The following is a 144,179-nucleotide window of genomic DNA, read 5'->3' as shown; positions in this document are numbered from 1 at the left end:
AGCCATCAAAATAAAGTGTTATTAAATTCAGATAAGACAGAGATATTACTTATTGGACCAAGAAACAGTACACAGAATCTCTTGGATTACAATTAGCAACTAGACGGATGTCCTGTTACGTCCTCTAAAGTCACAAATCTGGGTGTTACATTAGACAGCAACTTGTCCTTTGAAAATCATATTTCCCATGTTACAAAAACAGCAGTCTTCCATCTTAGAAACATTGCCAAGCTTCGAAACATGCTACCTGTTTCTGATGCAGAAAAGCTAGTTCATGCATCCATGACCTCTAGACTGGACTATTGTAATGCACTGCTAGCTGGTTGTCCTGCATCTTCAATAAACAAGCTACAGATAGTCCAAAATGCAGCGGCTAGAGTTCTTACCAGGTCAAGAAAATATGATCATATTACCCCAATTTTACAGTCTCTGCACTGGCTACCTATTAAGTTACATATCATTTATAAAATATTATTACTTGCCTTTAAGGCCCTAAATGGTTTAGCTCCTGTGTACCTAACTCGTCTTCTACCACGCTACAATCCAACTCACTCCCTAAGGTCGCAAAACTCTGGACTTTTGGTAGTACCTAGGATAGTAAAGTCCACTAAAGGAGGTAGAGCTTTTTCACATTTGGCTCCCAAACTCTGGAATAGCCTTCCTGATAACGTTCGGGGTTCAGACACATCCCATGGTAACTAGGAATTACAGAAGCTTCAGTCTGGATTCAACCTTTAAATGATCTGAGATGACCGAAGACCTGAGAAAAGATAATGCCAACCCCTCAGAGGACCTCAGAGGATGCCAATGCTCAGACAACATACAGAATTACCAAATTTTGCCATAAGTTAAATATATTGAGGTTCTGCAATATATAAATATATTGTGGAAACTTAATTTCCTGTAGAGCTGCTTTGCAACGATTTGTATTGTAAAAAGCGCTATACAAATAAAGTTGAAAGTTGAAACTTGAACAACTGTTATTAAGTGTCATTCACTCAGTTATGTAATTTTTAATGCAAATATGGCATTGTTTGAGATGTCTTTGTTATGGGCTAGGGTTAGGGGTAAAGGTAGGGGTAGGGTTAGGGTTAGGGTTAGGTCAAATAATGTCATTTTGCATTAAAAATGACATAACTGAGCGAATGACACTTAATGACAGTTGTCATAAATATGCATAAAACCTAAAAATGAAGGTGTCATGTCAGTCTTATGCACACCCCTTCAAGTAAAGTGTTACCGAAATGTCTAATTCATGAAACTGTTCTTTTAAATCAGATATTTTGAACGACTTGGATCCAGTAATAAACAGATATTAATGATCAGAATTAGACTGATCGGGTTTAAGTACAACTCACTGCCTCAATGAAACAATTACCATTAAATAACAACCTAATCTGTTTCTCACAGAAAGTTGACAGTCTCACACAATGTGATACCTGAATTTGAATGTTAAACTATTCCTAAGCATCATATAATAATTGTTTTTAACTTATTGAGTTACTACAAGGTTTTACCAAATATAGTTGACTTGCTCACACAGAGATATAAAAGCTTTAATAGTGTTTCATTCTGACATTTCTCCCAACAGATAAAATATATTATGCAGTTTTCTATACAAATATGCAGGACATATTGATCATTAAGTGACAATGAGTCCATGTAGGAATGATGCAAGATCATAACTGTCATAGCTTGATACACAGTAATAATGAAAATGGATATGAGTTATTGTAAATGGGCATACATGGGAAAAGCCTTGTCAAAGTGATGAATATATAGAAGGACTTTTCACCACATTTTTTTTTCTGGGGGCAAAATACTCAAAAAGTAAATTATATGGGGCCCAAACATTTTCCATGAGTAATTCTTCTCATTAATAGTGTACGTGAAAGTGATGATCTGCCAACATGTATAAATATAAGGTACTTTTATTTAATGATGTTGAAAAAAAAGTAATGAAACAATTTAAATCATGCTTGTCATATTTTTCCTTAGGTTTTTGTAACTTTAATTTGTTTCTTCTGTTTCTAGTCTAGTTGACTTTAACCCTCATGTACTGTTCAAAAACAGGTGACTTCCTGTATGGTCCGGGTCAAATTGACCCATATTGGATTCAATGTAATTCCGCAAAAATTACGACTTGAGAAAAATCATACAATCAAGTACAATCAATAAACTTTTAATATCAGTACTTTTGACACATTTAAAAGAATGAATATCTGAATTTATGATTTATAAAAATGTTTTTAACCACTATTTTTGACTGCCACTCCCCCAGACCTGTGAGATGTTTGTGACTGCACATATTTTTAAGATAATATCTTGGTATAAACCTAAAGTAATCTTGACAAATTATATATCATTTGAAAGGTTTCGGACTCTAGTTTTCATATTTGGTGACTTGTTTTCAAAGAAATTACAGAGCAACAGATAAATAGCGATAGATTCTCCATTTGTGATATGGTGCCAAACACACTCTTAAGCCCCGTTCACACCAAGCACGATAACGATAAAGGTAAGATAACGATATTAGCGTCCACACCAGTGAACGATATCGTATGTTTATTCTAAGCGCACGTGCGTCTGCCACTTTAAATTCTCGAGAACATTATAGCAGGATGGATTCTGATTGGCTGTCAGTGTTTTTATCATTCATCAGCTGGAAAAAAATCGTTCTGGAAGTGATTCCAGCAATATCGTTTCTCTGTGCCTTTATCGTTACAGTTGTGGTGTGAACACTGCTATTCTTTAATACTGAGAATGTTTTTAGAACTATATCTTTATCGTTATCTTTATCGTTATCATGCTTGGTGTGAACGGGGCTTTATTCTATATATATGTTTTTATGTGTTTTAGAGATAGATTTCAAATCAGATATTAAAGTTACTGCCCAAACTATTTCTGAATAGGATGTCTACTTCATAAATATTTTAAAAAGTATGAAAATATATAGTTCAGAACACTCAAACAATAAATGGAAATCAAGAGACCCTGTATATCACCTAATGGAAAAGTGTGGTACTGCATCTACAAAATTGTACTTAAAAGTTCATTTTTTGAGATATCAACCTAAAATTTGGCACAAAACTTGTTCAGATGATTGGCTTTGATTTTCTTGAAGATTTGGTGGTAAACATGTTTTTTAAAATTGCTATTTTAATGTAAAATATAAAAAATATGTATTTTTATATTTTTCATTTTCATACATTTAAACTTGTATAACTTTTTTATACATTTATTTTTATAACATTTGTTTTTACTTCTACAATAACCTGTGATGTTTCGCCTTTAACAAGATACCAGTCTTAAGTCTGTGCTCTGAAGTATTCAAGTTTTATAACAATTTTAGCCGGAAAAGGCATTTTTATATCCATGCTCAAAAACTGTGACTTACGGTTAAAAGGCTAAACAGTTTTGTTTTCACAAACTTTGAAATTAAAAATTTGTTAAACTCATCAATACACTGACAATAGGAGGCATTTCAGGACTTGAGTTGAGAAGCTCTGAAATACAAAAAAGGAATTTGTTGTTATTTGTGTGTATCTCAGTTGCTTTTGAATGGATGCCTATGCGGGTCAAATTGACCCATGAACATCACAAACGTATAATAATTTCTGTATGTACATTTCACAACACATCAGTGTGTTGAAACTGTTTATGTGTGTGCATGACCCTAAATGAGAAAAAATAACAAAATTTCAAGAAAAACAACATGAGTTAAATAGTATTTCAGATAGATTGGAAAAAGAAATGATAGCTAATTTTTACCATATTTGGCTGACAAAATATTTTTCTGTATTGAAATGAGTGGGGAAAAGCAACTTTTTAGGCCTCATAGGATAGTAAATAACTAAAATACCAAAATATAACCAAGATATGCTATTATTTTGGGTCTGTAGAGTTGCCTTAGAGCATTAAAATAGGCGGGTCAAATTGACCCGGGAACAGTACGAACGTAACAAGATTTATTTTTTTGGACATGTCAAAACACATCAGCTTGAAACTTTGCATGCGTGTTCATGACCCTAAATGAGGAAAAGTTACAAAATTTAGAGAAAAAAACCCCCAGAAGTTAACTGATTTTTCCGACAACTCAAAAATCAAAACGGGCCAAATTGACCCGGAACAGTACACAAGGGTTAATCTAGCTCCTGTTGTGTTATTGTGTGACACAGTTTTTTTTTTTTTTTTTCTCCTCTGTTAACAAAAAAAATAGTTGTCTATGTTTGGATTTTGTTTAAAACTTTGACAATTGCTTTAAGTTACTTAATTTCCTTTTTTGTCACATACTATATGCAGTGACATCAAGAAAACAATATGTCTGAAACAAATACATATGCATGCAAGTTTTTTCCTTGTGTGCTATTACTCTCAGTTGGCTTGTTTTTCCCATACAGAATCATGCATCCATATGCAATTAACAACTTATTTATTTTCAGTTAACTATTTCTTTTACGTTTCTTTACAGGCATACATCAATGAAACTGCATCACATTCATATTCACAAACGTTTCAGTAACCATCAAGAAAGTAATCACAATTTAGTCAGGGTGGTAAATAGACATTTGTAATGTACTGTTTGCCTGGGCAGGTAACCACAGCAACAGTAGTCTGCTTCTGCACTTTTCATTAGAATCATTATTGGACAGAACATTGTCTAAACAAACAGTCATTATTTATTGCTTTACTAAAGTTTTATATCTCACAAATATATGAGTAAACTTCCTTTACTATAGACAGCAAAAAGAATTTGAGTTTTGAAGATGAACCTCACCAGAATGCATCCTGAAAATTTCATGAAGTCAGTAGGCAATGATCCACAAATACCATTTCTACGATAAACCGAAGCTAAGAAAATGGCTTCTTCAACTGGACAAGAGCCAAAATGTTCAATTAATACTGTACGTTAGGGTAATTCATACGTCAAAGCAATTCATGCCAACTAGTTTTGATTAAATTGTGTACACTAAAATGTATTCATGGTGTAAGGAAAATGTATTGAAAATCTCTTTATTATTATTATTATTATTTATTTATTAAGCTCCAAAGCAAATGAAAAGTTGATCAGCCGGAAGAGGATCAGGTTGACACCTTTAGTGTCCCAATACCCTCCGAGGAGTTTTGGGTGGGCGCCACACTCCAGCAGCAGCACGGATTTAACTAAAGATTCCCTTTCTGATATTTTCCTCATTCTTTAGGCCTATCCCGTGAAATTTTAACTGCAGATGCGGCTATGCTGTGATCATACCAACTTATGGGATGGCCGACAGATGCAAGTCATTTGCTTGGTGGCACATTTGTTTCTTACCACTATATATATAAACATCTCGGGATCTGTTTGCACGCAGCTGGAGAAAGAGAGAGAAATGGGAATGCCCATCTGTTCTCGTCTCAAACTGTGAGTATATACCACGTGCTGTCTCGGCAAACACGGGACCCAAGCTGCAAGGTTGCAGCTTACCTCCCATTCCTCGAGAGGAAAGCCAGGTGGTAACAGAGCCTCCTCATTGTGAAATGCTCAAGGGAAATCAGCCTTTTCTGAGCGTGGTCCACTCCCAAACACACTGTGAGTCATTTATGTCATTTCTGCAGTTATTTACTGTATATCACCCAGTATAATACTGTAAATTCCCTTTACAGTAAATAACTGTAATACCCTTTGCATCATGGGAATTTTCTGTGATGTCAAACCCCACATACAGAGACTTACTGTAGTTTTTAAAATGGCGGTATACTACTGTATTTGCTGTAACGGCCTCTTTGATGCCATCCAAGTGGATACTGCACACTGGTGGTGGTTGAGGAGAGCCCCCCCTCATGACTGTAAAGCGCTTTGGGTGTACAGCAATACACAATAAAGTGCTATATAAAATGCCTCATTCATTCTATTGAGGTTGTTTTATTTTCCTCATTTCTTACATTTTGATTGACATGATTTGCCCTACAGCGCGTTGAGCTCTCTCAGCCACCGTAAATATCAAATAATTCACACAAATACAAACAGACAAGTGGCTTCCAAAAAACAAAAAAGCCTAATATAGGCCTAATTTTCTTTATTCAAAATGGATTTTGAAGACGTCTTTCTTTCCTTCTTTCTTACTTTGATGAGTGCATCAGAACATTTGGGGCTCTCATATGAGTCATGGTTAAAATTAGGTCACTTATGGTAGCATTGCTGCACTGCCTGTCACGAAAGCCTTTAATACAATCTCAATTTTCTGACAAGAGGACCAGCTCCTGTGGGGTATACAGAGGCTTTGGATTCAGAATTTGTGACTTTGAATGAAACAAGTAGTCAAATTAGGATTGAATAAATCATTTCTCTATCTTGATAATATACAGCTAGCCTGAGAGAATGGTGATTAGTTCATCTGCTGAAGAAAAAGTCCAGATGGAGATAAATTGTGTTCATTTTCTTTCACCTGTTCATCCCGTTCCTGTTATTCTCGACCCCGGTGTCACAGATATACAAATTGGCTCTTGATGGAACCAATGAAATTACTCAATGATTTATTAAGAACCCCTTTGTGAGATCTTAATTTGAGCACTGAGCCATTTGTGCGACTGCTCATTTTACAGATTTCCAATCTTTTTAACTTTCAACTACAAAAGAGTGCAGCAGTTGGGGAACATAAGGTGAAATCTCATTCATTTTCTCAACAGAAAAACTGATTTTTAGTGCTAATGCGTATAACCTTTAAGACCTGGCCTAACATCGCCCAAAAATGAAAGCTCTGTCATCATTTACTCACCTTCACATTGTTCCAAATTCATACGATTTCTTTTCTTCTGTGAAACACAAAAGAAGATATTTGAAGCACAGCTTCTTTTGTTCATACAGTAATAGTTTGAATATCTTCTTTTCTGTTCAACAGAAGAAAGAAAGTCATATAGGTCCGTAATGACATAAAACTGAGTAAATGATGAAAGAATTTTCATTTTTTTGGTGCACTGATATATCTGTAACTCAAAAGCCAAAATGTACTGGTGAAAAGCTACAAAAGAGAGATCCACCAGTCTGCAAACCTGTGAAGCCAAAACACTGCCTTTACTCTTCCCAGTCAGCGTAGATTTTTATCCCTCATCATCATCTTTGTTACCACATAAGCCAACACATTAACACCATGCCAGCAATGGAGTGCTGCTGGTAAGCTTCCATCTCATTTCAATCTGTAGCACTCACTAGTGCAATAATCATAAGCCACACTGGCTTCTAACACTCCAAATCCGCCCGCCTAACTGGCATGAACTGAAGTGCTGCTTGGTGGGATGCTAATTGTCATTTCCTCGTCTCAAGCTTCTTGATTGCACCCCGGCTGTTAAGGATGACGACCTCCTGTACAGGAATGGCATCGACACATCCAGCTGGAGCGCGGAGCTCTCCACCCCACGCAAATACTGCTGATGTGAAAATCAAGTTCTGTCAGTAGTGTGCTGAGAAGATGCCACATATGTCATTTAGCATAAGGCAATTCTCAGATAAAACAACACAAAACTGGCCCATATTAATGACTCAAAATGGCTCATATTAATGTCAATATTTTTCATTTCATTTATTTAGTGTATACTTAACAGTGCTCAAGACAAAAAAATGTTTTATTGAAAACTTATACAAGCTAATTTGTTATTACTCATACATACAAATGGCATGGTACATGCTAAAAGAGAGTCGTCCAAAACATCTGAAGTATAGGTTGGATGATTTTTGTCTTTTATACCTTGTCTCTGGAATGTTCCAGAAAGCAGTAGAATATTACAGAATGTTACAGAAACTTCTAGAATGTTCCCATTCTTGCAAAAAAAAAAAGAACTTAAAAACATAAATGCACATCGGTACTAAACCAATGTTTCATAATTAATCATAGAAGTTCTAAACTTTACCTGACCTAAATATTTATCAAAATATTGATGCTACATGAAAATAAATAGTACAATAATAATTAGCACCACAGAATTACAGAAGAACCATAAAGAACCATAAGGATTTTTTTTTTGTTACATTGTGTAATTAAGTAAAATGATTAAGCAGCACAATAATTGTTGTAAAAAGTCTTTGTCTAAAATGTTGCATCAGAAATAATTTCCTACAAATCCATTAAATTGACAACAGACAAATAGATAAACCTGGATAAAAAAGTGGATTTTTGTGAAAATCCATTTAAAATATCTTAAAAAAAATGAGTGGATCACATTGCACTCTGTAAGAGATTATGGTGCTGAAAGCTTAAAATGATGCCTTGACAGGTTCTTCAGCAATCTAATGAAAGTTAAGAGTCACTTCAGCTTTAATCCAATATGCATGCAAAGCTCTTGTGAAACGTCGACTTTGTTAGCAGGAGCTCTGGGCTATCTAAATAAACAGGGTTTCATGCACATGTTATTAGCTTAGACGCAATGCAAAACTATATCTATTTTTGTCTTACAGTTTGCTGTTTATTAAGTCAAAATGTAATCAAAATTGACAACATTTACCACTTTAGGCAGAATATTTGTTTTTATGTTTACCACAATGTATATAGGCTATTGGGACAAAATAGCTACCTTTATCAGCACCTTTTCATAATCCAATCAAATCCATACGGAAGTTCTAAGCGGCCATGCATTATTATAATTTTTCTGTCTTGTTTTCTCGTGATCACGACTTAATTTTCTCGTGATCTCGACATAACGAAAGTTGTTTTGTCGTTATCTCGACTTAATTTTATCTGTGTATTCGGCATGAGAAAATGCTATAGAAGCAGCATCATCGCAGCATCATGGATGATCGGATTCGCTTTTACTCTGATTAGGGACTCACTCAAACTGAAATAATAAAAATAAAAATATGGTATAAGTACCATCCCAAATATTGAAGGTGTTGTGTGTGTGACCGACTACATTGATCCATGATAGAATACTTGTCATGCATATTCATACTCGGCCATTTTAGCTCTGTGTCTGTCAGTGATTGACAACACATAAGTGTTGGACACTTGAGAAGGAGGCTGTCGGGTCTGCAACTGCGACCCTGATTTTCTCACAATAGCTACAATTACGTCGTGAGAAAACGGTTTTTAGGTTGAGATGAACAACTTTCGTTATGTCCAGATAACCACGAAACAAATTTCGTTATGTCGAGATCACGAGAAAATTAAGTTGTGATAACGACAAAACAACTTTCGTTATGTCGAGATCACGAGAAAATTAAGTCGTGATAACGACAAAACAACTTTCGTTATGTCGAGATCACGAGAAAATTAAGTCGTGATAACGACAAAACAACTTTCGTTATGTCGAGATCACGAGAAAATTAAGTCGTGATAACGACAAAACAACTTTCGTTATGTCGAGATCACGAGAAAATTAAGTCGTGATAACGACAAAACAACTTTTGTTATGTCGAAATCACGAGAAAATTAAGTCGTGATAACGACAAAACAACTTTCGTTATGTCGAGATCATGAGAAAATTAAGTCGTGATAACGACAAAACAACTTTCGTTATGTCGAGATCACGAGAAAATTAAGTCGTGATAACGACAAAACAACTTTCGTTATGTCGAGATCACGAGAAAATTAAGTCGTGATAACGACAAAACAACTTTCGTTATGTCGAGATCACGAGAAAATTAAGTCGTGATAACGACAAAACAACTTTTGTTATGTCGAAATCACGAGAAAATTAAGTCGTGATAACGACAAAACAACTTTCGTTATGTCGAGATCACGAGAAAATTAAGTCGTGACAACGACAAAACAACTTTCGTTATGTCGAGATCACGAGAAAATTAAGTCGTGATAACGACAAAACAACTTTCGTTATGTCGAGATCACGAGAAAATTAAGTCGTGATAACGACAAAACAACTTTCGTTATGTCGAGATCACGAGAAAATTAAGTCGTGATAACGACAAAACAACTTTCGTTATGTCGAAATCACGAGAAAATTAAGTCGTGATAACGACAAAACAACTCGTTATGTCGTGATCACGAGAAAACAAGACAGAAAAATTATAATAATGCATGGCCGCTTAGAACTTCTGTAAATCCACTTGATAAAATCATGTTTTGCTACATTTGTTTTGAACACAGTTTTTGTTTTAAATGGTTCAGCACTTACACTGATTTATAAAACAAAATTCTTAAGTGTTTGTTGGTGGTGGTTTTCAAGATGAAAGGAATGGCATCCCTACTGACAACCACCCTCAAGACAATATACTTGAAGTGTCAAATTTAGGAGAAATAAAGGTACTGCCACAGCAGTTTTAGGCCCGTTCAGCTCAAATTCAAAGGGCTGCTCCTCCTCTTCTGGGTTGTCAATTTTTCACAGCCTCCACTTGGGAACCGGTGGCAGAAGTAGGTCAACAGCGCCTCAACCTAACTACCCAACACAGCCTGCACAGAAAGCTCTTGAATGAACTCTAACTATAGCTTGTACTCAAATCCAGTATACTAAAGCATTATGCGAGAATAATTTCTCCAGTTTCCTTAAATTATCTGAATGATTTTATATTGAACTAATTGAACAAGTCTGTAAACTATATGTTTTAACATTCTTAGGCATCTTGCCCTGTAGACACAGATCAAATCTGTCTACAGGTCAAGAACAGGGCAAATCTGGAGTTTGATCCACTGGAAATATATAAATAACTCCAAAGTCATAACTTCCATAAATTTTGGATCAAACTTAATCTGTCTGAGAGGCAACCCTGCTGAGTTATCCAATTTCACAATCTGTAGCCACTTGGAATTGAAACTGAGATGATATTCTTGGTGAAGTGTGTCATTTCTGCACCACTAGGATCACAAAATAGAGTTGAAAAAATATAATAATTGTTTTGTGTCAGGCTGGTTGGGATGCTCAAACATATAGTGCAGTGTTTTCATAGCACTACAGAGGGGAACTCAACCTTCAGATATTGTATGCTTAATCAGGGATAGGAGAAAGTATTTTGAAATCGACAAAATCACATCCCTTTAAATAAATATTTAATTCAATATTTTGGTTACTTTGCTGAGGAAAACTCAAATGATTCCAGTTTTGAATCTTTGTAACAAGTTCCATTTTCAATTTCTTTAGTAAAGAAAATTTGTAAAGAAAAAATATTTGGAAATATTAGAATTTCTCTTTCCACACTCACTAAACGTTCCCTGGCTCAGGCTGCTACTGTAGCCACGCACCAAACTCTCGCTATTGGCTGCACAAAGGTATGGATATACATAGGTTGACAGGCAGGTAGGTCATCATTGTCCAATCAATGCATAGACCACCAAAGTTATTGTATTATTCCCAGCAGGCACCGGACGTCTATATAACGTCAGGTTGGCGTTGGACATGACGTCGGACAGACTTTGCATTTTGGTTGAAAATCAGTATTTGACGTCTATCTGACATTAACTTAACGTTGGATTTTGGTTACACAACCTAAAAAGACATCGGTATTGGACATCAATTTAACATTGACCTTAGACATTGAATTTATATTGCATTTTGGTCACCCGACGTCGCAAATGAAATTTAACCAAATATCAACGTCTTATGATGTTTTGTGCTGCTGGGTTGTTATTAGGCTGTGAAGAGACTTCCAACCAGGGGTGTGTTTCTTGGTCACAAGTTCCATTGAACTCTATTGGAAACGACAGAACTTGTGACCATAGTTGCTTTTGGCGAAACCAGTATAGCAAAAGAATGTTTACAAAAAACATTGCCTACACAAGTTTTAATGGCTGCAGATATTTATAAAGGTGGAGAAAAAGGATTTTCTTACTAGACAAAGTGCATTCTTCAGTGTCTTCGATGTCTGTTTGCAGTTTATTCATGCCTAGAACAGCAAAGAGGGACTTTGGGGGAAGTGCAGTTTGACTAACAAACACAGCCTATGTGCCTTTGTCTTTAGAACACTTGTTTTGCTTGCTTTTTTGGAGAAAACATTTCAGCCTTCTTGCTTTTGATCATTTTTTGAACCACTTCAAAAGGTTAGTAAAATGCCTGTCCCTAAACAGAGTTATTCTAAGACAGAAAGGTGAGCTGAATCAGTCGTAAGGCCTCTCAGATGTTTCATTTTTTTGGTTTCTACATGAACCGAAAACTTTTCCATCATAATTTTCTCTTAATGACAGAGGAGCAGAGAATAATTTCCTAATTTTCATGTCATTTCAACCCTGCAATGCTTTCTTTCTTTGGTGAAACAAATTGAGATGTTCTAATGTTTTCTGTTTTTGGATAAAATTGAATGCGTTTTAGAGCCACTTGCTAGACGTTTTACTTTGAAGTATCATGAAACATGCAACAACATGATCACTTTGCAGAAATGTGGCCATAGGCATGCTTTCCAATAAATCTGCATTAAGGCTTCTACCTGTGTGAAACCGATTTATACAATATGGTGATTTTGTGTGTGTTCTTTTTATTTTCCTGCAGGTCTAGAGTAATTAGTCATGTGGTAATTAAGGGTCAGGTGACAGCTCTCACATATGCTCTATCATTTTAGACTGCCTAGCATAATAGGATGTTCTGCATTCATTTATTACAGTTTTTTTCAGAATGTATTACGCATAGATAATATATAAATCTGTCATGATGTACAGTTGATGCAAAGTAAAGTACATCCATATGAGATTTAATTTTTTTATTCCAACAAGGAATGGGTAAAATATTCACCCTCATTCATGTATCACACTGAATACTAGGTAAATAATCCATGTGCATTTCAAATTCATAGTGCCAGCTGCTTAATTTCATGAATCATTTTCATGACTTTGGGCCTACTTTCAGTATTTTTTTTTTCTTTCTTGAACGATAAACCCTGATGAAAGAAAGACTAGCAAATCTTTTGACCTTCCTTGGAGTATCATGAAGTCCCTTGCAACAAACTACTAAGACAAGACATCAGGGTCAACTGTCAGGTCAAGATGTAAGCTATAATTCTGAAAGAGATGTAGAGCTGTCCAGAGAGCCAGGGGAACTGCTCAGACATCAATAATTTCTTCAACACTTGACATTCGGTCTCTTTGGGTGAGCAGCTAAGAGAGAAACGTGAAGAGAACTCGAAAGCATCCTAAGGGGTGAATTTTTGTCAATGGGATAATCATCCCAAAAAATTAAAAGAATAAAAAATGTTGATACGGACCTCCTTAAGAGTGGTATTCTTTAAAAATATATATTTTGTGCTTTATGGAATAAGGTACACAGAATGGAGCAACATTAGCCTGAGCAGGTTTTCATTGTTTTGGGTGAAAAGTCCCATTAAGATTGAGAAATTCAGGGTTTGGCAGTTGGAAGCAGTCAAAACTTCTAAAGCTCAAGCTGAAACTTTTTTTTTTTTGCTGTTTGGAAGTCACATGCAGTGAAACTGGAAGACAATAATAAATGCATAAATATGCATGAGACTTCATCTCAGCACACATCCGCCTCTAAACCCAAGTGTTAGAAATGATGGGACCTAAAAGCTCATAATGGGGCAGAACGCTTTGTAATGACTTTGCGTTTTCCTGCCTCCCCCTCATAGTGCTGAGTCTGCTGACTTGACAAACCTGCTTCTCAGAGGTGGCTCAATCTTTTGAAACTGTTGTCAAATTTAATAGCACACTAAAGGTGGTACTCTTCTCTATACATCCTGTGTTAGTCAAAACCACGAGGTCTAAACTTAAATTGCTATGAAACATTTATGAACTGATGGACAGTATCAATTTTCCACAGTGTGTAGGTCACTCATTATGTTATTTCTATATAATAGTGCCCAGGTGATACTTTTAATTAAATATAATCAGTTAAATTATTGCATCCCATTGTTTCACCAAGAAGATTTTTTTTTTAAATTGTACTTGGAATGGCATGGGCGTGAGTAAATACAGGTGCATCTCAATAAATTAGAATGTCGTGGAAAAGTTCATTTATTTCAGTAATTCAACTCAAAATTGTGAAACTCGTGTATTAAATAAATTCAATGCACACAGACTGAAGTAGTTTAAGTCTTTGGTTCTTTTAATTGTGATGATTTAGGCTCACATTTAACAAAAACCCACCAATTCACTATCTCAACAAATTAGAATACTTCATAAGACCAATAAAAAAACATTTTTAGTGAATTGTTGGCCTTCTGGAAAGTATGTTCATTTACTGTATATGTACTCAATACTTGGTAGGGGCTCCTTTTGCTTTAATTACTGCCTCAATTCGGCGTGGCATGGAGTTTGTGGCACTGCTGAGGTGGTATGGAAGCCCAGGTTGCTTTGATAGAGGCCTTCAGGTCATCTGCATTGTTGAGTCTGGTGTCTCTCATCTTCCTCTTGACAATACCCCATAGATTCTCTATGGGGTTCAGGTCAGGTGAGTTTGCTGGCCAATCAAGCACAGTATCACCATTGAACCAGCTTTTGGTACCTTTGGCAGTGTGGGCAGGTGCCAAGTCCTGCTGGAAAATGAAATCAGCATCTCCATAAAGCTTGTCAGCAGAAGGAAGCATGAAGTGCTCTAAAATTTTGTGGTAGATGGCTGCGTTGACTGTGGACTTCAGAAAACACAGTGGACCAACACCAGCAGATGACATGGCAGCCCAAATCATCACTGACTGTGGAAACTTCACACTGGACTTCAAGCAACATGGATTCTGTGCCTCTCCACTCTTCCTCCAGACTCTGGGACCTTGATTTCCAAATGAAATGCAAAATTTACTTTCATCTGAAAAGAGCCCACTGAGACCACTGAGCAACAGTCCAGTTCTTTTTCTCCACAGCCCAGGTAAGACGCTTCTGACGTTGTCTCTGGTTCAGAAGTGGCTTGGTAGCTCTTTTCCTGAAGACGTCTGAGTGTGGTGACTCTTGATGCACTGACTCCAGCTTCAGTCCACTCCTTATGAAGCGCTCACAAGTGTTTGAATCAGCTTTGCTTGACAGTATTCTCAAGCTTGCAGTCATCCCTGTTGCTTGAGCACCTTTTCCTACCCAAATTCTTCCTTCTAGTCAACTTTGCATTTAATATGCTTTGATACAGCACTCTGTGAACAGCCACACCTTTCAGTAATGACCCTCTGTGAATTTCCCTCTTTGTGGAGGGCGTCAATTTTCGTCTTCTGGATCATTGCCAAGTCTGCAGTCTTCTCCATTATTGTGGTTCCAAAGAACAAGAGATACCCGGAATTTATACTGTAGGGATGGTCATTAATTGAATCTCAAATGTAAATATTCTAATATTTTGAGATACTGATTTTTGACTTTCATTCTCTAATCCTCAAAATTAAAACAAAAAAACTTTTGAAATGTTTTACTTTACATGCAATGAATCTAAAATATATGAAAGTTTCACTTTTTGAAATAACTTACAATGAACGTTTTCACGACATTCTAATTTATTGAGATGCACATGTATACTTAAGATAATTTTAGACATTTGTTGCAATTAAACTCTAGACACTCATGAGAAACTAACAGTGACTAGAGAAAGTATTTTCTTTATTTGCTTTCTATTTCTCCCTGCTGTCTAGGAGTAAAAGCTGAGATACTGATCACATGTATGATTTTCGAACATGATCTCATGATAATTCATATGTATTTTATGTAAAATGTGGTTCTACAAAACCTACATTTACTTTTGTTTTTACAGACACTAAAATGTACAATGCTGACCTTTTTACAGCATCCAAATACTTACGTATTTTCAGCATTTAAATGTAAAAAACGGACATATTGACGAAACCTAAAAATGAACACTTAATGAATACTGAAATCTCAATATTAATTTTATTATTATTGTTGTTTTTAGTTGCCATATCAATGGCCTTATGTTTTCAATTGCATTATTAAATTGTTTACCAGTTTACTGGATTTTCTTTTGATCAGTTGTAGGTAAAGGAGTAAATAAAATGCCAGTACATGTATTTGCTCATGATACAAACTCAGACCTGTTGTCAACCACCAAAAATGGAAGTTTTCAACTTCAACAAAGTTGTCTATTATATTTGCTTTGACCAACTGAACCCCATGAAATTAATTAGTTATGCTTATATTGCTTGAGTTAATTAGATAAACAAGTGCAACAAAGTACCAGTGCCCAAACCACCAATTAAGACCCACAACATCACAGACACAATAAACAAATATGAATAAAGCAATGATGCAAATAAGAATTATCTGTGAGTGCTTTGCCTAAGAGAAGTAAATGATTCACTCCCATCTGTTTGTTGTAGCCAGACGTTTCATCCACATTTAGATTGGTAAGGAGTCCCTAAAGGATGAAACATAACCCCCCCCGGCTGTTATAGTGCATTAGATTCTCAGAATCAGAATCAGAATCAGAATGAGTTTTATTGGCCAAGTATGTTTACACATACAAGGAATTTGTTGTAGTGACAGAAGCTCCACAGTGCAACAGAAAAACAGCAACAGGACAGGACACAGGTAATAAAAACAAAATAACAAGAAATAGCCAATGACCAATGTAAAAAGCAGCAAAAAAACAAAAACAAAAAAAAACACAATATATAATATAGGCAACTATGTATGTACAGGTCAAGTATGTGCAAATTAGAAATGAGAAAAATAAAAATAAAATAAGTGAGTGTGGTGAATGGATAATGAATTAGTTGCGTGTTCCACGTTTATTTATTGAGTGTCCATGAGATGTATTGACTGAGGGAAGAAACTGTTCCTGTGTCTGGTCATTCTGGTGCTCAGAGCTCTGTAGCGTCGACCAGATGTAACAGTTCAAAGAGGTTGTGTGCTGGGTGTGAGTGGTCCAGAGTGATTTTGCCAGCCCTTTTGCTCACTCTGGATAAGTACAGTTCTTGGAGAGTGGGGAGGGTTGCACCAATGATTCGCTCAGCAGTCCGGACTACCCTCCGTAGTCTTCTGAGGTCAGATTTGGTAGCTGAGCTGAACCAGACAGTTATTGAGGTGCAGAGGATGGATTCGATGATGGCGGAGTAGAACTGTTTCAGCAGGTCCTGTGGCAGGTTGAACTTCCTCAGCTGGCGAAGAAAGTACAACCTCTGCTGGGCCTTCCTGACAATGGAGTCAATGTGAATGTCCCACTTCAGGTCCTGGGAGATGGTGGTGCCCAGGAATCTGAATGACTCCACTGCAGTCACAGTGCTGTTCATGATGGTGAGTGGGGGGAGTGCAGGGGGGTTTCTCCTGAAGTTCACAATCATCTCCACAGTTTTGAGCGTGTTAAGCTCCAGGTTGTTGAGACTGCACCATACAGCCAGCTCCTTAACCTCCTGTCTGTAAGCAGACTCGTCACCGTCCTGGATGAGGCCGATCAGTGTGGTGTCGTCTGCAAACTTCAGGAGTTTGACAGAGGGGTCTTTAGATGTGCAGTCGTTGGTGTAGAGGGAGAAGAGCAGTGGGGAGAGAACGCAGCCCTGAGGAGCTCCAGTGCTGATGGTTCGAGTGCTGGATGTGAATTTGCCAAGCTTTACTAACTGCTGTCTGTCTGTCTGTCTGTCAGGAAGCTGTTGATCCACTGGCAGACGGAGGTGGGGACGGAGAGCTGAGTTAGTTTATTTTGAAGGGTTTCTGTGATAATGATGTTAAAAGCGGAGCTGAAGTCCACAAACAGGATCCTCACATAAGTCCCTGGTCTGTCCAGATGCTGCAGGATGAAGTGCAGTCCCATGTTGACTGCATCATCCACAGACCTGTTTGCTCTGTAGGCAAACTGCAGGGGGCACAGATTTTTAGGCAGGCTGGTGACACACCGTCTGGACCAGGTGCTTTCCTTCTTTTGTTCTTCCTGAAGACCTGGCACACATCATCTTCACTGATTTGAATTGTAGGTGTGGGGGAGAGAGGGGTTGCTGGAGGTGTGAATGGTTGTGTGAAGAGGTGTTCTGGGTGGGTGTGGGGTGATCGTTCAAAACGACAAAAGAACTCGTTTAAGTCGTCTGCCAGGTGTTGATTCTCCAGAGTGCTGGGGGGTGGTGTCTTGTAGCTGGTGATGGCCTTCATTCCTCTCCACACTGAAACAGGATCACTGGAAGAGAATTTTTTCCTGAGCTTGTCAGAATAATTCCTCTTTGCCACTCTGATCTCCTTTTCCAGTGTGTATTTGGCCTGTTTGTACAAGACTTTACCCCCCTTTCTGTGAGCATCTTCTTTAGCCTGACGGAGCTGTCTGAGTTTGGCAGTGAACAGCATTCTGCTGTTAGATGTCATACACAATCTGATTCTAAAAAGCATCTCCATTGGTGTTTATTCAAAATTAGATGTATAATATGATGAAATACATTTTGATACACTCAAGAGCTATCCAAAAAATACACTCTGTAAGTGAAAATTATTTTTTTTAGCAATAGTCTTGCAAGAGAAAATGCTATTATTAAAAGCACAAAAAAAAAAAAAACCTTTTAAAATCAATATTATTTTTAAGAGTGATTGGCTCTGATCCTGCTCCAGCTGAGCAACTGACATTGAGATTATATGTATTATAAAGTTTCTTGAACATAACCAGTGCTGGTCCACACGGAACCATCCTTGATCCCGTTTATTTAGTACAATATCATCCTCATTTGAATTATTCATCCTGCTTCCTGCTGTAAAAACAATGAACTGTACTTCTCTTGTGCACAGTTTTAAATAAGAACACCCTCCCACCGAGAGTAACAAAAGTTCTTTGATGTTCTTAAAGACATGTCTGCTTTAATGGATTCAAAGAGCTTGAGGATAATAGCATTGACATGCCTATTTAAGAATCTTGAATGATATGTGTATTGATTCGTACTGCTGGATTTCATATGTCTAAACATATTTTTGGCATGACCATCTGGTGGTGCCTGTGTAAAATATCCTTCTTCCATATGCTTTCATTGCCTCGACAGTCAAGGCAAGTTATATTTTAGTGAAAAGGTACAATTTATGTGCTACTAATTATTTTTGCACTGTAACACAACCATGTACAAATTAATTTTGTTAATTCAACCAGGAGTAAGAGTTGGGATGAAACGGCAGTAATATCTCGCTGGGGCCTCAAATACATTTAAGGGCAGTCGTGGCCTAATGGATAGAGAGTTGGACTTATAATCCGAAGGTCGTGGGTTCGAGTCTCAGGTCCGGTAGGGATTGTAGGTGGGGGGAGTGAATAATCAACACTCTCTCCATCCTCAATACCACGACTGAGGTGAGACCAATCCCCCACTGCTCCCCGGGCACCGCAGCATTGGCTGCCCACTGCTCCGGGTTATGTTCCTCTCAAGAGAAAGAACATTATTTGACTCACTTTGAATCAATTACTGGATTTCCAGCACAAAACCCATCTATACAGTGCATTTTCCTCAAGCCAAGTGTGTGTCGCATTATTACTTGCTTTATGCAAAATGTTAGCAGTGATAGCTTAGAAATTTACTGCAGTTGGAGTTGTGTGAGAGGTTTCAATAGCTGTGCAACAAAAACTAATGAATCTATATAAATATTACATTAACTCCTACACTTTCTGTTTTTATTAATATTTATTTATTTATATGGCATATTAATTAATTAATTTATAAACCTGCTGAATGTTTCTACTTTTAAAAATGACAGTTATTAAATTTTATGATTATACATACAATATATCGTAGTTTCTGTTATTTAAAAAAAAATGTATTTCAGGGACAAGAAAATAAATGTCCAATTTTACAGTAAGCCTACATTTAGGCAAAATGTAAATGTGTATTTTCTTAAATTTAAATTTTAATTAAAAAATTTCCATTTCTTATTATATTTATATATATATATATATATATATATATATATATATATATATATATATATATATATATATATATATATATTTAAATATATTTTAAAAAATATAAAAATGGGCAAAAACGTCTCAGGTTACGTATGTAACCATGGTTCCCTGAAGGGAACGAGACGCTGCGTCGAAAACGCATATGGGAACGCCTTCAGCGTGACCAGGCTCTGAATATGATGTGTAATCAGTCAAACAAGGGCGAGGCGTCACGGGCGGGGTGACGTCACGACCAGGAAGCATATAAGCACGTGCGGCGGAGCCGGCTTCAGCTTCAAGTCATGAAGCAAGCGCTGGCAGGGATGCCGGAAGTGTGGCAACGCGACGCAGCGTCTCGTTCCCTTCAGGGAACCATGGTTACATACGTAACCTGAGACGTTCCCTTCCAGGAACTTCGAGCTGCGTCGAAAACGCATATGGGAACGAGATACCAACGCCGCCAGACTGACAAGTCCCTGCCTGGTGTCAGGACGAAAGGACAGAGGAGCCGGGAGTGGCTCGGATGTCGAGGTCATAGAACCTAACGAAAGTCAGGGGCGTGGACCACCCAGCTGCGTTGCAGATGTCCTGCATGGAACACCTGCCCAGAAGGCCTCGGAGGCCGCCACACCTCGGGTTGAGTGCGCTCTGACTCCCACCGGCGGGGGGAGCTCAGAGGCCTCGTATGCCAAAGCCATGGCACCCACAATCCACCTATTAAGCGGAGGGCTTCGTAGCAGGAAGACCCCTCCTAGGCGGACCATAGCACACAGGCAGCTGGTCCGACTTTCTCCACAGGGAGGACCTGTGGATGTATGCGTCTAGTGCTCGCACTGGACACATACGGTTGTGCTTCTCCTGGTCTGGCTCCCCGAAGGGAGGAGGACAGAAGGCCTGCAGTACGACCGGCTGTGGAACGACCGATGGGACCTTCGGAACATACCCCACGCGGGGGTAGAGGAATACTTTCACCGAACCGGGCGCAAAGTGAATAGAGGCTGTAGTCAGGGCCTGAAGGTCACTCACCCTCCTCAGAGAGGTGATAGCCAATAAGAAAACGGTCTTGATAGTGAGGAGTCTCTCAGTTATCTCCTGAATGGGCTCGAAAGGTGCATTGCACAGAGCCTCCAGAACCACAGCCAGATCCCACGTAGGGACGAGATCGCACCGGAGGCCTCAGCCTCAGCGCACCGCGGAGGAAACGTGTAACCAGGGGTGTCTACCCACTGACTGGCCACCGGTAAGGGCGTGGTATGACGAAATAGCTGCCACGTACACCTTAACAGTGTAATGGGTTACCCCTGCGGAGAAACGGGCCTGCAGGAACTCCAGTACTGCACCAACGGGGCAGTTGACTGGGTCGAGCTGGCGGTCCCCGCACCAAGAAGTGAAGAGCCTCCACTTCAAGGCGTACAGTTTCCTCGTAGAGGGAGCTCTGGATTGGAGGATGGTCTCGACAACCTCGGTTGACAGACCGGAAGCTATGAGCTGTGCCCCCTCAGGGCGTCACACCAACAGCTTCCATCACTCCGGGCGAGGGTGCACCTCGGTGCCCCCGGCCTGTGAGAGGAGGTCCCTCCTGACGGGCACTTCCCACGGAGTGCCGTCGAGGAGAGATATCAGGTCCGAGAACCATACTCGGCCCGGCCAGAACGGTGCTACTAACAGTAGACTGACCTCGTCCCAGCGCACTCTCGCCAGAACTCCAGGGAGCAGAGCGATCGGGGGGAAGGCGTACAGACGGAGCCTCGGCCACGTCTGTACCATAGCGTCCAGTCCCGGAGGAGCTGGAGGAACCAGAGGGGACATTGCGCTGACTCTCGAGTGGCGAAGAGGTCCACCTGTGTCTGGCCAAAAACCTTCCACATCTGCTTCACCCCTCAGGGTGAAGGATCCATACCCCGGGCCTCGGCCCCTGTCTCGACAGGACGCCTGCTCCCACATAAAGATGCCCAGGAATGTGCACAGCTCTCGGTGATAGGAGCTTGCCCTGGGACCACACAAGGATCTGGTGTGCCAGCTTATACAAGGGGCGCGACCGCAGACCTCCTTGGTGGTTGATGTAAGAGACCACTGCCGTGCTGTCGGTGCGCACCAGCACGTGGTGATCTCTCAGGTCTGGGAGGAAGTGCTTGAGTGCACGGAACACCGCTAACATCTCTAGCCGATTGATATGCCACGTCAGGTGGCAACCTCTCCACAGACCGCGGGCAGGGTGGCCACTCATGACCGCACCCCAACCGGTGAGGGAAGCGTCCGTCGCTAGCGAGACGCGGCGACAAGGAGCTCCCAACACCGGGCCCTGGGACAAGAACCAAGGATTCCTCCACATGTCGAAGGCACGGACACAACGGCGTGACACTTTGACAGCGCGGAGTGAGTTTCCCCTCAGGGAGACCCCCTTGGTCTTGAGCCACCACTGTAGGGGTCTCATGTACAGCAGGCCAGAAGGTATCACGCTGGACGCAGCTGCCATGAGCCCCAGCAGTCTCTGAAACTGCTTGACAGTGAGTGACTGGCCTTCTCGCACTCTCCTGACTGTAGTAAGGATCGACTCGATCCGAGCAGGGGACAATCGTGCCTGCATCGTGGTCGAATCCCACACCACGCCTAGATCAGTGATTCTCAGAACCGGAGAAAGCACACTTTTCTTGGCGTTCAGTCTCAACCCCAGTTCTTTCATGTGGGCGAGAACGACATCTCGATGCCGAACCGCCAACCGCTCTGATTGAGCGAGGATCAACCAATCGTCGATATAATTGAGTATGCGGATGCCCTGAAGCCGCAACGGGGCCAGTGCCGCATCCACACACTTGGTGAAAGTGCGGGGTGAAAGTGCTAGGCCGAAGGGAAGAACCCGATATTGGTACGCTTTCCCCCCAAAGGCGAACCTCAGGAACTTCCTGTGAGAAGGAATGATGGAAACATGGAAATATGCGTCTTTGAGATCTATCGTGACAAACCAGTCCTCGGACCTGATTTGAGTCACGACCTGCTTGATAGTAAGCATCCTGAACTTCAGCTTTCTGACTGAGCGGTTCAGTAGACGCAGATCCAGTATGGGCCTCAGCCGAAGTACCGGAGTACTGAAGTACCGGCTGTAGAAACCGGACTGGGTCTCGTGAGGAGGAACCAACTCGATGGCTTCCTTCCTCAGCAGAGTACCAACTTCCTGTTCCAAAACCAGAGCCTGCCCGGGGCGGACCGCAGTCATAACAACCCCGCAGAACGGCGGGGGTGGCCCGCCGAACTGAATACGATAGCCTCTCGCTACGGTCTGCAGGACCCAAGGAGACACATTCGGCAGCCGGTGCCAGGCTGTCAAATGCTCTACTAAGGGAATCAGTCTCTCGAGACTGACCTCTGGTGCAGCCAGACCGCTGTCTCGAAGCGGCGCATCGGAAGGAGGCACGTGGCCTGGCTGCTGGGGCGAGTTTCTCGGCTCCGCGCTGCCAGGCGGACAAACCTGAGAAATATACTCGCTGGGACCGGCTGTGCCCTGGAACAGTGGCAGGGTCAGCAGACAAGTCCCTGGAGGGCACCGAGGGGAGACGGTCACCGTGTGCCGTGGTGTAAGCCGCTCCACCCCAGTAGTGGTCGTCCTCCGTAGTCCTGGGGATAACCCGTCAGGACCTCTGAACGAACCAGACCCTGCAAGGCAGGACCCAAAGAGACACATTCGGCAGCTCGCTGCCCAATGATCTTAAGGGAATCAGTCTCTCGAGACTGACCTCTGGGTTCAGAGAAGCGGCCAGACCGCTGTCTCGATGCGGCACACCGGGATGAGACGCGTAATCTGGCGGCTGAGGCGAGTTTCTCGGCTCCGCGCTGCCGGGCGGACAAACCTGAGAAATATACTCGCTGGGACCGGCTGTGCCCTGGAACAGCGGCAGGGTCAGCAGACAAGTCCCTGGAGGGCACCGAGGTGAAGTGGTCACCGAGTGCCGCGATGCAAGCCACTCCACCCCAGTAGGGGTCGCCCTCCGCGGTCCTGGGGCTCGCCCGTCAGGACCTTTTGCGCGAGGAGCTGGTATGCAGAGGAGGCTGCGCCCGCCCAGCAGCCACCTGAGTTTATAGAGAGCGCATACCCTCTGCCCACCAAAGATGTTGTAAGCAGAGCAGGAGCCTTCAAAGGCGATGCCGTAGAGGGAGACAGATAGCTCGCAAGCGTCTGTTCAACCCGCGGCATCGCCGCATACCCGCGCTCTTTCAGTTCCCGCGGGAACGAATGGCCGGGACGAAAAGATTTCACCCGCGATCTCGACACCTCGGTGAGGAGATCGGGGAAAACGGAAGGCTCCTGTGTAGCAGTAGCTCTCTGGGGCGAGAGAGGCGGCGAAACCTCGTCAACGCTCGTCACATCAACCTCCTCGGAGGACGCAGCGTCAAGCCCTCGTCTCGGGGGAAGAGAAGAGACCGCTTCCGAACCGAGAGACGGGGCGCCAGATCAGGCGCGGGAGGATATAGGGACATGCCCGTCTGACTCTCGCCAGCCAGATCAGCCTTTTTCTCTCTTTTTTTTCTCTCTGATTTAAAGGCAAGCGGGACCGGCTTTATTCATTTTATGCTTGTGCACGCGAGCGCAGCCGCCGCTCTGCCTTTTTTCTCTCTCTGATTTAAAGGCAAGCGGGACCGGCTTTATTCATTTTATGCTTGTGCAAACACTGCAGCTTACAAAGCTCATAGTTATATCATATTGGGGTGACAGAGGCGGCGAAACCTCGTGAACGCTCATCACATCAACCTCCTCAGAGGAAGAGAGACGAAGCATTGAGCCCTCGTCTCGGGGGAAGAGACAGCTTCCACACCGAGAGACGGGGCGCCAGATCTGGCTGATACGGGAGGAGATAGGGACATGCCCGTCTCACACTCGCCAGCCAGATCAGCCTGCGAGCCCCACGAGTGCAGCCGCCGCTCTGCCTCGGCAGCAGCGGGACCGGCACCGCGTGGGGAGCTCGCAAAGGCTCCCTTCTCGAAGAGAGCCCTCCGGGTGCGGAGACCGATTTTGCGTGCTCCGCACCCAGGCAGACCACGCGCAAATCGTGTGTGTCCTCGCTCGTGATATAGCGAGGGCAAGGATGCACACACAACTCAAAACGTGGTCTGAAAGCTTCACCCCTGAGCTTGCCCTTGGCTTTGGCATGATACTGAATGCTTTCCACTTAAAACTAGGACAAACAACAGTAAATAAGACTGACACACACAGAGTGCTTCGCTGAATGACAAAAAAGCTGAAGCCGGCTCCGCCGCACGTGCTTATATGCTTCCTGGTCGTGACGTCACCCCGCCCATGACGCCTCGCCCTTGTTTGACTGATTACACATCATATTCAGAGCCTGGTCACGCTGAAGGCGTTCCCATATGCGTTTTCGACGCAGCTCGAAGTTCCTGGAAGGGAACATATGGTAGAAGATATATTTACGCAAATATATTTTGAAGCATATTTTAGCAAATATACATTTTAGGCCATTTTTTTTGGATATTTGGAAATATATTTCATTTTTTTTGTAAAATGTACTAACTAGCTAGCTAACTAGTATTGTTACAATGTAGTACTAGTAATTTGCATTAGTATAAATCTTTTAATTATAAATTAAATCTTTTATTTCCTTATAATAAAATTTCCTAGCTAGCTTTATGGGGAAAAAGGCGGTTTTTGGTGTATATAATTAACTCCATTGAATTTCTAATCAATTATTTTGATTATCTCAGGTTGACTGTGTGTTATTACATGCTGAGAGCTGTAATAGCTGTGAAGTGTTTCACACTTCATTTTGAAGCAGCTTAGCGTGAGTCCCACTTTGAGTGGTGTTAGCTTTAACCTGTTAACCCGCCAGTGCTCTGAACGCTCTTTGTTTGCACGAGCAGCCAAAATTAAACTGCTCATTCTCAGATTTTCTGTTGATGGCAGTCGCTGTAGTTGGCTCAGCTTCACCGCCCCACAGGGAGCGAGGGAGATGCTTATATGCTCCTTTTGTAGTGCTTCTAAAGTCATCAGACACTGGGACACCCAGAGCCAGATGGTCTGGTGTTATACTTTTGTTGCACTGACACGCTTATTTGAGGGTGAGCAGAAATAGATAACCCTCATACCTAGCGCACTTCTTGCCAGCTCTGAAACACAATTCCCTTACAGCTCAGCCGCATGCTATTCAACCCCATTATGAATTTAAGTGGCAAAAGTTTTAGTGGTGCCCAAAGTCTTTGGAAGAAATGTCCTTCCTGTAAACCCTTACTTCTTCTACTGTTTGTGCTTGACTTAAGCCAATTTGTTCTGTCCTTTACGATTCTGTCCCTCTCGCTAAAACTATTCCTAACACTGACAGAACTCCGTTGGAAGGAAGATTGGAATTAGCGCCCACTGTTTGCTAACAATGTATTTAGAAAACCCTGGGAATGCCTCATTGGCTATGTTTTGTGATTAAGGGATTTTAACGGCCATTATAATTTGGCAGGTCTTATATTCTGCTATTATTGTTGATGGAGGAGTGTGGTAATGCTATTACTGTAGGTTGGTCTATCCAGTCTTTGTGATGCTGGATAGCACATATGGCCTTTAGGCTGTCCCACAATGCTGAAGAACTTAGACCTGTGTGCAGAAAGGTCAAAACACTGTGGAAAAGTAATTGTGGAAAGTATTTCCTATCATACAACAAAGTCACAGTTAAGAGTCAAGAAGAACTCAAAGAGTTTAAGAAGAGAGGTGGTTTTAAAAGGTGAAATACTGAGATTTAAATAAATAATGAGAGATTTTTGGAACCTACTTTATAGGTGAGGCTAAAATCGAAGTAGTTTTTGGTATTGCTACTTCACAGACTGTATGTGATCTCTGCAGTCAATCAACACAACAGGAGCTTTGCCTTTCTCTCTTTCTTAAAGGTGCTGTATGCAATTTTTTTAATGTACTAATGTATAATAATACCATAATATGTTTGCAGATATTTAGGAAATATGCTAAGTTTGTGTACTTGTTTCTGCAAAAAACAATGCTAAAGCCAGATATTCTACTTTGAAATGTGGGTTCAGTGTCGGAACATCTGTTTTTTGTTATGGTCTGTGTGACTCCACCCACTGCCAATTTACCCAATGGTAATTTGACACCCCAGGTTGCCAGTTGGCAGAAAGCACAGAAGTCAGCAAACAAACTGGGTCAGAGCTCCCAGATTCCCAACAGAACCCAGAATGGACTGCAGTGCCCATTTTAACCACTAGCTGTCAATACAGTACTTTTAAACTATATTTTAATCTGTAATTTCAGAAGGAGACACTAGCAATGTGTCTCTTTATGAAATGAAAAGACATATTTCAAATCAATATGTTTGTCATTGTTATGTTTATATCAACACCCCCCCCCCCCCCCCCCCCCCAAATGTAATGCTTGAATGAAACATTGACATTAGATGTCGTGACAAAATTCCATCCCATGTATTATACAGATCCTACAGAAAGTCATAAATGTGAATTATATTACATAAATATTAGAATTGGATAGCTCTTGTGTTTTGGCAACCATTAACAGTTGTGTTCTGGCAGAAAAAAATGATTTGTATTAGTTATACAGTGTCCATTAGATGCAAAGCGTTTGTCCCAGGGGGGCAGTAAAGGAGAGATGGAGCGCTAATATTTTTTCTTAGCTTTACTGCACTTCATTTTGAAGGATGTGAGAAATGAACTTCCCATCTCCTACATAATGTATGAGACATGACTCAATCTTGACAGATCTACACACCGGAGCCTTACACTAAGATGAATATGCAGTGGTACAGTTGGTAAATCTTTAAACCACAGTTGGTTTCTCATTCTATGGATATGAACCTAAGCTCTGTTGTTAAATTGCTGTGCAGTGACGTGACTGATCTGTTTTCAGATGTGTAGTGATTTGCAAACAACACAAGAAAAGTCAAACTGTATTTCAAAAACGGTGTCAAGCTGTTTTTTACATTTTACATGGTAGCCTACAACTCTCATATGCTGAATATGGTGCTAGACGACTGTTAATTCAGTTAGAGGAAATGGGATTCCAGTAATTTCTTGAATATATGGGGATATTTATAGTGCTTAGAATTCAGTAGTCTACTGAATGTGTTTTAGGGTGCATTAAACACAAACAATAGCAAAGAGCATTTGCTTCGCTTGAAGAAAGTAGCCACATCTGCCCCTTACAATATTCGGAAAATAAGCTTTCTTCTATAGACATTTTCTCCTACTCTCTCTTTCTCTCTCTGTCACACACAAACACACACACACACACTCACTTTTGCTCTCCATCTTGGTCTCCACCTTTTTCATCACTTATCTCTTATTTAGGTCCATTTATTCTTGCCAAATAGTTTAGTGGAGAATACAATTTCTAGCATTATTTACCCTGTTCTTTCTTCCATGAAACACAAAAGAAAAATTCATGATGTCCAGGTCATTATTTTTCATACAATTACATTGAATGGGGACTAAAGCTTTTACAGTTTTTTTTTCAACTGCTTACACACATTTTCTAAACTTTGCCTCTTTTTTTCAAAACTTAACACACAAATCCAAGAATTGCACACACAAAATGCCTCACATCTCTTGCAAAATGACACACTGCATTCAAAAGATCACAAACACATCTCAAAAGCAAACATCTGTCTTACTTTGTCACCAGTGCCAAGCTACGCTTCATCTCTTCTCCGGGCTGGGTCTGGCCACAATACGTCGTCCACATCACAAGATATGTTTTCTCTTGCCAAACATTGAGGGAAGTATCTCCTAGCATGGCGTATCCAACCTTGGACTGAGGCAACCTCTATGTCCCCACATGTGTCCTCCATTGCCTGTAGAAGCGCCATGCGGGCATAGGGTTGGCGATCATACACTTCCCAGAACCAGGCTGAGAAGAATTCCTCTATGGGATTTAGAAAAGGTGAATATGGGGCTAGGTACAAAACTACAAATTGTGGATGGGTGGCAAACCAGTTTTGGACCAGAACAGCCAGGTGAAAACTAACATTGTCCCATGTAACCACAAATCTAGCAGGCTCCTGGTCTGGATCAGGGACAAGCATTGTGTAAATTGTATCCAGAAAAGTGAGCATATGGCCAGTGTTGTACCGATCCAGTGTGGCATTGTGATGGAGGACCCTGTTTAGAGTGATGGCAGCACACATAGTTATATTACACCCACTCTGTCCAGGGATATTGGTAATTGCCCTCTGTCCTATTACATTTCTTCCGCAGCGCCTGGTTTTGGTGAGGTTGAAGCCAACCTCATCCACATAAATAAATTCATGGCGAATTACATGGGCATCCATCTTCACTACTCTCTGTAACAGACAAAAGGATATACAGATGAGTAAATATGGTATGTCTGAAGTACTGGAAGTAGTGTTGCATACATACCTCTACAAAGTCATGTCGCAGATTCTTGACTCTGTCAGAGTTTCTCTCAAATGGCACCTTGTAAAGTTGTTTCATCGTCACTTGGTGCTGTTGGAGGATGTGTTGTATGGTCGACAGGCTTACAGCATTGATGGTGTTAAATATGGTGTCATTATTCAAGATATGCTGTCTTATCCCTCGAATCCTAATTACATTGTTGGCCAAAACCATATTTATAATTGCAGTCTCTTGTACATCTGTAAACAAGCATCCTCGTCCTCCATGATGTCTTTGCCTTTCCACTCTGTACAGAATTGAAACACAGTATGTGTTCAGCATAAGAACTGTAAACAATTTACAAAAAAAATGTAGTACAGCATGATAACCAACCTCATTCATTCAATGCAGTGCGGTACAAATGTTTATGTAATACTATGCAGTCATGCGTATTTTACTGTACATTATTGTAATGCTAAAATAGTCATTAGATAGTTGCATACCTGCTCTCATTTCTGAATGTTCGAATTATGGATGCCACTGTAAATCGACTCAAGTTGGGCAGGCTCTCTCATGGTCAAACCGTGGTTGATCACATGATCAACAAGTGTTGCCCTAATCTCATCAGAGATGGCTCTCCTTCCTTCTCTTCTTTGCTCTTGTCCTCTTCTTCCTCTTCCTCTTCCTCCTACTCCTCTTGCTCTCTATCCATTGTTGGCATCCATTGTTCAAAACAGGTATTCTGACCTTTGACCTATTTATAGGCTTATACTACAGTAAAGCAGTGATTGGTTAGTGATCAGTTAAGCAATTAGTGTTTGCACATGTGAGGAGTGTGTGTGTGTGACCTGGGGCCCAACGTTTTGCTCCGGTTTCCGGGTTGAACGACATGTTTCCTGGAAACGGTGTGCAACGGGGTTTGAGATACGTTTTCTCTTGTTTGGTGGGTGTGTCAAAAATGTCATCCCAATCAGCAGCAACATGTATATAAACCACGCGGTATTAAAGAGACAGATTGCACAATGGGTCCAAGTAAAGTCATTTAATATGTGTCCGCTGCAGCTCAGTATACGCAACAATTGAAGATATTAGAAGACATGTTTGTCGTAAGAGTTTTATAGTAACATAGCATATCAACATGATGATGATGCATTTGTAAGTAAATGTAATTAACATCTAAATAAATTCACAAGAGTAAGTATATTGTTTGCACATGTTTATTTACATTAAAGGCAAAATAACTGAAATAATAAGAGCACAAGTATAGATCTGGAACTTCTTTAAGTCTGTCTAAATATGTAGGAATTGCAATGTGTTCTGGTCCATATCCTTTCCTCAGGAAGGTGTGCTAGACACTGATTAATGTAACATAAAAATACTATACATATTTATATATTTTGCTATTGTATTGTGGAGTGACATTTTCATAAACTTTTCTATGCTCCTCTGATTATATAATGGTAAATATTACAATATCACAGCACAACAACAGTGATCAGCAATAATGATAAGCCTAATACTCACAATAAAAATAATAAGGTCATATAGATCATAACACAGTCTCGGAGGTAAGAATTGGATTATCCTTCACCTGAAATTTCTTTTCATCCTGAAATGCGAGGCAAATGTTGGATCACAATAATTAGGAACCACAGTTTCCACAAATCCCTTCACTTGATTGGGATGTTCTCTTTTATTCTGGACGGCAAGGGCAGTGACTGTAACATTGAGTGTATTTTGCAGTATTAAAAATGTATTTATAACGATTTTATCAGGCTCTGAAAATTCTTCAAAAAGAGTGGCCTTCTCAGCTGCCATAGTTGCAACACTTGCGTCATCAGAACAGGGTGTTCAACGCATTGCCATTTCCGTTTAATAAACGTTTTGCACCGTTTTTTCGGGGCTGAACCCAGCCCTGGTGAATAAGTGTAGCATTTTGATTGGTTGTGTTTGGAAAAGGAAAGCAAGTCATTTCCTGTTAGATTTTTGTGTTTTAGGTAGAGAATTGTGTGTAGTGTTTTGAAAAAAGTGTTTTATGCAATTGAAAACTGAGTCAAAGGCTGAGAAATAGCTTATGGTTTTGGAGATTTGGTGTGTAGTTTTGCACTTTGAGTGAAAGGTTTCAAAAATCGTGTGACATGAAAAGATTTTGTGTGTAAACAGATGGAAAAAACTGTAAAGAGATTCACCCAAAAATGAAAATTTGGGGTTAATCTGCGCATTTATGTCACAAGCTGCAAATTGGATTTAATTTTTTGACATGTTTCTGACTGTTTTTGCGCAGTAACCATCCACCTTTTCTTTGTTTTAAAAGCAGACTTAATATTTATTTAATTCAATTCAGTTAAATTCAATTCAAGTTTATTTGTATAACACTTTTCACAATGCAAATCGTTGCAAAGCAGCTTTACAGAAAATGTAGTAGTTTTGTATGTTGTCTGAGGGTTGGCATCATCTGAGGTCTTCTGGGGGTTGGCATCATCTCTTCTCAAGTGTTCGGTCATCTCAGGTCTTTGTAAGGCCTGGATCCAGACTGAAGCAGGTCCTAATTAGGAGACGACAAGCACACAAATCTTTGTGCAATGATGCTTATTTTATTCAAGCAGTTTTTCACAAAATTAACCCAGAGCTGATATGCAGAAAAAATAAGAATTTTGGCTCAAATACTTTATGGACGTGTATGTTTATGTCATATATATGTTTTTGGAAAGAAATGAGGGTAAATAATGACAGACCTTTAATTTAACAGTGACCTACTGTATTCTTCTAAAGTTAGTGAATTAACTTTCCCTTTTCCCATTCACTGATACATAAATCTACATTTATATAGGGCTCCTACTTTCTTGCAAAAATAAATGTGTCCTCCTCCTGTAAGGTCTTTTGTTAACGACTGATGATGATTCATGTGCAGCATTTTCATAGAGGCTAATACAGGGACTCTGAGGCAATTATCAGACCCCCCTGTTGCGATGGAGGCATGTTGGACAACTGAAAGGAGATTTCCCCTGTTGCTAAAGATGTGGGATTTGATACTTTCTATAAAAATGTGTTAAATGGGTGCTAGACCATGAAAAAATAGTAAGGAATTTAAAAAGTTACAATATAATTAGATATAGAATACAGATACTGTGTACATGTAGTCACATATTTGACAATAACAAAAGTTTTAACAGATATTCCTAATAAGAACAAGCTTGTGCAAATGATATGCAAATAGAAATATTAAAGGTATTAAGTGATTTGCTAAAAGGCTTTTATCAACATTAACAAATTTACAGTGAATGAATGTTATTGTGATTCACTCATTGCATCATGTGGTCTTTGTTTTTCTTTTAATTTAGCTAATTCACTAGGTTCATAATAGCCCAGTGGCCTGTGGAGCTGATAAGAACCATCACTACAATTCTCCATCTATTCAGCTTTTTAGGTGAGTGTACTGTATGCAAGTAAGATGGATATACTATATCCAACTTTTTCAGGAATACGAATATTAAAATTTAGCAATAAATATACTGACCTAAGGCCATTCAAGATGAATTTGTTTGTAGATGAGTTTGTTTCTTCATAGGAACAGATTTGGAGAAATTTAGCATTTCTGTACATCACTTGCTCTCCAGTGGATCCACTACAGTAAAAGTGTGCTGTCAGAAAAGAGCTGATAAAAACATCACAATAATCTCCACAAGTAATCCACATGACTCCAGTTCAAAAAAAAAAAATAAAAATCATGAAGACTTTAAACTGTTGCATATGGATAAAATGAGTAACGATTACAACCCGAATTCCGAAAATGTTGGGACTTTTTTTAAAAATTTGAATAAAATGAAAACTAAAAGAATTTCAAATCACATGAGCCAATATTTTATTCACAATAGAACATAGATAACATAACAAATATTTAAACTAAGAAATTTAGCAATTTTATGCACAAAATGAGCTAATTTCTGATTTCATACTTGCTACAGGTCTCAAAAATAGTTGGGACGATGGTAACAAAGGGCTGAAAAAGCATGACATTTGGAAAAGATTGAGCTGGGAAAACATCAAGCAACTGATTAAAAAGATAATTGACATCAGGTCTGTAACATGATTAGCTATAAAAGGGATGCCTTAGAGAGGCAAAGTCTCTCAGAAGTAAAGATGGGCAGAGGCTCTCCAATCTGTGAAAGAGTGCATAAAAAGATTGTGGAGTACTTTAAAAACAATGTTCCTCAACGTCAAATTGCAAAGGCTTTGCAAATCTCATCATCTACAGTGCATAACATAATCAAATATTCAGAGAAACTGGAGAAATCTTTGTGTGTAAGGGACAAAGCCAAAGACCGTTGTTGGATGCCCTCAGACGACACTGCATCACTCGTCAGCATGATTCTGTCATTGAGATTACTAAACGGGCCCAGGAATACTTCCAGAAACCACTGTCGGTAAAAACTATCTGCCGTGCCATCTGCAGATGCCAACTTAAGCTCTATCATGCAAAAAGGAAGCCATATGTGAACATGATCCAGAAGCACTGTTGTGTCCTGTGGGCCAAGGCTCATTTCACGAGTTCACCCTTACATCTAATCTGATAGCAAATATTAAGTATATTTTGGCGTGCTGTCCTGGGGGAGGGCTCCAAGCCTGGAATATGGCCCAGAGAATCCAAAGAACTCCCCAAAAGAAGCTTAAAGGCATGGGAGAGCAGCCAGAGAGCATGCATTTTAGTTGCCCCCCAAAATATGCATGCTGTGAAGAGATATGAGTTAATATTTTCAAATAAAAGAAAGCAGGGTGACCGGAGAGCTCGTGCAGTGCTCGACCGGGAGCTGCGGCTTGCAGAGTCAGACTGGCAAGCCCTACATGCCACTAGAAGAGGAGCACGATGGCAGATATCAAATGAGGGACTCTCACTGCGTCCGAAGGGCTTTTTTCACATAGCTTGCATGGCTAACCTCTGGCATTCAACACAACAAAGGACACAACATTTAATGTAAAAGACTTTGACCTCTCTTGTTTATTCTGACCTTCATTCTGCTGCCCACAGAACAAATGTCCTCCACTTTTTATACCATTCCTTAGCCTTACTTTCAGAGGGTTTGTTTTGCTTTGCACTGTCAAACAGTTCTTTTCTCCTTTCCTTTCTCTTTTTATTCATCCTCACACATCTACTTTTTCACACTTTTTTTTCCCTCCGCCCCTCTTTTTTTCTTTTTCTTTTTCCATCATCAGCTCCAGCAAACTCTGAAGCCTTAATGATATTCTGAGAAAGATGCCCACTGGGCTTTATTTGTTTTTGTTCTTTGCTCTATTTTCCCTGGAACAAAACCACAGTGACTGATGCCAAACAGATGAACTTCTGTTGTGCATGCATTGTTCATCTTTCCACACCTCGGTTAAAGCAAAATAAAGCAAATATACACTTCTGAATATCTTTTCTGGGTACATCTATATGCGACCCTATCACCACTGGTTCCTTGACCTCCTAAATTCTTTCTTGAAATATTAAAATCTATATTAGACTTTTATATTCTGAATGAAAAATGCAGATAATGTGTTGTGTAAAAGAGACTTGTGACTTGTAAAAGAGTGTTTGATGCAAATAAATTGCCTTTCACACTTGGCTGTACTCAAAGATCTTGCTGTATGTACATGCAAGAGTCCATCTTAAGAGAGCAAAAGGAGCATAACATTTATACATGGATAACTAAAAAAAAAAAAAACCTTTACTGAAATAGCCCATTTATTGGTTTACATGCAAACCTAAAGCTGGGTAGCCAGGTCTGCAAACCATAATCATATACATTTTCTATTCAAAACTAGCCCAATCACACAAATCCATTTACGAAAATTAAAAACTTTTTAAAAGGTTTTATATGACCACATGCATTGTTGTCTTATAAACATAATCGGTTTAAGAAATCAAGGATGTGTTTCATGTGAAATCCTTTTATTATAATATTGTCATTTCATTGTATCAAAAATCATTCTTAGCATCAGCTTGAGTTGATGTGTCCACCCAGAGTTTCTGTACAATGGGACTGGATCTTTTTGAAGTATTCATCCGAGAATGGGTTAAATGTGGCCATAAAGGGATGCACATGGTGCACAGCATTCAAATGATTCTTGAATGGCATTAAGAGGGCTCATGTGCGCCAAGAACACATTCTCCACACCATTACACCACCAGGACCAGCCAGTGCTGTTGACAGAAGGGAGGATGGATCCATGGATTCCGGCTGTGTACACCAAATTCTGACCCTACCATCTGTGTTTCACAGCAGACATCGAGATTCACAAGAAGAGGCAATATTTTTCCAATTTCCAACTCTGCCCAGCAGTCCAGTGCTGGGCAGTGGTGTCATAGTCTTCCACTGCTGCAGGCCAATAATTTCAAGATGTGACATGCTGTACATTCAGAGATGACCTGCGAATGAGTTGTAAGAGGCGTTAGTTTCTAAACAAAGCATAACAAGTGGATTCTGGAAGTAAATTATTAGCATTGTTGGCAATAGCTATTTTAACCTTTAAACCTTTGGGTTGGTGATGGCGCAGTGGATAAGACACATGCCTTTGGTGTGAGAGAGCCGGGTTCGAATCCACTGTGAGACACCAATGTGTCCCTGAGCAAGACACTTAACCCCTAGTTGCTACAGAGGCGTGCGACCTCTGACATATATAGCAATTGTAAGTCGCTTTGGGTAAAAGCGTCAGCTAAATGAATAAATGTAAAACAGACCTACTATGGAATTTAAGCTGTTAAGTGATTTTAAATTGAGTGTTCTTAAAAGTCAGTCTTAATAACCAAATTGAAGTACAACACAACCCACAATCCTGAATGGAGGTAAACCAATCAGAAAAGTCTGTGTTATCAAGGAAACAGGAATCGACAGTGACCGCCCACTTTTACATAATTGTCTCTCTACACCTTTAAATAACTTTATACAATTATAAAGTAGTGTTGCAATTCCTATTTGGTTCATCTTTGTAATACTTATGCTACTGAGCAACTAGTTAATAATGAGATTTGGTCCTTAAAATAATCTTTTACTATATTATTTTCATTTTTATACTTCCACAATAAAGAACATATTGTTTTTTTTTTATTAATAATATTCTGTGGAGAAAATGAACTAGAAACATACTAAGAGCTAAGTCTGCTAAAAAAGTGGGCCTTGCCAGACCTGGCAACAGTAGACTGAGTTTAGTGAAATGTCAATTGCACTATGATGCAAATTACTTGAACTGATTCATACGGCACACAAGAAGTGCAGGTACAAGTGATTTTGACTGAAGAAAGTCTTACCTGTGCAGATGACAGGCTGTCAAATTATCTTTTATTAAATGCAATCAACAAAAGCATCAACAGGCATGTGTGTTTACATCTACTCCCACACTCTCCATTTCTTGGGCTTATATATCGTCAACCTCTATCAACACATGCAATGAATAATTAAATATTTTAGTGGCTAACGCATTTGATTTCAATTACAACCATCATACCAACTCTTAGTAAGCACTGGCACATCATTTAGAATTACAAAGAGCTTTTGCACTAAGCCACTGGCCTGGAGGGTTTTAATTAAAACTATAAATACTCCTACATGACACACTAATAATACAACATAGCTCTATGCATGATTTCCCCATTGTAAACCTTTTAAGATTTCACATGGCTCTTCCCTAGACTAATATGATGCTTCGGGCATGAATCAATTGGTTTTTAATTGGCATACAGTGCAAGGCACATCTCAATACTTATTATTTATACTTCAAAAAACACATGGATGATTACTGGAATACTTTGGTCTAATGTCTGGTACTAGAACAGACCCAAAAGACTCATGATGAAATAATAAAAACATTTTATGTTAAACAGTCACTTACTGTTAATGTAGGTTCACTGTTGTTCATATATTTCAGATGTGTTCTTATGTTTGTTATAAGATTAGGAGCAGTATTTTGGAGCAATGAGTTATGTTAGCCAACTATGGTCACATGTTCCATCATTACCAACATAGTTTAACAATTCAGTGTTTCCTGAAAACCATAGTTCCAATGAACATTCCCGATCATCATTGCAAACTTGCATGGTTGGAACTACAGCTCTCGACCTGTTGCTAGAAGCAACGTTTCTTGTTAGTAAGACATAGACTTACATAGACCATGTTAGACACAATAAACAAATTAAAAAATAAATAAGACTTTTTAGAAATATTTTTATTAGTGCTGTCAAATGATTACTCACGAATAATCGCATCCAAATTAAATGTTTTTGTTTACATAACGTGTGTGTACTGTGTATATTTATTATGTATATACTGTATAAAGACACATGCAGCATATATTTTGAAACTATTTACATGAATTTACATGTATATATTGATATAAATTATATAATATGTAAATGTATTTAATATATAAATGTAACATATTTTTCTTAAATATATACATGCATGTGTGTGTATTTATATTTAGCTAATAAATATACACGGTACACACACATATATTATGTAAACAAAAACTTTTATTTTGGATCCGATTAATCGCGGTTAATCGTTTGACAGCACTAATTTTTTTATATATGTTTATCAAAATTCTGTTAGTGTAAAGGTTCTGTTTTCGTTTTCATGGACTTTTAGTTTGTATTACCAATTCTCACTTTTCATTTGTTACCATGTTTACAGATTTGCTCATTGATTTCTCACACCTGTTCCTTGTTTTACCTCTCATTATTTAATTATATAAGTACACATCTTGCCCTCATTCAGTTCTGCTCTATGTCTTGTCTTGTTTAAACTGCCACATGTTTTCTCCTGTGCCTTTCTTTTTATTCCTTGGATTATCTTCTTTGTTTTGTTTAATGAAGTTGCATTCAGATTCTGCCTTCTCATCCTCATTTTCCTGACCTGCTGTGAAAGATTTCATAATGTCAACACAACATGTTCTATCAGCTGTTTTGAATTGTGCACATGCATGAATCGAGTAAACAGATTTGACTGATTGTATAGGCTGTTAAATATGTTGCTGAATGTGTTTGTTTGATCTGTTAATAAACATGCACATTTTCATCATTTTGAATTAAGATACAAGGTCATTTTTTTGATAAATCAAAGATATCCCACTTTACCCAAAAAGCCTATATCCCTTCCTAATAACACATTAAATTCAAATGAAAATATTACAGCTAAAGTTTATAAAAACAAAAAAAAAGTAAACTTTCAAAAAATTTTAAAAACTCTGTTAAAAAAACAAGCAGATTTCTGTTGTTCAGTTGTGACTAGTTAGTTAATTTCTCCAAAAAATCACAGTATACATTAAGCAGCGAGTTACACTGTACAGCCTCTGTTTAGGACAAAAATACAGATAAACTCGAAAGGGATTTTATTGCTCGTCTCGCCTGGTTCAGTTATGGTGAACATGGAAATTTGCCTATAGAGCTCATCTTGAAAGCATCTTGCAAATGAATGCTCATTTTCAACCCACGAGAGTACTGTTCAATGTTCGTGGCCCAAAATTTAAATCTTACATAAAATCAGTTCAGCGTGCCATTGTAGTCAGTGTACCGATGTGATTTACACAGATCACCCGCCATAATGTTAAATCTCAAAAAATGTATTTCCAAATAGTTCACTGTGCTTGACAAAATATCTCATCACAGATGTGCTGCCGTTATACGACGGCTGGAAAATGGATCTGAAACAAAATGGCTCAAATTGAAGACATTAATGACAGAATTTATATTTCTGACTGCACTATAACACTTTGCACTTCCTGTTCTGCGCCTGTTCTGTTCTGAGGTACTGATGGGAGACAGAGCGGGCGGGAAATGTAATGGCACCGTCTGGTTCTTTAATCAGAGCTGGGATGTGAGGAGCTAACTGTCTCTGAGGGGCGTATACCGTCCACGCTTTCTGCTGTGAACTTCATGCATACACATGATCAAAGATGGCAGAAACGGAACATAACCAAACAGTTGCTATTACTGTAATGCTTTTGCTATCTCTTAATTGGATACTCTGGATTAGAATCTTATTTCTGAAAATGGTATGTTTTGTAAGTATATCTTAAAGAAAACATATTGGCTTTATTTTTATCTGTAACATTTTAGTTTATGGACCAATGCTCACTATTAACTAGTTGCTTATCAGCATGCATATTACTAGCATGTTGGCTGTTTATTAGTATTTATAAAGCACATATTAATGCATTTTCCAAATGATCATATTTTGAAGTGAAGTGAAGTGACATACTGCCAAGTATGGTGACCCATACTCGGAATTCGTGCTCTGCATTTAACCCATCCAACATGCACACATACAGCAGTGAACACACACACACACAGCAGTGAACACACACCCGGAGCAGATCCCTTATAGTGCTACCCAATACCTAAATTTAACAACTACTAACTGTTAATAAGCAGCTAATTGGGAGTTGCGACCTTTTTATTATAGAACATCTTATAAACTGTAATATGTTACTGATTGCAAATTACGGGACAAAAACGTAATTCAATACATTACACATTCTGGGTAATATAATTCGATTACTATTTGATTAGTTTTAGATTACTTTTGACTTAACTCATTTATCACATTTCTTTAAATAGGCTAATCTTGTACCATTTGATACGGTGGCCGAGAGAGCTCAACGTGCTGCAAATAGAAAAAACACAACTAAATAAAGAAACGCGCTGCAAATAAAATTCTTTATTTGGTTGCTGTGAGCATTTGCAGTGTGTTTCTTTATTTGTTTGAGTGAGCGGCTGCTGTCAAACTGATGAAGATGTTTTCTTGATTTGCTGGTGCTTTTTCTATTTGCATGTGTTTTCTGAAATTGCAGCATGTTGAACTCTCTCGGCTACCGTAATTTGATACAAAGTGAAAAAATATATTCCATTTGTTGTTATTAACAACATGAAGTACATTAAACATTAAATTACATCAAGGTTTCCAAATCTGTTGTTCGTGAAGGAACTGCAGGGTGTTTGTGAGTTTAATAAGAAGGTAATAATTAATCAAATCATAAAAAAGTAAAATGAATCATTTTGAAATAACAAAATAAAACACCTACTAAAGAAATTTAGAAAATATTAAGAAAATATTTTCTTTGTTTACCTGCATGTCATGTCACCATTAACCATTAACATTAATACCATTATCATTACCATTAATAATGATAAACACGATGCATTAAGAGGTAATAAGGTGAAAACTTTTTGAATTTGAAGATCAAGGTAAATTGTACTTCATTTGTCTTCCAGGAAACATGCAAGCATCTTCTGTCGCGTCAGAAGGGCAGTACTAAATGGAAAAATATGATATTTCAACAAAATAAGAAAAATTTGGACATCTTCATCCTGTTCAAAAGTTTTCATCCCCCGGCTCTTAATGCATCGTGTTTCCTTCAGGAACATCAGTGAATGTTTGAACCTTTTTTAATTGTTGTGTTTGAGTCCCTCAATCATCCTCAGCGTGAAAAGGTGGATCTCAAAATCATACAGTTACTGCTGGAAAGGGTTAAAATATGCAAAAGATGCTGGAAAACTGAAGATTCTGCAGGACCTGGAGGAATTTTCTGAAGAACAGTGCTCAGTTTAACTGTTCAGAACAAACAAGGGACTCATGAACAACCATCACAAAACAAAAACACAGTCGTAGATCATCCAGGTAACCACACACAGTATTAAGAACCAAGGGTTCCCAAACTTTTGAATGTGGTTATTTTAATAATTTCAGCTATTTTTTTGTCTTGTAGACTATATGTAAACATCTTTTATGGAAAATATCTTACTCAGGACAGTACTAAATAAAAAATAACATGCATTTTGTATGATCTCTCTTATTTTGGTAAAATTATCCACATTTTCACAGATTCTGCAAGGGGTTCCCAAACTTTCGCATGCCACTGTATGCATATTTAGAGTAACAGTTTTTTTTTTCCAAGACATTGTTAGATGCCATGATTTCTGTCATAGCTATGCAAAGATTTGATTTCACAAACAATATCATAGCTACTAAACTATTTCTTGTTATGGATTTAAATCTGTATTTAAGCTCAGAATGATCTCAAAGTAAGTCTGATTTTGTGGTGGCCGTGTTTTAAAATTAAATTATTATAATCTTAATTAAAGTAATAAGTGTTGAATACTACTGTAGGTTAACCCTGCCTGGTTTACCTGTTTGAAAATGATTAACAGGTGAAAATATTAGAAATTTAGAAAAGTAATCAAATGTAATCAGTTACATTACTTTAATAAAGTGATTGCAATGGTTACACTACTTCTAAAATTTTTGATAGGGCAACTTGTAATCTCCAAAGTAACCTTCCCAACACGGTTTAAATACACTGAGTATTTCATAATCTAATTATACGTAGCCTACTTAGTTTTGGGAATCTGATTACATAATCCAGATTACTTGTAATCAGTTACTACTCAGCACTGGTTCTTAGTAATTAAAGATGGAGTCATTCGATACAACAACCACACTGAATAAAGAAGAAGTGTGAAATTTACCTCAAATGAAATATTCTTTTATCATGTACTCACTATCATATTGAAACACAAAAGGAAATGTTTTGAAGAATGTTCATGCTGCTCCTTCTCATTAAAAAAATCCATTCTTGCATCCAAGTATAGCCCACATGCTTTCTGTGCATATTAAAACAGATCGTATGACATGAGAGTGAGTTAATAATGACAGAAGTTTCATTTTTAAGTGAAAATTCTTTTGAAGATGTAATTTTGAATATTTTTATACAGGAATTAACTTGCTAATAATCACAAAGCTGGACTGGCTAATGAGCTATTTCAGTCAGTTAAATGGAAGATTTGATGTAGCCTAACACATCTCTGGCTGCGTATCCGTTTTGGTTTATGAGCTGTGTTCTACCAATCATCTGATCCCATCTCCAGCTGAAGCACGCTCATCCATTAGGCTGAAACAGATGAATGTTGCTTCCTTATCTGTGTAATCCTGACAGAAGCACAGCCCCTCCCTGTGAGATGAAGGCAGAGACGGCTCACTCTAAAGGGAGAACTACGGCAGATTGCTTTTCTCTTTCCAGCTAAACGCTGTCCTCAGAAATCCTGCCTGCCTGGGAAAACAGGCAACAGTAACATCCCACGATTCTTGATAAGGCTGTGTGGGGTCTCTCCATTTTGCCATGCTTTCCAGATTTATTTTTATTTCTTAGCAATGCTAAAGGATTAACATGTTGTTAATGGATGAGAGACAATGTGGAGTATGACAATATATTTATTAATTATTTATGCTTTTGCTAGCATTAACTATATAAATCAATTAAGAGACCACTTGAAAATCAGTTTCTCTGGATTTTCTGGGTTTACTAGGTATGGAGTTGAGTAAGATGTTAATATTTGTTTTATTCTACAAAGGTCTGATAATATTTCTTCCAAATTGAAAATAAAAACATATGAACTTTTTCTTTTCTTTTTTTTTTCCAGAAAATGACAATTGATTAAAATAATAAATGTTTTCATTTGTTGTGATTGAAAGGGGGTTATTACAACAATTATTATTAATATTATTATTGTAGTTATTTATTTATCTCTTCTGAAGTAAACAAAACAAAAGTTATGTTTTACTCAAACACATAACTATAAATGTTACATTAAAAATACATTATATGGATAAAGTAATCCAAATAACATTTTAATACGTAGATTTTTTTATATGTACTTATTTTCTGGAACAGTTTAAACAGTACTATTATATTATTAAAAATAATATTATATGTGACCCTAGACCACAAAACCAGTCTTTAGTCGCTGGGGTATATTTGTAGCAATAGCCAACAATACATTGTATGGGTCAAAATTATAAATTTTTCTTTTATGCCAAAAATCATTCGAATATTAAGTAAAGATCATGTTCCATGAAGATATTTTGTAAATTTCTTAGCATAAATATATCATAACTTCATTTTTGATTAGTAATATGCTTTGCTAAGAACTTGATTTGGACAAATTTAAAGGTGATTTTCTTAATATTTTTTGCACCCTCAGATTCCAGATTTTCAAATAGTTGCATCTCAGACAAATATTGTCCGATCCTAACAAACCATACAGCAACGGAACACTTGTTTATTCAGCTTTCGGATGCTGTATAAATCTCACTTTCAAAAAACTGACACTTAAGACTGGTTTTGTGGTCCAGGGTCACATATACGCTTCTAAACTTCCATCTTATGCTAATTTGTGACTAATTTATGTTCTAAAAACATATGGTTGATTACTGATTCATGTGAATTCATTCAAAATATGTATTTCAAAATATGGTAAAATAACTTAACTGTTAATATGTGCCAAGAGAATCACAAAAAAAGAAAAATAAATAAATAAAATAAAAAAAGTCTCCTGTATGCTAGACATACAGAATGAGGAGGCCATGGATGTTTATTTGTGCAGAAAGAGCCTAAAGTTTTAATTTTAATGCTTTGCTATAACTTTTCAGAAGATATTTATTCCAAGCTGTAAGTAATTCAGTCAATATCTCAATACCACAGGCAAAAGGGTTTGTTTCTATAGAACTTTATTTTATGTACTCATACATTTTTAAATCCTCTATGCTTGTATCTAAAGACATCTCAGATGATGCTCTCTTTTATACATAACAATATACAGTACATTTGTGGCAAACATTAGCAGACACAACCCACACTTTGTGCTTTACCTTTTTTTCCCTGTATTTTTGGTATGTTTTAACATCACGAACAAACAAACATTTGCAATATTTCATAGACTGGCATGCGCACAATGATCTGGACCTTTTCGAAGTCAAAACAACACCAAACAACATCCTTTTTGTGGTGTGTTCTGCAACTTTAGCATTTTAATGCATTCATTTATTGGTTTTATTCTCACACATACGGTTTTGTCAGTCTTATGCAGTAGTTTTTTCTTTCTTTTTTTGTGGGTTAAAAAGAAAACATAAAAAGGGCTCAAACAATAGGGGGTGTAGCTGTTGATACGCCAGGCAACATCTTAAACAGGCCTGCCTGGCGGGATAGTGGGCCACGAGTATGTGAACATCTGAAAGGAGCAGAAACAGACGCAGTGGTTCACAAACATGTGCCAAATATTTCTTCTTGCTGGCCTATTTCAAAAAGTTGCTCGGTATCATCAAATTTTCTTTCTTTTCGAACTCAGAAACCTGCTTTCAGCTTCATTTGTCTAGTATGTTAGTAATATATTTGTGCAGTTACATTTCCTGTTCCTGAAGTTTCATGAACAAATAGAACCAATGAGCTGAAAGCCAACAGAGCCTGTGTTTTGATGCACATTTTCATTGCACATAATGACATATCTATAATATTCAAAATCCTAAACATCTCTTTCATTCCTCCGTTTGCTTGTGAAAATACAGAGTAAACTTCAAAACACCATTTTGATTCATAAAATAAGAGATTTTACATACACCATATATTCTTTAATGGGTACAGCAACTCAATCTCATATGTGACCCTGGAGCACAAAAGCAGTCTTAAGTCGCTGGGGTATATTTGTAGCAATAGCCAAAAATACATTGTATGGGTCAGAATTATTGATTTATCTTTTATGCCAAAAATCATTAGGATATTAAGTAAAGATCATGTTCCATGAAGATATTTTGTAAATTTCCTACTGTAAATATATCAAAACTTAATTTTTGATTAGTAATATGCATTGCTAAGAACTTCATTTGGACAACTTTAAAGGCGATTTTCACAATATTTCGATTTTTTTGCACCCTCAGATTCCAGATTTTCAAATAGTTGTATCTCAGCTAAATATTGTCCTAACAAAGCATACATCAATGGAAAGCTTATTTATTCAGCTTTCAGATGATGTATACATCTCAATTTTGAAAAATTGACACTTATGACTGGTTTTGTGGTCCAGGGTCACATATGAAAACGTAACTATTTTATGAGGTGGCAAATTCGTATGGATTTGTACGATGATAGACATATGACTTTCAGAAAGAAAAAAAAAAAAAGCATGGGATCCACCTCTATTCCTTACCCTAAATCATAAGCAGATTGTATGAAAAATGCATGAATGAGACTTCATATGAATTAGCCACCAATTCACTAAAATGCGAAATAGTTATGAATTGCATTGAGATTGTGTTGGGTACAATGATAAATGATCCTTCATCGTGTTTGAATTTAAGAGTATTTACAGTGTAGTTTTACTGCATAATCTTATTATAGTTAACTTTTACAATCTACAAAAACAAATTAAATTAAAAACATAAGGTTTTTTTTTACGTTTCTGCTTGTTGCTGTGCCAATAATTCACTTTCTATGCAATTGATTTTTAAAGGAACGTTTACCTTGATATAACATTCAACACATGTTTTTCATTTATGTCTAAGGCCTTTATCAGAATATTATGAAAATTATTAAGAAACATTTTTTGTCACTTTTACCGATATTTGCACCCTTAACCTTTGGCTAATTTCTGATTTTGGCTGTGCTAAAGCCTATCATTTGTTGTCAGTTTATTAGTGGAAATATTTATTTAGTTATCTAAAATGATTGGTAGGTGTGAAACTGAATATGTGTGCCGCTATGAGTTTATAAATAGTAAATAAACATGTCAAACACAATAGCATAACACTGATCTCAAGCTACAGCTTGCTGCAGACTTTAATAAACAGCAAGACATGAGCTTTTCCTTTAACATAGAAAGGGGAATCAGACTATCCCATCCAATCTGAGAAAGACAGGATAATTAAAAAAAAAAAGAAAAAGAAAAAGAATTCTCATTATTTTCTGACAGTTGACAAGGAATATTGCAGAATACTGAAAAATGTGCCAATGTGAAACTGCTGAGCGCCATACCTCTGAGAGATGTGAGATGAAACCTGTGTTATGGGCATGGAATTTCAAATGAACATTAGATGCTGCATCCCATAGTCTAACTCTAAGGCCTGTTTCACACGGCATGCACAAGTGTGTAAGCAAAGCAGTAGCAGGAAAGCGTGGGTTACCAAATTTAACATTTCCACTAATAACGGCCATAAATTATACAATGGGTCTCAAGAGTGTGCAATAGTGGTGCAGATGTGACATCAGAACAGACTAATTCTGGTTCCTTCAAATATTTCTTAAGGGAAATTTTTCTTCTTCTTCTTCAATTTAGGAGTAAAATAAAGCCTGTGGTAAACATAACTTGATGATACTTTGACATTTTGCTCTGCAATGTAAACTGCACATACCCATGACTGAAAACACACATTTTGAAGCAGCTATGTTTTTTTTATTATTATTCTCAATAATAATTAGTCTTCCATGTTACACCTGCACCACTCCATTAAGAACTTTTACAAACCTGATCATCCTTGAGGGTGGGGGTGGGGGTGGGGGGTAATTTATATCTCTAAATTAATTTACACAGAATGGAACCCAAACCCCAAACTGTAACAAATAACCGTATGAATTCAGTCAGATTTACTGAATAGAAACTACCATTTTGAGCCAGTTATTAGGTGACAATAAGGTAGTTAATTCCATATTTTAAACTGCTTTATGAAAGCATATAATTACATAAGCTTGTGATGGTCAATATAATTACTGGGCATTTCACTGTATTCTTTGTCCAGTGTGAATGCTGTTACACTTTAGATTTGCGAGGATTTTGCAGTGTCTTTGCATGGGGTGTGAAAGAGGCCTAGTTTCTCAAGTAATTTGTCTGCCAACAATGAAAGTGCGAAAGCTACACACAGCACAATAACAGTCAATCAGAACATACTGATGTTTAACGTAAACCACTGCCAGTGTGAATGCATCTTTAAATGGAAGTAACAGAGTTATAATCATTATGCAATTAATTCCAACGCTGTCTCATTTTCAAATTATAGTGTATTGATCTCTCTTACTGGCTACTATAAAAGTGGCTTTTACCACCAAAGCTCTTGCTATATATCTCCAAAATAGTGTACGTATAGATGTAGGCCTATATAAAATAAAGAGGAAATGGGCAATTATAGAGGCTTGCACAGCACAGCTTGAATGCCACCTGAATCTCCAGATACTTCCTGGTATAAAGCAGCGGTGAGTTTGTGCTTTAGGTGAGTTGTGCTCATGTGTGACATACAACAGCTCAACTTTAATTCCACAATTGGGTCTTTTCCCATTCAGTTACTGTAGCTTCATCTGGTACTTTATTATATAATTCATATGGATTCCAAACACTTTTATTATGATTTAGCTGTCTTGAGTGATCTAAGAGTAATCTCTTACAGATTACAAATGCAATTTATATAAAATACATTTCAATGTTATTTAAAAGTGATTTGCAATGTTATTATTTTACAATATGGACGGTGTTTGGGGGAAAAAAAAGTAGGAAACCTGTGCAATAAAATAATGATTTTACTGCATCCTTTTATGCACACAGATAATACATAATCTATTCTATTACAGATGATATTCTCTCTGCCCTTTCATTTTTATATTTCTGGTAAATAGCCTTCATGATAGGAGAATGATAGGCTGGAGGCTACATTTTGATTAGCACTCAGTGGATTTTAATTTATATTCCAATTCAAAGGGCTACTTTGAGAAAAGACAGTTTGCAAGTCATTTTGTCCGTCATTTACTCCTCAAACCGTTCTGAATCGAATTCATCACAAGCGTGCATCTGGTGTCTTTCACACTTCACAGAGTGTAGTGAAATTAAAGACATCTTTTATTTATAGTAATACAATTGCGTTATTATCAGAAACCTGAAAATGTTAATTATTTTAAATTTTATATATATATATATATGTTAACAGTAGATGCCTCAGTACACAGAATGCAATACAAATCAAAAGGTTTACATTTTATACATAAAATCTGTGAAGATGTGATATACTATATAAACATATGTGCCTTTCTTTGAACATCTAGTCACATTTTTGTAATTAATTGTGTAACATTAAAAACATTTTTAAGGTATAAACTCAGTTTAAGGCTGTTCATCTTAAACAATTAAGGTATAAAATATTGGAAAGTAGTGAAAAAAGAAATATTTGAAAATGAATAATGAAGATGCAGATAATGTTCCATAATTATCAATTGTAATTTAACAGTTTTAAAATAAATGCTATTTTAGTTTTTTATTTAAATATTATTTTAAGCTATTAATCCATTCTCCTTACAACGAGGTCTGTCTAGCAAAATTTTAAAATAAACTCAGTTGCAGCAACTTGTGGTGCTTATATTGGTTTCTAACATCCTTGCAAAATGTTAAAAGTTAAATTAAACAAAACGTATCTAAGCTTTATTGGTGTGTTTATTAAGGATGATGTTCATTATTAACCATTATGTACACCAATATGTTTCCAATGAATTATGTCTAGGTCTCATTTAATTTAATAGTACTTCCAGAACATACAACCAGAAGTCTTCAATTTCTCATATTCGCTCACTATTATTAGTGATGGAATGAACAGTAAAATGTGTTCAGCAAAATGATTGCACAACCCTAAACTATGTTGATGTTGATAAATGTTTGATTGCTTCCAGGATATAAACCTAACCCTTTCCTGTTATTGTCATGAATTTTCCAAACTTTCCATATTTAACCTTTTACCTCAGGAGTATGCCATCATCTACTCCCATTTGGGATATCATGTTTAAATCAATGTTGCAAGCAGCAGTTTCAAAGCCTTTATGTGATGGTATTGAGTTTCCACCCACACCCCTTTTATGCCGTGACTATACGCGGAGGGGTCTTTGATTGTAGCTTGGGTGAGGTATGAAAATGGAACGTGGAGAATCCGAAAAAGGGAAAACGGTTGGCTCCATGGTCTTCTGTGCTTCTCAGTGTGCTGAAATGGAAACCCACTCTCACATCCGCCTAGGCAGTGGCTATTCTTAGAAAGGGCACAATTGGGACCACATGCATTATTTATGAGGTGGATACACATTCATCTTTCAACCTCTGGGCCGCCTCAACTCAATCGCTGTGGCACTAACATACCGAGGTCAAAAATTCAGTTGTAACAAACACAATTACACACAAAGTGTAACTCAGCAAGGGAGACCGAAACCAAAGAGACAAGTAGTTGCGCGTCTTTCGAAAAACACTCGCGTCTCTCTGAAACTCTACAAAAATGTAGGTGTTTACAAGTAAACAATTAGCGTTCAAGCGGATGAAGTGGTCGCTCGGGTTATTGAGCAACATTGACAACAAGTCAGAGGCAGTAGTAGTGTGGTGTGTACTAGCAATAGTAGTTGTAGTAATAGTAGTGAACACGTACGCTATTGTAGCTTGCGCTTTTAGGTTACCACCATTCCTCAAAGACGGTATTTGCGCAGGAGGTCGGCTTGCCACATGTACTTGCGCTCGGGAAATTGCTCGGGAATCTTGATCTTGTGGAAGTCCTGGATGCACTTCTCCAGCTCCTCTTCCACAGTCAACTTTTCTTTCGCTGGCCGCTTCTTGCAGGTGCTGGTGTCCCGGGAACTTGCAGTGAGCGTCCGGAGTAGGTCGCTCTTGCGACGCTGCTCGGACTGCTGCTGCTGCAGGAGATGCTGAACGGGCCCTTTCTTGGGAGGCCTGTCCAACGTTTGCACATGCGTCTGTCGGCTCACCGGCCCACGGATGACGGTACCTTGTGGGGAGCTGGCCTCAGAGTGGCTCTCTGAGCTGGAGGTGGAGAGTTCGTTGAAGGAGGTTCCACTCTCACCTTCGCCTTCACCTTTGTGACCCTTACAGCAGCAGTCGCAAGGTGGAGATGACCAGCGAGACGGGCCACCTGGAAAAGAGAAGAGAAGAGTTCACTCAAGGCCTGAAGGGTGACATGGATTATGTATATGGAATACTAGTGTACTGCTTACTGAATAATATGCCATGTATAGTACACCGTAGCGTTCTGTCCAACCGAATTTTCAGTGTATATGATTTTATTCAATAAATATACAAATGGATGCTGCTTTATTAGCCGCATTTCCACTGTCGGGCCAAGTTCTAGTGCGTGCCAAGGCCAGATGGGTTTCCATTGTTACTTCCAGGCCTTGATCTGGCCTCCTCGGGATCAATGGTAAGGGCTTTTTAGCCCACCGACAGTGGAAAAGCGGCTATTGAGAACTTCTCTCTATCCCTAGAGCCCAATCCTGCTTCTACCCCTAACCATATGGAACCTGTTAATTAATAAAAGCCCAGGAAGAGAACAATAGTTTTGATCGTGGTAACAATATTGGCTGCATGCATGAGAACAAAGCATCCATTTCAATTAGGCCACATTTATATTAGATGGTTCAAGTGACCCAGTTCCAATATATTTCCACCTATTTTGCACAGATCGGATTACATAAACGTGGAAACAGGAAAAAAGCACATGGATTCCGATATTCTCAGTTTGGTTTCATGCCTCATTCATATGTGGAAATAAATCTGAAAATGAGTCAGATACGTGTATTTGAATCTGGCATGTAAGTAGACAGATTGGATATTCCTGTAAAAACGAGTCTTGCATCTTTAAAAAAGCGACATTGGTGAATGAAGTCAACTTAGGTGGACAACATCTGTGATCACATGACTCTTTTCAATGGTGCAATGGAGGATGAAGACCTCTCATCAAGACCTGCAGTGTAAATGTGGTCTTATAGGCCTATTAAATACCTGCTACCATATTTAGTACCACTTTTTGAACATTTCCTTTATTTTTACTTAATAAATGCAAACACAATGGTGGGCAGAGCTAGTGTTGCCAACAAGACTGGCTATTTGCACCATTTCCAACAGTAGTATGCTATATAACTATTCAGGCTCAATGGAAATACGTGCCTCTACATACATTTCTACAAAACTCTGAACCGCCACAACATGCACCTGAAGCAACGTAATAAAAATGCAGCAATACAGCTTTCGAATGCACATTTTAGCACCACTCACTGGACACTTCACTTTGCAACTGCCACGAAATGTAAGGTGTTGCAGAAACGTCACCTTGACCATATAAAGCGTGACTGACAATTTTTAGGAACACAAGCAGAAAATTTAGGGGCACACCTTAAATAAGCCTGCAATGCAATCATTCACATATTTTCTGACAAATACTTTGATAATAAATAGACTTAAATCATAGAAATTACAATGTGCAGTATTCTAATTTCAGAGGGATATGAGAAAAAAAATAAAAAAAATAAAATAAAATATATATATATATATATATATATATATATATATATATATATATATATATATATATGTATACTTGTAAGGGAACTGTTGTGTGTGTGTCATGTGTTCCTGCCTCTTGTGCCCATATTTGGTTTGTTTCCTGTTCTCGTTTCATGTCATTAGTAGTTTATCCTTGTCCAGCCATGTCTGTTAATTTACCTGTGGTATTTATAGTCCTGTCTGTGTAGTGCCATTTCGTCTGGTCTACTTGTTATTCCCTGGTGTTCCTGTCTGTGTCTTGGCCTGCCTGACGTCCAGTAAAGTATGTTATTTGAGTTTCATCCTCGTATGCGTGTTCCTTGTTCCTCCCTCGTGTGTACACACCGTGACAATACTATTGTTTGGCATTAATAAGTGCAGTTCCTAATAATATTAAATATTCATTTCTTGTTAATTTCATGTTTATACACACTTGACAGTGACCCATTAAGCTTGAGTTGGGAAGCTCACCAACAGTAACATGCAAAATCTAAAACTTTTTATGTAGAAAAGGTATATATTGTACTCTTATTAAATGTTCCATTATTCTTCTATAGTCTTATATAGAACTGTTCAACAACTTCAGTGATTATGTGTGATTGAGTCGCAAATTGAAGAAACTGAAGTTTTTCAAAGCACTTTGTGATTTTTTTTTTTTTTTTTTTTTTTTTTTTTCTTCATACACAAAAAAGAGCAAAACTCTGTCAAAATCTGATTTCTTGATGATTTGATATTTTATTATAGCCTAGTGATTTTATAATTCGTATCTTATAATTTCAAAATATAAAGGAAAATGTTTAAATGAATGTCTAATAAGCCAATATAAGTGCTCCTCTGTTGCCATCTAAAGATTATAATGGTGATTTGATGTATTTAATTTTACAAGTGTTTGTTCACCACAGTATATTTTGGTCATCCCATTGAAAATAACATTCAAATTGGATCATTTTGGAGCTTTAAAGTGCTGGCAACAGTTGTGTGAAATGCTTGTAAGTCATTGAAAATTGATTGAATTTCTCTCTCAAAAGGTTGTACAAACCCTGAAATGAATAATGTAACATTTGACTATTTCTACCACAACACCATGGTTACAGTTAGCGTTACTGCTTCTTGTTTTCTACGTCAGCGCTGTTTGATCTGTCTATAAAAGAGATTTCTGTGCAGAATTTGCATGCATCTCACTAGATGTCACAGCAACCTTTATTCATTATGCGGTGAATTCAAACACTTCTTGCTGGATCTCGCAGCGCTGTGCTGTAACAGTGTTGTGAAATCAACTTTGGTTCCTGAGTAAAGCTGTTCTGACCTCAGACAAGTTTGTTTGCGTCACGGTCCGAAATGATAAACAGTCAAACGAGTAGTGGGATTTTGTTACGTTTTTGTTTCGTTTGCTGTTTGATGTTTCTCATATGCAACAGAAATAGCAGCGTGAGTTGAACAATGCGGTGGTCGCGCCAGTGTGACTGTCCACAAAATTTACTCGTACCGGCAGAAAATGTGGTCGCAAAATGACACCATTTGGTCACAGTCTGGAGCCTTGATATATTTCCAATGAGCCTGGGTTGCTATGTTATTGTCTCATCACGTGTGCAAGTAAAACTTACTGGAAATGGTGTTACAGTGTTCCAGAAAACCTGTGTTGAAAGCAGAGATCATCTTAGCACCAGTATAATAAGGCTTACTCCACAAAAACATACTGTGTGCTTTTATGTAAGCCACAAAGCACTACAATCAGGGGTGAGAGACAGACAGCATTCAGCTCTATTCACCCAACAGAGTGAAGCCAATTACACAGGCTGTGTTTTCTAAGGCCTGTCAGTGATGAACTATATCTGTTATTCTCCACCACACCGATCCACGCTATTTCACAACACTGATCCATGTCAGATTTTTAATTATGCAACCTCAATCCATTTGCATTTAATTATGCAAATGAAAGTCGGGGTGTCAAAAATGATTCACAGCGAGAGTGGCGGCACTTGATCAAACCCATTAGCCGCCTATATGAATGTTTATGCACAAAGTCAGGGCCACATAGTTATAATTAAATATAATATAAAAGGTAATTGTGCAGTTGTGTCCACATTTAGCAATCTAGATTTGGCGAGTATAGACCTTCACTGTCAAATTATCATCTTTCGACATGAAACACAGTAGTGTGCATATCAAATTATCCTACAATCTGGACTCAGTGGATAAATATATATGAACATATAGTACATAATATCACTATATATACTTGAATCCCTTTTATTTTAAATGAGATGAAACCTATTTAGGTAATCAGTTATTAGATGTCATTAACAGTTCAGTGCATCTGTTGCACTTTCAACTTTCATTTTCATCACAGAATCACAAAATGTCAACTATAAATATATTTGGAACTTTTATTCGCAGCCTGTTAAGAATTAAGAAGGTTCACAGGGTGTATAATCATGCTGTAAGTGCCAGAAAGATGTTCATTTGCTGCAGTGAAACTATTCGGTAGCTCTATTGATCCCACACCAGCAATAGAGACCTTGTATTGCCAACACTGCAATAAAACTGTTGTGCTGTGTTGCAAAACACACATCAAACCTCTAGGGATCCACCTCAAGCATATGTGATGAAGTATAAATATGATTTTAAAATGAAAACACACTGAGTGCTTTATGCAGTAACAACCGTGGGAAACAGTATGCCGATAAATATCCATAGTGCTTAAAACATGACCTATCTTTATTGGGACAGTAAGAGGCCCAACAAAAATGACAGGAAGTTGCGCTTCTCATTATGTGGCAGAGTCTGCTCTGGAATTAATTTGTGTCAGTCAGTATAAAAAGGGACCTTTGATCGATGAGTCGAGGCCTCATAATTGGTGTTTTGAAAAATGGGCCCTGACTTGGCAAAACAGCTAAATCAGCTGGTGGCCAATTTTCTTGTCTAAACGGAATTAACAGGATGCGCCAAAGCAGTGTTGACAAATGCCATGCTTTTAAAAATGCCTAAAAGTGAATAATGTAGTCGGTCAAGGGTAAATACTGAATAAGTTCATTAATGTATATAATAGTACTGAGTTTTTTTTGTGTGTGTGTGTATGTGTGTATGTATGTATATATATGGTAACACTTTATTCCAATTGTATACTTTACACTACATGTCAACTAGTAGTCATTAGAGTATAGGTAGACTGTCTGCTTAATAACTTCTTACCCTTTATTTTGATGGGTCCATAACATACTACATACTGTACTGACTATGAGGAACTTTGCAAGTATATGTCAACTTAGTCTACTAACCCTAAACCTACCCTAACAGTCTACTCAGAGAGTTAGTAGACATGTAGTTAACATGTAGTTACAAAGTTACTTATAGTTCGTAGAATGTCTAAAGTGGACTATCAAAATAAAGTGTATATATACATACTGGTCATAAAACATTTGAGTGAATTTGAGCACAATTAAATAAAACTGTGTAACAATAGGTGTAAAAAAATATCTTGTATTTTACAGAAATATTAATATGATTCATATTAATATGATTAATAATAAAGTGATATATTTTAATATAAATGTAAATAAAATACCATGTATCATATAGCATTGCATATTACTGTATCTTTTTCAACAGGAGCCACTACACCAAACTACATTTCCTTTCTGCCATTCTGTCCATCTATCTCAGTTTAATGTGGAGGCGAGTGTCTCTGTGCATGGTGTTGTGTATATATACTCACTTCTTACAGTCATGTGATATAAGTCCATGCCAGGTTTTAGCACAAGAATTATGAAAACTTCTTAAAACATTTGAAAGTGGAGAAATAACCCACTTTTTTTTATTAAAACAATTTTAATCAAAATGTTTTTAAAGGTATCAATAACAAATAAGCAGCTTGTGAGTACCGATGTGCACATCCTTAAGGTCATTGCACCGAAGTTTTCACATGTGTTTTTCCGTTGTTTTGTATTCCCCATCCTTTCCTATCAAAATGCATGCTATGGATGCGAAAATGCAGAAAATCGACCCTGATCCAAAAATTTTTTTGACAGACGAATGTTTTGGAGGCAATGTGCAAATGTGATTGACACAACGTGAGGTCGTATTTATTTATTTTTTTAACATGCGAAAATTTCGGACTCATTGTGCAGAGACCTTTACTCTGCATCACCAAGGTTAGTATTTTCTATTAGTGTTTATCGACTTGTATTGTGGTTGCAAAGCAAAGTACTTTTTTTTTATTCAATTGAACACAAAAGGAGAATTCTTGGAATATAGTCATATGGACCATTTTATTTATTTTTTGAGCCTGACAGTCAGTCACAGTCACAGTCACTTTGAACTGTTGTTCTATGTAAAAGAGTCATTTGAAGATTTTTCAAACGTTCTCCTTTTGTGTTGCATGGAAGAAAGTAAGTCATTCGGCTTTAGAATAACATGAGGATGAGAAAATTATTATTTTAAATTTTGGGTGATCTATTCCTTGAAGAATACAAGGGACTGCATCATCTATGTGGGTTTTCTGTCTGCTTTGCCATTAGAGATCTTCTTGTGTTTCCATCCCAGAAGTGAATAACCAGGCATTTAGTAAAGAGAATCCTTGATAAATGGACTTGTTTAATGGAAGAGACATTATTATAACTGTCAGTGTGTTTAAATTAGTTTAATTACACAGTCTTTAGAATAACTAAAATGATTGTTATATAAACAATATTAATATATTCACCAGCAAACACTACCATGCATCCTTTTAGCAAAATATCAAAATTTAAAAGCTGGGATAAGAAAAAGTACAATTAATTAGTCATTTTTTTTATCAGATAAAATGAAATGCATAACATATTCAATAAAGATAAAAAAAAAAAAAAAAAGTTTAAATATTTGACAAAAAACATTATTTGGCTAACTCAATGTAAAGCACACAAAAAAATATATATAAAATGAATGTTCTGAATAGTTATTTTTAGTTTTTGGCTACATTATTACATATAAAACACATGCTATTAGCACAAGTTTTTTTGAGGCTACAGTGAAGAGTGACACTAGAAATGCTCAAAATTAATCAGATAATTCATGCTTCAATCTAAACAAATGTGTGTCCACAAGCCATTGCCTGCTATACCTCAACATTTCTACAACAGCTGACAGGGGCAGCACCCCGTCACAGCTTCTCTGCCTCTGTGTGCCGACAATCAAGCCCTGATCAATCTGCTGTTCCAACACACACCGCCCCGATCTGTCCACCCGGCCGCCCAGCCATCCATCTTCACTCGCACTCTGGCCGTATCAATACATCAGACAGCTGGTGAAGGTGTCTGAGCCATCATCAGACCCCGATTGATTCTTGTCATATACCTTGGCAACATGCTGAAGATGGCAAGGGAAGATAAACGTCGGCACTGCCATGCAAGCAAAAATCAGTCTCATTGTCACGTCACTGATGCACTATTTTTTAACGAGTTTGGACACTGTACCTCACGTCAGAGTTTCTGGCAGGAGTCACAATCTCTGAATCTCCGGCCATAGAAGAACTATTAGCAATAAATTTGTTAAGGTGTCAATAGACCCACATAGCCAGACTTATGACTTGCAGCATAAAGTCTGGACCACACTGCAGATTATTCTGGCCAAGGACTGCCCGTTAGACAGGAAGAGACAGCTAAATCCATGCCATCCTTCATCTCAAACACACAAATAAATTAAGCCCATTATAGATTGTGCCATATCCATTTACATTTATTCATTTAGCAGACACTTTTATTCAAAGTGACTTACAAATGAGGAATACAACAAACAATAAAACATTTCAAACTATCATTAGTTTGAGAAGATCATTATTAGGAACAGTGAAGAAAAACATTCTGGAAAGTTGTGCTTCACACAATTGGTGACATTAGTGTTGGGCTATCCAAGTAGACATCAGTGGGTAATCAGAATAGAAAGAGATGTTTGTGCATGGTTATAATGGTAGCTGCTATTAATCAAACGATAAAAGAAGATTCAAGTACGTTGGCAAATGTCAGCAGTGTAGCAATGCAAAGTATACCAAATGTTACTAGTCTGCTGAATTCTCCATTAACAAGCGATCAAAGGTGCAAACTGTGCACAAAACAGATTTTGCAGGTGTGTTTGGAGGGTTACACTGAAAAATAATATAAAAACAATTTTCACTGAGAAATTAAAGCTAGTAAATTACAAAGAAACAACAAGTAATGTAATTAAGTAGAAAAACTCAATCAGTGTTGGGGAAAGTCATATGTTTTAAGTTTTAAACGTTATTTAAAAAGTACATATTTTACGAGGTGGCTAATTCGTACAAATTTGTACGAGCTCACTCCTACAAATTCATACGATTTTTGCTAAATCGATGGCGCAGTGGATAAGACACATGCCTTTGGTGTGAGAGACCCGGGTTCGAATCCACTGTGAGACACCAATGTGTCCCTGAGCAAGACACTTAACCCCTAGTTGCTCCAGAGGCGTGCGACCTCTGACATATATAGCAATTGTAAGTCGCTTTGGATAAAAGCGTCAGCTAAATGAATAAATGTAAAAGTAAATATTTTACGAGTTGTCAATTCGTGTGAATTTGTATGAATGACCTACAACTAACCCCGCCCCTAAACCTACCCGTCACTGGGGCTTAGACAAATCGTACTAAATCGTACCAATGAGGTCGTACGAATTAGCCACCTCGTAAAATATGTACGAATTGCCATGTGATAGCGGTGCAAATTCCACTGAAGAGATAGTGTGTGTGTGTCCGCATGCTTGTCCATGTGTCTTTTATTTCTAGCGAGCATCAAGCCATTCTCCATGCACAGTTTAAGCAAGACTGCCTCAACTGCTGAGCAATATGCCAGCTGTCAGCCAGGCATGCTGTGTTCTCTGTAGTGATGGAGTCGTCTTAATTAGGCCCATCTATTTCTGGCCATGAAAACGATTACATATTTCCCATTTAAACTTTTTTTAATAGTTTTATACTTTTGAATTATTGCTCATGTCTCTTTGACTTGGATGAACAAAACAATATTGTTACAATCATTGTGCTCTACAGATGAAAGAAAGTCATACAGGTTTGGAACAACATGAAGGTGAGTAAATGATGACAGCACTTTCATATTTTCCTGGTCTTACTGTATACAAGACATCAGAAATTTTTTTGACATATAACTTTCGTGTTCGACTGACGTCAGCAAACCTCTTATTTGACACTTTCCATTAAAACACTTGGCTTCATTTTGGTATGGAATGCCCACTTTTCAAGATCAGGGTTAACCCACTTTTGCATTCAATATTCAGTTTCACTCAGAAATATGGACATTTTATGTTGACTTTAAACAAAAAGTCAGCATTTCCCATAATCTCTCCTAAAAGGGCATGCTGTGATACTAACACAGAATGAGGGATTTCAGAGTGCAATTTCTTAAGTTTGCATCATGAATATCATCCCTTTTTATTTAATAAGAATGTCAAGAATAATTCATATTACCGCAACCACATCAGGCCCTCTTATGTTTCAGAGGAATTTCTGGATATCAAACCTTTGCAATTAGTGTTTGTATAAGAGTGTAATCTTCAAGGATCAGCTCTTACTTCTGACATTTGCATAGATCAAAAGGAATTCTTTTCATAAAATAATAAGCAAAAACATTTCTGAGACAAAATTAGGTGGGATGCTATTGAAATTGTCCTTGGGACCTACTATGCTTTACTGATGGTATTTTGCAACAACAATGTAGCTATTAAATTCAAGGGAACACAACGGGCACAAGTTATTCATAATTATTCTTGGTAATTTGGTGTAGTTGTTGCTATAAAATACCATGCAATACTTTTATCATGTTGCTTTTCGTCACTCAATTGCACTCTAGAGCTACTGTAGATATCGACACTGACTTCCTGACTGCCTTTGATTGTAATTCACAGTAGTTGATGAGATGATCCAATCTTCCCATTACTAATTCTAGTCCTTTGCATACAAATATGAAATAATCCATGAAATTAAAAGTGTACTGTTGAATGTAATACCAAGATGAATATTGTGTATTTAAATATATTTGTAAAGATGAATATGCAGTTTTCAGCATCTATCTGAGAGTGAGCAGCATCTGCATGACTGTGTTACAAACAATGTTCAGCAGACACTTTTCCAGAGTAGAGGTGGAAATGGTCATGAAAATTAAAACCTGGGTTTGGTTGTTGACCTAGACCTAGAGTGTGAGTCGCAGTACATTATCTAGCCACTAGAAGCGCCGTTTGGTTGTTGAGTGAGGTTGAAACCATGACAAGAACAGACTCTCCTGTAGCTCAAACAGTAAAGAATAGTAAAGTAGCTAAATGCCTTGAATGCAATGTAAACCACTTTGGATAAAAGCATCTGCCAAATGCATTAATGTAAAAATATGATTTTTTTTTGGTCAGACTTTAGTTTGGGGACCAATTTTCACTGTTAACTAATGAATAACTACAAATTTTGCCTCAATAAACGAGGCATGGGGTCGAATTAAAGAATCTAAAATATGATCGTGCAGAATAAGTAATTAATATGTGCTTTATAAGTATTAAACAGCCAATAAGTTAATAGTGAGAATTGGTCCTTAAAGTGTTATTGATTTTTTTTCTTCTTTTGCCATAAATACTTCACTAACACTACTACTGATATTCAATGAATGTCCCTTAATAGACTCCATCTGTCAGTGTATCAAACCAGACTGCTTTGTCTGATCATTTTTGAAGTAGCTTTTTCTGCCAAGGTCTCTGTGCCTCTAGCAGCGTTCACACCTGCAGCAGCGCTTACAAAGAACAAACATATTGGCAGGGCTTATTTATCTAACTGACCGCTGGAAGAAAGTGTTGATGCTGCGTTTACTCCTGCACCTGCAGATCGAGATCGCCGATAAACAATGTGACAGCACTTTAAACTAGAGCAGTACTGAGATCTCCCTCTCCCTGTGCGATGGGATCAGAGTCACAAAATCAGGAAAAAGACACGCTTGCCTGCTTAATAACTGAAGCAAAGTGAGAGGCTGATGGAGGCTGAGACAGGGGTGATAGGTACTGGATCAATACTGTGCATCGAGAATGAATCTTCTTGTCATGGTTCCAAACTCACCCCACAACCAAACCCAGATGCTTATCTTTAAGGTCTATGTGCTAAAGTGTGCAATGAGCAGTTACATTTAAAGAAGAAAAAATGTCTCAGTCTCTTGACGAAAACTGGAAAATAAAGTCAAGACCTATTGTTGCCATTAAACAACACTGTAGTAAATCCAGCTCTATTTCAATTAGATATTTTTTTCTTGAATAAAAAAATAAATAAAATGGCTTAAGAAGTTAAAAAATCTCTTTAGCGATATCTCTTTAGAGATATATTTATATAAGATTAGCGATATATTTATATTAGATTTTTTTTATTTTTTATTTTCTGTTTTCACTTTCATTTTAGTTAGTTTTAGTTATTTTTGTGTATTTTCTGTCATTTTTGTTAGTTTTTAATTTTTTTTAAATATCTTATTTTATTTTTGCCAAATATCTGAAATAAAATGTTATTTTGTTTTATTTTATTATATATTTTATTTTATTTCGTTTTCTATTAATTTATTTTATTTTTGTTAAGGTTTATTTCAAGTAACATTTTTTATTATTTTATTTATTTTATTTAGTTTTAGTTTCAGTTTTAGTTAACAATGATAATCCTGCTTGCTTTATTTTTATTTCTGTCATGACAACTCTCGGAGGGATTCGCATGGTAATGTACATGACAATGTAAACGTATTTGGTCTTGGTGGAATAGATCTGCTACGCTGCTACTGCAGCAGAGCAAGTACTGAGACTTGCTACTGCCAAAACAAACACAACATGCTGCAGTGAGTATGTAAGAAATACTGCTGCTGCAAATATAACAGAGGAAATAACCCCCTATAGCATACATGAATCACCTCGTAGCAGAGCTATACAAGTGGAGCTGGGGAAGGTGAAGGGTTTCTGAAGCACGCTGTGAACTGCTACAACAATCACTAGTCGATATATTTGAATGTTGAGCAGAGAGCTCATTGGCTACCGATACAGGTGAAAACCAATCAGCTGTTCCGTGTGATAATGATGTCTTTAGGTCAGATTGAGTTAGACCTATCGGAATGTGCCACCTAGAGTTGCATGCCAGAACTCTGTATGTATGTGAGAAAGCCTGGGTTACAAGCATTAACATTTGGGTTATTTCCAAATAATCACTATATACTCCATATACTTGCTTAGTCATGGGTGTATAACATCCACTAAAGCTCTGATATAGACTGACATGATACAGCAAATTGGGTTGTGCTATATGGTATCTCACCTTTGGCATTATATTATCTGGTGATTAAAATTTTAATTTTATATGAAACGTCTCGGTTACGTACGTAACCCTCGTTCCCTGATGGAGGGAACGGAGACGTTATGTCGTGACGACATTAGGGGATTTACTTGAGAGCCCCGACTGCCTCTGATAAGAGAAAACGCCAATGAAATTTGGCTAGTGGATTTTGCATACCTGAGCCACTCCCCGTGCATACGGGTATAAAAGGGCGACAGGTGCATCCACTCATCAGGTTTTCCGCTGAGGAGCCGAGAACGTGTCCCTGGCAACCAGCGATGGTTCAAGATTGTGGCATGGGGACATAACGTCTCCGTTCCCTCCATCAGGGAACGAGGGTTACGTACGTAACCGAGACGTTCCCTATCTGTCGGTCACTACGAGTTATGTCGTGACGACATTAGGGGTCTATGGAAAGCGCCACAACCTGAACCCCGTCACGACCTTGTGGCATGCAGATGTTGACAAGCTAGCGCGTGACAGACAAATGCGATGCGAAGGTCGCAACCTTCCCGTCGCCCCAGCGCAAATTCGCTAACCTTGGTGCCCGCAGGGACCACTGAGTACATTGCTGCTGGAGATAGCCAAGCCGCTGTTCCTTTCCCCAGAAATCGGAAGGGATTTCGACCTTCTATGAAAGATTGCTTCAAGTCTTTCCTGTTTGTTGTTACAGCCCGGCAGTAACGACGGGGAAGCGAGCCTTCCGGAGAAGGGCGCTACGGAGGCCACACCCTGCCCGAAGGGAGGTAACGTGTGGAGACACTGGTATGGACTGGCCCAAGCCTGGGGCAGTGCTACATACGCCTGGACCCTGGGGCAGATCCTACCTAGGAGAAGGGAGGAAGGCTGCCAGCAGGGCCTGACAGAGCTCTGTCAAAGGGAAGACACGGGTTTACCATGAGGGAAACCGTACCGTGGATGAATACACGTGTGGGATCACCCGAAGGGAATCAGGCCGCACGGGCACCTAGCCGAGTACAGGGGCTGACCGGAGACCCGGGCAAGCTAACACCGGTACTGGGCCTGGCGTCAGACTGCTCCGCCCAGCCTGACTGCCGGGGGTGCTGGAGGAACTCCGCCAGGGTTCGCCGTTCGGGGAACTAACTGGAGGAGAGAATAGGCGCTCGTATCCCCGGGTAAGGGGGAATGGCGCAGCAAGCGTGACACCGGCCAACTCTTCCCGCCACTTACCTGTTACCCAACACACGGGAAGAGACTGGCTCAACGCGGAGACTGTAAAATCTCGCGAAGGTGTTCGGTGTCGCCCAGCCCGCAGCTCTACAGATGTCTGCCAAAGAGGCGCCGTGCGCCAGCGCATAGGAGGAGGCAACACTCCGTGTGGAGTGAGCCCTCACCCCGAGGGGGCACGGCTCGCCTTGGGATTGGTACGCCAAGGCGATGGCATCCACTATCCAGTGGGCCAACCTCTGCTTGGAGACAGCCTTCCCTTTCTGCTGACCTCCGTGGCAGACAAAGAGCTGCTCAGAGCTTCTGAAGCTCCGGGTGCGGTCCACGTATATGCGCAGCGCTCTTACGGGACACAGCAACGCCAAGGCTGGGTCTGCCTCCTCCGAGGGCAGTGCTTGCAGGTTCACCACCTGATCGCGGAAAGGCGTGGTGGGAACCTTAGGCACGTATCCAGGCCGGGGTCTCAGGACAACGTGAGAGTAGGCCGGCCCAAACACAAGGCACTCTTCGCTTACCGAAAATGCTTGAAGGTCCCCGACCCTCTTGATGGAAGTGAGCGCGGTCAGGAGCGCTGTCTTGGCCGACAGGAATTTCAGCTCGACTGAGTCCAGCGGCTCAAAGGGACCTCTCTGAAGTCCAGCCAGGACAATAGAGAGATCCCGGGAGGGCATCAGGGGTGGCCTAGGAGGATTTAACCTTCTGGCACCCCTCAGGAACCTCACGATGAGATCGTGCTTCCCCAGGGACCGGCCGTCCACTGCATCGTGATGGGCCGCAATAGCAGCCACGTACACTTTCAAGGTGGAGGGCGACAGCCCGCGCTCCAACCTCTCTTGCAGGAAAGAAAGCACCACTCCAATCGTGCATCTTCGGGGGTCCTCCCGCCGAGAAGAACACCAGTCCGCGAACAGACTCCACTTCAGCCTGTGGCAGGCCACTCAAGTCTGCCGCGTCCCATCCAGGAGCCGCACATGGCGGTTCCACAGAGCCGGACGCGGGTGCCGTATGTTGCCGAGCCCCTGAGAAAGAAGGTCCTTCCTCAGAGGGATGCGCCAGGGAGGGGCTGTCGCGAGGAGGGTGAGTTCCGGAAATCAGGTCCGGGTGGGCCAATATGGCGCAACCAACAAGACCTGCTCCTCGTCCTCCCTGACCTTGCACAGTGTCTGTGCGATCAGGCTCACTGGGGGAAACGCATACTTGCGCAGAGCCCGAGGCCAGCTGTGTGCCAGTGCGTCCGTGCCGGGGGGGGGCCTCGGCCAGGGGGAATACAGCTGGCAGTGGGAGGACTTGCGGGAAGCAAACAGGTCTACCTGAGCTTCCCCGAATCGACTCCAAATCAGCCGGATCGTCTCGGGATGGAGTCGCCATTCTCCGGGGAAGTGAGCTGTCGTGAGAGCGCGTCGGCTGCACGATTGAGCTCCCCCGGAATGTGGACGGCGCGCAGCGATTTGAGCTGTGACTGACTCCAGAGGAGGAGATGGCGGGCGAGCTGTGACATGCGGCGTGATCGTAGACCTCCCTGCCGGTTGATGTACGAAACAGCCGCAGTGTTGTCCGTGCGGACCAACACGTGCTGGCCTAGGAGCAGTGGCCGGAACTGCTTTAAGGCCAGATGCACTGCCAACAGCTCTAGGCAGTTGAAGTGCCAAAGCAGTCGAGGCCCCCTCCAGAGCCCCGAGGCTGCCTGCCCGTTGCATATAGCGCCCCAGCCCATGCTGGAGGCATCTGTTGTGACAACAACATGCCGGGACACTTGTCCTAAGGGCACCCCGGCCCGTAGGAAGGCAAGGTCCGACCAGGGGCTGAAAGAGCGGCGACACGATAGCGTGATGGTGACACGACGTGTCCCGCGGCGCCATGCCCATCTCGGGACCCGTGAGTGTAACCAGTGCTGAAGTGGTCTCATATGAAGCAACCCGAGCGGCGTGACTGCGGCTACGGATGCCATATGCCCCAGGAGCTGCTGAAACTGTTTCAGCGGAACCACTGTCCTGCCTCTGAAGGAACTCAGGCAGTTCAGCACTGATTGGGCACGCTCGTCCGAGAGACGTGCCATCATACTCACAGAGTCTAACTCCACACCGAGAAAAGAGATTCTCTGCACGGGGGAGAGCTTGCTCTTTTCCCAGTTGACCCGAAGCCCCAACTGGCTGAGGTGCCGGAGCACCAGGTCCCTGTGACCACCCAACTGTTCTCGCGATCGGGCCAGGATGAGCCAATCATCGAGATAGTTGAGGATCCTGACGCCCACTTCCCGTAACGGGGCAAGGGCGCCCTCCGCCACCTTCGTGAAGGCACGGGGAGACAGGGAGAGCCCGAAGGGGAGGACCCTGTACTGCCATGCCCGCCCCTCGAACGCAAACCGTAGGAACGGCCTGTGTCGAGGGCGAATCGAGACATGAGAGTAAGCATCCTTCAGGTCGATCGCTGCAAACCAATCCACGGAGTGAACTCATCTGCGTCAACATCTTGAACGGGAGCTTGTGTAGGGCCCGATTCAAGACTCGCAGGTCCAGGATTGGCCGAAGGCCACCGCCTTTCTTGGGCACGATGAAGTAGGGGCTGTAAAACCCCTGCCTCATCTCGGCTGGAGGGACCGGCTCGATTGCACCCTTTGCCAGAAGGACAGCAATCTCCTCGCGCAGGACAGGTGCATCTCGGACTGCCACCGAAGTCTCGAGGATGCCGCTGAACCTGGGCGGCCGCCTGGCGAACTGAATCGCATAGCCGAGTCGAACTGTGCGAATGAGCCAGCGAGACGGGCTGGGTAGCGCAAGCCACGCCCCCAGATACCGTGCAAGCGGCACCAAAGGCCCAATCGACGTGCCCGCAGTGGTGCAGCGAGGGGGAGTAAGGTTGGATGGAACAGAAGGCAGTGCGTTCTGACTCATCCCCACAAAACTCCCTAAGTCCCCGGGGGGACTGGCTAGAGGTGCGCGGGGAGGCATCGCGTCCCCAGACCGCACTCTCTTGGCCACTGGCAATATGGGTCTCGGGTGAGAGTGAGGAGGCATTGCGTCGCACACTGTCAGCCCGCAGACCTGGGAACCCGGAGGGAAGGGAAATTGCTCTTTCTTTGACAATGTGGGTACCACTGGCCCTTGAGCCAGTGGCGGAACAGAAAGAAAAGAAAACACAGGATTCTCCACCCGGCCCTCCTCCGGGGGAAGGAGCGACGCTAGCCTCGTCGTCTCCTGGGAAAGAGCAAATTCCTCCATCTCCGGGTTGTGCGCGTCAGGGCCGCTTTGTCGTCTTCCTGGAGGACTTGGCGGCCGGCTGAGGCGCAGGGGGCGCCGCACTCCTGCGAGAGGCTCGACGCACCGGCCTAGGTGACGACTCAGCACGGGGCGGAGCAGCTCTGGAGGACGCAGGAGGGCGCCCACGGCGACCAGCAGACTGGGGCCTGGCCCTTGGGCCAGCGGTGGCAGCTGGAGCATCCCGCCGTTTAGGGAGGATGTGCTGAATTGCCTCCGTCTGCTTTTGTACTGCCGAGAATTGCTGGGCAAAACCCTCGACAGTGTCGCCAAATAGCCCCGTCTGGGAGATGGAGGCGTCGAGAAAGCGTACTTTGTCGACGTCCTTCATCTCGGCCAGATTGAGCCAGAGATGGCGCTCTTGGACCACTAACGTGGACATCGCCTTCCCGAGGGACCGCGCCGTGACTTTCGTCGCCCGGAGAGCGAAGTCAGTCGCCGTGCGCAGCTCCTGCATCAACCCCGGGTCGGGACTACCCTCGTGCATTTGTTTTAGTGCCTTGGCCTGGTGAACTTGCAGGATGGCCATGGCATGCAGGGCAGAGGCGGCCTGGCCCGCAGCGCTGTAGGCCTTGGCGGCGAGTGCGGCCGTCAGCTTACAGGCTTTGGACGGGAGACGCGGACGATTCCTCCAGGTGGCGGCGTTTTGCGGGCACAGGTGCACCGCAACCGCTCTCTCCACCTGGGGAATATCCACGTACCCCCTGGCCGCCCCGCCATCGAGGGTAGTGAGGACGGAGGAGGGAGACGAGCGGCTTCTGGCCGAGAAAGGGGCCGTCCACGACTTCGTCAGCTCCTCATGCACCTCCGGGAAGAAAGGCACCGGGGCAAAGTGCGGCCGCTGGTCGCGTTTTGCGCCGATGAACCAATCATCCAGCCGCGAGGGCTCGGGACTGGGCGGTCTGTTGACCTCCAGCCCGATACTCACGGCTGCCCGGGCAAGCATGGCCGTCAGCTCTGGGTCCGGATCGGCAGTGGCGACAACACCCGAGGGGGGCAGCCCCGCCGATCGTTCATCCTCAAAGGACGAAAGCCCATCCCCCGATGCCGCGATCGACATCTGATCCTCGGGAGGCGCACCGAATGAAATGCTGGCGGCCCCGTGAGGCGAACCAGCGAAATCACTCAGGAACCGGACGGAACAAGCGCTGCGGGAGGAGTAAGAGGTCCGCGGGGACGTGCCCGGCGGAGAAGCTCTTACCGTCACCCTCAGATCTCCCAGAGCGCCAGCCGGCGGTCCTCTGCTCGAGCCAGAGAGACCGGGACGGGTGGCGGCAGAGGGTGCCAATCCTTTCAGAAAGGAAAGGCGAGAACGCAGCGTTGCCATGTTCATACGCCCACAACAGGCGCATGACTCATCCACAAACGCATCTTCAGCGTGCTGGATGCCCAGACACTGAAGACAACGCTCGTGACCGTCATCCGAGGACAGGAAGCGACCGCAACCAAGAGAACACGGACGGAACGGCATCTTTAAAAAGACGCGAACCGCCCAGTGTTTTAGAAATTTGCTCTTTCAGGTGAAGTGCCCAGGGGAATCGCTGCTGCAGGGACACCGCTGTCTGCACCGTAACGCCACCCAGGAACAAACTTCGAGGCAGACGGCTTTGTGGAGATCTGATCTGTTTTGAAGATTTCTCATCCACTCGGCTCCGAAGCAAAAATCTGATGAGTGGATGCACCTGTCGCCCTTTTATACCCGTATGCACGGGGAGTGGCTCAGGTATGCAAAATCCACTAGCCAAATTTCATTGGCGTTTTCTCTTATCAGAGGCAGTCGGGGCTCTCAAGTAAATCCCCTAATGTCGTCACGACATAACTCGTAGTGACCGACAGATAGGGAACTTGTATGATGTTACCCTCTCCAATCAATACATACATGAATGAATGGATGAATAAATTAAAACTTTTAGTTGTCATTAACTTAATTAAAATGTATTTAATTAATAGATGAAAATAGACTATTATAAAACCACTTTTTTAAAATTAATTTAGAGATAAAGAAATAGAGATCAAAAATAGTTTTAAAACATTTTCAAACAGGTATGTACTGTATGTGTTAGTCCAATGGTGTAATTTGTACTTTTGACACAGTTCTGGGTTCAAAACCCAACTTTTAATAAACCAAGCTGAATTGTCACTGCATATTAGTGGATGTATGCCAGAAACAGGGCATGTGACTTAATTGGAACAGAGAGCGAGCCGTGGAGCGAGGAGGAGCAAAAGAGAAGGAGAAGGGTGCAGCACCCGTGACAACAGTGCCGCTTGAAGAGTGTGTCTAACAAGGCCTGCTTCAGTCCAGCTAAATTTCAACTCAGCCCCCTTAAAATGTTGTGATAAGCTCTGTAATCTGTGCACAAATTCATGATCACCTCGGTCTCCTATAAATCTCAGATGAAAATGGGGGTGAGTTCTTCAGTCCGCAGCGGCACAGGACCAGCATCAGAAGCTGAGGACAAGGTGTGCACATTTTAAGGGGTCATGCTGCCTTTTTTACATTTTTTGTACTGTTCTCTGAAGTCCACTTATAATGTTATCAAGATTTTTTATATCAAAAAATATAATTTAGAAGTAATAGGACATTTTTTGTCCTGTTTTAACCCCCCTCATCAGAATGCTCTGTTTGAATAGCCGTGGAGGATTGTACACTCGGAAGTAAACGCCCACTGCTATTATTGGCTAATAGTTGTGTAGGTTTGACAGCATATGTGCCTCATGGATGGACACTGCCATAATTTAGGTTAAAAACGCATAAATACTTGGTACATATCAAACAATCTGTAAGAAGAGACAAAGAAATAGTGACCACATAATGAAAACAGTTACTCTGTGTACTTGTGTGTTGCAATTTTACTGTCGGATGCAAATAAAGCCGGCATTGTCAATCTTTCAATCTTTCCGAAAATCTGGCGTTGAATTGTGCTTTGTTTGTAAACAAATCTGTGATAAAATGAAGTGAACAAAGGACCAAGTTCTTACTGACGCAGTCTGGAACTGCATTAAAAATAAAGTTCAGCAAATAAAGTTTATTGTTTGGTTTCTGCGTAGATCTGCATTTATTTAAGTTTGTTTAAACTAAAAAATTTGAGCAGATACAAAAGAGGAGATTAGATTACTTGACAGAAACACAAAATATTGTAGCGCACAGACTTTATTATCATGGGGAAACTGCTGTTATTTGTTTTGCACCGGCAATGATAGTGTTAATGCGGGGAGTTCAGGACCCCGGAAGGAGAGATGAGCGAGTTAGTTAGGCTGGTGCGTCTGTAAACAGTTGTTCTGCGTTCAAATTAAACAAGGATACACAGAGCGTCTTTTTTTCTGTCATTCTTCAGACGTTACACTGGTGTCAGAAGTGGGATATTTCGGAGCGCGAATTGGAACGCATCCTGCGCGATCTGAGCGGTCTCGTGGAAGAGATGCGAGACGAATTGCGGAGCCACAGCGGGGAAATCCCCATGCCTGACACGATGTGGACACCTGCGTTGGGAGCGAGAGAAGTGGCTGGAGCCAGTGCACGAGCTACCAGTTCGCGGGAATGTCGCAATCTTTTCTGTGATGGCCCAAACGCCTCTTTAGAGGCGAAAATGCGAGATCCGTGCGGGCTGGATATGAGCCAGGATGAAGATGATGCTTCAGCCGGTGGAAGTACACATGCTGGTTTTGAGTTGTTGAGGAAGTGCCAATCTCCCATACAGGTAAGGGAGGTGAATAGGGTTGAGTCTGGCCCAGCGCAGGTGAATGTTAAGTTGCCCAGATATGACGGATCTGTGCTACCTGAGCCCTATTTTGCGCAAGTGCAGCTGGCAGCCTGACAGGCTGGATGGAGTAAGGAGGATTCAGCAGCTCAGCTGGCACTTGCACTGGAAGGACCAACATTACAAGTGCTGCTTGATCTCACCCCGGCAGAGCAAAGAGACTATGACATTCTTACAGGGGCACTTGAACAGCGGTTCGGGGTGCAACAGACGGCAGAGCAAAGACGGGAGCAGCTGGCAGTTAGACGGAGGAAGGAAGGGGAGTGTCTGGGTGCTGGATACCCACAGTGCGCTGCAGCTGCACAGGAGGAGCTGGCTCTCCATGCATTTCTGCAAGCCCTGCTTCCGGAGAAGCTGAGACAGCATGTTCATTTATTTTCTCCCCGGACACTGACTCAATCACTGGCAGAGGCAGAGCGAGCGGAGTCTGTATTTCTGACAGCCCGAGTAGCGGCCCCCTTTTATCACCTCCTGCCTGAGTACGCCAACCTGAGTGTGCTGATGTCAACGATTCTGATGGGATATGTTGTATGGGTGATTTTATGCATCAAGAGTAGGGCAGGGAGCAGCCCCTGAACTGGCGAAAATGCTCAACTCGATGGGACCCATGTTACCGTTGTGGGGAGGTGGGGCATGTGGCCCGTGATTGTCATTCCCCTAAAGAAAGGGCAAAGGGCGGATGATGTGCCCTTGGTCCCAGCAAGGGGGCAAGCAACTGTCCAGAATAGTCCAGCACCCACATTGAAACCTAACCCCAGGAATGTCAGCTCCACGCCGACCCAGTTCACAATACCAGTACCCTCCCTGTCAAAAGAGACTGTACAGTCCATTCAGGAGTTATGACAATGGAGCAGTGAAGGACTTGCTTGCCCGCAACCAGGACATCTTTGCCGCACACGATGAGGACTGTGGACGAACGAGGCTAGTACAGCATGACACTGATACCGGCGCAGCTCCTCCCATCCGTTTGTGTCCACACCGGCTCACACTGGCCAAACAGACCACAGCAGAGCAAAAGATCCAGGAGATGGAAAAGACTGGGGTAATTGAGCCATCTAACAGCCCGTGGGCAGCCCCACTTGTGCTCATCAAAAATAAGGACTCCTCCTGGCAGTTCTGCGTGGACTATCATCGTTTGAATGCGCTCACGAGAAAGGACTCTTACCCAGTACCACGAATCGACGACACCTTGGACTATATCACAGGGTCTAGTTGGTTTAGCTCCCTTGACCACCGGAGTGGGTGCTGGCAGGTGGATTTGGCTCCGGAGGCCAAACCAAAGACTGCCTTCACCATTGGCCAGGGGCTATGGCAGTTCTGTGTAATGCCATTTGGCCTCTGTAATGCTCCAGCCACCTTCTCCCGGTTGATGGAGCAGGTCCTGGCAGGTGTGTCCCGCCGTTGCTGCGTAGTGTATCTGGACGACCTGTTGGTGCATGCGCACGACTTTGATGGGGCATTACAGCATCTGCAGGTGGTCTTTGCTGCCATCCGCCAAACTGGGCTACGACTCAATCTCAAAAAGTGCCACTTACTACGGAGAGAGACTGTCTATCTGGGGCATGTGGTGAGTGCTGCTGAAGTTGAAACTGACCCGGCCAAGGTAGTGACAGTGAAGAAATGGCCTGTACCAAAGTACATCGCTGAACTGCAGAGCTTCTTGGGCCTGGCATCATACTACCGGCGCTTTGTCCAGAACTACTCCACGATTGCCAGCCCACTGCACCAGCTAACAGAAAAGGGCAGATCCTTCATCTGGGATGAGGCATGTGAGGCTGCCTTCAACCACTTACGTGAGGTACTGATAAATGCTCCAGTACTGGCATACCCTGATGTAGACCGGCCGTTCATCATCGACACCAATGCCAGCAATGTTGGTGTGGGTGCAGTGTTGTCCCAAGAAGGGGACGATGGAGAACACGCCATTGCATACTTCAGCCATTCATTGTAATAACGAGTCACAAACGCGTCCACTGCTAAAATCCCAGTTTAGTTAGAGAGGTAAGGGTCCACAGAACAACATCCCAGCGAGCACTTTTAGTCCAACGAAACAATAACGTTGTAATAAGGATGAATATTCCTTTGTTTACATTTCATTTCTTCGGGAGAGTTATTGTTCGTGTTATGGAATAAATTACGCTCAAAAACAGTGTCTTGGTGGTAAAAAAAACAACACGGTGTTGTAGCATACAGCTTTACAAACAGAATGAAACCGTCCACGGAAAAAAAAGTCTCAGAAAAGCGAAATATAGGTTATTTGAATTTGGCGCTCTCTCCTGCCGGCGCGTAACTTAGCGATCTGCTTTTTAAATAAAAAACAGTTTTTTTTTTCTTCTACATTTTTTATATGTGTGTGTTTGGGGAATGTGGCCGTATCTGCATGATTATCATATGTATGGGAGCACATCAGCGTGTTTATTACCGACTCTATGAAGGCTATCATTGTGATTCAATGATCAGCTATTATTGATTATATGGCCCATCTGTATGATTATCATCTGTATGGAAGCACATCAGCGTGAGATTACTGACTGTATGACCATGTCTGCCAATATCACTTCATGTCTGGCAATCAGAATGCTTCAGTATACATACTATATACAAAGCATTTTTTTTCTTTTTCTTTTCCTTTTTTATTACTCAAATAATTATTTTTGTATTTTTTAGTGCTCAAATAAATCACTTATATGATGTCTAAAATTCTGTCTATTATTTTATAATTGAAAAACTATGCAGGAATATGTATAATGACTAAAATAGTTTGTATAATTCTGCAATCCATTTGGTGGTTATTTTTCCTCAAACAGGGGGGTGGGAGGACTATAAATAGTTTCAGAAAAAATATTGCAGGAATCTCATTTTTCATGGTATCTTCTTCAAATTTGAAATAAAAAATCATGAGACATGTGGCTTTCAATCCATTACTTTTCTGGATTGCTCCAGGACTTATTTCATGTATTTGTATATGAAATAAAAAAATATTCAGTGTGGAAAACATTTTTCAAGGCACGTCAGTGTCTATAACTTTATCATTTTGAGCATTATCAACTCTGGATGATGGATAGTAAAGCCTAGAGTGTCTTCTTTCCAAAGATACCTAATTTGTTTGTGTAGCACACTTTGTCAGGAACTGTTACCGTTTTAATTTAGGTAGGTTATTTTCACCTGTGAGGCCCAAAATGGGGGGGGGGGGTGAAGGTTAACAGGTTAATGCAACTGCTAGTGCCCCACTCCTTGCGGTGCCAGGTTCTATGTCTAGTGCACGGTTCAGTAGGGTCCGGCCATTTTGGAGTAGCAAAGACCCTGAGGAGATTGAGAAGCCGGTTCTATTGGGAGGGATGCCGGCTGGATGTCGAGTTCTGGCCTTGATTTTCAAAAGGAAGTATGAACGATGGGGAAATCAATGGCGTGATTCTCCCAGGACTCATTAGTTGTGGCATGTACAACACAAAAATTCGGAAAAGGGCTTAAAGAGGATGATGCAAGTACTAGTGAAAGTCTTAAAATATGCAAGTGGGATATTAATTTTATCTTTAACTGAGGAATATTCTTATCTGCAGCTTTGCAAATAAACCGTCCTACTGAAGCAAAATTCTACCCTAACCTTGAAAATATTTCACACGGAATGTGTCCATATGTTTGCATCGTGTCCAGTCATTTAACACTTTAAAAGGAAGAGAAATTACACTAATACTGGTTTGGGAAAGATAACATGCACCATTTACAAAAATGCAATTATGTTTTGACCACTAAAGCACATGAGTTTTTTCTTTTTGACCATATTTTCTCATGCCTGCACGGCTTTATGACTTTGTTTTTGTAGACTAAAGACATTTCTCAGTTCCATTTTCAACCAAATGGCCTTATGGGAGCTTAATTCCAACAGAATAACAGATTTTTATGTTGTTTCGTGTCTCAAAAGAGTCGGTGCATTTTATCATTGACTCTATTACATGAATATTCAATTAAAGCTACGAGAAGTCCAGTCTCTAAATTTTCTTCCCAGCAGCAACCAACATAACTTATATTGTTTCAGTAGCCAATGTGATTTTTAGGGGTAATAAAAAATAGTCTGACCCTCCTATAATATGTTCTAGAAGCTTAACAGAAATACAGCTGTTTTGTCCAGTGTAGGATCTGTATAGTACATTAAAAAAATAAATAAACTGTGAAATAAATGCAGCTTAATACATGAGCAGAAGATATTTTGACTGTTGTCAGTTAATGGATAACAGAGCAGAAGTAAAAGCCCCATTCATGTTGTGCATAGAGAAACAATTTTTTTTTTTTTTGTTTTGGTACTTTTGTACAATTTTTTTGTTACCTTTTTTGCTTTGAAATACTTTAATTTAAAATACTTTCAAGTGTTCTCTACTGTTTGGGGTCACTATTTTTTTTAAGAAACTCATACTTTTGTGTATAAAATGAATCAAAAAGGACAGTGGAGGTATTAGAAAGTTACAAAAGATTCCTACTTCTAATAAATGCAATTCTTCAAAAATTCTGTTCTCAACTGTGATAATAAGAAATGTTTCTTGAGTACCAAATCAGCATATTAGAATGATTTCTTAAGAATAATGTCACACTGAACACTAGAGTGACTTTAAGCTAAAATGCTTAAAGCTTTGCAAAGCAGAAAAAAGAAATCACAATATTATTATTGTTTTGACTGCATTTTTGAATGTCAGTGTCCTCATAATGACCCCAACCTTTTGAACAGTAGTGTATATTGGGATTCATCTCAGAGCTGGTTTGGTTCACGGCTTTTGACTCTTTACTGAAAGAGTCTTATTTTTTGAAACCCCGGTGGAGAAAATGAACGCTTACAGAACAACTGCAAAACGTGGGCAGACACTGTTATGTTGACCTCAGCTGTATTCGCTGTAGTAAAAAACATTTGTCCCAACTGACTTCCACTGTATGCATCTCAAACTCACCCCCTCACAGAATCTCATCTTTTATGTTCACAGAAGAAACCCAGTCACACCAGTTTGGAACAGCATTAGAGTGAATAAACTTAAATAATGCTTTATTAAAGGGTCAACTAACCCATCAAAGACACAAAATCATGTCTTGTAGTTCGTTATCTGCCAGTCAATAGGTTGCAAAATCAAACCAATCATTGGTAAATGAAAGATGAGCATAATCTGGAGACTCTGCGTCAGCAGCTGAGAAAAAAACCCTGCTATTTCCACTTTGATAAACATCATCTGCTCTTCCATGTCTCCAGCACCAGTCACAGTATGCGGTAGGTCATTAGGTACGACATATTTTGGCTCTCCTTGACTTCTCCACTCAGATATGAACAGGCTCTTGCAGACTTTCTCACAACGTGACAGCTTTTCACACATCTGCTCTTTTGTCAGGCTTCAGGGCTGCTGAGTTCTGCCACACTAGATTGCGCTCACCATTGGCTTGGCAGCTGAAATCTTCATGTAGTCACAACATGCTCTGTTCTGCTTGGATGAACTTTGTATTTAGAGATGAAGAATCGCTTTTGCAAAAACATGCATGTATCCTATTTTAACCAATATTCTCTTTGGTCATGTCTTTCATGGCTTCTTTTACAGATGTAGCATTGTCATAATATATGGTATTACTTGCTATAGCTCACAGTATAGTATTTGAATAACCTCCATCGGTACAGAGTAATGACAATTCTGTGCTGTTCTGTACTACCAGCAGCTCTTACAAGGCAGTCTCAAGACAGTCTGCCCTGTCTCTAGACAAAGAACATTAGTCTCACAAGCCAGGAATTTGAACTATCGCCATTCAATTCGGTGCATTTCGCATGAACAAAATTCTGAATGAGAATTATCCATGAGGGATTTGAAGGAATAGTTGACGCAAAAAAAATGACAAATTTAGTCACCGTCAGGCCATCCAAGATGTACACGAGTTTTTTTTTTGTTGGGGAATTGGAGAATTTTTGCATTCCATCACTTGCTCACTAAGGGCTCCTCTGTAGTGAATGGGTGCCGTCAGAATGAGAGTCCATACAGCTGATAAAAACATTACAGTAATTCACTAAATGATTCCAGCTCATCTTGTGAAGCGAAAAGCAAATCAAGCAGTGTTTAAAAGCAAAAAAAAATAAAAAATGCTTCGGATGTGCATATGAATCTCTGATCACCACAACAGAGCGGATCTGTCATTGTACATCCACATATGTCCTACGAGGCATATATCCAAAAAATACCATATGAACAAGTAACACATCTGCTGCTTTTGTACTGACCGAATAATAACATAAATGTTATAAAATCATAGAATCATGCTACTGGTGTTTAGCAATTGTTCAGACACATCACAGTAGAATAGCTACCAGAAGTGCAATTTACCTCACTGACCATAGCAAAATAAGAAGAAAACAACAGCAACAAAGAAAACGTGATACCAATCTGAATCAAGCAAACAAGTGCTCTAATGATAGCTAGCCACCCATTGCACTACTGAAATGTCCAACCTGGTCTCCTGGCATAAACGTACCTGGGTGCACTTTTTACGTATTGTGGCGGTTCAGAATTCAAATATCCGGGGACCGTCGCTAAAAATTAATGCTCTATCGTGTTGGAAATATGCCCTACACCAAACCCAACCCTAAACCTACCCGATAGTGTTGATAAATGCAAAACTGATATAAAAATACATTTGTTGATGCAACCATGGTATTTGAACTTCCTTATATGCAGACTTGAACGGTTTTGTCGAACCGTAATTACACAGGATTCAAACCGGAGCTCCTCACCTCTCAAGTACGTCTCCTTGAGCTACCGAACAAACCTACCGTCTATGAAAACCCATAGATATGAAGCTGGATATGTGTGATGCTAACGTTAATATTGTTTTGAAGTCATCACATGATATTCTTCAAGTAATTGTGCGAAAATTACGCTTTATTGATCGAAACTCTGTAAATTTGTGTGAAAAGGAATAAAAGGCGTCTGAGTTTTACTGCCTCTAGTGTTAATTTCTTTTGGAAACTGCAGTGATATATACTTATTGGTACGTATTTCGTGTCTCGCTAAAAAGTGCCCCCAGGTACGTTTATGCCATGAGACCAGGTAGGAAATGTCTTGCTTGTTCAGCAGGAAAAATAGAAATAATCTCTGTCTCTGCCACCTCTCAAAAGCCAAGGCAATATTTACTTTTAGTACAGGCATCTGTTTTTTTGTTTTTTCTTTTTGACTGCAGACTCTCTGCAGTTTGAGATTTCTCAAACTGCAGAGAGTTTTTAGTTTGCTCTACACACATGCCATATAGTGGCTGATGCATCTTCTTTCTGTTTACAGTTGTGATGTAACCACACAAAGATGAACAACATCACACTGACGAATTACATCAGTTTCCCATGAAATCGAACCCATCACATCAAATTATAAATCATTATTATTAGCTTGTCATTGAAAATCAAGGTTAGAATGTCTTTGAGCACTGATGTATTATGTATTATGTATTACTTGCTCAATAAACAATTTTTGTTACATATTGTAGCTTTTATGATGGATTTGTTTCATATAACACTCAGCTAAATTTTTCCAAATCTATTCAGATGAAGAAACACATTTATTTACAGGATAACTTGGATGGCCTGAGGGTGAGTAAATTTTAAGCAAAATTTCTTCTACGAGTGTATGCAAAATATTAATATTAGATTTTTTATTATTATTATTCTCTGTATTTAGTGGAAACAAACAAACAAGTAAATAAAATCTAATTCTAAATGAAGTTTAAATGTCCTAATTCAATTTGAATTAAATTCAAATTTAAATAGACTTTTTCCATTGGCTAAATATTGCCAAAAATGACATTGTAGCAACTATATAAATGCATTAAACATCTTACCTTTGGAGATTTAAGACAATTTGGAGGTTTTTGTAACTTTAAGATTTTTTTTAAGAATATTTTTTTCAGGTTTTGTCTAAAGCAGGGGTCACCAGACACGGTCCTGGAGGGTCGGTGTCCTGCAGTTTTTAGCTGCAAGTTTTAGTATACTTGAAACTTCCAGGCAGGTGTGTTGAGGCAAGTTGGAGCTAAACTCTGCAGGACACCTGAACAAACCTCAAAAAGTTTGGTGACCCCTGGTCTAAAGAAACAGATAATGACATTGACCCCCGGTTTCACAGACAAGGCTTAAGCTAGTCCCAGACTAAAATGCATGTTTGAGCTGACTCAACTGAAAATATCTTGCTCTGACATATCTTAAAATATGTCTGTGTCATTGTTCTGTGTCAAGATGCACACCTGTAATGTTTTTTTCTAAGGCATTTTCGTAAAAGTTGCTTAAATATCTTAATTTAACTAAGGCCAAGTCCTGGCTTAAGCTAAGCACCGTTTGTGAAACCGGGCCTACGTTTTTATTATTATTATTATTATATTTGCTTAAGTATTAAATAGGAAGATAACATGAAGATTTGTATTTTTATGTTTCGTGAATCTGGCCCAAACGTGGAGTTCCAAAACGCACAGTTGACAAGCGAATCTTGGTGTTTGGCACATTGTAAATCTGCAATTCCAGTTTTCTTCTCATTATACAGCTATCACTGTCTGTCATCTGATAAGGGCATAACCCAATATGCTCCACTCAGCAGTGCTTAAACGTGTTTAAATCTTTCACCCTTTCACCCTTCAGTCCGTATTTACTTACTGTGTCCTTAGCAGTACATAGATGCCAATATATGCTGCACCCTCATCCATAATGTAATGCGTTTAAAAGTTCTGCAGCAGCACAGTGGAATTAGCTAAATGATGTGTAACCCAGTTAAGTCAAAGCTCTGGGGTTGAAAGCATTAGGTTCAAACTTTTGCATGTCAAAAATTCTATTGTGCAGTGTAAGCAAAGTTTGACTGGGTAAAACAACACAGATGAAAAAAAGGTGCTAGATTTATGGGCATATAAATGGGCATTGTGCAAATGAAAATGGTCCAGGAAGACTCATAAACTCCTGCCTAAGATCTTCAGCATAGCTAACAGATGTTTCCACAGAATAAAGGTGCAATGCATAGATAACCTGAGAAATATATGGCACAAGGCATATGCCACCTTTTTAATTGAGGATTTAGTCTAAAAGGTTTTATCAGAAACCCTCTTTCCACTTATTCCAATTGCCCTATGAAAAGCACACAATATGTGATTGTTACAAAACATTATACTGTGTCATATAACAGAGAAGGCACATATATTTTAAATTTGCCACATTATTATATTAAATATCGCAACAGTCATCGCACAAGTTTAACTGCCTATCCAGTCATAGTGAATAGTTGTAAACAGATTTAATTCACTGTCCTTGATTTTCAATTTAAAAAATAATTTCAATGTCATATTAATTGATTTTAGTCAAATTTACTCAATTTGCAAATTGCTTATCAGTTTCAGTTGACAAAAATAGCATTTTATAATTGATCATGATGTGCAAAACTATAGAGAACTATAGAGATACATTTTAATTTAAATGTATCATTTAATTTAATTCACTACAAACAAAAACAAAAGTTGTGACGTATTGTCAAGTATGGTGACCCATACTCGAAATTGGTGCTCTGCGTTTAACCCATCCAAGTGCGCGCACACACACGCGCACACACACACACACACACACACACACACACACACACACACACACACACATGTTGGGTTTCCATGTTTTATGGGGACATCCCATAGGCGCAATGGTTTTTATACTGTACAATCTGTATGTGCTATTGCCCTACACCAACCCTACACCTAAACTTAGCCCTCACAGGAAACATGCTGCAGTTTTTGATTTTCAAAAAACTTTATGCTGTATGATTTATAAGCTTGTTTCCTCATGGGGACCAAAAAATGTCCCCACAAGATTAAGATTTACTGGTATTACTATCCTTGTGGGGACATTTGGTCCCCAGGACGTGATGAATACCAGGTGCACACACACACACACACACACACACACACACACACACACACACACACACACACACACCAGTGGGCAGCCATGCTGCGGCGCCCAGGGAGCAATTGGGGGTTCGGTGCCTTGCTCAAGGGCACCTCAGTCGTGGTATTGAGGGTGGAGAGAGCGCTGGACATTCACTCCCCCCACCTACAATCCCTGCCGGCCGGGGACTCGAACCCGCAACCTTTCGATTACGAGTCCGACTCTCTAACCATTAGGCCACGACTACAATTAAATTAGAACAATTTACACTAGAACAATCTAAGTACAATTTAACTAGTATTTACACAATGTAGCTATTTAATTGATGATTAAATGATTTGATGATTTTATTGATGGTGGCAGAATACTAAGGGGCAGGAGAAATGACCCAAGTACATAAGAAACTCTACATGGTGCAGTCCTATTGGGACAAACCCACCATGCCTCCAAGTCTCCATTTTCACAAACTACAGGTCCAGCAATGCAGCCTGCACAACTTTCACCCTCCACCTCCCCAGCTCCACCTGTGTATTAGACTATATTGTACTACAGCAACAGCATTTGCAATAAAAAAAATTACTACTTTAAAAATTATTCATACTGAAATGTGATCATATACAACTGGGGGAAGCAATATAAAGAGGCCAAAAAACGGCCATGTATCAAGTGTTATAGAGTTATATTGATTTACACACAAATAAATAGTCATCACACCCTAAAATTCTAATCTACATGATCTAATCTAATCACAAGTTATAATTATTTCAGCTTCTGCCTGTTTATTGTGTAGGGAGCAGTGAACACTTTATAGGGGCTTGAATTTGAACGCAGCGATTTATTCATGACTCCCTTGTGGTTTTTGGCTGTTAAATGGTGCCTAGCAGCTAAAGATCTTTAATCTTGTAATTGGCAAATGGCCATTGCCATTACCTGACTGATGGGACAGAGAATCAATAATGAACCAGTGCTAAATTGTGTGCTGCGCTCTCCATTTTCCGTGAAGTAACCATTACTGCATTTATCCTCTGCTGAAGGAAAAAAAATACAAATCACGTTGTTGCAATAATTTTAAATAATTTGTAACATCCATTAGACGTTCGCTCAACAGCTTTATTTTTCCAGTCTCCATCACTTTGAAGGCAGAATAAAATTTCAAGTAACATTTCAGAAGCAGTATTGACAACAGGCCCGGTTCTAGGATTGCGTGACTGGAAGGGCATTTCGAAACTTGGTGGGGCAGCATTATTTAACAGTGGTTGTGGGGGGCTATTTTAAATTAAGCTATTTTTATATAGGCTAATAGATTTTTATATACAGACCACAAGACTAAATAATAACTGAAATTACACAAAAATCAAGTTCAAAAGACTACATGCTTGATTCTTAATTCTTAAAACTGATTCTTAATACTGTGAGTGTTGTCATGAGCAAAAACTGCAAACATTCACTGATGCTCAAGGCAACATATTACGATTTTTCTTTAGAACAGCGGGAAGAACAGGACTGCATTGGACAAACATTGGACTTATAAAAACAAATCATAAAAACAGTCTGGATCATCAGGTAATGAAAATCAAGTAAACTTTTAAACTGCTTAATTTGTGTAAATGCATATATGGACTATATGTAAACACCTGTTATGTGAAAAAGTAAAAAAAACAACAACATTTCAACACTTCTTTTTTAGGCTATTAATATATTGCAGATTCTGCAAGTTGTATGCCAACTTATGACTTAAACATATAAAAATATGAGTCGCAAATAAAGTGAAAATGAAAAGTGTCTATTGCGGCATTAAATTTAGATCTGCAAATAGTGCATCATATTTCTTTTTACAAGTTTTTACAGCATTTTGCATTATAACTAATCACATAAGACTCTCTTGATTTGATGAACTCAATGGCCAGTCATGCAAGCGTTCAGATGAGTCATGCTTGATCAGTGCGCGCACTCGCTGACTGAATTCTGCACTCTGGTCAATTCTCTCATCAGAAACTATAAAATGCAGATGTACATGCCATGTAGAGATTCATTCATCATACATGGCAGACAGCATCACTGATATAACTGGAGCTTTTTTTTTTAAAGTGCTTACACGTGCTAGACTGAAGTCAGTGATAATGTTCTTTGATAATGTAAATGTTCTTTGCTCGTTGTATTTGTTTGCTGTTTGAATAACTGGACATGCGGAATTATAATTATAATCTAAATCTAAAAATAGAGCAGGGCTGTAGCTGGGGTTTGCGGGGCCCCAGTGCAGGTTGTACCAGTGGGGCCCTGTTTGAAATTGTTTAATTTGTATGTTTGCTCAATTTATTTATTTGTGCTATTTACACAATGTTTATGTTTTTTTCAAGTTTGTGGGTGCTCAGGTACAGAAACTGAATAATCAAATGTATAATAGCACTGCATAGTCTTCACTGTAAAAATTAAATATACAGTCAAACCAAAATTTATTCAGACACTTTCAACGTTTCTCACATTATCACAGTTTATTTGCTATTATTTGACCAGTTACCAAGCAATGCTTCATTTTGTTCAGTATGTGGTGTAAAAAGGTCACATTAGCAATTAAAGAAAAAACACTTGGTCAAAACATGGTCAGGTCAAAGTGTCTGAATAATTTTTGATCCCAATTTTTTTTATCAATTTTACTGGTAGTCCACTGTATGAAGAATTTTTGGGTATAATATGTAACAGTTTACTTTATTTTGCTATGCTCACTCACATACTGTAAATTAACTATAATGTCCTGCACCCACTAGTAAAACATTTTTTAAAAAATTATATCTGGTGTCTGAATAATTTTTGGTTTGACTGTGGATTAATTATTGTTAAAACTACAAAGTAATTCAGACAGAAGCAGTGAGTGATTTTCTTTGTTTAATTTTCTTGGATTAACATTAAGGACACCGACAGCAGCTAAATTAGGTGCGGTCACTTTAAGAGACAATGCATCCAATATAATGATGCACATCCAATTTCTTTCTCAACTGTTTACTTTCACTTAAGACAAAGCCGACAGTTTTTTTGAGGATACTCTCCAAGACGGGTATTTTGACATAATTGTGTATGTATTTGTCAGTACAAGAGCAAGAAGAAGCCAAGCGCGTCTCTCTGCGTGCACCCTGTGCCTTGGGCTCTTTCACATCTTTTTCTTTTTGCAAGTTTAAACTGCGATTTGTATTTGTTCATTCAGGCGCAAGAGGACACGAAATAGAGCTTGGTTCGGTCTTGCTGTCTGTGAGACGCGGCTCTCTGCATGCACACTGAACAGGAGCGTGAGTACTCAGTTGAGTACATAATTTTTCTGCATCTTGTGTTTGAATGTTTAAATTGGCAAAGCTTAAAAGCACGTGCAAATGATAAGCTTTCGTGATGACACGCACCAGTGGCCCGTGTACTGTCCTGAGCGTCTTTTTAGGCTGGCCTCAGCCAGTTGGTTGAGATCGCTGGGGGCCCCCCCTCAGCCATGGGCCCCTATTATCGTCACCACCTTTCACCCCACTAGAGATGGCCCTGAATTAGAGTCTAAGTATAAATCTAATAAGAATCTAAAATTACGGTAATATGGCTTGAACATTTCACATGTAATTCTGTCAGTGTGGGGGAGCTAAAGAATACAAATAAAAATACAACTGTGCTATATCTCTGGTCATTTTAATATGTAACTAATTTAATGTTTAGAATTTTTTTAAGTATCCATTGGATGATCGAGGGGCACAAGGAGAATCTGGGGGGATTCTCCCCTTAGACCCGGCCCTGATTGACAAGCCATTTCTTTTGATTTCATTAGCTAGTGTCGCAGTTGTAATTTTTGTTTTTAAAAGAAACTTCATCTTAATGCACAATGTTATGTAAACATCTTGGACAAAAATATGAAAATAATAATAGCATACAGGTTTAGAACAACATTAGGATGAGTAAAGGACATCATTTTTAAACAAACTACTCATTTAAATGAACCTTCACTGCAGATCTTAATGAATGGAGAATTAAACTTAGTAAAGGGCCAGACAGAATCCATTTGGTAAGAAATCTTAAAATAGAAAAAGGAATGTCAGAGCTGTTAAATAATTTAATGACTGCAGACATTGTTATATCGGTTATCTTCTCCACTGTGGAATGATCTTGCCTGTGGCAAGAAAAGAAGAAGAATGACATGGTTCTAGTGTCTTATTTTGGGAGAGTTGGTTGACAAAGCACTCGTGTCACTGAAATTCCTTCGTTTGCTTGATGTGCTCAGGGACAAAGTGCTACGAGAGGCCTAAACCGCATGTTATTGAGACAATGTCAGTGTTCCATAACTGACTGATCTTGGGATGTTGTTATGTAACAATTATGTGTTCAACTCATATAAAATATAGAATATTAGATCTTAAATCTGTCTGTTCACTGAAATATATTCATCCACATGGTAATTACAGCTGCTGTTCTGACCAAGGACGTCTATAATACCTGGAGAAAGCTATTTGTTTTCATGCACTCCCATTCATCGCAATGATGAATCTGGATACTGGCAAAACATCTACTATCATATGAAATAATGACCTCTTGGCACTGTTATATAATACTGCCTGTCCATCTTTGTTTAAAGGCCTAGTCACACAAAAGCACATTTTTTGCTACAACTTTTAATTAAAACATTGTAGTCCAATAGACTTACTGGAGACTGATTAAAATTAGTCAAAAATCAATGATTAATAAGAAGCTCATCAGATAGAGCTTTTGGAACCACTTTTTCAGACATCTAAGCACATGAAACCTGTCAATATAATCCTCTACACTACAATTTTTTTTAAAAGCACTTGTGTCCAAAGTTAAAATGTTTAGCAGCGTCAAAGTTTTACAAAAGACTGTGTAAATGGTGATATATCTGGTTTCACAGATAGGGTTTAGACTAAAGGTCATTGCACATTGAGTCCGAAATTTTTGTTTTTACTGAAAGTAGTCCCCAGCTAGGTAGCTAGTTATGATCATTATGATATAGCTGGGGACTACTTTCAGGCGCTGTGTAATATCACTGCGCCTGCTGCACCCATGGTATGGCAGCAAAGTTCCTTGATTATTATGCCAGAACGAGAGTATAGTTCCTAGCCATTTTGGCCTAGAAAATCGCAACTTTTCATTTTCCGTCGGTCTTAGTACACAATGTAATTACAGAAGAGTCAAGTTTTAAATAGAAAAATTATCGAAACTCATTTTTGAGCGAGATGCTAATGGTTTAATCCGATTCAATAATCTATGCTAAACTACGCTAAAAGTGCTACCGCCAGACCCGGAGATCAGATGAATGGATTCAAAAACGGTAAAACTCAACCGTTTAACTCTACACTGTAAAAAATGATCGTGATTTTAACGGTAAAAAACTGTGAAAATGCTACGGTAAAAACCTGTTACATGGTTAACGGAAAGTTCCTGTAAAATTTACAGGGAAAAACCGTAAACTGACGTTCCCAGAATTCCCTGCGTTCCATTTCAAATTTTGTTTGAATTTGACGTTTTTCTTTGAAATAACTATGTTTCTTAGTTTTTTCTTATCAGTTATGTTTATTAGGGTTGTATGTTACAACTAATGATGTTAAATTAATGTTTATAGCATATTTCAGTTTAATGAGTCTAGTTTAGTGCTTGTGTGAATGACACTGTGCACCTTCTGTATAAGCTATTGTTTAAAAGTTGCTTGTGATGGGTTTTGGCTCATTATGTGACTTTCTTATCATCACCTGTATTTGGTGGTTATCAGTGTAATTCAAAGGAACAAAACAGATTTCAGTACTTTAATAGGTTGGTATATTAAGATTATATCAGTTAAAGAAATTACGGTATTTAACTGTAAATGTAAGTTAAAACCTAAAACGTTGCTACCGTATTTTTTACGGTAGAATTCTGGCAACCACAGCTGCCAGTTTTTTTACCGTAAATTTTACAGATTTTTTTTTCAATGTAGGGGAGTTGCAAAATGATCTTATTTTAAAAAAAAGTGGAGTGTTCCTTTAACATTCAACAGATGCAATGGAGTCATATGTCAGTGAGCTAAAATTAAAGTGATTGATATCAAATGTATTTACTCCACTTATTTCTTAGTGCTTTCTTCTTTTAAGCAGTAACAAAACTATACAGGTAACACTTTAGAACATCTAATTTTACATTCTAAATTTTAGAATAATCTGATTCTTATCGAACAATGTTTTACGGAGCTGTCGTTTACAAGCATCTAAAAATGAATATAAAATAATGTTAAACATCAATGACATTTATAGTTAATTAAACCTATTAAAATAACTAATCAAGCTCTAGTGCTCTACAATATATAACTGTTGAGTTTTGTAATGCAATAAAGTTGTTAATGTTATTAATGAAATTGGATTCAAATTTTTAATCCAGCTGAATGTAAATTTTATTATGTGCTGTTTGCCATAACAAACTACTGTAAAAACATGCACTGTTTATATCCAGTCTCTGTGTTATTTAATTTGGTTTCTCTTGTAGTGTTTAAAAAATAGATCTAGAAGAATTTAGTCAATACAAAATCCTCTTCTATTCCCTTGCTGTTAACTTAATTAACACAAAGAACATAATAAATTAGTTTAAAATGCATGTAACAGACTTTATCTGTAGGAAATAAACTGCTGCAATACTTACTTTTTCATCTGATCGATTAATTAATAAACCTCAAAAAGGGACCTTATGATGGTGTCTTATAAGAAATAACATCTTAGCCAAGCAGAGGTATGGTTTATCTGGTCTCTCAGACAGACAGATGAGGACAGTATTGTGGTTATTGATGGACAGGCAGATAGTGTCTGCTAATCGTAACAGATACACTATCAGCCACTGGAATCTGAGCTGAAGGGCAAACAGAAATAGCTGAAAACAGAATGAACGACATATAAGCCAGACTATCTATCTATCTATCTATCTATCTATATTTACATATATATGATCTGCAGGTTCCACAGAAGCAAACAATTTAAAGAGGTACTGTTATACATCAATGACATCAACCTCCACTGTTTTTTGCATTTCACAACCTCCTCTTGTTTTCGGTTTTGGTCTCCTGATCAAACATCACGGCAGTCATGTGGCATGTCTGAAGATGTTACTTTTAACTGAAGTTGTGTCAAATGTTGTGTAGACAGTATTCCTAACCCTCGACAGCTAATTCAAAGCCAACATCTAAACCCACTACAAGCAAATCTGCACCATTCCTGAAAGAGTATGCAGTGCTCAGTCTCCTTCTACAAGATGAGACTATCAGAGAGTGCATTTTCATATTTTATGATGGCACCATCAAAGCTGCCTTGTTCAGTCACTCCAGTGGCAACTCTACTGCACTATGCTGGCCTGGAGAAACCTGCAGATTCCTGGAGAAGGTAATGAGGCGTAGACCCCACCATCTCAGACTTTCCCTCCTCTAGCTAACATATTCATGGGCCGCAGAGGAAGATTCCTTATTCACACGGAGGACCATAAATCATGGATTTGAATGTCAGAACGGGTAAAAAATACAGCAGTGGCAAGAAAAATGCAAGTATACAAACTGCTCAAACTATTGTGATGTTGAAGAAGCTATTTTAGATTCATCAGTGCACATTATTCCAAGTCTCTCAAAAAAATTGGTTAACTTTCAAAAGCCTTCATCACTTGAATTAAGATTATAATAAATTAATTTTAAAGCACAGCCACCACAAAATTAGACTTTAGGCACCTCCTTTCGCTTTGATATCATTCCGAGGTCTATAGGCCCACAGATGTAAAATCATGACAAGAAATAATTTAATAGCTTTGATACATTTTACATTTTCATAAGTAACTGTAATTTAACTTTTGTTTTTCTCAGTAACTGTAACTGATTGCAATTACATTTACAGTATTTTATAATTAAAAACCGTAATTCCATTACATGTAACTAGTTATTACTTTATTAAAGTAATGTAACTGATTACATTTCATTACTTGTATATGCTGTTACATGTAACTAGCTACTCCCCAACACTGCAGGAAAAGCGGTGTCCAACACTTACTTTTTTCTTGAGAAGGTACATCACCGCATGCTCATAGTACACTTGCAGCACTTATTAAAAAGTTGAAGAAAAAAAAAAACCTAGGTTAATGCCTAGTTTTTCTAGATAGTCTGTTCCAAGTTACTACTGCCTTTGAACCACCCTAAGGGCAACAGTTGAGAGGACACCCCATTTAGAGAGGTTTGATGGTTGGGTTTTAAAGCTGCAGTGTGCAAATGTTGAACATGCAGCTTATGTTGGGAGGTCATTAGACTCAACAGTCTTGTTAGTACATGTGGTTTGCATTCATTAAGCAGGATTGCCTTGGATAATTAATTAAGCCCTCAAGTTGAGTGTGTAAGTTTTTAAGTTCTTAACATCAGCATCTCTGGGAGTGGAGAACATGAGTCATCTGCGACTGCTGCAAGCTTGTTAAGATACGGCCTGTCATCTCAGCCAGAAATGCATTTTATCTGTTTAATTGTCCTACCTGCTCCAATTATAATCGTATGACTGGGGTCATAACAGGGGTTGCATACATGTTGGACACGACAACAGCACTCAACAAGAAAAGAAGCTAGGTTAATTGATTTCCTCGTAAAAAAGTGGGTAATACATGTGTCAATGAAAATGAGATTGTCCATGATAAAGAAAAGGAAACATCTTAAAGGTATAAGTTATTAGAAATGTACTCTTTGCATTCATCTTGGTTTAATAAGGTTTTTTGAAAAATACCAATTTCAACCACTATTTCTTTTTAATGGCTGTAATGTGATGTGGTGCAACCATCAAGTAAGAAGTAATACTATATTTTCATGTGAGTGTAATCATCCTTTTCCAGAAAGGTTACAAAAATTGTTACAAATTTCATGAATTAATTATAATCATAAATAATCATACCTTTTGGGAAGTCACACCATATGACATACGTTAACTAACCTTATCATAAAAGTCAAATTATCTGATATTTTAAGAGACTTATTGCCAGTCACGTCTTCAGGGGTCTTCTATTTCCTATTTCCTGTTTCATGTTTTGATTTTCTGCATATTAATGTGTTTGAACTACATGAATTTGATGGTTACACCACCTGACTTTGAATTGGTGGGAAAATGTTTTTAGACATTAAAAGAATAATAAATGTCAAGCTGCATAATACAGTTTTATTTTAATGAATTTGCATTCTTTTCTTGTACACCACGCTGCCATTTTACATATTTTTACAATTCCCCAATAAAAATATTAAAATGTATTTTATTTCCAGTGTTGGTGTATTGAAATAGTTACACCACTTATTATACAGTATTTTAAATAGGGCAACTTGTAATCTGTAACCAATTACATTTCCAAGTAACCTTCCAACATTGGTTAATGCTAAAAGCAACATATTATTTAGACATTTAAAATTTTTAGTAAAACTTTTAATTTGACATTATTACAAAATGCAGTTTTTAAAAGTGTACTTAACCGATCCAAAATCGCCTACTGTCTGAGTAGGTACTACATTTGAATTTAAATTTACTTCACGCCCGTTAAAAAAGGATGTTCTATATATGAATGAATATGGGTAGTATGAATGAAATTTGGATGTACATCCACCATGTTATTACTATCACATGACCTACCAGCTTCACTGCCATTGATAAATCCTTTCCTGTGGCCTGATGGGATATTAAAGCATCAGTTCAGAATCCGGGCAGAAAAGTAGGTCATCCATGTACTTCTTGCCTACTGTTTTTTTGCATACTGAACTCGGCATGCTCTTTTGGCATATTGTTTTTCTCATACTATGTAGTAGGGAAGTGTTTGATTTTGGAACCAGTGTTAGTCATGAAATGCATTCTCTTTGAGTACTCTTAAGTGGCCTTATATTTAATTAATAGTATATTATCTGTAAGTACTGTTTTTTATATATATTTATACTTTTAACATGCAAAGTACACTACAAGCGTACATTCAACAGACATGAGAACACTTCTTTTTACAAGAGATGGTAAATCATTTGGATGTAGCTACTGTTTTTCTGTGCCATTTAGGGGCAGATTTATCTGAAATAGATTTTACAACCAAAATAAACCAATTGGCCAATCAGATTAGACCTTGCTAGTTTAACTAAGTACCAGTTTTGAGTGTAAAATACATCAGGCAATCAATGAACAAACTGTGGGCTGTCCTTGTGTTGTCTGAGGCTGGTACTAGTATGTGTTGTGGAAATGAGCACCCAGTGGAAGTATGTGTGTGCATATCAATGCTACAGACTTCAAGAGAAACGAACCAAAAGCAAATGAAGTCATTGCCAACAACTCTAATTGCCTCTATTAACATCATTACTCTTGTATTCATAGACACTCTCTTTTTATGTGGTGCTTTTTGAGCAGTCCCGAAATAGCTTTGAATTTGAAATGACATATTTGATGAAGAAAATGGAAATGGGGTGCAAGAACAGGAACATGCTCATTGTTTCTGGTCTCATATTTTTTCCTGACTGTGAATGTTTCTCTATCTTCTTCCAATAAGACTCTAATAGGACAGAGGACGTCCTGACAGCACATTAACTCCAATGAGAACTTGCCGTTTCTGTTTTTGTTTACTGATCCCTGTTTCCCGCCTTTGCAATTACAGCCAAGTGCCTCTCCAAGCACTCTTTTATTATCGATGCAAACTGTTTTTTTTTTCATGTCAGAGGCATGGAGGCACTTGCCATAAGTCAGAGCTTTGCTTTATTCCTCTATTCCAACTTTTATGCGCAAGGCTGAAAGACCCTGATCCTGAGGCCTTCACAGACAGACCATAACCGTGTACTGAAATTGGTCATTTATGTACTGTGGATTTGCCTGCGAGAGGAAGGGAGCTATCATAGAGGATAGGAAAGGCGGAGAAAACATCTGGGCGCCTGAGATCAGAAAAAGTTGTCATCTCTCTCTGGTTAAAGAAACAGGTGCGTGTTAAGTATCACGCATGGCAAACCTCCTAACAAACAACGAAAAGGCAAATTCATTTGATTAGTAATATGTTATTTGGATTAACAAACTTATGTTGTCTGTCAGCTTGTTATCACCACTTTGTTTATAATACAAAGTAACACAGCACTTTTCATTTTACACTTTTCATCCAGATTGCAAACGGCTAATTCCTGAAATGATCCATTTAAGGATGCAAATGCAGGTGAGATGTAGCTTTTCGCTTAAATCCAGCATATTTACTGATTGGGTAAGATTTATCATCCCTGTCAAAAGATGCTGAAAGAGTACTAGATCACTAATGGACAGAGAACGCCCACTGCAGACTTACTTACTTTAACAACTCTAATGCACTGGAAACTCATTGGCAGTGTTCACAAATACCAGTGTTAATCAACCGCTAATCTTCACAAAGCTTAGTATGTCAAAGGAAAATGGCAAGGGGACAAACTATGAGCCATTTTCATTTCCTCTGCACTTTTGAGTCCTTTCGTTTGATGGAGTCATTAATCTACTTAATTAGGCAAAGATCAAAGGTCTGTTTTACGGATCAATGATGTTATTATTGGTCTTATTATATCTAATGCAAGTATCACTGTTGTTCCACTATTGTTCATACTTACAGGGATGTTTATATTCTATATATGTGAGTTTACACTAACCAGTCAAAAGTTTTTGAACAGTAAGGTTTTTAATGTTTTTCAAAAAAGTCTCTTCTGCTCACCAAGCCTGCATTTGTTTGATCCAAAGTACAACAAAAACACTAAAATTCAAGTTCACTATTTCAAATGCAATTTATTCCTGTGATTTCATCATTACTCCAGTCACATAATCCTTCAGAAATCATTTTAATATTCTGATTTGCTGCTCAAAAAAACATTATGCTGAAAACAGCTGAAATAGATTTTTTTATAACATTATAAATGTCTTTGTCACTTTTGATCAATTTAAAGCATCCTTGCTAAATAAAAGTTCATTTCTATCACCCCCCCCCCTCACACACACACACACAAATTATATATATATATATAAATATATATATATAATGAGTTCAGATGCAAAACCTTCTAAATCCATCAGACTTTTCTTTTAAATGAGCATTTTTTTATCAGGCTCTTATGATCAGGTTCAGTAGTTTCATTTTAAAGGTAATGATAAGGTAATTAGTTAGTGAATAACATCACTTTTTTTTTCAAAAATATTACTTTAGTAGACAAACCATTGGTTTTTAACAAGTTAGATTTTCTTTTGCGTCAAAACCAGCTAAATCCACTTGTGCTTATTTTTTTGGCAAAAACCTCTAAATCCACCTCTTTGGGACAAGACAGTAAATAGTTGAAAAAGATTCACACAGGATAACCACAATGGCACAAAATGGCAGCATATTTATTTTAACAACAAAAAACAGACATTACACAAACAACCCAACATTAAAAATGCATTAAAAATACATACATCTGGCATAACATCCATATGAGACAGAAGAATGGAATCTTGTTTGACTTTGTCGTTAGTGAAATAGAGCTGTTTTTTGATGTATAATAAATCAGATTCCTTCAAAGTAACAGTACTGCACGAAAAACTGTTATGAGTGCATGCTAAACTTGCGACCGAGCCATTTCCCCTGTATCTACTATCTTTTACCTTATAACGGGCAGAGGTTTGAGGTATTCAATGTCAGTAGGACAGGCTCATCCATTTCATCGTACTCCAGCTTTTATGTTAAACATCATAATCTGAATCTGAATCTAAAACGATCTCCACAGAAAAAGCAGCTCCTCAGCGCACCGTTATATTGAAACCGCTGGAAATCATATGATTCGATTCGCGCCTTCTGATTGGTTCTCGGAACATAGCGGCTTTTGCTGCCAAAGGGAAGTGGCGTTTAGAGGCTTTTGCCAACAAACCGATATTTCTGAATGGGCTGACGCTGGGATTTAGAGGATTTGAAGCAAAAATATTTGTTGAACGTGTATTATGTGCCGTAAGCATTCGCTCAGTGTCATTATCTCATTTTTGACGGAGGTGGCGTTTAGTGGCTTTTGCATCTGAACTCTTCATATATATATATATATATATGATTCCAAGATTTCAAATGGTTTGGTGTACAATGTTACAAAAGCTTTTTATTTCAGATAAATGCTGATCTTTGCATCTTTCCATTCAAAGAATCCTGAAAAATATTGATAATAATAATAATAGTAGTTTCTTTGAATAGCAAATCAGCATATTAGAATGATTTCTGCAGGATCATGTGACGCTGAACACTGGAGCGATGATGCTGTAAATTCAGCTTTGATCACAGGAATAAATTACATTTGAAAGTATATTCAAATGGAAAGCAGTTATTTTAAATAGTAAAAATATTTCACAATATTACTGCTTTTGCAGTATTTTGGTTCAGATAAATGCAGGCTTGGAGAGCAGAAGATTCTTTAAAAAAAAAAAAAAAAATGTAACTGTTAGCAATACCAAATAACATACCTATTACAACACTTCTGTTAGGAAGACACGGGCACGACGAAGATAACAAACAAATCCTTTTAATTGCAACTCACACGATGAAGAGGATCTAACACACAGGGTAACATTGACAATACCAGACAAAGGAGAACAACAAGAGGCCAACTAATATACACTGGGTAATGAGGGTGATAAACTGGACACAAGTGAAGGGAGGTTAACTAATGATGACGAGAACAGGAACATGACCAAATAAGGGCACACAGGAACTAATGAAAGAGAGACAGAAACAGGGTCAATGAACACACAGCGGGGATGAAAACACAATAAAAGTCCAATGGGGTGTGACAGCACCGCTCATCCGACTGTATTTAATGAAACAGGAGGACTCCAGTATTAATAGTAGGTCTGTGTTATTATTGTAATAAGTGTTCATCTTGTTGCCAGAATGATAACGTTTTATGTCTTCATCTTTATCTACGTAGTGAAAATATGTCATTAATGATACGACTACATTATGCCTGAAATTTCTGACTTGTCTGAACCTTGTCTAAGCTCAGATCTGTTTGTTCGAAATAGTTTTTCTTGTGGACGCTTTGTGTTTAAAGAGCTAATAAATATTTCAACTTAAATTGATATATTTAAACCCAACAATCGTGACCGTGAGTATTGCACAGGCAAGCAAAAAAAAAAAAAAGGTTCTGTTAAAATCCTTTATATTTTAATAAAGTTTAGAAAATTGGCAAAAGCTTTTTTGTATGGGTTACACTATAATGAGGGGAAAAACAGTGCCAGTTGCGATCAATGCAGGTACTATTTAGGAGCATAATGAAAAAGGCTTGTCTCTATCACATTAAAACTGCTTTCAGTGAAATTACTTGTCTGGACAGCAGACGTCTTGTTTCAGAGGCGGTCTGGAAGGACAGAAGTGGAGGTTGTCTGAATGAAGGTATCGACTAAGTGTAAGTCTGAGTGAACCTGACACCGTGATACTGTCAGCCACAGACCTCTTCCTCAGTGCCCTCAAGGCTGCCAAATACGCCAACTCAAAGACAGTGATCTTCAAAGACTGAAACTCAGGGTGGACCCTGAAGGAAGCTTTATGACCGGCACCTGCTGGCTGAGAATCTCAGAGGAATAAGGGAAAAGTGAATGGAGGTGGGGAAAGTTGCCAACATTTCTCCTTGGTAGAGTAAGAAAATGGGCTGAGTGGCAGCGATGGGTTGTGTGTCAAATAGCCACTGGCAAAGAAGATTGGCAGGGAAATATGTAGAGCACCACTTGACCTCTTCATTTCCTGTCTGGGAGGATAATTACTGCAAATACTAAAGCCAAAATGACTCGTGATGAGCCTCTTCCATTCTTCCAATAGGCTTTAATATGAATGTGAATTTACGTAACAGAACATTTGCAATAGACAGCACAAGTGGTATATGTCAATTATAATAATATTATAACAATTCAATGCGCCTATAAACATAAACATAAATCCCAACCTAAACCTTCAAAAATAAAACAATAATAATAATTGATCCTTACTGTTAATTAATTTTAAGAACAATTAACAAATGTACTGTTTTCAAACAGCTTTCCAAACACTTCTCAATGTAATGTGGAAAGTTTCACCATCTTTACACTATTCTAAATAGTTTAAAATAGCTCAGAAAAATTATTATAATCTTCTATGGTCTATTTTCTTTATTTTTGGGATGGAATGGAAATAAACCGGGAATTACATAGTAATAAACATCAAAATTAGGGCAGCATGATGCATTTTCAAACTTCAAGTTTTTATAACTACTTCAAACTTTGGCCAGACCTTCCCAAGCCCACTTGACAAATGCTTTTATCTAGTTTACACAATATGCTAAATCATAAAGAAATCATGTTTACATCAATCAGACCATGTTTACATCCATATCAATATTCTGATATCGATCTGAATTTGCCAGTATTATAGTTAGTATCGTGTCATGTAAAAGCCACAATACAATTGCCAGATTAACACAGTATTCTGATTCCCAAAATTTGGATTATCATCCTCTAGAATATGACTATGAATATGAAATTTGTTGTATGTGAACATCTACTGAAAGGAGAACTTTGAGCATGCACAGTCTAAAAGGAACTCCATGGCAGCTTTGTCAGGTATTTATGAAAGAAAGAAGTGTTAGAGTTCTAATTAAATTACTGAAAAGTAAAAAAAAAAAAAGTGCTAAAACTGATGGTATACTGTGGTTAAAATTTATCAATGGTAATGTAAAAAACACCTTTTTTACCATGTCAAAATCAGCTCTGTTTTTAGCAAGCCATTCTAGTATCACAGATCGGCCAGGCTCCCACGCCAACCAATCACAACGCACACTAATTGAACATGCCTGCACGCTATCAAGACCTCATCACCACCACTACAAATACACACACCTCACAACACTCAGTGTCTGGTCTCATTTACCCGAAAGTGAACGCATTTACCAGCGCTCCTATCCTTGTCCATCCAGATCCCCAAAATCCATTCGTTGTAGAGGTCGATGCATCTACATCAGGAGTTGGAGCTGTCCTTTCTCAGCAGCAGGGGAACCAAGCCAAGCTCCATCCATGTGCCTTCTTTTAACGTAAGCTCAGCCCGGCGGAAAAGAATTATGACATCGGCAACAGGGAACTTCAAGTTAGCCCTTGAAGAGTGGAGGCATTGGTTGGAGGGTGCTCAACATCCCTTCACGGTGCTCACGGATCATAAGAACCTACAATACTCGATGGGCACTTTTCTTCACCCGTTTTAATTTCACTATCTCCTATCGCCCCGGACCAAAGAACATAAGAGCTGACGCTCTATCCCGCCTCTATACTCCTGATGAGTGTGAAGAGAAACCAGAACCCATCCTTCCAGCCAAAATCATAGTCAGCCCCATCCGAAGGAACCCTGACTCTGGCACCCCCGCCAATGCTTCCATGAACACTCTGCCGGGCTGTCCACCAGGCTTACAGTATGTCTCCAGAACTCAACGCACTTCCCTCATTCACTCAGCTCACTCATCTCTGGGCACTGGCCACCCAGGGGCCAACAGCACCCTCTCGCTGCTGAAAGACCTCTACTGGTGGCCCAACATGGCCAGGGATGTGAGAAGGTTCGTCAAGGGCTGCGGGGACTGTGCTGTTTCCAAAAGCCCACGCCACCTACCAGCAGGCAAATTCCTTCCGCTGCCCGTCCCTAACCGTCCATAGTCGCACCTAGGAGTTGACTTCATCACGGACCTGCCAGCCTCGGACGGTAACACCTGTATATTAGTAGTTGTTGACCGCTTCTCTAAATCCTGCCGTCTTCTCCCCCTTTTGCTCAAGCAAAAGCTATTACATAAACATTTTTCAATTAAAATAAATAAATAAATAACTAAATGCACATGAAATAAATGTTCTACAAGTGTCCAATTTTGTTTTGAAGGGCCCTTAAAATGATGATAATATTTAAAAATAAATAAATAAATAAATAAAATAAAAGTAATAAAAGAATAATAGCAGTAGTCTTTCCCTGCCTGTCTTCTCACATGACCAGTTGTCTTTTGGGAAGTTCTTCAAGTCCTGTCAGAATATCTGTATACACTAGATACAGATATGTTTACTGGTCACCTCAACTCCAAAATTTTGTCTGGAGACCAGGCATGTGTATCTGTGTTTGAAACCACCGCTGCGGTCATTGTTTATCTGGCAGTTTTTTCCACTCCAGTGTTTCTTAAACTTTTAGCAGACTGACTGCTCGATGGGAAAAGCAGCATGGTTGCAAGTCACAGCACAGTCATACAGGGCCTTTGGGTAAAGTCAACGGACTTTCACCGAGTCAGCACTCATCTTCTTTAGCTAACTAGAATTGTTGTTACAGCAGTGTGGAAATGAAAATGTGGAGCTTTAATGTTTGCGGAATAATGGAAGCATACTGCAGTACAGGGTCTGTTTGTGTGAGGGTTGGCACAAGCACAAGCTCTTTTTAAACGATGGACTGGGTCTTATTCATTAAACACAAGTTGGAGTTTTTTTGTGAATTTTTTGTGGGAAAACCATTTGTGTAAGAATGATTTCATGAATGATTTAAATGCAGATTTGTTCTGCCAGAGTTTAATGAATGTGGCCATTTACATATTTTTTTGTTTCTTATCTATTTGGCAACTGTAGCTATTTACTAAAGCTAGGCCAAAGATTTTCTTAGTTGACCAGTCATTCATTTAAGCCATTAGTAGACTAGTCAATAACGTTTTGCCTTTTATCTTCTGTACAGATAAAAGGCAAAACGTCAGAAATGCGAGATGTAAACGTGCAATTCTAACTTTTTTTCAATATTTACAATTGTAATTGTAATAATTGTAATAAAAAACTAATGGTAACACTTCATTTTAAAGTCTCTTAACTAGCTGCTTATTAGCATGCATAATTATGCTTACTAAATCAAAGGATTCATGCAGCCCTAATTTTAATGTTTATTACTATACATTTACCTGTTTATTTCCATTGTAATTGCCACATTGTTACCATATTTTTGCTTAAAAATGTAATATAATAATTACAATATAATTAGTTTGGTAACACTTTAGAATAGAGAACACTTATTCTAACTACGGTTCGTCAAAACAGTTCAAATGCAAATGAAAAAATGAAAAGTGGTTGCATCAACAAATGCGTTTTTATATCAGTTTTGCATTTGTCAACACTATCGGGTAGGTTTAGGGCTGGGTTAGGTGTAGGGCATATTTACAGCATTAATTTTTAGCAACAGTCCCCGGATATTTGAATTCTGAACCTCCGCAATATGTACCTGAAGCAATGTAATACAAACACAGCAATACTTACCTATATCAACGTAATAAAAATGTGCCAGGGTTTACGTATTGAACCTGTGTTTTCGCATCACTAGGTGGACATTTCTCTTTGAAACTGCGCCGAAACGTGCAGTAAAAACTCACTAAAAAGTGCACCCAGGTACGTTTATGCCATGAGACCAGGTTGCTAATATTCTAGTAATATGCATGCTAATAAGCAACAATTAAGAGACCTTAAAATAAAGTGTTACCGAGTTTATATATTGTAATTCTGAGAAAAAAGTCCGACTTTTGAGATGTGCATTCGCAACTGTGTGATAAATGGCAGAATTGTCATAGAGTCACGATGACTTTTTTAATTCTTATTCAGTGGCATAAACAAGCTTTCTTAATTTAGAAATCACTGGCAGGACACGTCCAGGAAAGAGAGGACATATGGTCAACCTAGTTAAGTGAAATCTAAACCAGGGTCATTAAATTTGATAAGATTCCGATCCCTAGCAAACAAGAGTCTGTAAACTTAACACAAGGCTGGCAGATTTTTAGTTTGGCTAATGCACAAGCTGTGGAAAGACAAAGTCAGGCAGGTACCTCTCTTCCTGCATTCAGCCACCTTAACTCTCACATAATGAAGGGAACCTCCAACGGAGAGGCTATTCAAGGCCCTCTAATCACATTGCCATTGAATGTGGCTGAAGCAGGGGACTAAACGCATGTTGTGAGCCAATCAGAGCAGGCAATTTATTTATTTATTTAAACTTTGCTGGTTTGCACGTTAGATGCATCGATTTAACTGCAGCCAACTTGATTGTTTCATTATTCATGACCTGCATTTGAAGAAAGTGGGCTGCCAGAACCCATTGGACAAATCACCAAAGCACAAGACAGTGATCAGTGCTAATGGAGTAATCTGGGTGCACATCTTTTTGCCATCAACACATTTTTAGCTTTGTGTGCCATGAATGCTTTGTCCAAGCAGTACAGCCTAGGGCTTTCTGGTAAATGCCTCTGATTGCTGTAATGCATTCTGTGCAGTTTCAGTCTGGATGTCTTTGGCATCCCGCTATGGTCGCCAATCATATTCTAATCGTTTAATGTTGTAACTAGTTGACAATTATGACTCAATTTAAGGGCGATTTGAGAGCTACAGTCGGTGAAAATACTTAAATTGTGACCTGTTCTTCAATCAAAGCTATTGTATAGCTTATTTATTAAATACTTTTTTGGGGAGTTTTGCTATATGAAAAGAAGCAGTGTTTCAACATTTTTGATTTCCTTTGTGTCCATTGGTTGAAACAAGTGTCATTTGTCCCAGTGCACTGTACAAAATTAGTGTAATTTTAGTTGTAAAATTGTAACATGGCGAACAAGACGTGAGGCGTGCGGATCCATGTGCAAGCTTTTATTAATAGACATGGTCAAAAACACAGGCAGGGTCGAACAAATGGCAAACAGGTATATTGAGGGCAAGACAGATGAGTACTCAAGTAAACGGGCGTGGTCTTCGATCGGCGAACAATATCCAAAGGGCTTGACAAGAGAGGTAATCCAGATACACTAGCAATGGTCCAGGCAGGGGCAAACAAGAGTCCAAATGGAAGGCAAAGGGTTAATCCAAGATACAAGGCAGAAGATCAGGAACCAGACAACAAGGCAACACGAAAAGACTAGACTTAAACTAAAATAAGTAACGGAAACTAGGAATGGCTCCGTAAAGCAGCTAACACTCGGAGAGTGATAAACGCAGAACAATACAGGAGACTGAACACAAAACAAACACGGAAAGGCTTGGAACGTAGCTAACACTAGGAGAGTGCTAAACGCTAGACAATACTTGGCGATCTGAGTAAGGAAGTCCATGGTTTAAGTAGGGTGTGTGATTGTGTGATAATTCTCAGGTGTGAGCGTGAAATGGCTGTGTGATCAATGCATTCAGCTGTGTCTGTGCAATCAGCTGTGTGTGTGTGTCATCAGTGCAATGGATGATGGGAAATGCAGTCCAGTGTGATGTGTGGTGTGAGAGTCAATATGATGGAGAGGCGACCTCTTGTGGCAGTCGGACGAAAGAGCATGAACCGGATTCGTGATGAAAATATTGTAAGAATAGAAGAAAAAACCCCTTTGTTAACAAACTTTTCTGTCAATAATTTCATTGATAAGACTATCACTAATTTTGGCCAAACAAACAGACTGCAATTTTATTTCATGCCGCTAGTCTGGAAAACTATCAATTTTTTTTTATAAATTCTTCCACTGAACGCAATCCATAATATTTGAGCAAACTCAGAGTGTGTTTCTTTCAAACAGTGAGACCAAACTGTGGACGCTCTCCTAATTGAGTTCCTCTTTGAAGTCCAGAGAGCAAAAACACTGGACTATCGACATATCTCCTCTCTGCTGGAAAAGCGACACACCACAGAGCTAATTTGGTCAGCGGTGCCACTCCTGCTCATGACAGAACATCAGCGTTACATCCACGTGTTCCTCTCTACCTCTGAATCTCTGAAACCTTGCCGAGCTTTGATGTAGCAAAGTGCTGAGGAAAACTTCAGCTGTCTCTCAAGACTTCAAACAAGATTAGGCAAAGAAAGCTGTTTGATGCTGCGATGCAAAATCTCCCTAATGGCATGTGGGTGAAGTCGCAGGGAAAAAAATGGAATTGGGATGGGATTTCATGGTTTTACTCAAGAAACACTAGCAAGCATACCAACCCGATCTCATTAGAAAACAAAACTTTTAAGAGGTGCTTCCAAAGTTGTTTTTGGAGCTTGATTTTATAGATGCTTTGTTCATAATGCAAAGGAAATTTTAAACTTGCAGGATTTTTTAAGTGGTACAAAGAAGTTAAAAAGTTAAAAGCTCAAGGAAAATTTGATTCTCATGTCATGACGACTTTAAAATCACCAGCTCTGTTCCAAAACCTAATGAGCTGCTGCAGTGCTTCTTAAATGAAATGGACATTTTTTAAGTTCTTGTACAGTCTTCATGAGCAGAAATTCCATGTGCCACACAAACCGTTGCTTTGTCTTAGTACTATGCCCTTCTTTTTGTGAAAAAAAACGTACATACTTTTGAGTGTGTAGCAGAGCAGTACACAAGCTTTGGTACACACTACGCCATCATAATTGTGTCTTTAACAGGTCGCTTGATTTTAATGCATGTTGATTTACCCATTGCTGGTCTTTCATGCCGAGAACTCTCTTAATGTGTTTGCATAATGATGCATTCAAAAGTTAACGACCATCTTTATTAAAGTTCAGAATGCTGTTGCAGATGAAACCTAACATGGATAACATTAAATAAATATTTGTTAACCCTTTAGTTTAGGAACTGACTATTAACTAGTTTATTATTAGCATTGCATATTACTAGCATACTGGCTGTTTATTAGTATTTATAAAGCACATATTAATGGATTATTCTCCATGATCATATTTTCGATCCCTTTAGATATTTAACCTTACAACTACCTTACTATTAAAGGGATAGTTCACCCAAAAATGAAAATTCTGCCATTACTCAACCTCATGTCGTTCCAAACCCATAAGACCTTCGTTCATCTTACACAACACAAATCAAGATATTTTTGATGAATTCTGAGAGCTCTCTGACCCTCCATAGACAGCAATGTAATTACCACAATCAAGGTCCAGAAACAAGGAGATTGGTAAACTAGTCCATGTGACATCAGGGGTTCAACAGTAATTTTAAGTCAAGTCAAGTCGAGTCACCTTTATTTATATAGCACTTTTAACAATACAGATTGTGTCAAAGCACTTAACAGTATCAAACTGGAGGATAGTGTCAGTAATGTATAATAATAAGATTAAACACTCAATTTTCAGTTAAAGGCATTTCATTACTGAATTCAGAGATGTCATTGTCTAACTCAGTTTAGTTTAAATAGTATCTGTGAAATAGTTATAGTAATAGCTAATACCTGGACCCCAAACTAAAGTGTGACCAAATATTTTTACACTTTTTATTCTGGTTTGTAGTTCTAATTCTTATTTCAAATACTATTTAGGAAATATATATATATATATATATATATATATATATATGCAGTTATTCGTTTCCCAGTTATTAATTTATTTTTCTCCAGGAAGTTCCAGGAGGACGCAGCAGGCGTTCAGAGGCAGTTCTCCTAATATTCTCCTTGTGACTCTGCGCTGAGCCAAGGGTCATCCTTGACACCCTGTGCTCCTCAGCTCAGTTTAATCTTATAGAGCGGGAAAACTGTGTGAAGAAAATTAAATGAAGATGATGATTTAGAAGATTACATTCTATCAGTTTTAAAGAGCTAAGATTACCCTTAATAGCTTTAGATATACTTTTAAGGACGACAAATGGATGCTTGTGAGGCAGGGAAAATTAATGATAAATGCACAACGAATCTATCTATCTATCTATCTATCTATCTATCTATCTATCTATCTATCTATCTATCTATCTATCTATCTATCTATCTATCTATCTATCTATCTATCTATCTATCCTCCGCTAGCATAGCTTCACACTAATGAAACAAAAACAATGTTAACAACCATGATGTCTTAAAAACACATCCGAGCTATTAATCTGTCACACTGTGGCAGAGAGTATTTAGCAGCTTTAATCTAACAGAGTGACACAGAAACAAGGTTTTGCCATATTGCGTGCGATAAGCACTTACAGTTTCTCTGATGAGCACTGTAACTGCAGTATCAGACACTGTTAAAGCTAAAGCCTAATTCCAGTCGTTTTAAGACTAAGCAGCTGTTACTGATGGGAGAGATTAGAATCCGACGTGGTTATTGCTGGATATTTGGAAACTGATGATGTTTTCACTGATTCATGTGTGGCAGGCCCTAGTGTGTATATGATGACTTTAGGTTTGTCAGTAGGGGAATAAAGCTAAAGTGACAGGTCATAAAAAACTAGAAAATTGAATGCCAATCATAACAGTGCCCAAGCAATGCTCCAACTGGAGGCTGGGGTGATGGGAAAGACATTCTCCTAGAATCTACCAGGCGTTAAAACTCAGTTTAGAAACTTATCTCTTTAAAATGTAATGACTCTAAAAATATCATGTACTGTAACAAGTATAACATCAAATAATTACACATTTCCCTTATATCTTGAAGACATGCAAGTGTAGGCATTGACATTATTTTCAATAAATAAATAAACATAAGAGATCATTTTCAAATGTGCTTGTCAAAAAAATGTGTGTTAATTCTTCATTACCACATTTCAGTTATGAGCTATTTTCAAATTTTCATTATTTTGAATGTTTGTTTATTTTTTATTATGTTGCATTACATTCATTAGATTTAATATTACAATAAGAATAAAGGCAGTTTAGCATACTACCATAAAGCAAATACATTTTGCATTGCAATTTAATTGAAACTTTTTGATGGCGACACATGGATATTTCCTGTTTTATAATAAACTACTTTAGATTTCTCATCTTTTAAGGATTTGTTTTCTTTTTGGTCAGTTGTATCACCTGACATTGTTGGCTTTATGCCCATCAAAAATGAATTTTAATACATAAATGAAAAACAAGCTCATTATAGAAGAGGGGTATTCAAGTCACTGTGTGTTTGAATTGCCATTTTAATGTATTTTTGAATATGTTCAAATTCAAGAAGCATGTCATTGATCCAAATGTAAATGGGGTACGAATCACTCAAACTATCTGTTATTTGTTTTTCTCCAATGTTTCAAGACTCTTATATAATGTTCATCTCTAAAAAAAAAAAAGAAAAGAAAAAAACACATTTAAAAATATGTATATTTTATCATTTTATTCCTCTTCTTCATAATTATACTAGAAGCAGGCATGTTCCAAGAGAAGCAATTTCTGATTCTGCATGCTGGGAGGTTTTATTTTTTCTTTGCTTGTTAAAGTAAAGGTCCCCACCTCCTCAGGCCCAGTGGTGTCATGCACAACAGTGGCCAGATGTCTGATGGAGCCACTGAGGTTTATATACCCACTAGCAGTCCCATCAAACATGTCCCTTTAGTGGAAAGAGGAGATGAACTAGAAATGCTTCACAAGCTAAAGAAAACCTTGTGACAACAGCTTAAGGGAAGGCTTTTATCTGTCCCTCGCGGTGTTCTGTGTTTACTGAATATCTCTCATATTGGTTTTGGTGTATCAGAGATCCCGGTGGGCTGGCTGAGGCAATTGGCCAGGCAGACTCCTGCGCTGTCAAGGCACCAGCTTCCAGATGATCAATTTAACTGAAAAGACTGCAAGAAAGGCAGTCAATCAAGAAGAAACAAGGATGATTGTTTGTTTAAGAATCACGGCACTTCATTATACAAGTTCAAGCAGAGAGGTGTGGCTCAAGCAGAACATGTCTGAATTTGTTGAAAAAAAAAAACACTCAAATACTCTCAAATAAAAACCCAAATATGGCCTGTTGATGAATTTCAAACAGCTCGTAGCTTGTCTATTGAAAAGGATTATATGTGACCCACCAAGCATAATTTACAAATCATTCAGTTTCTGGCCCCCTTTTAAAAACGTTTGGACACCCCTGGTTTAAGGTGACCAGTGAATGATGCCCTAAACATACTATAATCCTCACACTAAAGTTTGTTTTGTTAAAGTTTTTAAAGTTTGATTTGTTAACACTGTTGCACAATTTCTCCACAGATTTGGAGAAATTTAGCATTGCATCCCTCCCTCACCAATGGATCCTCTGCAGTGAATGGGTGCCATCAAAATGAGAGTCCAAACAGCTCATAAAAACATCCAAAGCCACATGATTTTAATCCATCAATTACCATCTTGTGAAGAGAAAAGCACAAGAGCACAGATATTTTTGCGTATGTTAATATGCAAAAACAGTCCAAACTAGTTCTAACAAATACTGTATGTTGGTGGATTTTGGTGTTAATCGATGGACTGGACTGGAGTGGTGTGGAATACTTGTGGATTATTGTGATGTTTTTATCAGTTGTTTAGACTCTATTCTGATGGCACCCATTCACTGCAGAGGAAAGTGATGTAAAACTGCAAAATTTCTCAAAATTTGTTTTGAAACACCGTTACATCTTGGAGTCAATTTTCAACTATTTTTATTTTGGTATGAACTATTTATTTAAACATTCGTTGTGCAGTCATATCACCTGCAGAACAAATATACACAGTCAGGTCATCTACAGCAAATGAGTTTAGTGCTTTGTGAATGACAAATTTGTGTGTGTGTGTGTGCACCTGTTTTTCTATGCAGGTGGTGACACAGACTCATGGGGACTCGTGTCACAGTGGGGACCTAAATTGAGGTCCCCACGGGTAAACAAGCTAATAAATCACACAGAATTAAGTTTTTTGAAAATCTAAAAATGCAGAAAGTTTCCTGTAAGGGGTAGGTTTAGGTGTAGGTTGGTGTAGGGCAATAGAATATATGGTCCCCACAAGGATAGCAAACCAGACGTGTGTGTGTGTGTGTGTGTGTGTGTTTACCTGTATTTACATGAGGGTCAGAAACACTGAACATTTAATATTCTGGTACTATATAATTAATTTTTTTTATTATATATAAAATTATATATTTTAGTAACTTTAACTGCTTGAGAAAATAGTGTTAAATCATCAAAGGCAGAGACAAAATTTCACCAGCTGAAGAGGAGAGTAAAGGCAGAAACTCCCCAAAACAAGCAACAATTGGAATTGGCTGCATTAAAGGCTGGGAAAAGCATTTCAAAGGATGAGAGCAAGAGTCTGGTGATGTCTATGGGTCACAGACTCACTGCTGTGATTGTGTGCAAGGGATCTGCAACTAAATAATAGCTTTTAATCTTTTATATCTGCCTTATGTTCAACTGTCCCAATACTTATGCTCACATCAATGAGTGGGATGGACTCTAAAAGTGCTGTTCTTTTTATTTGGTTAAACATGTATGTGTTGAAACGGCTAATAATAAAATGTGGCATTCTGTAGTTTGGTCTCATATTCATCTTTTAATCATATTTGCAAATGTCTTAACTCCAACATAATGTATATAATGTAAAAAAACAATGTGAACATACATTGTACATTAATAAACAAAAACATAAAACTAAAAATAATTACATAATTAAAAATGTTAATTATAAAACTTTTTCTCAGCACAGACAGTACATTGTTCTGTTATTGTCTATGTTGCAAAGGTATACAATAAAACATTTAATTATAATTGCTTTTACAGTATCCCAAAACAAAACAATTAAAGTACCCCTGAAGTCAAAACTAAAGTTTTTGGGTTGCTATTAGGAATATATTAGTCTTAAGGTTATCAAGTATGCTTAAAAACAATGACAAAATTTGCATTTAGAAAATAAATGTATTCGAAATATACAGTCACTATTACCAATAAGGATCAGTTTTGATAACATATCATTCTACACTACAGCTTCTTGTCAGATTTTCTGTCCAATCAATTTCTATCTAGAATAAAAGACACTAACCCCCGGTTTCACAGATAAGGCTTAACCCTAGTCCTAGACTAAAATGTAAGTCTGAGCTGTTTCAACTGAAATAAACTTGCACTGACTGATCATAAAATATATCAGTGCCTTTGTTTTGTCTCAAGATGCCCCAGTAATGTTTTTTTTTTTTAAGCATGTTTATAAAAATGACTTAAATGTCCTAATTGAACTATGACCTAATCCTGGTTTAGTCTAAGCCCTGTCTGTGAAACCGGGCCTAAATCTGTGGCTAAAATCAGTCACTTTTTCACACATTTACTATGTTAAGCGATTCAGACAGTTTAAACCTGCTTCCCATTGGGTTGAATAAAGTACGTAGTCCAGACAGCACAGAGTGGATCATCCGCACAAGACGGCGCAGACCACAAAACGAATCCAATCTGAATTCTTCACAGAATGCTGTATTTTAAATCACAGTGGAAGCAATCAAACAATGCAAGCAGCATTATAAACAGCTATAAGAAGAGATAACACCAGTACCATGCACCACCATATATTACACTAGTGTTGTCAAAAGTACTTCACCCCCAAGTTGATAGTTCAATTTAAAAACATAATGATACTTTCTGCAGTACTGCTAGCACTGCTAGCATCCGATACCTGCTGATGGGCAGCTGCTTTCAAACGTTTTTCCAGTATTTGTGTGTGTGCTCTGTGAAGAATGTCGAAGGTTTTGATTTTCTGTGTTTTTGCAGCATTGAGCATTGTATCACACATAAGTTTTTCGAGCTAGGGATGCACCGAATGTTCGGCAACCGAAATTGTTTGGCCAAAAATAGCAAGAAGACCTCTTTTATCGAAATTAGCGAAAAGACTGAATAAATTGTACCGAACAATGACGTGACGCGATCAAATAGAGGCGTGCACTAATGCAGCAAACACATCTGCAGTGTGGAAGTATTTAAAACTGTCAAAGATGCAAAATTCATTACAAGCATGAAGCACCAACAGCGAGAGACTGCTTAGTGCTGCATCTCATGTCTCTGATGAGAAGAGGAAGAGGTGGTTGTTGCTGGTTACTGTGATGATTGAAATCGCAAAATGGTCTTAAACGATTCGTAAATCAAAAACACGAGCTCTGGACGCCAGGGTTCAAAGTCCAAAGCGAGGAAAATCGTTGCTAAAACACTGTTACTGGTCATTTGCTCAATAACATTTTTATCATTTTTTTAAGGACATGTGACAATGTGATACGTGCGACAAACATCTTCCCAAATTCGTAATGAGAATCATTTAAATATCTGCATGCTGTTGTAAACAAAAAGAAGCACTAAGATCTTCTTGTGGGTTTCTGCCAAAATAAAATCTAAGAAAAAGCAACAACTCCATCAACATTCATAAATGTTAGTATTGTTATTTTACTGTTGTACTGTTAAAAAAAATAAAAAAATAAGACAATAATAATGATAATAATAATTACCTTATAACATTCACACATAGTGTTCAAATTGGGATTTGTAATATATTCTAATGTTTTAAAAGAAGTCTCTTCTCCTCCGCAAGGCTGCATTTATTTGTACAGTAAAAAATACATGCCTGATTCAAGAAGGGGGTCCCAAAAATTGCCCAAAAATATTAATTCAGTAACTTTCAGTTATTAATTTTAAGTTAAATTATGCATTGTTGGTATAATGTCTGATAGAATGTTAAAAAATGTTCAGTGTAAATATTTTTAAATTGTTGTTTTGTAATTAATTTTTTTTTATTTGAAAAGCAGGGCAAAACAGTAAAAAGCACATTTTTGGCTATTTAAAAAGCAAAATAGGCCTACATGGGAAAAAAAAAAAAAAAAAACGTGTTCGGTATTCGGCCTTCGGCCCAGTGTTTCATTTTGTTTGGCTTCGGCTTCGGCCAAGAATTTTCATTTCGGTGCATCCCTATTTCAAGCATGTGAATGCAATGGCCAATCAGCAGCTTTTGTCAGAATCTGCTAAATACACCAGAGATTGCTCAAAGCGAGCTCTGCACACTCTGGAATCATTCTGCTTTACCCAACAAAATATAAACATGATGTAAATAAGAGATTCATTGTGCAGTATAGAAAGATTTTTTTCATTATAACAGAAGTTTCCCTGTGGGTGAACTTACTAATATCAGCTTCACTAATTGTAAAGGAAGTGCTCTCGGTTTGCTTATATATATATATATATATATATATATTGCTTGGTTTCTGCATATAACCCATTCATAATTTAAATAAAAGATTTATTTTTCATGCTGCAAATTTTAAATTATTCAAGATCGACAGACCTGCCACTTGTTCTTTTACACGTGAAATGCATTTCTTTGTTATTTTATTGCTTTCAATTGATCTTTTTAATGCAATGTTTATATAACTGAACACTATTTGAAGGCTACATGCTTAATTTAACTTATTATTTACTTATATTTAATAATAGCATTAATATTTAACATTTTATTTATTTAATATTTTTATTTTAAAACAGAGTAATAAAAAAGTAAAAAATAGTCCCAATAGTTTTTGCTATGGTACCAATATCTGTAGAACCATGGAATTTTACTGGTAGACTACTGAAATTTGGTACAACGCTTTTCTAACTGAACATTATCAGCATAACTGAAAATGATCATTTTTCCCCCCTAGTAGTAACAGTTCCATATTAAATCTAAAGAAGGAATCTATTAGACTTGGCTATTACAAGCTGTCAAATACACCTCTTCCATCCTACAATGTAAACCAAAAGCTATTTTAAAAAATGGGGATGAGCCACTCGATATTTGTTTGATATCCGATATTGCTTATTGGAAATTACACTGTGTGTTTCAAGGCACTTCAGTGGGACTTTAAATAAACATTTATGCTGCTTTGCAAGAGCAATCTGAAAAGTGTAGTTTGCCTGTTACTCACCCTCATGTCACTTCAAAGGTATAAGACCCTTTCAAAACAACGATGAAGGACGAGACATGAGGTGTACCAACATCATCGTGAAATTTGAGAGCTAGGAAATTTTGAGTCCCACACTTTGAGAAACAATGCTACAAACCTACTGAATTTAACTAACCTGCTTTAACAGTTCGTTATGAAAGCAGTTGACATTAAAGAAGAACGGTGTCCGCTACAATGCAGCAATGCTGAGAATGCATTTCGTAAATGATGGACATTCTAATTCTGCGGAAATCTGCTGAGCTTTCTGTGGCAGATTCTGTGTGGCTCTGGCCATAAGAGACAGTAATTTGGATTAGCCTCTAACCACAGACAAAAGCTCATTAATTTGGGTGTTTAACTGTGCTAAAACAGCAGCACTGCCAAACGACACATGCTGGAAGGAAGGCATATAGCGGTACGAGGTCATTCTCCATCTGTCATTGACCGTCCCTGTCTTCTCCTTTTTCTTCACATCAGCAGCACCAACTGAAAATGCTGTGGCAGGTGCAGGAATCGACTGTCACAAAGAGGAGAGTCTTTTAGCTTGTATTAAGTGGCAATAGCTTTTGCCACCCACCAGTTCTCCTTTTTCCACATTGCCGGTGTGAAGATGAAGAGAGATAAGGCAAGGGGCAACCAAGACAGCATCCCTCTGGAGTTTCTTGTATCTTCCAGCCACTCAGCAATTCAGCTACAGGGCAAGATTGAGGCCACTCACCACAGTGGTGTGTCTGCAACCTTTTCCGACCTGCCAATCATGGTGAACTATATCCTGGAGGCCAGGACTCTACAATAAGCTCTTGAGGAGTGGCGCTCAAACCGAGAATTATGGTGTATAGGGCACTGAAATCAAAGACAAGCAATCAACACCACCATTATTTGGCTGTCGAGCTCTGGCCTTGATTGAAATAGACCCTTCTGGGCAAATTGTGCACTCCTGAAGTGCTCTAATTGTTTTAAAATGAACACTTTGTCCTCCACTCAAAAAAATTTAACCATACGATTTGGAACATCAACAGGGTGAGTGAACGATGACAGAATTTTCGTTAACACTTCATTAACAGCCAATTCTTACTATTAACTAGCGCTGCATATCACTAGCATATAAGCACATATGAATGCCTTATTCAGCATGAGCATATTTTAGATCAGGGGGTTTTCAAACTGTGGGTCGCAGAGTGGGACAAGGTGGGTCGCACAAGCCACTTGGCGGCAGCTAAAAGACACACACACATACAGTTCCTAGGGCTGGATGATATACAAAGATTAATCACGAACAGAGCCGATCCTCCCTATATGCAGAATACGCAAGCAGAATAAAGATCAGAATAAACAATCATATTTTGTTGATATTTTGAGTGCACACAAATAAAAGTAGACCCTTTACAGTTCCGAACAATGTAGCCTATTACTCTCACCTTTATGAGTAAAAATGACGCGTATTTTTAAATGTTTCCAATGCAAGTGATCGTTCTGGCGCGTCCTGTAAAGCGCGCTTCAGCTTCCACTCTCTGCCCAAGCTACTGGATATGCGGCAGCGTCAGTGCACATTCATCTAGGTTAAGCGTTAAACTAACATTGTGGAGCTGTTTTATAACTAAAGATTTAATTTTAGGCAAGCCGTGATGATTTGAGAAGGCTAAATGTATCAAACATTGGCTATGATCAACTCACTGTCTGCCGCTGGCCGCTTGGTCGTTACTTTAAAAAAAAAAACTAAAAAAAAAATTACATTTAACGAATAAAAAAATGATCCAAACGTTTTTCTAAATTAACTTAATAAAATATCGAATATCGAAATCAAATACAATCACTTTGCCATTTCATACAAAACTTAAGTATTTTAATAGCTGAAACAGTAGTAGGCCTAAGCTATTTTGGGAGAAGGGGGAAAAAAAGCCTGGCTCGGGTCGGACCCGGGCCGGTAATTCTGATAAGTTGTCGGACACGGGCCGGGCTAGAGCCTAAATCTTAGGCCCATGCGGTGCAGGGCTCTATTACCCAGCCGCGGAAGAGATACTGTTTCTAGAGCGCTTTCCGTGAGCTCGGTTCGAGATGGAGTGAAACACGGACAAATGCGTTTCATCCATTCTTTCAGATTTTTGCGTAGGGCCCCCAGAAGTCTAGGATCGGCACTGATTACGAATTGCGATATTGCTCAATGCGATTTTCGAATCGCAAAGGCCGGGATTTAAAACATGCATCTCGTGTTTTGAATAGCGGGCGCACACGAGTTGTAATAACAGTGAGCGTCTCGGTGCGACGGTTCATTATTAAAATGCTCGGTCTGCATTATTAAGGAGAAGAAAATCGCTCACTTCACTGCGCTGTGTTCTGCATCAGATTGCATACACCGGGAAATTCAAATGTTGCGAAAAACTGTTTCAGGTATTCATTTCTATCGTCTGTTTGAACTCGGTGCTGTATCTTTCCGAAAGATGTAAAGAGTTTCTTGTTTTCGTTCCTTCATATGCATATAATCCATAAACGGTCTGTAAAAAGCATTTCACATGTATGGGTTGAGCGGGGCACAAATGTGGGGTTAATTGTAACACTATACAAACAACAAATCAGGCTGTTCTGATATTCCTGTCAGAATGACATAGTTCTGTACAGGCTGCTCCCACGATAGTTGATTGACAAGGCCGTCTTACATTAGTCCCGCCCTGAGTGAGCTTTCATCAGTCCTTCATTGTGTCGACTCCGGTGCAGGGGAAGACAAGATGTCTCCGATTAAGTGACTGAGGTGTTCTGTTGTTGGATGTAAAAATGAATACAGCAGTTGTCATTAACTCCCAACATCTGAGGCGCTGAAGACGCAGAGGATTAACGTTACTTTCATTTTGAAGGGAATGCGCCGATCCCTGATCTGCCTAAATGCATCTATGTTCGCGCAAATCATTCGTGAATCAAGAAGTGAGTATAAGGGTTTTCATGAATCTTTGCAAATCGCCTTTCCTAATAATGTGCTAGTTAGCCAGTTTCGCGGCTGAAGTTTAGGATGCTCCATAGAAGTATATACATAGATGCCTCATTATCGACTGTTTCTATGCGCCGTGATGCATAAGCCATCTGCCATTTTTGGAACGGTCTGCGAATCTTTTGAGTGCATTGACTGTGTGCGTATACAACAGCAAGTTATACGCTTGTATATCTTTGAATATTCATCGATTATTATGGTGAACGCGAGATGGCTGACACATCAACGTATTTGGAGCGGTCGAATAGGGAATCTACACAAATCTATGGTCTACTCATCACTCCACGGAAGAGAGGGGCGGAGTCAGCAGAGCTCACTAGGATTTAAAGCAACATTGGCTAGAACAGCGTGCTGAAAACAGAGCTTATTTTGACTGGATAAAGAAGGTGTTTTTTACACTACCATTGAGAAAGGATGTTTATAATGTCTGTTATAGACTTATAACAGACTTATAACAAAGTATGTTATAGACTTTTCATTAAGACCTTAAAGAATCATATCAACTTGTGTGAAATGGGCCTCCAATGACCCCTTTAATACTACCCCACACCTAAACTTAACAACTACCTTACTAACGATTAATAAGCAGAAAATCTGGAGTTTACTGAGACAAAAGTTTACTAGTGACCAAGATGGCGGCGCGTACACATCTCGAGGCTCAGCGTCTCTCTAGTTTTTGCAATTTTGCAGTATTTGTCCTGCTTATCTCGGGCCTGTTCGCACTGAACAGCTTTGCCTTAGCATCATACACCCGACAGGAGCTTTTGGATACCGGTCTGCACTTTTCCAACAGTTTTATAACCAATCATCGACTGTGATTGGTTATAAAATATCGACTTAACACTCCTCCCCAACGTGCCTGAATGACTACCGCCCCGTAGCACTCACACCCATTGTTATGAAGTGCTTTGAGCGACTGGTCCTGGCACACCTCAAGAACTGCCTCCCACCCACACTGGACCCACAACAATTTGCCTACCGTAGCAATAGGAGCACTGAGGATGCAGTATGCACAGTACTGCACTCAGTACTCACACCTGGATAACTACAACACATATGTACGGATGTTGTTTGTTGATTTCAGCCCCTGCATTCAACACCGTCATTCCCTCCAAGCTGACCACTAAACTTGGAAACTTGGGTGTTAACACCTCCCTCTGCAGCTGGATTATGGACTTTCTGACCAACAGACCTCAGCATGTTAGGTCAGGCCACACCTGCTCCACCACCATCACACTCAACACCGGCGTACCACAGGGCTGTGTGCTGAGCCCATTTCTCTACTCCCTCTACACCCATGACTGCAGGCCTGTGCATGGATCCAACTCCATCATCAAGTTTGCTGATGACACCACAGTGATTGGCCTCATCAGAGACAACGATGAGACTGCCTACAGGGAGGAGGTCCAGCACCTGGCTGCATGGTGCGCTGACAATAGCCTGCTCCTCAACACCAGTAAGACAAAAGAGCTTATTGTGGACTTCAGGAAGAAGAAAAGTGGCACACATGACCCCATCCACATTAACGGGATGGTTGTTGAACGTGTCTCCAGCTTCAAGTTCCTGGGAATCCACATCTCGGAGGACCTGAACTGGACCACCAACACATCCAGCCTAGTCAAGAAGGCTCACCAACACCTCTTCTTCCTTAGGACACTGAAGAAGAACCACTTGTCTCCAGCAAGCCTGGTGAACTTCTACCGGTGTGTGATTGAAAGCATCCTGACCAACTGTATCACAGTCTGGTATGGGAACTGCTCAGTTGCTGACCGCAAGGCACTGCAGAGGGTGGTGAAAACCGCCCAATGCATCACAGGGACACCACTTCCTGCCATTGAGGACGCCCAGAGAAAACGCTGTTTACGTCGAGCTCGCGGCATTCTTAAGGACTCCTCCATTTCCATGTTTTTATTGATTATTAATGTCTATTTCACTTTCTTTTATGTAAAGCACTTTGAATTACCACTGTGTATGAAATGTGCTATATAAATAAACTTGCCTTGCCTTGCCTCTCACCCTGACCATAGACTGTTTAACTTACTGCCCTCTGGGAGGCGCTTCAGGAGCCTCCGAACAAAGACCAGCAGACTCAGGAACAGCTTTTTCCCTACAGCTGTCTCCCTACTGAACTCTGCCCGATGATACCCACTCACACACCACTACAAACTCTCTACCCCTCCCCATCACTAAATCGGTAAAATAAAAAATAAAAATCCATCTACACACTGAGTACTATGTACTGTAAATTTTTTATTTTCTATGCACTTTCAATGTTCATTGCACTAGTGTTTATATATCTTAATGTATAGCTTATTCATATCCATTTGTAATTATGTTCATAGTTTTTGCTCATAGTGTACATACATTTACTGCATAATCCATCTGTATGTTCATATCACCCATCTGTATATCATACTGATAGTATTTCAAATTTGTAAATTATGTCCATAGTACTGCCTTATCTGTATATTTCTGTACATATGTAACATATTGTAGGCACTGTATATCCTGTACCTCTGCTTATTGAACTTCTGGTTAGATGCTAACTGCATTTCGTTGCCCTGTACCTTACATGTGCAATGACAATAAAGTTGAATCTAATGTAATCTAATCTAAAAAAAGTCGTAGTTGATAGTTATTTAATAGTGAGAATTGAACCATTAAATAAAGTGTAAAGTTTAAATTTTTTTTTAAACTTTCAATGCCCTTTTATCCAGGAAGTACTGTGAGTAAATGGCACTGTGGAAGATGCAAACCACAGAAGGTGACCTTAAACACACAAGGAGCTTTCTTTGGCACAGGGATGTTTACCAGCTCACCTGATCCTTCAGTAACCTTCATTTATTGATCTAGGAGGTGCAAAGTACTTTCTGACTCTAAATACAAAGCTTTTGCTCTGTCTTTTGACTGACACATGGTGAAACCCTGATGGTTACTGCCATCAGAATCTTAAGCAAAGTTTAGGGATGTGAACAACTTTTCCTGCGCCATTTGTGCAACCAACAGACATGAATGATAGTGTTCTTCAAATTACCAGAACAACAGAATCAGAAGACCTTAGATACCACATAGAAATAGGCTGGCAACCACAGACAACACTCTAGATTCATGGTGACAAATTTTGCATGTACTGTAAGTACCACTTACATTTTATACAGAAAATGCAAAATGCCATTTAGTAATATTGTTGCAAAATCTTTAGACGTATGAATGCTCACATACACCAAACTACCACCCTCTAAATAGTGCAGTGTGTTACAGTGAGCGACTAGGAAAATAAAACCCTCCGCAGCTGATTTGAACTTCAGAAATCTATAGAAATGCTCTCTAGAATGTAAGGATTTTCTTTCATGCACCTCAACACTTTGCTAAGATGCCATATTTCATTCAGAAAAACTAAATGCATTGAATTCAGCTTATGGATGGTGTCTCAATTTTTGGTCACTATTTTTATTCACACCGTGCAACCAAATTAAGCAACAACAAACAAAAAAACGCCTTGTCTGAGCAGCAAACACAGCTCCTGCAGTGCCAGGAGCACTTCCTCTGAATTCACAAGCTTAAGAAAACAGTTGGCTCTCTGAAGCAGTTCAATAAGAAGCAGAAACATGCCTGGATGGATATGGGGGTGGAAATCAAGAAACAGCAGAGCTCAGAAAAACAAGAGCAGCATAAAACAGTCCCACGCAGTCTATCCGTCAGTTTTAAGGACATGCGATCCTCGACTTGTAAATGGTTTGTGCGGAAGCACCTGGTATTAATGCTAATAAAATGACATAACCATCCAAAAATAGCACGGGCAGAATTCAGAATGGGCATAGTCATGGTGCTGCATTAGCATCTGTTTTTGGAAGCATTTAAGGCTCATATTCCCAGACATATACTTTAAATAGTAACATGCAATTGTCTGACCTAACTCATAAAAATGACTTTGGTTTGCTGTAGCCAGGATGATGTAGTCATTTTAATTAATATTTTGGATGTTAATAAAAACAGTTTGTTTGGATGTTTTCACTTAAAGAATGTTTGTAAAATTTAGTTATATGCTTAAATATATATATATATATATATATATATATATATATATATATATATATATATATATATATATATATATATATATATAAATATGCTTCAAAACCCCTTTCATCTTTGACCAACGTGTCATCTGAGGATTGCTTGTCTATTTTTGTTCTCGATATTTGACTGTATTTTGAAGGTTCCCTTTAAAAATGGCAATTTAATTCACTTAATCTAAAAGATGTAAAATTCAATTTGTATATGTATGCAATAAAATTCAATTTGTATATGTATGCAATAAAAAGGGGGGCACTACATGTCCCCTTGCTTATTGCTCAAATACTAAAAGAATATCAATTTAAGTCCATATGTCACACTAAAAAGAAACTATGCTCCTGAACACAGGTCGAAAGCTGTAGTTCGACCTACACAACTTTGCAATGCTGTTTGAGGATGTTCGTTGAAAGTATGGATTCAGGAAGCACCAAAACACTGAACTATATTGGTAACAATGAAACTTGCGGCCATAATGAGCTAGCGATGCTTTTGGGAAATGCACCCCTGTATGTTCTTTGCCCAATGATGCACTAAGGTCAGCGAAAGATGTACATTCTAAACATGTAATCATCATTTCAATAAATAAATATATGTGTTATATCAATATCATTACATTTTTGCACCATAAGACAGCATTACAGCCTTAACTAACCTTTACTTGTCATGAGAGTACACCACTTTCATTAAGGTTTTTACCTGCATGTTTTTACACATTGTTTGCACCACAATGCATGGCATAAGTTCTCTCTCATTATTCAACTTTTTGAAACTGACAGCTCTTCAGCTCCTGTGGTCTCATGGGACAGCAAATTGTCCACATGTTCCACACTCCAGAATCTCAGCAGATGCAATGTGTCATATGGGTTTAATTCGCCTACTGTAATCTTTTTAATTTGACAGACTGCTTTTTGCACAGAGTGTAGCTGGTTTGGATGCATACACTAGGCATGTCAGACACATCGTGGTGTTTTTGCTGGCCAAGAATGTTCTGTACTCATGTAATTTCTGAATCTTATTCCCCTGTCGCCTACTCTTCATTACCATCAGAAAAAAAATGCTTAAGAAAACTTGTACGTGAGCAGGAAATTTGAAATATTTTAACAATTAATTGGGAAATAAACTCAGCTCAGTTTAGACTTCGTAGCAAGGCTTGTGTTTTCCATCGTTCTCCATATTAATGAGTTTGGATCAGTTGTCCTATAAGTGCTGTCGTTCTAGACACATAAAAAGAACAGCCAAATGATTAAGCAGCAGCTTGGTCCAGACATATCAGGCCGGAACTTCACCTAATTGGACGAAATGAGATTCAGGGGTGATGGATTTTGATAATTGTTGGCACTTGTTAGCCACCTCACACGGGCCCTAGCATGCTGTCATGCATATTAAGCCACAGACTTCCACTTAATGGGTTACGGAGACAGACTTCACAATTACCTCACTAACTCGAAAGCAGGTTAATCAATGCTGAAGTTTATCAAATTAAGAACCGGCCTAATATGATACATGACAGACCGGACTTTGATGGGCAAGGATCTGAGGACTCAAAGGCCTCACAGTCGCTGAGGGACCTGTGGTCACTTCTGTCAAGAACGCTCTGAGTTTGACCTTCATATTAGCAAAAATTGAGCATTTTTATAAAAATCAGAATGCAGCTTGGGAGGTTGACATTCCTGCACCCTCAGTGCGGCACATATGTCAGCAATATTTTGTTTTCAAATAAAAATCAAAGAGTCCAAAAAGTTCAAAAGAGTCTTGACAAAGCAGTTCCAAAAGCGGAAGGGTAAAGGCCAGCTTTCCAACATGATATTCTGATCTATGCCTTAAAGCACCAACCTAGCGCAGTTGTACTATATGAGAGAATTCCCCAATGAGAATAAGCCATATTGTAGTTTCTCTGCATTGGACTATTTATGTAAATACTTTAGCATTTGATGCATGATTCATCTCAGAGGAACATACATACAGGGACATATTTGGGTATTATGCTTGGAAAGAAGCAGGGAAGTTTGTATTTTGAAAGTGCTCCCTTTTGGAATGGAGCCTGTTTTGGATGCAGTACCGTCTACATCAACCAAAAAATAAAAATAAATCAATAACAACAGCAGTGAGTCCAGCCTCCAGCTCCTCATCAAATAGAGATTTGTTGATCAGGCTTTCCTCAACATGCTTCATTCTGTATAATTCACCCAACACTGGTCTAATTGCAGGTCACAAGGTATGAATATATGAAATCATTAACACTGCAAGTAAAGATCATTTACTGATTGTTAGATTAAAAATGTTCCAAGCTCTTAAAATTGTATTTATGTATGTATTGTTTGAAGTATTTATCATGAATTAATCAATCATAAACATCATTAAAGGGGTCATTGGATGCCCATTTTACACAAGTTGATATGATTCTTTAGGGTCTTAATGAATAGTCTATAACATACTTTGGTTAAAATGTCTCAATGGTAGTGTAAAAAACACCTTCTTTACCCTGTCAAAATCAGCTCTGTTTTCATCAAGCCATTATAGTCCATGTTGCTTTAAGTCAAGTCAAGTCTGCTTTATTGTCAATTCTTCCACGTGTACGGCACATACATACAGAGAATTGAAATTGCGTTACTCTCAGACCCTTGGTGCATACAGTTAACATTTAAGACACTGACAGTAGACGTTCAAATACAGATACATACAGTTCAAACATATGTACATACAACTATACAGATATACAAATGAGGACATTGTAGAAAAATAAAGAAAGAGATAGATAAAGTGGCATAAGGCACATGGCAGATAAGAGTGCAAACCAGTTAAATAAAACAAAAGTGTGCAGATATACGTGTATATGTATAGAGTGTATATATATATAGTGCAAGAGGAGCTTATCAGTCTGAGGACATTGTAGAAAAATAAAAAAGAGATAAATAAAGTGGCATAAGGCACATGGCAGAATAGATAGTGCAAATCAGTTAAATAAAACAAAACTGTGCAGATATATGTGTAGTGCAAGAAGAGCTTATCAGTCTGTTAAAGTGACAAGAGAACAGTCTTTTCATCAGACTATCCGAAGAGGTAGTTTGCAGTCAATGCTGGATGAGGTAGTGATCAGTCCAATGTTGTACAAGTGACAGGTGCTGGGGGGGGGGGGGGGGGGGGGGGTTGTAGTATCAGTGTTCAGTGTTGCATTGTGTAAAAGAGGGGAGGGGGGGCAAGGACGGGAGGGAGTTCAACTTCCTGACAGCCTGATGTATGAAGCTGTCCTTCAGTCTGCTGGTCCTTGCCTGGAGACTCCGCAGTCTCCTCCCTGATGGCAGCAGACTGAAGAAGCTGTGTGTCGGGTGGGATCACCTGCAATGCGGAGGGCTTTGCGGGTGAGACAGGTGCTGTAAATGTCCTGGAGGGAGGGGAGAGAGACACCAACGATCTTCTCAGCTGCTCTCACTATGCGTTGAAGTGACTTGGGGCAGGATGCGTTGCAAACGCCATACCACACAGTGATGCAGCTAGTCAGGATGCTCTCGATGGTGCCTCTGTAGAAGGTGCACATGATGGGGGCCGGGGCTCTGGCTCTTCTAAGTTTGCGGAGGAAGTAGAGACGCTGCTGTGCTTTCTTGGCCAGTGCTACAGTGTTGTTAGTCCAGGAGAGGTCCTCTGTGATGTGCACACCCAGAAACTTGGTGCTGCTCACTCTCTCCACAGTCGCACCGTTGATGGTCAGAGGGGCATGCTGAGTGTGTACTCTCCTGAAGTCAACAACAATCTCTCCACATTCAGAGTCTTCTCCACATTCAGAGAGAGATTGTTGTCACTGCACCACCCGGCCAGGCGGCTCACCTCGCTCCTGTAGTTTGTCTCATCTCTGTTGCTAATGAGACCCACCACAGTCGTGTCATCCGCAAACTTAATGAAAAGGTTGGAGTTGTGTGATGGTGTGCAGTCGTGGGTCAGCAGAGTGAAGAGGAGGGGGCTCAGCACACATCCTTGGGGGGCCCCAGTGTTCAGTGTGATGGTGCTGGATGTGTTATTGCCGACCCGTACTGCCTGAGATCTCCCGGTCAGGAAGTCCAACAGCCAGTTGCACAGAGAGGTGTTGAGCCCCAGCTGGACCAGTTTGGGAGTGAGGTGTTGAGGGATGATTGTGTTGAATGCTGAACTGAAGTCTATGAACAGCATCCTGACATATGAGTCTTTTTTGTCCAGATGTGTGAGGGCTGGGTGGAGGGCAAAGATGATAATTTTGGTCATTATAATCGTGATAAGAAATTTTCATACCGTTACATTCCTATTCCAGATACATGGTGTTACGGGGCGAACGAGACGTGAGACGTGCGAATCCATTTGTAAGCTTCATTCAAAGGCATGGTTACAAAACAAGCAAGGTTCATTCAGTGCCAAACAGGAACAACACAGGCAAGACAAAGAGTAATCCTAGGGCAAGCGTGGGTCGACGATTGGCGAACAATATCCAACTAGGCAAGTTGGGGGTTCGGTGCCTTGCTCAAGGGCACCTCAGTCATGGTATTGAGGGTGGAGAGAGCGCTAGACATTCACTCCGCCCACTACAATCCCTGCCGGCCTGAGACTCAAATCCGCAACCTTTGGATTACAAGTCCGACTCTCTAACCATTAGGCCACCACTTCCCCGTTTCAGCCTAAGAAATGGGTTGTCAAAATGATAATTAATTAATTAATAAATGATTATATGTATTTTATCTGCTCCATAAATAATTCTAGATAACTTATCTGAATTGTTTAAATGTGTAGAATCCACATAAGCTTGTTTTTCATCAACCGGTCAAAATTTACAGCAGGGCATGCAAATTCGGTCCGTTTTTGTCCAGACAGGCTGAATGTAAATATAAGTCTCGGTAAATCCACTCACTGACCGCAGGTGGCGCTGATGGAAAAGCTGTTTCCAGTAAACTCCGTGGACAAAGCTGTATTGCTATTAAGAACACTTCCTTTATTACATGGAGCAAAGATGAAAACAAAATGTCATTGAATCATTTCTGAAGACAGTCTGAACCTTCAGAGGTACATTCATAATTAATTAATTAATGTATTAATTTGTATAATTCCCTCAGCACTCTTTTAATACATCCCTGCTTTTCCGCCCTATTTTCACTCAAAACTAAACTACTCTGTGCGCTGTGCGGATATGAGACTGTTACTTAAAACTGTGCTTTATGCTGGACAGTATTTATTTATCGTGAGTTGTTCAAATCGTGTTAATCGAATATGGTTTTAATGATAATTAAAATATGAAACGGTAATACTAACTGTGGGGAATTTTATCGTGATTTATCGTCAAACCGGTAATCGTTACATCCCTAATCTGGAAGTAAAGTGTACAGCAATTACATACTGTATATTATCAGGATTAAAGAAGCTTTCTGTTGTTTGTGTAAATTAAGTATATGACATTAATTGTAATCTTGAAGTGATTAATTAAGCATTAAATTATTACTCCATCGCTTGTGTGTGACGTCATTAACAGCAGTCCTATATTGTTGAACCAATGTGGCTCAAATGTGACCATGTTACTACGGTTTACAGTCAAGACCAGCTCGTTAGTTTCTACAACGATGCTTCATACTATGGTGGTTAAGGAGCGAGTTATGTCGTTTTAAAGGAAACACAACCCTGGTCACATTTCTTAAAATTTTATAGTGAACCATCCATTTAAATCTAATTCTCTGTCTGGCAGTGAATAATGCAGAGGCTACATTCAGAGTTGGGTCCCTCTGGACTGAGCAGGGGAGCAGCTGTGCCTAACAAGTGGAGCATCAAAACTGTCATGGCTCATTCTCTAGCAAGATAAATCAGTTTAAGCAGGACAACACCACACCACACCACCCACCCTTTCCTTTTTTAACCAATCTCCTTCTGTTGGCTCATTCACTACCTAATGTGCATGTACAAGCAAATTGGTATTTTAGGAGTAAATATATGTATCACTAATACGGTATGTACAGAACATTTGTGTTATTTACTCAATAGCCAAATTTTTACAAATTCCTGATTTTATTAATAATGGTATTCAGAGGTTTTCATTTCTAACTACAATACAACAAATAGAAAAGGTTGTGGCGTCAAACACTCGTCCAAAAGTCCAGTAAAGGCCAATAATATAAGGTGCGTAAATCCGAAAAATACAAAAGGTATAAAGACGAAGATTCGCACTCTTATATAATTTATTATTCAGAGGTGACAAAATTGTGCAAAACATTTTCGAGTATTAATCCTTCCTCAGTGCCATGTGCTACCAAGCAAACACCTGCGCTCATTAAAACATGCACTACTGTAATACACTTAATATCACGAAGATACAAAAAATAGACATTTATATCTCAAAAAAACATATATCCAAATACATTTACAAATCATCCAAAATGATCCATATACAACTATATCAAAAAAGTATACAAGGCATCTACCAATAAAAATCATGACTCCAAACAAAAGTTCTTAGCATCAGTTTTGATATACAATAAGTAAACAGCATACCTCTTTAGCGTCCCCCATATATCCTTAAATTATTATAAAAAACAATTTAAAGACAGATCTTCGTTCATACCAAGAGGATGTAGACTTTTGAGATAAAAAATCCACCTACATTCCTTCTGCAAGAGTCTACATTCTAAATTCCCTCCTCTACAAGTCAACTTTTGAATAACAAAATTTAGATCTAAACCTGAATGAGACATCTCAACAAAATGACGAGCCACGGGAGATTTTAAATCTTTCCTTCTAATAGCGCTCATATGTTCAATGATCCGAGTCCTAATTTGTCTATTTGTCTAACCCACAAATTGTTTTATACACGGACAAGATAACAGATAAATCACATTAGTGGAAGCACATGTGACCAGTTGTTTAATTTTATATGTGTGATCAGTTATACAACTCAAAGCATATTTTGCGTACATTTTTCCATGCCGTGCATTTAAGACAAGGATAAAAACCAACATTCCTACTCATTTGCCCATCAATACCATCCCTGACATAAGTATCCGAACTAAAAAGCCTTTAATATTCCTCGCTCCGTAATGGAAAAAAAGGGGCAAATCTGCAAAAATCGTTTTGCCCACCGAATCACTGGATAGTATATACCAATGTTTCTTAATAATATCTTTAATGGCATAACTATAAGTAGAGTATGTGGTAGTGCATACTACGGAGTAAGATTTATGCTTAGCTGGTCTACAGACTGCATTTCCTACCCTCGCCAAAGCCGCCACTTACTTGGATAACCCCAAAATCGAAAACGCTTATACATCTCAAACGCTTTTTGTTCAAAATCAGATTCCACACTACAAATGTGTTTTAAGCAAGCAACCGAGTGTAATGTAACCCCTTCCTTAAATAAGATAGGTGTGCACTCGACGCATGCAAGATGCTGTTTTTATGAATTTTTATAATAATTTAACCATATATGGGGGCGCTAAAGGGTACTTGGGTATGATGTTTACTTTGCTTGGTAGCACATGGCACTGAGGAAGGGTTAATACCTGAGAAAGTTTTGCACTTTTGCGACCACTGAATAATAAATGATATAAGCCTTTTGGGCTAGATTTGGATGAGTGCGGATCTTCGTCATCTTTATAACTACAATACAATACATGTACTATTATATACATATATATATATATTAATATGCACATGATTTTAGTGTCGAAAAAATTGCTTAGTAACCTTTTATATGTAATTTTATATAAATTTAACAAAAATATTTTGCAACACCATGACCCCTGCAATGCCTGAAAACAATGATTTTAAACCATTTTACAGCTCAAACAATGCCTTTTTTTACAGAAGAATGCATGCAATTAATTTAGAAGATTATAAGTTTCACTTTACTGCTTTTAAATCCAAAAAAACAAACAAAAAAGGCCTCAGTCATTATCATCAGTGCCTCACCATAACCTTAAGTCTTTAATAAATAAATACAAATATAATTTTTTTTCAACGTACCACAGATTGCTGTCAGCTGAGTCTAACTTTTACTGTAACACTTTAGTTTAGGGACCAGTTCTCACTATTAACTAGTTGTTTATTAGCTTGCATAATTCTTATGAAGCATATATTAATGCCTTATTCTGCATGAGCGTATTTTAGATCCCTTAATCATATCTAAATTTAACAAATACCTTATTTACTGTTAATAAGCAGGAAAATTAGAAGTTTATTGCGGAAGAGTCGTAGTTAACAGTTAGTTAATAGTGAGAATTAGTCCCCAAACTAAAGTGTGACCACTTTTACTACTAAACTACTAAGGTTGCAGATCTAAGGTTGTGTACATTTTCTCAACATTGTGTTGATGCTAATGTCAGGTTTAGGTGATCAGCCGACTTGTTTTTGGAGGATGAGAAAAGGTTATATTATCACAGCAAAAGCCAATGACGTGATTTACAGCACTGTATAGGCAGACTGCAGAAAGTCCTCGGCCTGTCACAGCCAATGATTGGTTGTCAATCACTCTAACCATGCAACAAACTAGTAAATAAATTTACCTTCAAGGGATTGCACTCTGGGTAGACTTTGCGTCAGAGCGGTGAAGCCTATAAAAAGCAACTGGTGTGCTCTGCCAGAGGCAAAGCAAATTCAACAGGCTTGCTGGGTTGTGTAGGAGGCTGGATATCAACTCAGAAAACACTCTGAAACTTTCTAAACTCCTTCCTGGTGCGTGCCACTTTCACAAACTTGGGTTGGTGATTGAGGAATGGAAGAATGGTATTAATATTTTTTGTGGCTCGAAAACCATATTGAAAGTTTAACAGTAGAAATGCTGCATTAGCTTGATGATTCAGGTCAATTAATAACATTTTAACGTGTGAGGCTTTGTTCAGTACACACATGCCACATATAAATATATAAATGCAACAACAAAAATGCAAAATTAGGCATTTTCCTTTTGCTCCAGAATTGTTAAGATACAAAACTGCAAGTGGGCGCTCGTGTTAATACACCAATCTTCCTATTGAGTATAGCATATGGAATGCATGCATTTGTTACCTTGGTAGTGATAAAAAAAAATAGTAGTTATGTTGTTGTATTGGTGAGAATGTCCACCAAGACACTGACAAAAACTGATGTTAAATTTCTGAGTGAGATATTAAGGCTTTAAACTGTAAAAAACTGTAAATTTAAATGACTGTCTTGTGAGCATCTATAAAGAATATGGCAGCTGCAATCTCTTTAATGGGCTCAGTATAAAGACCATTATGTGCTTCCTCCATTTTGCCTTGTGGCAGGGCCACTGCTGGCTCGACAGCACATTAGCCACTACCGGCCCGAAGTAGGTGGTGTTTTGTTACATCATAAAATGTTATGAGAGCTATTACAGAAAGCCATCATCCTCAGCCACTCCATTGAGATGCTCTCAGAGATAGACAATCAGGGTGGAAGGAGGGGTCTCTCTTTTCAACAGCGTTACTTACCAGGTAAGGGTCTTATATAAAGGCTTTCAGTGCCCGGGTACATTAGAACAGGTACACAGTCAGAAAACACAATTTCCTGGTGTGTCTTGATAAGAACCACTGTATCAAGTGAATAGCATTTTATTAAAGTAAACCATTTTAACAGTTGTCTATCTACAGTACTAGTACTTACTTTTTAAAACACTACTTCTTTATTTTAAAACACAAAAGTAATCCTTTTTCAGTTTCACTATTCATTAGATATTAGTACTCAGTCGCAATAGTGACAAGTAACTATTGCATAGAAACTTGGTGCTACATTTTCTACAAATTCTACATTTTTGTCATTGAATTCTTATTGATATGAACTAGTATTTACTCCAGTTGTTGTTGATTCCAGTTCTACTAGTAATACAGTAAGTACTACTTATTCTTTATTTCCTTGTAACTACTGAAATAGTTACGACCATCTATTCCAATTTTCCTCGCACTAACAGAATAAAAAAGTACCTGTTAATGAGATGCTAGTGAGTATACCAGTTGTTACTATTATCAATTGAATCTTTCTAATATGAAATACAACTAAGAGATACTATAGTAACTGTTATGAAATAAAAAGTAAGTACTATTTTCTAATGAATAGTTACTACAACTATGTGCCCTTTTCACATTTCCAGGGTTCTCAGAAGCAGACGTTGCCATAATTGGGTAAACTGGTGAATGGAAACTACAACAAATAGCCTATAATGTTTCCATTCCCATTTTACCCAATATTAATGCAATTCTGTGACTTTCCAAAAGGGGAAAAAATATACAGATATTGATTACGTTGTAAGATTTGCAGTCACTCCCTCAGCCGTTCATTAGAAACACTCATGCAGTAAAATTTTATGCCATGGTAATAAAATACAAAATAACACACACACACACACATATGTATATATATATATATATATAACAGATGTACGGTATGCTGTTAATAACCCTGAAACCGTGAAAACAAGTTATCTGTCTGTGTCCATTGTAAATATATAGCCTACTAGTCTGAGTTGATTAGTTAGTATCTGAACCACAAATCCCCAGAGAAATTGGCAAAATGTACCATTGACCAAATACATGATGGAAATCACTAGTGGAACAGGTAATAATACGACTATAATGAGCAAGTACTAGTGAACAAGTATTTTAAAAACATAGCCTACTATAAAAATCAGTTTTCTACTAGATAGGCAACTACATATTTAGTAATGAACACAAGCTATACAAGCCTACTTGAAATACTGTTTGAGACCTTGAGTGGAGGAGGAAGGAGGAAAAAAGAGTAAACCGAGTGCGGCGTCTAGTGGTAATTCAAGGAAAGCCTTCTGTGTGTCAGTGGTGTTGTGTTCAACAGAAATGGCAGAGGATGCGAAATGCGAATGTTGACAACATTTTAGAGGACAAACTTACGGTAAAAGACGTACTCAGTGTAACTTGACCATATCTTGTCGTCAGTGTGCTGGTTGACGAACGAGGCCGTCACCGACGAGTTACAGGCGACCATCTGAAAGCCGCACTCCGAGAGCATGTCGAAAGAGCGCTCCAGATGCTTGAACTTGAGGTAAAAGCGGGACGTGTATCTGTCAGGGGTCCTGTCTGGGTCCCTGCTCTCGTTCAGGGTCTCGCCAAAAACTTCTTTGGCCAGCGCAATCCTCCCACAAATCATAATCCGCGGCACCCGCCGGAATTTGGCATCGGTTTGACTCTCCCTGCCCATCGTACAAGACCCGCGATATCCGACCGTGATGAACCCGCTTTTTCTGTCCGCGGGAACGAGCGACGGTGGAGGGCACATCCGCTGGTCGCTTCCTTGGGAGCCATCCTCGTAATCACTGTGGATGTATTCATCGGGACTGGGCTTCAAGTCGTCTGGGGTTAAGAGTTTAACCAAGTCTGGCAATTGAAAGTACTCCCCTTCTTTCCTCAGCCTCCCCTTCTCAGGGAAGTGGTCAGGGAGGACAACTTGTTTGTCTCTGAGGTAGTCTAACACGTATCTGAACAAAAACCCATCCCGGTCGATGAAGTAACGACCTTTGGGGTCCCTAGCCAGATCATTCGATGCGTTATTTTTAGGAGAGAATATTTTCCCCAAAAGCGAGCCGGGGTTGCTGATTAACGTGGCGTGACGGGTATAATACACTTGCCCCCCGACGTTTAGTTCAATAACGTCAGGAAAACTGCTGTCTTTAGCTCTAGAGTTTCCACTTAACGCCATTGTTTCGGTCATTGGTGCCAAAAAATATCCGTATTCGGAAAGTTCGCTCTCTACAGCTTCGGGAAGGGTTTAGAAAGCACAGACGATGGATCATGCACATTAAATGGCAATAAAAATAGCATTTCAACCAACTAATTAGAGCAGGTACCTTACAGTTACCAAAACCAACCTCTTCTCCGCAGATGAAACAAACCAAAAAAGAGGGAATGAACGGCGAAGTATCCGAGCTGCAACTACAGGCGCTCCGCCGCGGAAAGGAGGGTCTGTTGCTCAGCAGCGGATGGACACGGCTGCTTATTCCTCCCCCTGAAAAAGATAGCACACTTGTATGCAAATGAAAGATGCTGTTGAAATTCTGCATAAACCATTATAGAATAGAAGAGGTCCAAAGTTCTTTACAAGTTCGGTGGCGGCTTGAATCCAACTTTTGACGACCAAACCGGGTAGTTTCAAAATAATATAATTGAAAACAGTTCAAAACGCATATTTTATAGCGACTAAGGGGGTCAATCGATAGTCCCAGCTGTTTAGAAGTAAATCCCGTCTGACATAATCCAGGGTCTGTGTGTTGGTGGGGTTTAGAAGTGAAGATGATGCAGCTGTGGCGCGGGAAAATAACCGCCTCAGCCGTTGTTGCCTCAGCGGGCGGGAAAAAAAAAAACATAATGGGTTATCAAAAATTGCATCATCTTAAAGGAGTATGCACGCGATGCTATGACGTTGCTGGCATATGCGTCTGTGTATAATATCAGTGTCAGCCAGCTGTGTTGGCTATATGCAGTCAGCATATGGATTTAACTATAGAAAACCGACTGCCTGGAATGACATTTTCTGCTCTCATTTGTTAATTCAAGCATTTGCCAGTGACTTAGCCTACTCTACTTTTAGAGGAAAAAATAAAAAAAGTTTGTGTGAGGCTGTAGTTGAGGAATCCAGTCAGTTTCAGGACCCTGGACAGCGGCAACAATAACTACTACCTTACTCACTCTTCCAGGGCTGCCAAGGACCCCAAATTGTGATGACCTTCTTAAAATACAAAATTCATTTATAATGTTTGCAAAAATTACTTAGCATGGTATTATAAAGACCAAAATTGTAATAATTAGCAAAATGGAAGGTGCTACTTTATATTAAGTGTCCCTACCTGTGTACTTACATCGTAACTAGAAGTGTACGTAGTATGTAACCACAGTGTAAGTACGCATTGGTACATAGTACCTACAGCTCTAATGTATGTGTAACTACACATATGTAACAACCCTCAGAATGGTATGAGTAAGTACAAATGTGTAACAGGACATTGCTAACAACACTTTTTGTAAATGAAAGTACAAATGTGCAACAGGACTAACAGCAATTTTTGGTAAAGAAAGTGGTACACATTATATTAAGTAGACATTTCCTATGGATTTACAATGTAATTACTTTGATGTTACACAGAAACAGCCAGTAAGTTAGGCTTTACATATAAATTGTGGTTGGTGTCCAGAATGCTGCACTTTATATTAAGTGGACAGTTCCTGAGGAGTTACAATGTAAGTACACTGGTATTACAGTGGTGCACCAACTCGAGATCCAACTCCTCCCAATTTACATATCCCTAAACCCACCCGTTTCCACCCCCTGGATCCCATTTCCACCCCCTGGATCAAATAGTTCCAATTACTCTTATACATACTGTTGTTACAAAATGTACTTATGTATTGCTGTTACATGTGTACTTAGTGAAGTGAAAAAAAGTGTTGTTACCAATGTACTGTTACACATTTATACGTACACATACCATTCTGAGGGTTGTTACATATGTGTAGTTACAGAAATTTTACAGATGTAGATACTATGTACCGATGTGTACTTACACTGTGGTTACATACTATGTACACATCTAGTTACTATGTAAGTACACAAGTATTAGGGACACTTAATATAAAGTGGGACCAAATGGAAAAAATAAAGTTGCATGCCATAAGGCAAAATAAATTCTTAAAAACATTATCTGGAAATTGTTTACTTTGTATTAAGTCAACACAGTATATTTTTCCTATATACTATTAGAGGATAAACCAAAAACAAAAAGAAATAATGAAAATGAACATTTTCAATTCAAATCAAATGTATTTGTGCATTTCCAGAGCAGCTTTAGAGAGAATATTGGCTTATAAACCCCAGTGAACAAGATAAAGGCGGCGACTAGGATTTTACGTGATGCAAAACTTACCGATGAAAAAGATATTCACCAATCAAAGACCCACGCTTGCCCTCTGGATTATTCTTGTATCTAGTCTGTGCCATACCTGTGTGCTGATGTTTTGACCCTGCTTGTGTTTTTTGACCACGTCTTTGTTTAATAAAGTTTGCAAATTGATCCTCACGTCTCATTCGCCCCGTTACAGATAAACTAATATGCTGCAGTTTTATTTAGTGTTCTTAAGTACCAGTTTTGATAAAGGTGCTTAAATCAATAATTTTTTTGTAAATAGTATCGCAGAGGGGAAAAAAGCATATGACGCCCCCCTCCCCCCATAATAAGACCGACTGTAGTCTTTCAGAAACATTACACCCTTTTCTTAAAAGCATACTGTTATGTCTAATTTATTTTCATGTGATATTCTTTGCGTGGTCTTTATTGTAGATGTAGCTATACTGTATAGCCTTTTAGCTCTTTAGCATTTGTTATAATGTATTTTTCACTCAGTTGTTCCATCAATATTCAGCAAAAGAAAAATATTTGTGGTACTCTGGTGTACCCTACTATTATAGATAGATAGATAGATAGATAGATAGATAGATAGATAGATAGATAGATAGATAGATAGATAGATAGTGGAGCGACAGTGCATTCATTTGTAAGTAGGCCATGAGCTGTATTCATAAATGCATGCATGCCTTCACCTCTTGTATGCTTCTTCTTTTTCAAAGATACTGGAGTGTAGCAGTCGACTGGCTTACTTTAAATAGCTCAAACTCGACTCACGGCTGGCAGATTTCCTGTTGTTATTTCATGACTGTACACCCCATCTCTGAAAGCATTGACATTCTTAATTTTTGAAAAGCTTTTCTTTGATTTGAAGAGTCTCAAAGGGCTCTCAGCAGGTAGCTGTATTTATCAGACAGGCCGATTCCTCTCGTCTCTCTCATATGTGTTCTTAGAAGAATTGTCTTCGAAAACACAAGCCTTATGGTTTCAGGTAAACTAGATAAACCAGGCCAGATAGAAGCCTGGCTTATAAAAATAGGGTACATAAGGATGTAGACTTTGGCCTGTGATCATCTATGGCCACAGTGTCTAGAGATCTGTATTTTAATTTAAGCGAGTCCAAACTAAAGGCACAGATAATAGTTACTAAATACGTTCTGTGCTATCACAATGGTGCTCATTTAATGAATTAAGTTTTGCCTTATGAAAAACAAACTACTGAGCTTTTCTATTTTAGGACTCTTTCGTGTTAGAGTTTAGATACCAGGACATTTCTCTAGAGAGGCAATTATCCTGGAAGATTTCAATGTTCCCTGCATGGTATTTTTTGACTAATGTATTTCCGAAGGTCAGTTAAATGTCTTCAAGGGCACTGTTTGCTATAACAAACCAGGTCTAATTGATGTTAGGTTCTAATACATAGTGGACGGGAGTAGCTAGCTACAAGTAGCCAGCAAAACTAGCTTGACAGAAGTGACCCTACTTTGATTTTCTACTTTCAAGAGCTTTTTTTTTTCTCGCAGCAGCTCAGCTATATGGTTTTTCAGATGTCTTTTGTCCATAGAAATGCATTGATCAATGCTAAATGTTTTGTTTTTTTGTCCACTGTGCACATAAATAATTGATCATCAAATGTGTATTTGATTATTTTTAATCATAAGTTATTATTTGTTTTATTGATTAGTTGTTGCAGCCTTAAAATGATGTGTAGCTTGGAAAGCTACAATTTTAAAGTAGCTTCCCCAATACTGATATTACATGCATGAGCCAACATAAAGAAAAGTTGTTGAATAAAGTCTTGCAATAATATCTAGAGCTGCATGATATTTTCAGAGCATAGCTGAAAATGCTTTCCTCGTTGGTTGTCAGTTGCCCTTTTGATTCACTATAATAAAAGCAATTTCTGAAACACTCAAAAAATCCAAAATGGAACAGTTTGTTGTTTTTGCAGCACTCTGAGTAAGAGGAAAACTACATCATTACAGGATTCTAATTTGTTTGTTCTCTTTTTAAATATCAAGAACCAAAAAAAGAAGAAAAATCTAAAGGAAGACAGAATAAGGAGAGGTGGTCTGTTCTGTATGTCTTGAGGGATTCTGGATGTCTCAATCTTATTCACTGACCTGTACTCAGCAGGGTCAGGGCCACACAAACAACTTATTTTAAGAAACATGAGTAGTGCAGTGTTCCATTGTCATGTCAGACAAGTACAGAGAGACTATGGTTCGCAGAATGATATCTTTTGTCTCGGTAGTAAAAAGACTAATCTCTAACATGGATTTAAAGACTGTGCTGTCTTGTGTCATAATCATTATCTTCTATTTATTTGTTATCTTTGATTTCTTATTCATCACAATGAAATTGCTGAGTAATATGTGTGTGTTCTTATTTTATTACATTGCTGTGAGATTCAAACAAAACTTGCCCTCTTTAATTTTCTCTGTATGAGTATCAAGAGGATTGTGTGAGTGTGCGACTATGTTATGCAATTCTGTAAATATTTTATGAAATCACACTGAAGAAGACAGCACAGAGAAAATGAAATGTAAGCATAGGAAATCTTCAGTTAAGTGCTGATCAGATACAGTTTAATATAGGATTTGTTTCTTACAAAAACAGATTTTCACTTCACAAGATGGAATGGACAGTCATGTGGATTATCTGCGTATTATTGTGATGTTTTCTTCAGTTGTTTGGACTCTCATTCTGACGGCACCCATTCAGAGGATTCATTAGTGAGCAAGTGATGGAATGCTTTTTCAAGTCTGTTCTGATGAAAAAATAAATGCATCTACATCTTGGATAGCCTGAGGGCGATTACAATTTCAGCAAATAAAATTTTTTGAGATAACTAATCCTTTGTGAACCACATATGTCCAATGAATGAATAAATAAATAAATACCATATAAATGCACCATAAAATAGATGCTGAGAGAGAGAGAGACTGAAGCCAAATGTTTTACCCTCGCATCAGCCAGTGGTTTATGAGCTGGGGCAAACTAGCTAGTGCTCATAACGCTAGTGTTCAGTGAGGCAGCAGCCTGTCTCTTGAGAATCCAGCAGACCTAGTTTAGCTGTGTGTGTGACGGTGTGCATGCATGTATGCAACAGTTGTTGGGCGGTGCCAAGAAAATCTGAAAGCACAAAGCAAATCGCTATAGGATTTAATAAGACTCCAAAATATGACTCCATAATCCATAATAGCGCTTCCTCCAGTGGGAAATAAACAAATAAATAAAAATCCATCCCCTGTCCTCTCACGTCAAACTCCATGAATCCTTAAAATATATGAATTTTCCAGAGACAAATAATGTGTGAATGTTCCAGAGTCATTATTTCCTAACCCTCATTTTTTGGTGAACTATCACTTTAATGCACTGCAGGTCCATTATCAGCTGTTGTGAACCTGCAGAACAATGCAGGTGTGGAAAGGATGCGAGCAGCACTCTGTCTGGAAGCATATGTCATGCAGGCCAACACTGAACTTACAACTGCTGAAATCCCCAAAAAGATCCATAGATGTCATTTCAGCTCCATTTAACAAACATTGCTCCCCCAAATCAGCAAATCTTAAAACAGCTCAAAGAAAAATATGAGCTTATCTGTAATGCAAGATTGTATATTCCTGTGGCATGAAAGCTCGAGCATGTGCTTAAGAGAACACACAGGCCTATTATTATTATTATAAATAATATTAGGGCTGGTCAAATTGATTGTTTCATTTGTTTGCATTGCGTGTTTAACTTTCAGCCTGGGAACTCCATAAACATCCTTTAAATCTGAGTAATAACTTTTGCATGTTAGTTGTGTTTCATCCAAATGATGTTACGCTTAATTTGTGGGCGGTTCCCTTACATGAAATGTTGCTATGCAACAGCTTGGCCCCGGAGAGGGGCGGCACCACGTTCCCACGAAATACCAGAGGGATTTTCAGCAATCAGCATGAGTCCTGTTTTTTTATTTTCCTCCATGTGCTTAGTTTTATTATATATTTTTTTCTTCTGCAGTCAAGGTTAAAGTAAACTTCTGAAGGTCTTTTTTCTGTTTTCTTCAACTCACAAGAAAGTTTTATTGCTTACAGGTTCTGTCACCATGATGTCATTCAAACCTTCTTTTATGGAACACAAAAGAAGATATTTTAAAAAGTGTCTTAGCGTTTGTTTGATTTTTGTCCATACAATGAGATCAGTGGAGCCCAGTGCTCTTCAAAATATTATTGTTTGTGTTCTGCAGAAGAATGAAAGACACACAGCTTTGGAACAACATGAGAGTGAGTAAATGATGACAGAATTCGCTGTGAAGGTCTGGTCATATTGGCGAAATTTTGCAGGTAAAAAAAAAAAAAAGAAAAGATCCATTACGAATTGCATTACATGAATCATGTAAATTATACTATAACTCGTATACACCCATTTCAAGTTTTAGAGTTTCTTCTAATGAGCTGATGAGTTGAATGAGCCATGTTTGATTAGGGAGACATAAATCTAGGGTTAAAGGTACAGGTAAAGATTTTTCCATTAAAATAGCAAACAAACACTAAAACAATGTCATAAATTTTGGTTTGTGTCCATGGTCTGTGTCATTTCATCGCCTGTCAGTGGTGTCACATCCCCCTGTTCCTCCATCCACACTAGCAATTTCACTAGCGATTTCTTTTTATTTCCAAAAGTTTCTTGTCTGCACTGAAATGTCACAAAACACTAAAATCATCTTACTGTTAGTAACTGTGGAAACGTGTCATCAAAGTAATTTGATCTCTGTTTAATCCAAAACAACCTCATTTTGCAACAATTTTACGTTTTGCTGAATTGGTGGCTAATTCTTACTTTTTTAATTTTTATTTTTACTGAATGTCAATGGAAGAAATGCTTCACTATGCTAAATAAACAGCTTTTGTGTGGAAATAGCTTGTCATTTAATAAATCGACAGCCTTCAACATTTACACTAAACAATACTTTTGTTTGGAACTATATGTAGATTTTACCTTCATTTAAAAAAAATAAATTAATAAATTATAAGAGAAGGCAGAGTAAGGAATGTTGTGGAGGTAGGAGGAGAACCCATTTATGGCATACTACCAACCATAAACATTTTAATAATAGATGTAATATTGTTTATTGTCTAAAAATATAGTTGTTTTCTTTTGGTTTTAGGTTTTACCTGAAATTAGAATTGTTATGACTGCCACCTTATGTTGATGTAATGCATTTTAATGAATAAAGGACAAGAGTCATTTTAAATATTGTTGTAATGGACGAGCATGACAACAGCAGAGATCCAAATGTAGGTTTTATTTTGTAGAGCGTGGTCAGAACAGGCATGGTCAAACACCAGCAAACACAACAGTAGAGGCAAACTAAGAGTAATCCAAAAACAGGCAGAAGGTCAGAGCAGGCAGCAAACGATCACAAAACATGAGCAAACAGTCCAAGGTCAAAGCACAGGCACGGAAAACAGGGAAGAACGCTCAGAAATATCGGCAACAGCTAAACAAGATTTCGCAATGAAGGAGTGTGTAAACCAGACTTTTATGGGGGTGAGATTGATGAGGTAATGAGATACAGGTGCATGCAATCGTTGATGAGTCCAGACAAAGGATGATGGGTAATGTGAATAATTATGGGTATTTATGGGTAGTCTGTGAGAGTTAGACAACAGTCTGGGTTGGAGTGCCCTCTAGTGGAGCTTTTTTTTGGAGATTGTAACAGTTGTATTAAATTGTATATTGTTTACTGAAAATAAAATATGATTTTTCTATGGCTTCCAAGTTTCAATAAATAGACCTGAAATGTAATGACTTGTGACTGTTGCATATGATTATGGTATGACACTTTTTAATTTTGCTTTGTTTTGTTTAATAAACAGAATAAACCCTAATCTTAAACGGTGGCTTTATGTGCACTGCAGTGACCAGTAAGTGACCAGCAATTCAAAGCTTCATGCTTGCTTACTGCTAAAAATCATACGTTTTCATATGAATAACATCATATTACCACGTCATAACAAAGTTACGTTTTCTCATGAGATCTCATGGGCCTGTTTAATAAAACAAGTTTACCAAATAAGCCAGGCTTATTTCAGTTAGTCTGACTTATTTTGAAGCATATCAACTGACAATAAGTCAGACTAACTGAAACAAACCTGGCTTATTTGGTAAACTTGTTTTATGAAACAGGCCCCAGGTTTAAGGTATGCAATATTGGAAAAGACAATGAAAACTATACTATGCTATACATACAATTATGACGTGCAGCTTTTTTTTCCCTACAATAAATGCATAGCAGTTATTTAAACATCGATCGAATCAAATCATTAAAACTGAAATGCCACCTTGCTTGCACCTTTTGCTTATTGTGGTTTCATATCCTCAGTGTGTCATTAGGCCCAGGCATAGTTTGCCATTCTTGGCTTCTGCTATTTTTGGAGCCTTGGAGGGAATTGCATGATTCACTCTCTGGATCCTGAACTAACTTTTGTCAAGCTGCAGGTCTCCAGCAAGGAGCAGCTGATGATGAATTATTTGTTCGAGGAGGGTTTTAAGGAGGCCTGGTTGCCGCATGGGGTTAGACTATAATTGAGACAGAGCCGCAGCCACAGAGGGACTCTGCTGCTGCCAGCTGTGATTCCATTAGATGCTGCCATGCCCCCGTGCTACCCTGTCCTCACGTCGCGCTGTTTTTCCCGTCACACTTCTCAACCCTGAAAGGCACAGCTGACGCGCAATTTGCAGCGTAACAACAGATCGTGCTGCACGGATTTTACTGACGAACTTGAAGGGGTGTTGATGTGCTATGCCCTCGGCTACTGGATTTTTGGCATCTGGCTTTATGTGGGAGATAATTGTTTAGGGTAGCGAGGGAGCGTGCTCAGATGCATGCGCTAACAAATACATACGCACAAGGCCGAACTGCTTCCGCATGGAGTCTAATGACTTATTTATTGCCTTTAACCCACACATCAAAAAGTTTTGAAATATAAATGAATGAAGAGGAAGCAAAATGTACGAGCGTTCATTTGCTCTGGTTGATGCTTATAAGCATTTCCAAAATACAGACCTTAAAGGAAACGGTGTGTTTGCATACAAACATGCCCTATTTCCACAGGTCTCTGATGCATTCATTCAGAGCATGGAATCAGAGTGAAGGGAGGGTGTGTGTGTGTGTGTGTGTCTTTGTACTTGCTGAAAAAAAGCAGGTTGTTGTAATCTGCACATACAGCCAGGCAATAGCACAGGATTAAAGCACAGCACATTAGCAGAAAGCAATTATACCAGAATGGCGATTCACTGACCTAGATTTGTGCGCACACACTGATGCTTTTCAATTTTCTTTCATTAAACGAGTAGTTCACCCAAAAATAAACATTCTGTCATCATTTCCTTACTCTTGTGTTTTTCCAAACCCATATGAATTTATTCTGTGTATGGAACAAAAAATATGTTTTGATGAACGTTCACGCTGCTCTTTTCCATACAGTCAAAGTGGATGAGGACCAAGAGCTGTCAAGCTCCAGAAAGCCAACATGATAAAAGTGGTTTATTTGCATTGTGTGTAATTTTTATAGGTAACTTAAAGGGATAGTTCACCCAAAAATGAAAAGTCTGTCATCATTTGCTCAACCTCCAGTTCTTCCAAACCTGTATGAGTTTCTTTCATCGGCTAAACACAAAAGAGGATATTTTGAAGAATGCTCATAACCAAACAGTTTCTGGTCCCCATTAACGTCCATAGTAGCTATCTTCTTCTTCTTCATCTCCTTCTTTTTCATAATTTGGGATTCAAATGGCAAGCAACTGCTACCCATGTCCTTCAAAATATCTTCTTTAGAGTGAGTAAATGTGTCAGAGTTTTCATTTTTGGGTGAACAATCCCTTTAATGACATGAAACATGACATGTTAAGTTGTTTAATGTTTAATTTCACAACCTGTAGCTTTAGTTTTGTACTATTATGTGTATAATATAACTAAAAATATGACTCATTCCCTAACCATGCATATAAATGTTTATATATATATATATATATATATATAAACAAATTATGATCATCAATAATTTTCAAGCTAAAACTTATCCTACATTCATGAAAGCATGTAGGAACAACCAAAACCACACTTGCATAAAAAAAAAACATTCTCATTGAGTAACATTCAATCAACATTCTCAATCAGTAATTTGGCCAAGGCCACCAAAATATAAAGTATTTATGTCATCGTGTGAGCCACACTGGTCAAAATGTTTAGTTGTTTTTTCACCATGACAGTCAACCATGGAAATTAAGGTTTTATAAAAAAAAATCTGATATTTGTTGAGAAGAGTCAATAGTACATAGAAAAAAAATGTATATGAACATTTGTATTTATGCAGCACATTTATTTTTGTACGAATGTATTATATGTAAATTAGTGTGAAGTGTAACAGTGCACTGTTACTGTAATATTACCTGATGTAAGCTACGGCAACAGTTTGGATGACAGTTACTGTACTGAAATGCAGAAGGCTGCACTTCTTACGTATGCCATATTTCCTTTCAAAAGTACAAATTTACACATTACTGTATGTGGGATATTGATTGAAAGAGACTGTTTCATAATGTTTGAATTATTGAGGATATGGTCGATCTCCCAATTTTTAGCTGCACCCTTCAGCCATTGTAAGGCCATGATTGACAACATTATTTCATCTGATCTGCACCTCTGTCCTTGGCCTCTTCTTCCTCTTCCTCTGTACACTTCCATGCATCCTTACTCCTCTTCTTCCTCTCGGCTGTTGTCCCTGATTGTTTTCTAGATGTTCATCCATCGTCAGAATTTGTAACTTTTGTGTTGTCCTCTGTCTATATATGCTTTCCAATTGAAGGGTCATGAAATGCACCTTTGAGCCATTTCAGAGAATTGGTTTATAACTGGTTGATCTATATTCTCTACATTAGTGAGAGTCAAGATTCACCTGCACAATTCATGGCAAATTTACAAAAAGTCTAATAGAGATGTGTAGAAAATATGCTTGACAGTTTATGACAACGAGATCAACTATTTTGCATTTAATGACTTATACGATAAACTAATGACTAGACGTGTTGAGGGGTAAGACAATAGCACAGAGAACTATATAATACATTTTGAGCAACATGACAATAGCAACTGATAATGTAGGAAAGAGCAGACAAATGTACCAAAGCAATCACAATTTGTTCAAAAGAATGAGAAACTGTTTTTATGATGTGCACAAGTGACTAGATGATGTGGAGGTTGAACAAGTAGTTTTAAAAATTTCATTTCTGTTCTGAGAAATGCACCAAAGCAACTGAGAAAAACTGTAAACTTTTAGATGAGCCTTTGTCAAGTTTTTCTTGACAAAATTTATCTAGCTGTAAAAAATGCAGGTCTAAATGTAGAAGTGCTGATTTCGCTGCTGTTTCTCTGTTTTATGCTTACTTTTCTTTTTAGTAGATGCTTTGTCCCCTGGAGTAACTTACGAAGTGTTTAGGGGGCATAATGCCACTGTGGGTTTCCGTAATGACTCCGACCATAACTATGATGGGACTTTTGTGTTACCAGCCCTGAGTCTGGACCACAACATTATCACTTCTTTCCACCTGCATCATTACGCTGCTTTATGTCTGTTATGTGAACTTTCTAGTGGATCGAGCCTTTCCCAATCTCTCCCTGTATAATAAAACAATCAGCCCTCACATATAACCTCTATTATTCCTGCACAATAATAATAATGATTTCCCAGTGGAGATTTATTTTTAGTTCCTCTTGACACCAAAACATCCGTGTCTGCTTTGTTTAACTGCCATCACATTGTATGCTGGAGCAGATGATTAATGATTCATACATGCAACACGCTTTAGACCAGGAGCACATTCATATTTTGACACAATAACAAGAAGTCAGAGCAGAATGGAGGTTTTTGTTTTATATACGGTTTATTCTGATGTGTGAAGTTTCACAAATGATTATTAATTAAGTTATTAATTCACACATATACCATTGTATATTTATTTATTATTTAAACACATTAATTCATTTACTGGTACACAGCAACACTGATACACAATTATCAACAAATACCAAAAAATAAATAAATGAAGAAAATAATACATTTACTGAATCATGTTATTTCACCCGGGTGACAATGTACAGCTAAAAATTGGGACATCGACCATATCCTCAATAATTCAAACATTATGAAACAGTCAGTGCAGTAATGTGTAAATTTGTACTTTTGAAGTTACTGTAATATGGCATACATAAGAAGTGCAGCCTGACATTTGCACTCACAGTTTAGAAAATGTTAAGACTGTTTCGAAAAATGTGCCAAAGCAATTGAGAAAAACTGTAAAAGGATGTTTTTTTACCCCTAATAAGTACATATTAGCACCTTAAGGCTACGTATTACTAACTCTAAGATACTAATATGTACCTGTATTAGGGGTAAAAAAGGTACAAATATGTCCTTTTAATGGTACTGCTCCAGGGATAAGCTGTTGTACCCAAAAAGGTAGAATTGTAAACCCTTATTTGTCTGTGTATGAACAGACAAGCAGTCACTTTATTATGTGACAAGCTGTATTCACACTTTTTTCTTTCTTTCTCCATCGATGTGAATATAAACTTTCATAGGCCTATTCAAATATTTTTCTCCCTTTTGGGATCCTTACACTTTATAGCTAATGTACTCGCACTTCTAAATTATATGGTTGCCTGTAGATTAATGAACTATATTGGCTTATGTTGAACATTCAGTCTGATTATTAGGCCTATATTAGCAATACATGCATTCACTGAAAGCATTTTGAATAGATGTGGCATAAGAATGACAATAAATAAATAATCGCATTTTTCACAACAATTGCCTTTTGGATGATTTTTTTATTCTATTTATATTGTTTTGTTTTATTATTTTTAATGTATTAAAATAATAGAACTCTACAGGAACATACAGTGCACTTTTTAACTTGTCTGAGCAGAAATTACAGCACAAATGCAATAGTTTATATGTTGTGGTGCTGGATAAATGGTTGGGATGGGAATATAATAACGTGTATGTAGTGAGCGCGTGCTCCCATAGAGGACGCCCGTCGGGTTTCTGCAGCCTAAACTAGCGACCCATGAACCGGAAGTTCTCCTGCTATTTCTTGACACGTAGTTAGCGGCGTTGGCGGAGTCCTGGGCGATTAACGGTGTGAGTAAAGCTTCAGAATCTACTTCAATATATATTGATATTTTAGCTGTGTTGTGTATTTGAAGATGTGTGTATGGCAGCGCTTGAATGGTGCTGACAGTGACTGAGTGCGTCGTTGCAGTGCTTTAATGGAGCTGTGCTAACTGAATACAAACAGTAATGCTAAAAAACATCACTGCTAACGAGTGACTTCTACAACAGAATTAGTGTGGCATTGCCTTTAGCTATCATACAACCTTATGTGTAATATATAGTGGTCCTCTGGCAAACATATGTCATGTTTCTTTGGACAGACACTGTGGTAATACCTTGGTTTTACTGTGGCAGTGATGTAGTGCTATAGCAGGTCTTGTTTTGCATGTGTAAGCCTTCAGTATCATGGTATTCAAACCTGACTCTGTCTCTTTAATACATTTTTGCACCTGTTTGGATCCTGTATGCAGATCATTTGAATGTGTGATTTTAAATAACATAGTTGGCTTTAACTTGACTAATATCCCCAGCAGGCCTTCACCCAAATAACCATCTTGGCTTTCATACTATTATACAAGTCAGTTTTAGTAATATTGAATGTCCACTCCTGACTGATGTCTCTGCTGAATGTCTTCCAGGCTGCTTGCAATGTCAGGGTTTGACAACATCAACACAGACTTTTATCAGTCTAGTTACAGTGTAGATGATCAGAACCAAGGAGGATATGGCTACAGCAACGCAGATGACCCGTACAGCAAGTAGGCCTGAGCCGTGCACACACTTCTGATGTTATTGATATATATTTAGCACTATTTGTGACCCCAAAACCAGTCATAAGGGTCAATTTTTCCAAATTGAGGTTTATGCATCATCTGAAAGCTGAATAAATATGGTATGGTTTGTTAGGATCGGACAATATTCAGCCAAGATGCAAGTATTTGAAAATCTGGAATCTGACCAAAAAAAAAATCACCTTTAAAGTTGTCCAAATGAAGTTCTTAGCAATGCATATTACTAATCAAAAATTAAGTTTTGATATATTTACAGTAGCAAATTTACTAAATATCTTCATGGAACATGATCTTTACTTAATATCCTAATGATTTTTGGCATAAAAGAAAAATCAATAATTTTGACCCATACAATGTATTTTTGGCTATTGCTACAAATATACTCCAGCGACTTAAGACTGGTTTTGTGCTCCAGCGTCACATTTAATAAGTCAGTTTTATATGTATAGCATTCTTTGTATTACACATTGTTTCAGAGCAGCTTTACAGGCAAACCATAATGTAAAAGTTTATAATATCTTATTTTGTTCATGGCTTCATATCTATATAAGCTGGAAATACTTTTCCATCTTTAAACAGAGCTGTGCAAAAATATAGTTTACATTTTGTGACTCTATAAGCAATCACACAGCCGTGATGCTTCACATGAGTGTACTGTAAGTATGCAGGTAAAGTTGTATGTACTATATATCCAACTTTAAATATATTTCTGGCTGATAATATACTAGGTTCTAGATGGTAATCAGCATATCACAATGCATGCAAATTTACATTGTTCACAAAGTCATGGTGTTCATATTTGCAGTAAATTGACAAGTTTTATTTGTGTCTTAGCTTTTATAAGCATGTGAGAAAAAGTCTGTGACCTAATTATGACTGTATATCTATTGTTGCATGTGATAGACAATATGGGCAGTATGACTACTCGCAGCCGATGGGCTACTCGGCGCCTCAGGGAGTGATGCAGCCCCAGCAGCCTTACACAGGGCAGATCTTCCAGCCCACGCCAGCCTTCACGCCAGCCTCCACGCAGTCCTTGTACAGTAGCAACTTTGAGGATGAGCCCCCGTTGCTTGAGGGTAAGAGAGAGACTAAGTTTAAAGGCATCAAGTACAATACAGATTGTGTCAAAGTAGGGGTAAATCCATCTCTGGAATGGATTCTGAGCTTAGTTTTTAATAGCAGATGGCAATCTAGGCTAGTTTTTAACTGCACACTCAAATGTTCACGAAGATCGCTTGTGCGTTCGGCTGAGTGATGTAAGTGGTTAAATGTACTTGCACCTTGGCTTTTAAGAACAATCTTGTAATTTGCTTCAACCTTTTCTAACTTTATGAATGATTATTTGAATTTCAAATGGTGTGTGCGTAAAGGCCAAAGTATACTTCACTTTTTACGCTTACACGAGGGACGGAGTACAATGTGCGTGACGTGAATTTTGTCATCAGAATAGTACGTGCACCGCTAGATTTTTATAAGTACGTGTAGGTCACACATGCCCATTTAACTCTCTTGCAGTAATTAGTTTATCCGCAAGGTGGCAACCCTGCCGTGGGTGTATCGATTCACAAGGTAGCCGAAGAAAAACTGCATAAACAGAACAAACCGGAATGCGGGTTAGCTATACAGCGACAATGGAGGCGTACGTAGACGAGAGATTGTGCTAAGAAGTTAGAAAATATCCTCATTTGTACAACTGTAGCATGAAAGAATAGAGATTGCGCAAACACTGGCCCCGTTAGGCCAGGAGAGGTATTGCAATTTGGCGCAAAGCGTATGAGTCAAATAAAGTACACTTTGCAAGGCTGTGCGTACGACTGTATGCATACGCAATCGTACGCGTGAAAAAAAGAAGTATACTTTGGCCTTAAGGAACTGGATGCAAGCAGAATAAGGCCGTTTCAAAAGTGCGCAGTGCCATCTGCTGTTCAAAACTATGCTCAGAATCGATTCAAGAGAGAATCGCGATGCATTTGGAAAATCGTAGAATCGCTCCACAAATCGATTTATCGGGACTGCCCTATGTCAAAGCAGCTTTACAGTGTTAAACAGCAAAATAATTTCAGTGACGCAAACAGAATTCAAT

General features: G+C 38.8%; 2 protein-coding genes across 2 annotated transcripts in view; one reads left to right on the top strand and one right to left on the bottom strand.

Moving 5' to 3' along the window:
- Positions 1-49,314: 49,314 nt before the first annotated feature.
- Positions 49,315-127,952, bottom strand: LOC306862551 (BTB/POZ domain-containing protein KCTD16-like; the record flags this gene model as incomplete). The annotated part of the gene is made up of 2 exons (XM_079405413.1): positions 49,315-49,775; positions 127,136-127,952. 2 exons carry the CDS (start codon positions 127,950-127,952, stop codon positions 49,315-49,317), a joined length of 1,278 nt encoding a protein of 425 aa, XP_079261539.1.
- A 13,317-nt stretch (positions 127,953-141,269) lies between these two features.
- LOC306862314 (protein YIPF5-like) overlaps positions 141,270-144,179 on the top strand; it is an 8,238-nt gene continuing 5,328 nt past the window's right edge. The window contains exons 1-3 of the mRNA XM_079405063.1: positions 141,270-141,329; positions 141,941-142,060; positions 142,997-143,172. Coding sequence (XP_079261189.1) covers positions 141,951-142,060; positions 142,997-143,172 — 286 coding nt within the window. The 5' untranslated portion in view covers positions 141,270-141,329; positions 141,941-141,950. The remainder of the gene's footprint in view (positions 141,330-141,940; positions 142,061-142,996; positions 143,173-144,179) is intronic.

Source organism: Barbus barbus (assembly GCF_936440315.1).
Source record: "Barbus barbus genome assembly, chromosome: 43".
Taxonomy (NCBI): Eukaryota; Metazoa; Chordata; class Actinopteri; order Cypriniformes; family Cyprinidae; genus Barbus; species Barbus barbus.
The sequence above is the reverse complement of the archived record's forward strand: the minus strand, read 5'-3'. Positions and strand labels throughout refer to the sequence as shown.